General features: G+C 41.6%; 1 protein-coding gene across 1 annotated transcript; it reads right to left on the bottom strand.

Moving 5' to 3' along the window:
- Positions 1-6,304: 6,304 nt before the first annotated feature.
- Positions 6,305-99,154, bottom strand: LOC125694254 (kinesin-like protein KIF20B). Its single transcript, XM_048947207.1, has 33 exons — positions 98,999-99,154; positions 98,441-98,527; positions 98,157-98,273; positions 97,824-97,962; positions 97,259-97,443; positions 95,785-95,833; positions 94,998-95,195; positions 94,552-94,663; positions 94,004-94,075; positions 93,394-93,540; positions 91,847-92,009; positions 90,728-90,982; positions 89,596-89,735; positions 88,917-89,064; positions 88,078-88,345; positions 87,512-87,573; positions 87,183-87,302; positions 86,282-86,444; positions 82,954-84,157; positions 82,376-82,514; positions 81,604-81,726; positions 81,133-81,190; positions 80,350-80,475; positions 79,954-80,093; positions 46,106-46,261; positions 12,761-12,937; positions 11,630-11,794; positions 10,872-10,997; positions 9,658-9,861; positions 9,000-9,080; positions 8,130-8,262; positions 7,518-7,660; positions 6,305-6,437 (listed from the first exon to the last, which is right to left on the bottom strand). Exons 1-33 carry the CDS (start codon positions 99,152-99,154, stop codon positions 6,363-6,365), a joined length of 5,631 nt encoding a protein of 1,876 aa, XP_048803164.1. The 3' UTR covers positions 6,305-6,362.
- Positions 99,155-125,024: the final 25,870 nt, after the last annotated feature.

The raw sequence follows: 125,024 nt of genomic DNA, 5'->3' as shown, positions 1-125,024 counted from the left end.
ACAGATACCATTTAGTAAAAGCAGGCCCGCTCCACATAACCTTTCCCATCATCTCATTTTGCAGTTCGAGTCTCCTTTTGGAATAGAAGCTTATCACAATAGAACATTGCAATGGCTTATCCCTGTGGCACCTAATCAATCGTTGGTATGAAAAAGGATAACCCGATGCAGTTTTACACAAGGCAGGACTCAGAGGCACTGTGAAGTCTAACAGGTAGCTTTGGTATTAAGAGGATACTAAACATCAGAAAACCTCATGCCAGAGTACAACTGTTGGCTTTTAAATCCGCAATTTAACTCCTTCAGTGCATCTCAGTCTCAGCAGTGATCTGCTACAGAAAAGGAAAGTGTAATTGATTCAGCGTGACAGGACACCCAAATAGCCCTTAAGATGCACATCTGACATACAAATACCCGCGTATTTTGCCCACACTTCATTCTCCTGCTACTTCTTCCTCTGATACTACAGGTGCCATCTTTGCAGTTTATATTTGCCCTCTGAAATAGCTTGTCAGGATATCACTCATCTATCACAGCAAAAAGCACTCTAACACTTGGTGCTGCCCGGCTTCCTACAGCTTGGACAGCGATTCAGCCGCCTTACAACCCTACACCCTCACGCCAAGCTCCAGCAGCGCACATACAGTGTCCGTAAGTGCTAATAGGGAATAGGAAACCTTTGATAAACTTCAGCGGTTAAAGCGGCCGATGGGACCAGCGCTGGGGCACGGCCCTTCGCTCGCTGACAGCAGTCACGTTTTTGATCTGCGCGAGCAGCACAAAAAGCCGGGATGGAGCAACACACAGCTCAGCCCTCCTACCCGACCAGCAAAACGCAGCTACCGAGTCGGACAGGGCTAGGCAGACATCGCCGAAAGTCACGCTGAAGGGAACGGGCCAGGCGTTCCCTTCCCTCTCCCTACAGCTTGCAAGCACGACGGGCAGCTGTTCAAAACAGAGGAAAGCCCGCCCTGAAATACCGCCCGAGCTTCAGCAAACGCCGTCTTACGCGAAACAAACGGACCCCCGCCGAGCACGGTCGCTCCCGCAGGTCGCTAGGCAACCGCAAACCGCCGACGCCGCCAAAGGGGCCGCACGTCTCATAACCGCCGCCTCACTCACGTGCAGCGATGGCTGCTCGCAAAGCGGCATTTAGCAGGATCCTGCTCTCGCGCTGTGATTTCTCGCTTGAGAAGCAGAAGGCAGGCCTGCATGCGCCTGCTGCGCCTCGAGGGGCAGCCTGGGGTGGCAGGGGCAGCCCCTCTGCCAGTTCCCCCCCTCCGGGGACCCGGCGACCCTTATCCTGCCGTTTCGTGGCACGGGGAGCCCAGGAGATCACAGCACCCCGCTGCAGAGGCCTCAATATTACCTGTTCTAGCTGTAGTTGGGACTTGAGGGATAGAAAAGACTCTGAAATGTGTACTCCAGGCTAGAACGCTTCAAACAGTAGCAGAGAAGAACACCTACATCTTTCTTGGTTAACCACAGGCACATGAAAGCATTACTGAACAGCTTTCCCCAGATATGGTCAAAATTACCCACGTTCAATGAGGTCTCTGAGCTGTACCTGCTCATGAGGTACAATACTTCACCTTAATAGATAGTACACCTGTCCTTTTCCACTTTTTTTTCCCCAGTATTTTCATTCTTCCCCATCTGGCATGCAGTGACACCAAGACATCACGTTTACAATGAAAAAGACTTAAACAGAACACACTTCAAGCAGTTGGAAATGTTGTTCAAGTGGGATGGGGGAGAGAATTAAAAAAAAAGAAAAAGTAGAACTCATGGGTGAAAATAAAACTATGTACGAAGATGGAGAAAAGGAACAGGAAAATAATTATGACATACATACATATGTACGTAACAAGCGATGCACAAGCAGTTAATCGCTCACCACCCACCAACAGGTGCCCGGCAAGTCTCCAAGCACTTGAAGAGAGAGCCAGAGATTAACTCCTCCTCCTTTGCAAACTCTCCTTCTGCAAGGAATATCGCCTTGGCCAGCTCCTTGGGCACCCTGTGCCTCTCAGCTCCTTTTCTTGCTCCTCATCAGTAGCACAGTGGGACAGACTGAGGGGTCCTCAGCTCTGTGCAGCGCAGCTCAGCAACAACTAGAAACATCAATGTGTTATCAACACTGTTTTCCTCATAGAGCCAAAACATAGCATAGTCACTAGACATTGTGAAGCAACACAATTCCATCCCACCGGAAACAATGACACCTTCTTTCAACAATAAATCGCAGAGCGCAAGAAGTCTTCAGCATCCAGCAGGAAAGGTGCAATTTGGAATTTTTGTACCATAAAACATCCAAACTTTGTTTCTCAAAAGGAGAAATCTCATTCCCGTAGATCACTCAGAAATAAAAGGAGATTGTAGCATTTACTAGACATGCATTCTAAGCTCCCAGAGTAGAATCACATTTTTGTTTCACATCAATGTTTCTGGGAAAAACTAGAGATGAACTTAATAGGGGGATCTATGAATGTTAAATTCAGCAACTTCAAAAACAAACTCTTCCTTAGCAAAGGTGATCTCCCATACTTGACCTTAAACTACAGAGGATCTCTTTTCTGCCTAATACCTACACCAGGTCGCACAGGTAGGCGTCCACGCAAGTCTTGAATATCTCCTGAGAAGGAGACTCCACAACCCCCCTGGGCAGCCTGTTCCAGTGCTCCATCACCCTCACCGTAAAGAAGTTCTTGCGCACATTCGTGAGGAACTTCCTCTGCTGCAGCTTATGTCCGTTTCCCTTTGTCCTGTCTCCACGTACCACTAAAAAGAGACAGGCCTCACCACTATGGCCCCCACATCTCAGGTATTTATTAACCTGGATTCCATCCCCTCTCACTCGTCTTTTCTCAAGGCTAAACAGACCCAGTTCACTCAGCCTTTCTTCATAGGGGAGATGCTCCAGGCCCTTCACCATTTTTGTGGCCCTCCGCTGGACTCTTTCCAAGAGGTCCCTGTCTTCTTTGTACTGGGGAGCCCAGAACTGCACGCAGTACTCCAGATGAGGCCTTACCAGGGCAGAGTAGAGGGGGAGGATCACCTCCCTCGACCTGCTGGACACGCTCTTTTTAATGCACCCCAGAATGCCATTGGCCTGTTTGGCCACGAGGGCACACTGCTGGCTCATGGCCAACCTGTTGTCCACCAGGACACCCAGGTCCCTCTCTGCAGAGCTCCTCTCCAGCAGCTCATCCCCCAGCCTGTACTGGTGCATGCAATTATTCCTCCCTAGGTGCACGACCCTACACTTGCTTTTGTTGAACCTCATCTGGTTTCTTACTGCCCAGCTCTCCAGCCTGTCCAGGTCTCGCTGAATGTCAGCACAGCCTTCAGGCATGTCAGCCAATCCTCCCAACTTTGTATCATCAGCAAACTTGCTGAGGGTGGCCACTATCCCCCCATCAAGGTCATTGATGAAGATGTTGAACAAGACCGGACCCAGCACAGACCCCTGGGGGACACCACTGGTTACAGGTCTCCAGGCAGACTCTGCACCACCAACGACAACCCTCTGTGCTCTGCCAGTCAGCCAGTTCTCAACCCACCTCACTGTCCACTCGTCTATCCCACACTTCCTCAGCTTTGTTATAAGGATGTCGTGGGAGACAGTATCAAATGCCTTTCTAAAATCAAGGTAGACTACATCTACGCTCTCCCCCCATCCACCCAGCATGTCACAACATCATAGAAGGCCATCAGGTTGGTCAAGTAAGACCTCCCCTTGGTGAACCCATGCTGACTACTCCTGATAACCTCCTTTTCTCCCAGTTGTCTGGAGATGGCATCCAGCACAAGCTGTACCATCACCTTTCCAGGGACAGAGGGGAGGCTGACAGGCCTATAATTACCTGGGTCTTCCTTCTTGCCCTTTTTGAAGACTGGGGTGACACTGGCTATCCTTCAGTCTTCATGACCTCCCTCATTATCCAAGACCCCTCAAAGATGATGGAGGGAGGTTCGGCAATGACCTCCGCCAGCTCCCTCAGCACACGTGGATGCACCCCATCAGGTCCCATGGACTTGTGGACCTTAGTACTGCCTAGGCACTTACGGATCACCTCTTCCCTGACTAAGGGAAGTCTCCCATTCCCCAGACCCTCTCACTAACCTCCAGGGTATGGAAAACCTGAGAGAGAGCCTTTCCACTGAAGACGGAAGTAAAGATTAAAAAGTAGTAAAGTAATTTAAACAGAAGTATTAAAGACTAAAAAGAAGTAAAGTAAATATTCGGCAAATATACACTTTTTGGCAATAATTCCACTCTTCAGAGAGCTTTCAAGAGGATGCCTTAGCGACTGCTACAGATGTACTGAGGAACAACACTAGATGTTCATGAGAAAACTGGAAAACCTTCAAGCAATGCAGGCACTAGGTGCCAGCGCGCAGAGGGCAGCCCAACCTTTGCCCCCAGGCGGTTCAGATGAGCTTGCAATGTACTTTTCAATCCTTTCCAGGTACAGGAAATGGCACAGAAGCCCATGAAGTGCTGGGCACCGTTCTGAAACAACACTGTATAGGCAGTACATCTCTTCAGCAGGGCGAGCGTGCGAAAGGTAACTCCAGAAGTGACAGAGGGGAGGGACATGGAATGCGCTGCAGTACAGACGCTCCCTACAGGCGACAGGGAAATGCAGGAGCTGAAGGAGCTCCACTAGCAGCAGCATAGCTCCACGAAGCTCGGCTAAGCGCGCCGAGATGCGGGCGCGTCGGAAAGGAGCAAAGCACTTCTGCTCCCCGCCGCTGGCAGAGGGAGGGCTGCTGACTCGGGATCAAAAGGGCCGCAGCGCCATCGTGCGGGCGCCGCGCCGGCTGGCCTACACGCATGCAGACGCACGTGCTCACCCACATACGCACTTCTTGTTCATAGCTCGACTTTTCTTCAGTCACAGCACAAGTCGAGCCCCAAGAAACTCAGGTATTAGCATGCCTACTTAAAGCTGTCCTATCACAAAGAAGACTCCCCAAAATATTCGGTTCTCCTTTCATGGAAAGGAGCAAAAACCCAACAAGGAAAACCCACTGTCACAGCTGTTCCACGTGCAACATTTTTACCCACAAGAGCTGGAATATTTGAAACTACAACATCTGGTAGCGAAAAGAACAATCAAATCAACAAAGAAATCATACCACAAGGAATTCAACGTGCTTCCTATCCTGCACTTACCTTGTAGATTTTTCTTGGTTTCAAAGCTTATTTGGTGATTTAATGACAAGCAATCAAGCCGTCATTCAAAGCAGCGTGATGGACCGTGAATCTCTCTGCAGGCAAGAGCAAGGTTGCGCAACGGGAGGAACAGTCCTGCTCAACAGGCATGTATTGATGGGCTCTAAAATTAACTTGAACTGTACAGAAGAACAAGATGGGGGGCAAGATGAGCAGCTGGTTGAACTTGTGCTGAGCGTGGAACAAAGCAGACAGAACTCTGAGAAAGGCAAAGAAGCAATACGCTAAGTACGGCCCACTGTTTAAGACTGTGCCATGACTTTCACTTTGTTATTTATTATGCCTCCAGCTATGACACTTGCATAAAATGCTCACCTACCACCTAGCTAAGAGTCATCAGTGTTGCACTCTTCTCAAGTCCTGAAAGAGCTCAACTCTAGCCCTGAAAAAGGTCAGTCTAGACAGATAACCAAAGCACAGGTGGGAGAAAACAGAAGATCCCAACAGAAGGACAAAGGAACTCAAAGCGTAAAACCACCTATGAAAACATTAAACAAGATTTCACGACAGATGCATTCATCTCTACTTAGGAAGGAAAGCCAAATTTGAGAGACGGGCAGCTTATTCTCTGTTGTATTTGAATGAAGAGGTGAGAAAGAAGATGGCGCCTGTCTTCCACATTGAGGAACTGGCACTATCTTCTCTCCAAAGAAAATTCTTTAAAAAGATTCAAAAAATCAAGCATTATCATGCGCTGATCCCATTCCTCTCCCGCAAAGATCTGCTAAGTGCACCAGTCACCTGAGAAAAGCAATTCAGGCCATCCTGAACAAGTATGTTATTACTACTGCACAATGGGTAAATAACAAACACTTCTAAAGACACCATTCCTATACAGGGGAGGCAAAACAAACAAAAAACAAAAGAAGCAAAAGAAAAAAAAAAGAAAAAAAAAAGAAGAACCCTAACAAACAAACAAAAAAAAGCCAAACACATAATTCAAGAAAACTGGTATTTATTTCAACTTCAAGAGTCAGTTTGAAACAGCAGAAAGACTATATACAAACCTAAGAGCACAACTATGCAACTGTTAACGTTCAGTAACAACCAGTTATAACAATAACAATACAATAGAACTAAGTCCTGACTAAGTGGAACAAACATGCTTCTTCAAGGTTATTTAGCGTTTTTTGGATCGTAGTCGTCGCTTGATGATTACATGGTCGCTTTCCTTCTTGTTCTGTTCCACAGAAACCTGAAGAAAATATTTCAAAAGTTACTCATCTTTTTACACAAGACTGACAATGACCCATGCAAACATACTTCTTCCCCTAAATGGTTTTCAGAATGGCATTTGCATATTATCTTTTAATCAGAATTCTACAGGATACAGAAATCTATAGGATACAGAGATTGTTTTGATGCAGCTTAATCAGAAGGAACAAATAAGACAAATGTACAAAATGCTGTTCATTTTAAAAAATACCCACACCCAAAGAAAACCTGAAGGCAGCATTCACATTAAAATGCTTATTTTCGAATGAGCATTCTAATGCACGTTTTGTGAAACATGGGGTGTTCAGAAAACATTTCTAGCCTAAATCCCTGTAGCTATGACTTGCCCAGCAATTCACTTCTCTGTTCAGTTCCATGCTCTCAGAAGTACAGTGAGAGAAAAAATTGTCTTATTTCCTTCATGCTCTAACAAAAACCATTTTGGTTTCTGCCCCCCCCATCCATCAAATCAACAGAAAATTCAGTGGGATGTTACAGTGTGGGCAAATGAACACTATATTGAACAGAAAAAGGACTCTAACATAATTAGAGGATGCGGCTCCAACAGAGCAAGAACTCTCAGCACCATAGCTGCTGGCAGAGTCACAAAATTGCTTTCTGAAATGGTGCATCAAGTCCTGGCACTTCAGATCCTTGACAAGGTGGCTTAGGCAGGACAACGCAGTTTCAGCATACCTAAAGAGCTGTTTAAGTTGTGCTTTAGAAAAGCAGAGCTGTAGTAGAAAAATCCCAACCCAACACACTGTAAGTGTCTATGATTCCAAATTGGAAGACGTCTCCATGATTGCTACATTCCCTACATAGGCTGCTGTAAGCCAGCAGCCAAATACAGAGATCTTCAAAGAGAAAATAAAATAAAACTGCAGGAGGAAGACCAACAAGAATGACTAGGGCAAACAAAGAAATAGCTCAGCACTTTCAACCTCCTCCTGCACATAGGTGAAATCTTCAAGTTTGTTGGACTCCTGAGTAGTTTATGTTGAGACAAGACTACAGAAATGCATTACATTGGACAGAACAGTAATGTACAATCGCTCACCCAAGAAGCAGGTATGTCTAGAGGGCAGGAAATGTCAGTTGAATACAGCTTCCTTTTGGATCTTTTTGGCTTCATCCCCTCCTTTCCAAGACTTTCTGGTTCAGGAGATTTTGGGGAGCTTACTGCTGCCATCAGCTTCTTGGCTAGAAGGAATTTGTTTTGATTCATAAACTAGCCAACTTAGGGATTTTGTGAGTCTTTATATCAACAAATGCCAAAAGCTTCATTATAAACTTGGTTTATAAGTGATACATCAAGTTTAAATTAAAATATTCAGAAATTGCAATGGTCCATCAAGGGTATGAAAAACAAACATGACTCAGAAGTCGCTGGAAGTGAGGAACTTTGGCAGGAGCTAAACAACAGGCCTCACTTTTGTGCTGACAGAAGCACAAGGTGGAGTCAGCTTCCTCTGCATACTTGCAGATTTTCATTCAAGTAGTAATGAATCTCGGAAGAGATGAATAAATGCATTTATTTCATAAGTTGAAGAGCAACTTACCATGGCAGACAAGTTCTCTAAGAATATATACATTCATAGCCTACAGCAGAAACAAGCCATTCTGCAGTGCCTACAGAAGGTGGAATAAATCTTACTTATTCTACACCAACCTTTAGAGTGAATAATAGAAGGAGTACTTTGAAGAAAATCTCCAACTTTTTGTAGAGTTCCATCACTCCTGCTAGTCAATCTTCTACCGGAAGTACATACTCGCTTTCTAAGGAAGTACTCTTTTCCGGATTTCTGTTTAACAGACACGTGAACAAGAAATAAGAGCAGTGTTTAAGCTTTATTTTAGGTCAGTGTTATCTTAAGCCGACATTTTGAGCTTTGCTACTGACACCTGTGTTTATTATGCTAATGATATTACAACTGCAAGTAACGTAGACAATTTTATACCCTTTAGGGAGTTGTCAAAGTCTCAGCAATTCCAAGGCATAAGTTTCTTAACATTTGTTAAAGAAGCAGTAGTTTCTTTAATAGTAAATCCCAAGCTGTGGAGATGTTTCTTACATAAGCAGTTCTAATTATAAAAAAATAAACAAACATACAAAACAGAAGACAACAGATTGGGAAAAACCTACTCTTCACACTCTAACCATGCCAAGGATACTCCTAAGACATTAAAACCTCTCTTTTTAATCATTCCCATGCATACAAATCACATGAATCTCAGCTTAATACAGGGGCTTCACTTACAAAAGCCCATGATAATACGCTCAGACTTCTCCTCCCAGCTATTCAGTCTGCGATATGCTTTCCACCAAATCATTCCACACTACAGCCCAGCCATTATACACTCTTGGGACAGACCAACTTGCTCTATGGTAAGCTTATGGGATTTAATAAGAGTTTAAGATTCCCATTCAGCTACACAAATAAGGATAAGACACTGCTGCATAAGAATGTTTACTCCCTTCAAATGGCCACACTATGACAGAAAGTCCCAAACTAGCTTCCAAACTAGAACAAAAACCAACCATTTTCTTGTCGCTTGTAGAGGGTGAATTACAAGCCATGGCAGACTTTGCATTTTTCGAGTTCTCACTTATCACAAAATCCTGGGAAAATAAGACAAGTTTTAGCCACAAATCGTTTAGAAAGATTCACTTTTCATTAGGTAGATCACAAAAGCAAACACTTTCAACGCTATTGCGTTCACTAATAGGGAGGTATTTGCAAGTAGTAGCAATTCCAATGTGAATCAAATACTAAATAAACATTCAAGTGCACAAACGGGTTGGTAGCATTATTAAGATATCAGTATTAGACATCCTGTGATGTGATGCCATCCCCATACGGACTGGACTTTTTTCTCCTTTTCAGAGGAAACACTCAGATATTTCACACAAAATAGAAAGCAAATGTATAAGAAGTCTAAAAAGCTGACTGATATCTACGGATTTTCAAAGAAAATTCACAAGGGAGTTGAGATAAATTCTTTCCCTTCTCTTAAATCATTATCACCCAGCTTGGCTACTAGTTTAGTTTCATTAAAGCTTGGACTCTCCACGCCAAGGTTCATCAATTAAATGCTTCAACCACTTTCCTGAGATAGAAGTAGCATTTTTTAAAGCTTAAACGAGGAACGGTAGAAAGGCATCAGATATTTCATTTTCTGCTTGGTGTAGGTCATACCTCATCCATGTCATCACTTTTTCTCTTCTTTCTTGTCCTAGGCATTTTCACCCTTGCAGGTAACATGCTGTCGCACTGCTTTATCTCCATCTTATCAGGTTGCAGAGGTGACAGTTGGATTTCCACCTCTGGTTTTGGGAACCTACTAGTTTTTCCATTTTCCGTGGATGCTTCAGAAGAGTGGAGGTCAGTTTCCAAATGCTCCTGATAGCACAGAGAAATTTTAAGTGCAAGTGTTAGGGAAGCCATGAGGTTAAAAAACTATCATGCATCTGGAAAAGGATATGCAAACACGCAGTATCCCAGCTGTTAGCTTACAGAACACTTCTAACCGAAGAAGAAGTCTATTTCAGTTACAGCAGAGTTTAGCCCTTCTTTCCCAGAACCTGTTACAATTAAAATTATTGTTTCCAATCTAAGGTAACAGAAAAAGTTTTCCATGTTACATTGAGCCTGATGCTTTACAGGTCATTTTTCTCAAGGGCACAGACAACCATTCTCTTTCTACAATTAACTGACATGATTTTCTTCATGTCAACTCTGCTGCTGCAGAACTGGGCAGGAACAGAAGCTTTTGACTCAAGTGCCTTATTATCGTCCAGCTTAGTTTTAGGCAGTTTGCCCTTCCTCTTCTACACTAGAGTTGCAGAGATCCACCCAACCCTGTTTTTCTCGGCAGGAACAACAGAGTCAGAGCTGTGATCACCTGGACTCCTCCTTCTCTATGGCAGGAATTCAGCTAGTAGCTAGCATATCAAAAGCAAGTTCAGATGTTGAACAGAACATGGAAGACGGGCTGCTGGGGACATCAGGAAATGGCAGATGGCTGCTACTGCTGCCATAAATGCATAGAACTGCTACTTTACGAAAGCTAGCAAAGTTAGAAATCCTGCAGGGGAAGAAAACAAGTTCAATTTGCTGTGCCCATTTCAGTGGCTCTGTAAATTGCTTTCCAGGTGACTCATTTAATCATGAGCCACGTCATAAGCATCAACGAGAGGAAAGTTTTCAACAGCAAATAAGAGGAATTCATCACACAATGGTTTCAACAGCTTTTATTCCTACCAAAGGCTATGAAAACAGATGATCTGATCACCTTGAAAGGGATAAACAAAGCTTGAGAATTGTGTAGAGAACTCGAGACCTTTTCCTACTCATTCCTTATCAAGATCAGTACAACTACAACATTTTCAGATTTGAAGTTGCATACTAACCTCAGATTCATTTAATGAAGTGACACTGCTAGGACGTCGAGTTGATGAATAATTCCCTTTAGCTTCACGTCTTCCTGGAATACTTTCTTCATCTCCGTTTTCAGTTTTGCTTTCTTTTTTCACAGCCTGTAAACATTTAAAATCAGTAAAGATCAAGCTGTGCAGCACACCTCCAAAATACTTTGAGTTTTCTAAAGTTTCCAGCGTAAAATCTCAAGCTCAGACACCACATGAACAAGTAAGTTGAAACACAGCACAAGTCTGTGAAGGCAGTAACATCCATTCATCATGTAATCTTCAGATTCACCCTACTGGGTCTCTCCAACAGCCTCATTCAGTACTCTACCTCCAAAAGAGACCAAGTCAGATGTTACTTAGGGACTAAATCTGTAATGCTGGTCGTCTTGTCATCCATTCAGCCCATACTCTCTGCATGCTCACAGCTGCTATGTTAGAATGCCAGAGACTAAACCTCTGCCTAATCTTTAGTGTCCACACATGAACACACGGAAAAGTTCCATTGCATATATACAGAGGTGGAGTTCCAGTAAATAAAATGCTTCTGAGAGGATGAGAGCACATGCCTGAGTGGAAGACAGAAAGAACCAACACTCATCACTGAATATGTAGTTAAAGGACTCTATGTTAAGAAAAGTGATTCTAACTCCTGGGAGATTTCCAGTATCTCTAGGAAAGCAGCAGAACAAAAAGGGATGAACAAGACTTTGAGTACATATTTTCTATAAATATAATCATACCTTTTCATTTACAGAACGATCCATTCTACCTTGTCTTTCTTCAAGTAAAGGTACTTCTGACAAAGCCTGGGGGCTATTGCGGCTGATGCGTTGTTTTAATTCCTTTATAAAGTCATCTTTGTCAGCCAGTTCTTTTCTTAACTCTTCTATCACAGTTTCATTATCCTAATAAACACCGTAAAAATTGCTCAGTTGCAGGATTGGCAAAAGGAGCTAACACACACAAGCAGCACTGCAGTTACTTAGTAGCAACCGTTTCAGAATTGCAGGCTAAGGCAGTAAGCTAATCAAGAACAATAACATTTCATGGTTTTGTGTGGTCACTGCTACAAGTGCAGTAGTCACCTAATTGCCTGGGAAGATGTATTACAATAGGTATTGAATTCTTTTCTTTTCTTCTACTCTTGTGCTTCAGCCTTTCTCTCAAGATACAAGAATAAAAAGAGTTTTTATTTGTTCACGAAGACCTCTGCACTGTGAGAATTGTCAGCAGTTGTAGGGGAAGTTTTGTTATGAGCACAGCTCCCATCCCACAGAAGGAGATATCCAAACATACTCAAAAAAGCACAACTCAATTAGTCTTCTGTTTAGCTTCTGAAGTTCCATGCTACTGCTTAGATTGGCTGTCCTGATTTAAAGCTGGACAGTGAAATAAAAAAGGCAACTTCCAGAGATCATTCCCCCTCTGCCTTTGATGCTTCCCTGCATCTCTCTTCACATCTCCTTCCGTCTTTCCATGCCATTGTAGATACTAGCTCAGAGAAAACAAAGAAAGTAAGAAACCTGAGACAGAACTACTATCTGACCAAGTATTGAGCCCAGCTTGGGACCAAGAAACGCTGTGAATTATGGGAAAAAGTTACAGACGTCCAGACTAACCTTAGGATCAAAAGCATCAAACTGACGTCCGTTTATTTGAACTACTAAAAATTTGGAAACTCTAGCACTAACAGAAATCCTGTTTCTGAAGAACGGAAGTAAAATCTGGTGCTTTTTTTGGTTAGCTGCACTGCACACGATGTCAACACGACAGTGTTCAAGAACAGAACTACACCCAAAATACAAAGAGCAGGCATAGCGTTTTGCAGAATTTATGGGTAGCCAATCAGGCAGGAAGAAAAGAGAGCTGACCTTGCTTGAATCCTTTAAGGCCGATCGTTTCAGTTCTGCTATTTCTCTCTCTCTTTGCATGGCATTAGCAGCCAACGTTTTGAGCTGTACTTCCAAAGCTTCTACTAACTGATCTCTCTCTTCACGCCACTTTTGAAGATCGCAGTCCTTTTCCTCCAGCTGGGCAACAAGTCTTGCCTAAACAAAGAAAAGATTATCGATGAACAGCACTAGCACACACTGAAGGGTTCTTACAGTTTGGTAGGTAGCACTGTTTTACAGTCTTAGTAAATGTATGATCTCTTCAAGATCCACGGGAGCTCTAGAACTACTGCACTACAAACTACAGAAGCAAAACCATGCTTCTACTAGACAATCTCTGTTACTCTCCTTGTGAAAAATTATCATTGGTATTATTTAAGAAGCTCCACTTTGGTTTGCTCATTTAGTGATTACTAACAGTACCGGTCTCCTCACATCCTCTGTGCTGCTTGCAGGTCCAGAAAGTCAGGACTAACTACTTCCGGATGCAAAAAAGGTTTTGTGCACCATACAGATTTACATGTTTGAGAAGTTACATGACAACAGCTCAGTGAACAGCTCAAGCAACCACTTTGTTATCAGTCACTTCTTGGAAAGTGATAAGGGAGCAAAAAAAAGGGAGCAGATTGACCCAGCAGTTTTATTCAGTATCTGGAGAGAAGTTTGTGGGGTTCCTTTGGAAACTCCATTGCCTTTTTCTTCCTTATAAAGGCTTAGAGGCCTTCTGTGTTCCAGAAAAGAAAACAAACAAATCCTATTGTTCAAAATGTTTTCTTAGACTCATTAAGCAGTAATTTATTTGTCAACTGTAATTTTCTTATTTAAGTCCCACGTACGTTACATTTCATTACGTAGTTAGGAAAGCTTTGTCTTTTTGTGACCCTCCTATTCCTCCCTTTTCCAAATCAAGCAGTTCTCATACGGGCTTCATAAGAAAGCAAGGGGACTTGGACAAGCTACTCTTACGTGCCCATACTGTTAGTACTTGGCGTGAAGTTGTCTCCAAACTACAGACTCTGGATGACTCTGCCAAGACCTCGTCACTTACAATTTCTGCTTGTTGCTTTCCGTGCCGTTGTCGGTCCTCAGCAAACTTCTTCATTTCTCTGTTGCGAAGATTCTCAGCTTCTTTTACCTGATTCAGGAGTCCTTCTTTTTCCTCCAGCCACTTCTTTCTATCAGTTTGATACTTGGCCTCACTTGTCTATTTCAAAGGAATCAGAAATGAAATACTAAGTGATTAAGGAATAAAAGTCTTAAAAGCCAGGACGTCATTAAATAGACTTGTTTCTACAAGATCACAGAAACATTAGCAGTTTTTACTACAGAATGTACCCAGTGCATGTATTGCATACTCATCAGTTCTTTTCCATTTAAAAAAAATAATTTTCAGTATTTCTTAATCAGACCAAAGGGACTCCACAGAACAACTTTTTCTCTTTGTAAATGTTCTTACAAGCATTACAGAACTTACACCAAAAGTCACTGCATGAAAAACTATTTTAACTTAAAGGTGTCTAATATTTTATGCTGCCTTGCAGGAGATGTAGAAAACTTGCACCTCCTTTGGGGTTGAAAGAAAGAAACGTAACACAATTTACGCTGTAGGAATAGTCCATGTGTACTCAAGAACGTTACTCCAATCCACAACAACTTTATCTCCTTTTCTATCGCAATCAACCTTACTGTCAGACACACTCACATATAGCATAGAGCATCTGAGAAACTACTTGAAAAAAAAAATTCTTTTAACCAAGGCCAATTAAAATTAGACCCTCAGCACAACAAAAAAAGGCTTCCCAGCGATAAAGTTAGGTGCTGATTTGGATAGCTTATACAAATTGCCCAAGCAACTAATAGAAAAAAGGCTGGACAAATGTATGTTAAGTTATAATCTGCTTTGAGTTAATATTCCTAGCTGTACCTCGTCCTTATTGCACACTGCACTGCAGGTTGTACAGGAAGTTTTCTTCATCAATGTAACAGTTTACTTTATCACGTTATAAGTAGTCTCCTAAGTTGAAGTTACAACTTTAAAGTGAAGTTACCTTCAGCTCTTTTTGCAGCTTTATTAATTCTGTATGGTTTTCATTCACGTTTGCCTCTTCCCTTTCCCTGTCCTTTTGCTGCTGGTCACTATTGCTCTGGTTCTGCAGTTCTCTGCATCTATGTTTCCACGTCTCCAGTTCTACTCAATACACAAAAAGAGGTTAGACACCTTATCGTTTCAAATGTGTATTTGAAACACCACATTAATGACTTTTTACTAAAGCCACTTAGGTTTTGCCTGCTGTAGAACAAAGAAATAACAGAAGCTTTTAACAAGTAGAAATTTGTTGTTTACTATGGAACATTAATGCCCAAGCCAAATGAAAATGGAAGTGGCTATCACAATACATCTAAAGCACTTACGCATCACTGCTCCCTTTCCACTGAAAGATTACCTGAAGCTAATCTTTCATTCTCTTCTAACTGAGCTTCAAGCGCTTGATCTTGTTCAAGCTGAGTCTCTTCTTGTTCTTCTAATGTCATCTTCATAGCTTCAATTATTTTTTCTTTTGCACACAGATCTGGAGGTTTGAAAATTTACAGATGAACTCCCTATTAGTTCCTGTTATTCTCTCCCGAGGAGTTTTCAAGTCGAGGTTCCCCCATGACCAAAAGCTCTCTTGAAAGAAATAGAGCATCTCTATTGAAATATTCACATACAGATACATACTGAGTTCTTAAGTGACTCTTACCAACTTGTTTTAGGTGAGAATTCTAGTGCTAGGGACAATCAGAATATGGAGTTTATTACATGAGAAAATGACTGTAGTTTAACTGCTCTAAGATCATCCTACAGCCTACAGAATCTGTTATTGCAGAACTTGACATTTCAGAGGTTGAGTTTACCTCAAAAGGACAACTAAAACAGCACATGAGCAGCAGACTTTTTAAAAAGCACTGCAAATCTGCACTTTCTTGGAGACTTCACCCAAATCTGCTGCTTTACTTTCAAGTTTACTTGATAATAGTCATACAATAACATTTAAAGCAGTGCGTAACTATTAAACATCTAGTTTGGAGTTTCTCAAATCATGTTTTAAAATATAAAAGAGTAAGACTTAACAAAGTCATTAGAAATGTGACAACAGTGACATGGATACTACACACACAAACACACACACGGAGAGAGAGAGGAAAAATAATGGCTAACCTTCACGTATTTTCTCATATTGTCTGGTGACTTCTTCCAACTTCTTGTTATTCAACAGCTCCTATATTTCACATTGAGAGAAAAGCATACACAGTAGAAACAAGCAAATTTTTAAGACAGCCTACAATCAGTCATTTTTTCATAAAGTACAAATAAGCATTCAAGCTGATAAGAAGGGTTTGAGATGAGACATTTCAATTAACATACAGAGATGTCACTCATCAGAATCAGGTTATATGCAGCTATTAAACATGTATTTACTATGCAGCTTATTGTATTTAAAGCAATCTGCCAGCACTCTGCAGTGACAAATTATTTGAACACCTTTCATGGTCTATCACTAATTTCAGTTGGCTACTTTCATTTTACCCCAATTTCTGTAAGCTTTTTCCTGTGCTTGGAATACTCGCATCATTCGTTTAAAAAAAAAAAAAAATTATGAGCAAGGAAATTTTAATGAAAGTCATGTACCTGTCTAAGTTGCTGGATAGTAAGCCTTTTGACATCCAGCTCTTCACTGAACTGTTGTTTAATCTTTTCAAGTTCATCAATTCTGTTCCTCAGAGATTTCTCCGAAGAACGCAGTGACGACACCTGTAACATAAGTAAAGCACACAGTTATTTTAAGACTTCTGTAAACCAAGTTACCTAAAACCATTTTAATGCCTCAATTTTCCACCCTAAACACTTCCCATGATATTTCCAACTCAGTGCCTGCAAAATCACTTGTAAAATATCTTCCTGCTTAATAACTAGATTATAATCATTAATATCATTAAGATGAAAATAAAGAAAAAAATATATATATCCTTCATATCAAAGAGCCTCTGGAAATCAGTCTATTTCTCGTCAGGTAAATACCATTTTTCTTCCCAGTTATCAACACTTTCCACAAGAGTCAGGTTTGAGGTTTTGGAGTTACCACAAATACCAGAGGCAAGGCTACTGTTACTACAGAGATCACCACAAGTCCCCCTCCAGAAGCCGATTAGCCATTCTTTTCACAAACATTATTCAAGACTACCAACAAAGTTTACTTTCCTCTGTTTGTTATCTTTATGAAACCATGTCTTGACTTCTGGTCTCCTCTACAGCTTCAACGGCAACATTCACTAAGCGTTGCTGCTTGCCCCACCAGCGTGACACATTTTTAAGCTTTGTAGGTAAGGTTTGAGCAAACAAGTTCTAACAACAGAAAGCCAAGCACAATCTTCTAGAAGAAACTTGGCTACAAACCTCGCTTTGTACTTGCAGAATTTGTTTCTTGGCATCAGGAAGTTTGTCTTTTAAGTCTGCATACTCTTCTTCTTTCCTCTGCAAATCTTTTTTCAAATTCCGCACAAGGACAGAGCTCTCAGCAACAGCCTTTTTAAGCCTTATGTTAAAAATAAAGAGACAAAGAACATTACTGTACGCATCTCATGGAAACAGCATTTGTGGCTTAATCCAGGCCCTGCCTGCTGGTTTCTACTTGTAAATAGAATCTTAGATCTATCTAGACCGGTGGCAAGATTTAAACAATTACTTTCAAATTTCAGCTTGCCTCTCATAATCAGATTCTGAAGCTACAAATACTTCAGATTCTGTTCTGAGGGATGTACAACAAAACCACCAGAAATCCCCAAGTTATTCTTTGCTTCCTTGCACGCTCCTGGTTTCCCATTGAACTCAAGTAGCATACCAAAGCATCCTAAAGTAGTTGCTTGGCTACTGATAAACATGCAAAAGCATTAAGTCAAAGGGATGTTCACAAGAACGAGTTTTAACTCTAGCTCGTTCTCAAAGGGCTGTAAATTATCTCAGGAGTTACTTACGATTCTATAGTTTGCATTTTCTCCTTTTCACTCTTTTCCTTTTCCCAAAGAGAGTGTTTCATCTGCTCCAAGCTGTTTTTCAGCTGCACAACTTCTTCCATCAGATTTGCTTTTTCATTATTTAGCTCTTCAACACTGATGTCTTCATTAGCAGACTTCTCCTGCAGAGCTGCCATAACTGTTTCTAGATTTACAATAACGGATTCCTTTTCCTTAAGTAACTCTTCGAGTTTTGTCACGCTGCCTTCCTTTGCTCTGAAAGCTTCCAGGAGACATTCAAGCTCTCTTATTTTTACCTCACAGTTGGCAACTTCCTCCTCAAATTGTGCAATTACTCTGTGATCTTCCGCAGCCTTTTTTTCAAAGTCCCAGGTTTTCTTTTCTATTTGCTCTTGTAACTGATTCATAAGATCTTCTTTCTGACTACCTGGATTTGTAACCTCGCTTAGCTTCATTTCAAGTCGATTATTACAATTCTCAGCATCTTTCAGTCCCTTCCTTAGGCTTTCAACATCTTGAAGCAGTGCTTCGATCCGCTGACTTTTTTGTGAGGAAACATCAATAATATGTTTGCATGCTTCCCAAATCCTTTCAAGACCGTGGTAAAAGGAGCGGTCCTGTGCAAGATCTGACATAGAAGAAGCCTGTGACTGAAGGCATGCAGAACTAATTTGAGATCTCTCTGGTTCATCTTCCTCAGAGCCTGAGGAATCCTCTACATTGACTAAGTCAGTATCGATAGCGTAGGACTCTAAGTGACGTCTGTATAAGTCACCTAATTTGGTCTGCACTGCTTTTACTTGTGACACTTTATCAATTATGTTTTGTTTGGCAACTTCTATGATGTTATTTAGTTGAACATTTTTTTCTTCCAGCCCCATATTTACAGATCTCTGTTCATCCAGCTCAGAAGCAATTTCCCGATACTCAGCTTGACACTGCCGAAGTTGTTCACAGAGGTCAGCAGCTGTTTCTTCAGAAAAAGAGAGCTTAGTACGCAGGCTTGTGACCTGCTTACTGAGATCTTCTTTTTTATTTTCTTCTCTCCTGCAATGCTCTTCAAGCACAGCTAAGTGACGTTCCGAGGTTTCAGATCTTTCCCTCAGTGCTAGTACTTCCATATGGTATGCAGAGCACTTCTGCTTCATGTATTCCATTCTCTTTTGCTCTAGACTGCTCTTTTTCTTTCTCTCCTTCACAACAACTGGAAAAAAAACACCACACAAAGAAAAGGAATGCAGCTCACGTTGATGAAAATCAATATTCGGTAGTAGTTCACAATACCAAGTATCAACTACTAGATGAAAAACTGTCTTAACATGAAAGCCATACCCTCACATCTTGTGGTATTTGGAAGTAAAAATGGAGTTAAAGCCCTCTGAACTCGTAATCACGTGCCTCAGACTTCTAGACATAGTTTGCAGCAAAAAGCTTTCAGTCCGCAAGAACGCTTTTACCGTGGCACTACTCCAACCTTCCACTGCACACTAGTAGAACATGTGGTTAGTTTTAAGAAACATGGGAATGAAATAGATAATTCAGCTATATTGCTTCCACCTTCCCTGCTTCAGCAATCCCTATAACACAGATATATCTAAGAGGTATTAGACAGTTCTCTGAGAAGTTTCATTTAAGCTCATGGTGCTCTTACTTTACAAAGATAAAATCCGGGAAAAGTTGATCACTTCAGTGTGGGTATCTGCTGCCTCCTTTTTTTCAGTTGGTCTCTAAACAACTTATGAGGATTCCTACTTCTGTCCACACCTACTATTTTGCATAGAAAGCTTGCTCAGAGAAAGGTACACATTTGCAGACTCAAGTTTCCATAAACATTGCATTAGCTTGGGGCTGGTTTTTCCTGAACTAGTGAGCACTAACTAAAATTACATGCATTTTCTTCCTATCAGAAGTGACTCCTGCTGTACTTCTTCCTTGCTTTAGAATCCAGCTACGTCCATTAAGTAATACGCATACTTTGCTTCAGCCTTTAAAAAATAAGTCAAGACTTAAATGACTAGGGATTGTGACAGCACAATATATTCCACAGAAATTTTGTAGAGTCCTGTTATTACTACAACCACAGAAAAGCACTGTGAAAAAACTTTGTAGCATCCACACACAGCCAGCATTACACACAGATACACGTGGATTGCCTGGAAACGTACTCTTAACCGATCCAACAAGTTCCATAGATGGCCCCCAAGTGATTTAGAAGTCGTTCTGAAGCAACAGCAGTGGCATCTTCAATCCCAAACCAGGTTTTGGGTTTTAATTGCTCCCAGCACCTCTAGCAAAGGCGAGTAAAATCCTCCATTGGAAGACTTGGAAGTAATCTAAATGCTTTGTGCTGAAATGTACAAGCAAACACTAAAGCAAGAGAAGTAAGACTGCAAGAAGGTATGTGATGTTTAGTCTAGAAGCTCCTTATGCACCAAGTAAGGAAAAAGCATGATCCCAAAACGTGGGAAACAGGACCTAAAGCTCAGTGAATGGTGTAAATACCCTGAACTTCAATCCAAGATAACCTATCGTCTCTAATGAAATTTTGCTCACGCTACTAGGATAACTAAATTCTATAAGAGAATCAGCACAACACACCTGTGCTCATTGTTACATTGTGTATATTTAATATAGTGAAAGAAAATATATTAAACAGTAATTGGACACTTATAATACAAATTAAAAAAAACAACATTCAACATGATTGAATAGTCAGTATTTCTTCACAGAAAACTCAAGGCTGACCTTGTGAGTATCAGTTATCCATTTTAATTCCTAGCTGGAAGAGTACTACCATTAACTTTTTAAATGAGAGCTTCAGTCATATGATTATAACAAGCCTACTACAATTTGAAGTACGACAAAGTCCACATCAGCTGTATTTCCCTTCCTCTGTCTATGGTAATACAAATATACGTGATACCATTCAGTGGTCACATTATTTGGCATGAATACTGGATCCTAAAGATGGCAGAGGGAAATCATCCAAGAGAAGCGTTCTCATACAAACAAGGCATTGCTTTCCTCTCATGCACATATTTCCCAAGAGAAAGGCAGGAAAGGAAGGGACTACAGCTAAGCTGTGGATGAGGAAAAAGCAGCAAAAAGGAAATAAATAGTGCAAAAAGCTTTTATTTTAAGCATTCAAAAATGAACAGCATAGGACCTTCTGCAAAAGCGATATTTACATTACAGTTACTTCTATTGACAGAATAACACGGGATTTTCTCCTCATACCATAAGGTTGCGCTTCACAACCTTTTGCTTCCATTCCAGAATAGGAATCAATTTGGTTTTTTGGAAGACCCCTGGTTCAGCGATGGAAGAAACTGTACCTTTCTTTGGAGGTGGCTCTTCCACAGGAGGCTTATCTTCAAAACAGCGCTTTCTGCCCACTTCCAACTCACTTTCCTCACGTCCCTTGAATCGGCTGCTTTCACTAGCTTTATTAGAGTTCTCATTTGCCAGCTTTGTTTTAAAAGTAGTTATAGTCTTTTCCTGTATTGATATAAGACCAGTTACATTGAAGCTGAACAAAAGGACCACTTAACGCACAGTAATCTTCTGTAGGCAAACATTTTCACAAAACTACACAGCTGCAACGTTTATCCCGTGACCCTAAAGATGTCAGTTACAAATCCCAGCAACAGCAAGAACAGGTACACCTTCAGATAAGGACGAGCACAATACTCGGTGCAGTATACAAGGGAGAGCAAGAGCCTAGCAGGTTACAAAGCAAAAGACTTGCACACAATCAAGAGGAGTTTACCAGAGTGACAGAATTAACTATAAATGCTTTCAGAGCTACTTCAGGCTACCACACATCAAGGTAGAAAATGAAGAAAAGCCACCAGAAGTGGTATGCACACACACTTCTAGCCAAGCTACTCTTCACATACTCAGTAGCTTGCAGTACATTAGTCAGGAGAGTTCTATTAACTGCATAGAATGTAGAGGTATCCTGGCCATCCACTCATACTTCAAACTCCGCTCAATATACTCCTACTGCTGCTCTTCCTTTGATGTAGGAGCGTGAGGTAGCAGTTGGTGGAACACACTGATATTTTTGTTGCTTGTGTTAACAACAACTATCTTCAGATTAACCTGAATTGTTTACAGTTTCAAACAGTACCAGCTTCATACAGAAAATCACTTTTACAGAAGTGAATGCATTACAAGCATAGGGTTTGGGATGGGTTGTTTCGGTGTAAAGATAGTGAGATGGGCAAAACTCACATAGTCCTTCACTTTTTCTTCTAAATGAGATCTCAAGTCTTGTAGCTTTGTAATAATGGCATCTTTCTGCACCACGATGTCTGTTAGCACTTGAATCCTTTCGTTTTGCACATTCATTCTCTTGGAAATAAAAACAAAAAAATAGTTCAGTCATCAGCTTCTAATGCAGTGTTAAGTAGCCGAATTGCACAATGCATTTTAAACGCAAGTTCAGTTTCGCTAAACTTGGTGAGAAAGCTACTCCTGGAGCCTACTGGAACAGCATTTTAAGCTACCACAACTTGGTTTTAAACAAATAATCCTGCACAGGATTTTCTTGATAAAGTTACCTCGGTTGCTTCTTTCAGTTGCTCAACAGACTCATCCAATTGAATCACCTTCATTTCAAAGTCTGTAACACACAGAAAAACTGGCATTAATAAGTAGCCAATAGGTAGTTCATTCAGTAATCCCAGATGTTCCCAGGCATTCTGATGCTGGAGAAGATTTGAAGAAATTAATTCATTTGCACGTGGCCTGCACTTATAGGAGTGTTTCAACAGTTGTATTTGTTGGAATGAAAAGGTTGCATCAGCAAGATGTAAAGAAGAGCAGGGATTACAATATAACAGCAAAATCTACACAGAGACATTTAACCCCATACTTCTGAAAGCTTCAGCCTGCTAGCTGCAGCCTAAGCGGAAAACACATGAAATAACCAAGAACCGTGCAATTGTTCAACCTGAACACATGCACAGAACAAACAATCACTTCATGTTGCACACAGGCTTTGTATTGTATACACGTGATGGTTCCAAATGTAGAACATCTCCTCTACTTCCAGCTCAAATTGGTTATTTCTACTTCGGATTAGTGAACTATTTCTTTCTTCTACCCATGGCATCACACAACTCACCTTTGTTCTTCTGTCTCAGCTCTTCCTCAGTTTTCAGTAGTTTGGTGTTTTTCTCTGTCAGCTCTTCCTTGGTCTTCATGAGTTCAAAGCCAGTTTTTTCCAGCTGCTCCTCAAGCCGACCAATAGCTTCCTGTGCATCCTCCAGGGATGCAATGTAACTATGTGCTGCCACAGCTTGCTTTTTAATATCCATAACATCACGCTGCAGAGAATCAAGAATGCCCTCAAGATCAGCACAGGTGTCACGCACTGCGCTATGTTCTCCACCCTGGAACACAATTTCTTGTCAGTTACAGTTGGTGGATAGCTACCTACGCAATAGCTGTTACTTCTACAGATAGTTTGGATAGCCACTGTGAAGTCAACCACCTAAACAGTTTTTAATTCCAGCTTCAAAGCCCACCTTGCAAGTTCACGTGCAACTTAACAGAGAGTTGTACTGGGGGGCGCGGGGAGTGGGAGATATGAATTGGCAATCTAGCAACAGCTATTATATTTTATAGTATTTGACGACCCACTATCACACTCCTTTCTTATATTACCACAGATACAACTCCTGCAAATTTAACCTATAAGCTAGGATTCCCTTTTTCCTTGAACACAGGGTAATTTTTCGTTTTCTGTTGCAGAAACACAAAGAAAAGCCGTCAAATTCCCAAAGCTTTCTGAAAGGCTCAGCAACCATTCGTACTAGATGAAGAATAGATGCATCTTGCTCACCATACAGCAACACAGCCTGCGTTTCCTCGTGACCAGCCTTTTAGCTCCCTAAGACGTGCCCATACCACTTAACTAGTAAAAAGGAAAATATTTAAGAAAAAGCAAGAACGAAAAAATACCAGGGGTTCAGCTTGTTCGCTGCGAGGCAGATTCTTTAGTTTCTCTTCGCCTGGGTTGTCAGCATAACCACTTACAAGTTCCTTGAAAATTTCAAGGTGCTTTTCAGAATTTTCTTCAAGCCGTTCTCGTTCCTGGGAAAGGCATTCTCTGTAGAACAAAAGACAGAACATACGTCAGCTAAAAGCCAACCCATCTCAACCGCTACGTTATTAGCGCAGTTTCTTGAAAACAAAGATGCTTCTCTATTTTGGCACCACAGAATAATACACAGAATATTACTGCTACACTGACATAGAAATGTATTTCCCCACTCCCCAAGATCTGATGGAGGTGAGGGAGAGCAGCAGCAGGTGACAACAGATGCAAATGTTTACTAGAAGACTTCTTCCTGAGCTCCTCGAGCCAGAAAAATTCTGTTTGCCACTAAGAGAGCAGTCAGTAAAGATACCCTCCTCACCTCAGCCTCCAAATCAAAGCCTTTCCTACGCCGTATTTCTCCTACAATCCACCGTCCAGGTAGAAACTGATTTCTTACCAGAGACCAAGTAAGAGTAAAAGAGCAAGTCCAGCAGAATAATAGACTATTCTTTCATCGAATCCAACTCTCATCAACACGGGAATACACCCTCACCTTTCCTTTTCAACCAATAACTTTAAGAGCGTTTAAAGCTAACTTACTTGAACTCTGTTTCCTGCTGAGCAAAATATTGGGTAAATTCTTGGGCCACTTCATCACGAATTTTCAGTTCCAGCAGTAACTTGTCCTTCTTCTCAGCAATAAGTTGGTTCTTCGAGTCTTCCACAAGACTCAGCAGTGCCTAGGATAACAGCACTATTAAGTTTTTCATCAAGCAATGGTTTCGCTAGAACTGAGTTTTCTCCCTTCACTCTATTTGAAAATGACCTCCCACTTCTTTTATTAACTTATTCATAAACAGAAGCATTCACATTTGGTCCTAGCTCAATAACTTACAGGCTTGCTCAGATAAGTCATTTGCCAAGAAATCTAAAGCAGATAACTTATATAGAATTCAGCTGTTACTTTCAGATGCACTTTTTTTTGGGGGGGTGGGTGGGGGAAGGGGGTGGTGGGAGAAAAAATACTAATTAAATGCTACCAAAATATTCTCAAGCCTTCTGTTCCTGCCTCTTTGCCCAATCTAGAAGTTACTTTTAAAAGAAGCAAAGCAAGGTCCTAAAAGAGAATAAAACACCTGTATTCTTGCTATGTACTGACCACAAGAAAATAATAACACATCTGCATGCCTCATTGCTCTATTTCAATTTGGACACATTTCACACAGCTTCCCCACACAAGACACTAAGTCACAGTCATTCCAAATTCATCCACAGACAGGAGGGGAATTACCTTGTTGAAAGGACAGATAACAGCAGGACAAGGGCAAAGGGTTTTAAGATGAGGGAGGGACGATTTAAGTTGGTTGTCAGCGGGAAGTTCTTTACAGAGGAAGTGGTGAAGTGCTGGAACAGGCTGCCCAGAGAGATTATGGGTGCCCCATCCCTAGAGGTGTTCAAGGCCAGATTGGATGGAGACCTGGGCAGCCTAGTCTGGTATTGAATGGGGAGGTTGGAGTCCCTGCATGCGGCAGGGGGGTTGGAGATCCATGATCCTTCAGGTCCCTTCCAACCCTGGCCATTCAGTAATTCGGAAATTCCACTTAGTTCTTAACATTGAATTTAGGGACAGAAAGGGTGCTCAGAACGAAGAGGAGGGAGATGGAAGAAAAGAAGGATGTTGTTACAAGCCTCAGGGATGCACTAATTCTTAAAGCAGTCTGGGCACTTACTGAATATTCTTCTTTCCCTACCAGGACTTTATTTTCTTCATATTTCAGCACTGTTTCTTCTCCTGACTTCTTATGTTCTTGCTCCATCTCATAGTCATCATCTTCCACTCCATCTTTTTGGGTCCGGTCCCACAGAAATCCAGTGCTTCTCCTTGGGACGGTCATTTTAGAGCAACAAGGCATTGATGACCCACTGGCTGAGTTCTGGCCAAATGACTCATCACGAGGAGGAACAGATGCATCCGTTACTATAACCTGCCCAGGAAATAAAAGAACAAAGCCATCAGTATTCCTTCAACCTTGACTAGAACTTCCAAGAGGGACCTGCTGTCATTTCCTCTCCAGAGCTTACTACTCCCTTGGCCTATAGCCTTTGTTTGGTCACTACTTCAACCAGTTTTCAAGAAAGTAGAAAGGAATTACTGCAGACTCCAATCCTCCCCTTAGTCTCAAGACTATCACTAGCCAAACAACGTGCAAGAACTGCCACTTCACGAAGCCACAGGTTTCTGCTTTTGCTTTCAGTTACCAGTTGCATTCAGTGCAACTGGACATCATCTTTTCAGGTCTTTGTCTTGCACAACCACATCACCCTCATAGGCTGCTCCTTCTACTTTCCCACTTAACCTCCTTAGATACGGCCACAATCCGAGGGCACACATCCACCAATCACGCTTCAGACAACAAACTGCCAACGCTTCAAACACTTCCATCAAGCCTGCAGCACTGATCGGACAGTTTAACTTCTTCAGCCTTATATCATGACTCTCATTCCTACCCATTCTGACTAACCTCCGCTTCTTCCCCACTGAAGCCTCTTACAGCCATAACACAGCCTTTCAAACTCTTTGCTGCTCCATTTATATTGTCAGGGCTTGACCTGAACAAGAGTCAAAATTACAACACGTATGGGCTAGCTGGATTTGCTTTCCTGGGTGGGATCATATTTTGGGAAGAGAGGAAAATTAAGTCAATAGTGGAGAATTTCCTCCCAATATAACAAGTTGCTTCTTGTTAGGCTGAATACCTTTCAGGAATAAGATTCTCAGAAGAGAAGGGCTTCCGCCCTCACACCCCAAAGAAGCACAACAACCCCAGGACAGACTACAGCACACTCACTTTTTGTGCAAGAGCTGAGAACCTCAGCACATTGAACGTTTCATCATAGGCTGAAGCACACTGGCTGATGTTTACTAACATGTGTATCTTCCCTTTTCCACTGAAGAATCCCTGAAGAAAGTGCGTCAACTTACTCTCCCGAAACGGTATGTGCTGCTGCACCCTTTGGAGACAAAAACCACAGCAAAGCCCATTACCACAAGTTAACAACTTCAGTTCAGTGTACGAGCTATCCAAGTGGAAGACAGCATATTAATAGCGGCAGTAGTCCTTACATCAGTTTGGGTTGTGGGCGGTTTTTAATGCTATCGCTTTTTGCTAGTCTGCAGACAGGTTGTGTGGTTGTTCCAGCTACTACGCAGCCTTTATCTTCTTGGACATCGCACGAGAATATTTAAAACAAAAAGTACGTTCAACATTTGGCCTCTGTTAGGTCACACGGCCTCACATTACCTTCAATTCTCTCTCTCCTTTCTCTTTCCCTTACCATCTTTGCAAAAATGGCCTATCTACTTCTCAGAAAACAGTTTCTACTTGTAAGAAAACCTCACCTCCCTAGTGAGGTTGCCCACTGCACTCTTGACAGCTACTGAATTCTGCAAATAGTGCAAGAAAGCTTCAGATAGTTACACTGCTGTCACAGCACACACACAACCCATAAGCAGCTCTACTGCAGGAGTGCTAAACAAGAGTCGTGTTAAGAAAATGACTATCAAAGTCATCTATCAATATGATAAGTGATTAAGCTTCAGCACATTTCTTCTGAGTTGTTAAGATGTCAAGTGATCAGGACCAGAACATAAAACAGTTCTGAATACATCACAGCTCTTCAAGAAGCAGCTAACTTTAAAGGCACCCTTCTTACCTAGAAAAGAAGGACCGACGAGAGAGTAAACCTCTAGCTAGGCCTATTTTCATCTTCTTTAAAGCACAACAGAATTTGAGTAGGCTACCAGGCAGAGTGTTAGCAAACAAGAGAATTTCTTAAAGCACACAATGGCATTTCCCAAGCACAGAGCACACTTAATCTGTGTGGGAGAAAGACATCTTGAAATGAGAATCTACAGAGAAAGCTGCTCCTGAGCGGTTGCATCCAGCTGTGACTGTAAATAAATACTACATCCTTTTAAAAAACAGAAAGTTCTGCCTGCACTCACTTAGAGCCCAACCGCAGGCAAAAGTAGCACGTAGGCTTCTCTTCTGTCTGCATTATTGTGGAGATAATAGTGAAGAGAAATTGTCTATCTTATCCCAGGATTTCTTTGAGAAGGCAAGGCCAGAAGAAACAATGTTAAGTTGCTTAAGTCCACGATAACATGTTCAAAGATTCAGAACTTAAAGGCTTATTAAAACAAATAAAAAATAAACAAAGCAGACAAGTTTATAGACCACTTTGTTAGATCAACAAGGCTTCACACAACTGCAGAAGTCTACGTATACTTTTCACTCAAGCCTTAGTTTTGTACTCTGCATTTTAGACAATAGCTTAAACGTTGCACGCAATACCTGAAATCCACACCTGGTTTCCAGTTTGTACAAGGACTTACTTTGACTGCTGACTGATCCTGAGTGCACTAATACACTTGCTTAGAGTCAGGAGAGACGTATTGATATTTCCACTCTCTTTCAGCCTATCACCTTCGTTGCGCGTCTTGGTATACCTTTCTGAACCAGCAAGATCACACAGGGAGAACCTGAAGGCAGATAAGGAAAATTAAGTTTTCTTGCCTCGGAACGTGCCCTGATTATTTTCATTTCTAACACAACCACTCCTCCCAAAGGAAGAATTTCTTGAACCCTCCCATGCTTTTTAATGTTGCTTTCCTAGTGAAGCTGCACGCTACTTCCTGCCAAATGCTTCTTCAACAAAGCTTCCATTTTTCTGCCATGCGCTTCTTTCTGAGGACTTAACGTTAGTTCAGAAGTCGAGTGGAGCAGGATAGAGGAACACTGTGCTGAACAGAGGGCACAAGATGCAGAACAGCACTGCAACTGGATGGTTTAGTACCGTATGACGATAGGAAATGGGGAACCACCACTCATACACGAGGCTCCATCAGGGAACACTGAGTACGTAGCCTAGCATCAATACACCAACACTGAAAACAACTGACAATTTCACCCCAAAAGAAGAAGGGACCTTTGCTCTGAACTTACTCATTGACTCGTGTCACTCGTGGCATTTCAAGGTCTTCAATTTTTAGTAACTTGATGGTAAATATACTGTGGCTAAAAGGAGACATTTAAAAACCAGTAAGGAGAAATGAAGCAAGATCAATAGTCAGAAATACATATATATTTTTACAAATCTACAACATCTAGTCAAAACGCTGCTGGATCTACTTGAGATTCAATTAACTTCATAATTCTACTGGATGCAGTAAGCCTTTTAAAGAGACTTTTTTCTCAGCTTATTTTGCTTTTCTTCCCTCCCCCAACCCACCAGTACTTAGACAGAAGAAGGCTTAGTTATTCTGCTGAGAGTTTTTGATAAAACCATTGGCTTTTGTACACGCTTATCTGCTTGAAGGACTAATCCATCTTGCTTCAAGCACTAGAATCACATGCAGTTACAGGATATCTAATGGAACACTCGATATCAAGCCTTTTTAAAGCCTTCTGCCCTACAAAAGCCACAGGCAGTATTTTCACTTATCCCTCTTCCCCACACCATCTTATACCCAACCTCAGACAAAGTCTCCCACCTTCGGCTGGAGCAAGCATTCAGCTTTGGGCTTGCAAAACTCCGGTGTTTCTGTCCCAGTTTAAAAAGTCTAAAAGCTTCTTCACAATCAGAGACCTGAACCCACTGCAGACCTTTCAAAAGAAGGAAAAGTGACTTTGGGAGCTTCATTAGCAAAAGGAAAAGTGAACAAGAAATGAGGTATACAAACAAAGAATAATACATTTAGGCAACACAAGAAAATATTGTATTAAGTCTGCTTCGGACACACGATAAGCTGACGAGAGATAAGACTAAGATTCTTCCTCCCATGGAAAAGGACAAGATACAGTATGCCTCTGCATTCAAGCAGACATTTCTAGAGCTAAACTGAACACATTTAAGAGTTTTCTATCTCAGAAGAAACATTATTACAGAAATAGCACTTTTCCATGACAAGCTTGGTGATTTGCAAAGCACTCCAGTTACCTTTCACGTAAGAATATCCCTTGATGTCTAGAGCAAGGCCAAGCGTCTTCTTTTTCTTGTCATCCGACATAGGAGCCAGTAAATCATAAAAACATTCGTTGTAAATCTCAAGAAATGAAACCCAAACAGAGAACTTTGAGAAATTATCTAGAGATAATCTGCTAGATTGTTCTGATCCTTTTGAGAGATTTCCTACACCTGCAAAGTAGAAAATATTACAAGTCAATCTAGAGACAGCAAAACTAATTGCATTTAAAAATAAGTAACGACTAAGATTACAGCAGCCTTGTTAATTAAAGAAAACTTTTCCCAGGCAAAAACCACGGACATCCCCCTCCTCCCATACACACACAGAGCATCTGGAAGTCATATGCTTGCCCTACACCTTCGCAAAGACACATCTACTTGAGAGCTTGCTTTTTCACTTCCAAAACCTAATCTAACGCGTCTAGTTGGGTTAGAAATATTCTGAACTCTTCAAAGGCTTTTTAATGTAGTTCTTAAATGCCCTGAAAGCCTGACAGAATATCACTAGGAATCTTATCACAAGCCATACTCTTTCTCTTCGTTTTACTTACACCTCGTGCTTAACACCAGGTTAGGCTAGACGTCCAAGTAGTCTCCTAACCACTTCATCCCTTCTGTTTTCTGCCCAGATGTCCTGCCCATTATTCCAATCCATCACAAATAAAAGCCAAATAATCCTTTTATTACTAACATTACCCAAAAGTCAGTTCTTGACCTTAGCTGCTAGAAAAGCTTCTGTATTGTTTAATACAAAACATACCCTTAGAATCAGCCGGTGCTTTGCCGTTAGGGCTATTGCGATGGTCTACCTGCAAAAGAAAAGAGAGACTTCTGGATTTATTACTGAAGTACAGCACCAACACACCACCTGTTGCCTGTTTGGTTTTCTTGTTTTTTTGTTTTGTTTTGTTTTCTTCTTTTTTTAAAATACAGCTATATGGCCCTCCCAGAAAGCAATACAGCATAGTTTCAATATGCCAACACCAAAATCCTGGCTGTACATTACAATTGCTTCAGTGCACTCATACATTCCTGTGTTTTTACCTTACTTCTCATTCCTGGCATTTCCTTTACTGTAACATACTACAGCTCGCCGATACAGGGGGGAAAAAGAAAAAATGGAAGAGAATCCCAAACTGGAAGGAGTTACTTAACAGAATGATTTCCAACAGCCCGGTTGTAGTCTGCATATTACCCTCGATTTCATCAAACGAGGATTCCTGAAGTATTTTTCTTTTTGTCATTTTCATAATTCAGGACTTCCATATCTTATGGCTTATTGGGTCAACTCTTGGAAACTGAAGTTAAGGTAGAATACTTTATCATTTAGTGTAGGTAAGCAGCTCATTGCTTCTTAACACAGGCTGTCAAAGTCTTACACAACTGAAATTAACTCTAAACTTTGTAAATATACTATTTTCTTTGTCCAAACTGCTTAATAATATAAAATGGTTCCCAACATCCAGAACTTATGATGTTCACACACGCATTATCAGTTCCCAGGCTACAGATTCTGAGTGGTGTTTTTTTTTTCCTATTAAAGCACAAAAGTAGAAAGAAATTCCCATCTACTAAAGTGAAGACGAGGAGTCTCACCTACCAGACACAGTATGCTTAAGAAGAAAAACTGGGAAATTTTCATCTACACAACGCACACAGATCTGGCTTTGGGTAGGCAGCAAAGCTTGCGGCTACTCAGCTTATCAGGTCAAGTGTTCTACCTACAAACATGGCTCTTGAAACCAGAGGAGGCACCTCTAGCACATGATCACATCTCATCCTACTCCATTAGAGAGTTAAGATCAGCATACAGCTGTTCACTGCATTTTCTTTCCACATCCTCACTAAACCTGGAACAGTTTTACACAGCTTTGGTTCATGCAGATGTAGAAGACAGGTGTTGTTTCCCCCCGCCATACTTACAGATCATTGCAGCCAGACTTAACACGTGCCTGGGCTCTCAAAGTTACTCAGAAAGAGTCTGACTGCCACCTGCCTTTGACGCACACTTAACTAACTCCTCAATAAGATCAATCTAACTCCACAACTGAAATACCCCACTATGGTGTGGCATGCCACTAAGAAGATGCTTCATTCTTTTTCGACAGGAACAGAAAGATGAATAAACAACTACGTGAGAACACACAAGCCTCTTTCATCACACAATGCACAGGATCACACTGAGCTCTCTCAAGACGCATGTACTCATCGTTTCTTTATGAAGTAGTCTCCTACCTCTTTTGTCAGACGAAGCAAGGAATTTTTAAGAGCAGCTTCTTCTCTCACTTGGTCTTTGGTCAGTTTTAGGTAATCTCGCCACCGAATAGGTTTCAGATCCATTTTTGTGTACAGCCTTCCTCCAATAGTTTTAAACAACATATCCATCGTCCTTGGCAAAATACCAACATCATCTTCTGTCCCTGTAAGCAAAAGAAAGGCCCCAGAATTATCATGAGCAACGTACAAAGTGAACAAAGACGAAGATAACTGATTTGAATCTCAAGGCACACACAAAGAGTTTAGAGGCCAGTTACAGTCTGAAGCAGCGTTTGCAGTTTTACTAGTGAAACACAACCCATTCCTCAGACATTACAGGGCATCACTTGAAAACAGCCAGGATGTTCTGCATCAGCTTAGCCATAAGAGAAGGGGGAAAAGAAAACGCAGCAAAATCCCACATTTAACAAATATGCAAGCTTTCAACTGTTTTCCAGGCTTCCTCCCCTCTCTGAAATAATCTGAAGTAAATCCTGCTTTAAGAAACTAATTCAAGGAAAAAAAAAAATTTCTACTCTTACCTTGGAATGTGTAGGTTTTCCCAGCATTTCTAATGCCATACGTAAAAACAAGGCGATTACATCCTTCTAGGAAGTCTAGCACTGGCTGCTTCACTGTACCTTCAAAGAATTCTTCTTGAGTTGTTTCAGGTCCAAACACCTGAACGTTACCAAGAAGCTGGTTAATCTCTTTAGATTGTTTAAGCAATCCTTACATACTTGTAGGAGTCAGATACACGCTTATAATCATACAGAGAATTCTTAAGAGAAGCTTGTTTGTTTTATGTTAAGTAACAGAAGACAAGCAACATCTTCCACACATAACTTAGAGGCATTTAAAGAAAATTCATTTACTCGTGAAAAGCTGAATTTCTGTATCGCCTGTCCTGCAGTTTTGTCAGTCGGTCGACTCCAGGAGCTCTTAGGGGGTTTCAGTATAACGCTTGTTGAGTCCTCAAGTGAAACACACCCCTATTAAAAGGAAGCACAAGTAACGCAGGCATCAAAAGTGTTTTAAAAGATCATCATGAGGGGAAAAGAAAACAAGTATACATTAAGGGTTGTTTGTTTTCTTTTGTTTGGTAGTTTGCTTTTTTTGTTTGTTTGTTTTTAGTGTTAAGATTAAGTAAATGTCCTACCTGTGATCCATTTGCTCTTTCCAGTGCTGTGAAGGGCTTAATGCGCAGGCAAACTTGTATGTGTCCCCTAGGCTCCAAACTAGACCTCTAAAATGGAAAGAGCTGGAAGTTACAAATCTGACTAGATCCTCTCTTTGATGATTAGCACATTTACACAGCATTCTTGTCATCAGCCTGTTGTAACAGACTCATTTGATGACACGGGAAGCACGAATATTTCCCTCTGTTTTCACAAGTGCTTTGGCCCCTGCTAAACTTCCTTGTGAGAGCCTAGAGTTTCAAAACAAATAATACTGCAGTACACTCATGTACTGCATTCAGGCCAACTATAAGCACAAGTCTTCCATCACTCTGCTTCTCTGAAGTGACGTCAGCTTCACCCACTGAGACTGGGGCACCTCACAAGGTATCAAAGCAACACACACACACGTGTCTATGCACAGTCTAAAGGCACAGATGACTGTCATCTCTTCTTTAAGATTCTAATTCTTCTTACCAAGAAAAGAATGAAGTTTCTTTTACAAGATCCAATTAATTTTAATATTGAAGCTTTCTTACCCGGCTCATGTCTGAGCTTGAAGAAACTGAACTAAACTCATCAGAGAGATTTGTTTTTATGTCTTCCACATTTACCAGTCCTGTTCTTTCTGGAAGCTCTATGCCAGCTACATAGGATGGTCTCAAAATGTTATCTTCTTCTGAATTTGTTTCCATTCTGCAAGATGATACAAAAAGAAATTATTCTTTGCTCTTTCAACACATGATGCAGATTTCCTAAGCTCAGTTAGGAAACATGAGACTAAGTGATATCTGCAGTTTGCTTTGTGTGTGTGGACTGACTCTTGCTCCGTCTTCCTTTTCTGTTCTACTCAACTTTATTTCAAACCCACAAGTGTAACCTTTTTCCTATTCTCCCCTCCATCTCCCTACAAGGAGCAAACCCTGTGGTGCCAAGCGGCCTGTCAGACTAAATCACACCACAACCGCCCATCGGGAAAAAGCCTTTTGCATGTAGCACAGCCTTGCTAGAGCCATGATGGCTGATGGAAATAGTCACAGATACCATTTAGAAAAAGCAGGCCCGCTCCACATAACCTTTCTCGTCATCTCATTTTGCAGTTCGAGTCTCCTTTTGGAATAAAAGCTTATCACAATAGAACATTGCAATGGCTTATCCCTGTGGCACCTAATCAATCGTTGGTATGAAAAAGGATAACCCGATGCAGTTTTACACAAGGCAGGACTCAGAGGCACTGTGAAGTCTAACAGGTAGCTTTGGTATTAAGAGGATACTAAACATCAGAAAACCTCATGCCAGAGTACAACTGTTGGCTTTTAAATCCGCAATTTAACTCCTTCAGTGCATCTCAGTCTCAGCAGTGATCTGCTACAGAAAAGGAAAGTGTAATTGATTCAGCGTGACAGGACACCCAAATAACCCTTAAGATGCACATCTGACATACAAATACCCGCGTATTTTGCCCACACTTCATTCTCCTGCTACTTCTTCCTCTGATACTACAGGTGCCATCTTTGCAGTTTATATTTGCCCTCTGAAATAGCTTGTCAGGATATCACTCACCTGTCACGGCAAAAAGCACTCTAACACTTGGTGCTGCCCGGCTTCCTACAGCTTGGACAGCGATTCAGCCGCCTTACAACCCTACACCCTCACGCCAAGCTCCAGCAGCGCACATACAGTGTCCGTAAGTGCTAATAGGGAATAGGAAACCTTTGATAAACTTCAGCGGTTAAAGCGGCCGATGGGACCAGCGCTGGGGCACGGCCCTTCGCTCGCTGACAGCAGTCACGTTTTTGATCTGCGCGAGCAGCACAAAAAGCCGGGATGGAGCAACACACAGCTCAGCCCTCCTACCCGACCAGCAAAACGCAGCTACCGAGTCGGACAGGGCTAGGCAGACATCGCCGAAAGTCACGCTGAAGGGAACGGGCCAGGCGTTCCCTTCCCTCTCCCTACAGCTTGCAAGCACGACGGGCAGCTGTTCAAAACAGGGGAAAGCCCGCCCTGAAATACCGCCCGAGCTTCAGCAAACGCCGTCTTACGGGAAAGAAACGGACCCCCGCCGAGCACGGTCGCTCCCGCAGGTCGCTAGGCAACCGCAAACCGCCGACGCCGCCAAAGGGGCCGCACGTCTCATAACCGCCGCCTCACTCACGTGCAGCGATGGCTGCTCGCAAAGCGGCATTTAGCAGGATCCTGCTCTCGCGCTGTGATTTCTCGCTTGAGAAGCAGAAGGCAGGCCTGCATGCGCCTGCTGCTCCTCGAGGGGCAGCCTGGGGTGGCAGGGGCAGCCCCTCTGCCAGTTCCCCCCCTCCGGGGACCCGGCGACCCTTATCCTGCCGTTTCGTGGCACGGGGAGCCCAGGATTTCACAGCACCCCGCTGCAAAGGCCTCCTCTGCCTCAATATTACCTGTTCTAGCTGTAGTTGAGACTGGAGGAATAGAGAAGACTCTGAAATGTGTACTCCAGGCTAGAACGCTTCAAACAGTAGCAGAGAAGAACACCTACATCTTTCTTGGTTAACCACAGGCACATGAAAGCATTACTGAACAGCTTTCCCCAGATATGGTCAAAATTACCCATGTTCAATGAGGTCTCTGAGCTGTACCTGCTCATGAGGTACAATACTTCCCCTTAATAGATAGTACACCTGTCCTTTTCCACTTTTTTTTCCCCAGTATTTTCATTCTTCCCCATCTGGCATGCAGTGACACCAAGACATCACTTTTACAATGAAAAAGACTTAAACAGAACACACTTCAAGCAGTTGGAAATGTTGTTCAAGTGGGATGGGGGAGAGAATTAAAAAAAAAGAAAAAGTAGAACTCATGGGTGAAAATAAAACTATGTGCAAAGATGGAGAAAAGGAACAGGAAAATAATTATGACATACATACATATGTACGTAACAAGCGATGCACAAGCAATCAATTGCTCACCACCCACCAACAAGTGCCCGGCAAGTCTCCAAGCACTTGAAGAGAGAGCCAGAGATTAACTCCTCCTCCTCTGCAAACTCTCCTTCTGCAAGGAATATCGCCTTGGCCAGCTCCTTGGGCACCCTGTGCCTCTCAGCTCCTTTTCTTGCTCCTCATCAGTAGCACAGTGGGACAGACTGAGGGGTCCTCAGCTCTGTGCAGCGCAGCTCAGCAACAACTAGAAACATCAATGTGTTATCAACACTGTTTTCCTCATAGAGCCAAAACATAGCATAGTCACTAGACATTGTGAAGCAACACAATTCCATCCCACCGGAAACAATGACGCCTTCTTTCAACAATAAATCGCAGAGCGCAAGAAGTCTTCAGCATCCAGCAGGAAAGGTGCAATTTGGAATTTTTGTACCATAAAACATCCAAACTCCGTTTCTCAAAAGGAGAAATCTCATTCCCGTAGAGCACTCAGAAATAAAAGGAGATTGTAGCATTTACTAGACATGCATTCTAAGCTCCCAGAGTAGAATCACATTTTTGTTTCACATCAATGTTTCTGGGAAAAACTAGAGATGAACTTAATAGGGGGATCTATGAATGTTAAATTCAGCAACTTCAAAAACAAACTCTTCCTTAGCAAAGGTGATCTCCCATACTTGACCTTAAACTACAGAGGATCTCTTTTCTGCCTAATACCTACACCAGGTCGCACAGGTAGGCGTCCAGGCGAGTCTTGAATATCTCCAGAGAAGGAGACTCCACAACCCCCCTGGGCAGCCTGTTCCAGTGCTCCATCACCCTCACCGTAAAGAAGTTCTTGCGCACATTCGTGAGGAACTTCCTCTGCTGCAGCTTATGTCCGTTTCCCTTTGTCCTGTCTCCACGTACCACTAAAAAGAGACAGGCCTCACCACTATGGCCCCCACATCTCAGGTATTTATTAACCTGGATTCCACCCCCTCTCACTCGTCTTTTCTCAAGGCTAAACAGACCCAGTTCACTCAGCCTTTCTTCATAGGGGAGATGCTCCAGGCCCTTCACCATTTTTGTGGCCCTCTGCTGGACTCTTTCCAAGAGGTCCCTGTCTTCTTTGTACTGGGGAGCCCAGAACTGGACACAGTACTCCAGATGAGGCCTTACCAGGGCAGAGTAGAGGGGGAGGATCACCTCCCTCGACCTGCTGGCCACGCTCTTTTTAATGCACCCCAGAATGCCATTGGCCTTTTTGGCCACAAGGGCACACTGCTGGCTCATGGCCAACCTGTTGTCCACCAGGACGCCCAGGTCCCTCTCTGCAGAGCTCCTCTCCAGCAGCTCATCCCCCAGCCTGTACTGGTGCATGCAATTATTCCTCCCTAGGTGCACGACCCTACACTTGCTTTTGTTGAACCTCATCTGGTTTCTTACTGCCCAGCTCTCCAGCCTGTCCAGGTCTCGCTGAATGGCAGCACAGCCTTCAGGCGTGTCAGCCAATCCTCCCAACTTTGTATCATCAGCAAACTTGCTGAGGGTGGCCACTATCCCCCCATCAAGGTCATTGATGAAGATGTTGAACAAGACCGGACCCAGCACAGACCCCTGGGGGACACCACTGGTTACAGGTCTCCAGGCAGACTCTGCACCACCAACGACAACCCTCTGTGCTCTGCCAGTCAGCCAGTTCTCAACCCACCTCACTGTCCACTCGTCTATCCCACACTTCCTCAGCTTTGTTATAAGGATGTCGTGGGAGACAGTATCAAATGCCATTCTAAAATCAAGGTAGACTACATCTACGCTCTCCCCCCATCCACCCAGCATGTCACAACATCATAGAAGGCCATCAGGTTGGTTGAGTAAGACCTCCCCTTGGTGAACCCATGCTGACTACTCCTGATAACCTCCTTTTCTCCCAGTTGTCTGGAGATGGCATCCAGCACAAGCTGTACCATCACCTTTCCAGGGACAGAGGGGAGGCTGACAGGCCTATAATTACCCAGGTCTTCCTTCTTGCCCTTTTTGAAGACTGGAGTGACACTGGCTATCCTTCAGTCTTCATGACCTCCCTCATTATCCAAGACCCCTCAAAGATGATGGAGGGAGGTTCGGCAATGACCTCTGCCAGCTCCCTCAGCACACGTGGATGCACCCCATCAGGTCCCATGGACTTGTGGACCTTAGTACTGCCTAGGCACTTACGGATCACCTCTTCCCTGACTAAGGGAAGTCTCCCATTCCCCAGACCCTCTCACTAACCTCCAGGGTATGGGAAACCTGAGGGAGAGCCTTTCCACTGAAGACGGAAGTAAAGATTAAAAAGTAGTAAAGTAATTTAAACAGAAGTATTAAAGACTAAAAAGAAGTAAAGTAAATATTCGGCAAATATACACTTTTTGGTAATAATTCCACTCTTCAGAGAGCTTTCAAGAGGATGCCTTAGCGACTGGTACAGATGTACTGAGGAACAACACTAGATGTTCATGAGAAAACTGGAAAACCTTCAAGCAATGCAGGCACTGGGTGCCAGCGTGCAGAGGGCAGCCCAACCTTTGCCCCCAGGCGGTTCAGATGAGTTGCAATGTAATTTTCAATCCTTTCCAGGTACAGGAAATGGCACAGAAGCCCATGAAGCGCTGGGCACCGTTCTGAAACAACGCTGTATAGGCAGTACATCTCTTCAGCAGGGCGAGTGTGCAAAAGGTAACTCCAGAAGTGACAGAGGGGAGAGACATGGAATGCGCTGCAGTACAGACGCTCCCTACAGGCGACAGGGAAATGCAGGAGCTGAAGGAGCTCCACTAGCAGCAGCATAGCTCCACGAAGCTCGGCTAAGCGCGCCGAGACGCGGGCGCGTCGGAAAGGAGCAAAGCACTTCTGCTCCCCGCCGCTGGCAGAGGGAGGGCTGCTGACTCGGGATCAGAAGGGCCGCAGCGCCATCGTGCGGGCGCCGCGCCGGCTGGCCTACACGCATGCAGACGCACGTGCTCACCCACATACGCACTTCTTGTTCATAGCTCGACTTTTCTTCAGTCACAGCACAAGTCGAGCCCCAAGAAACTCAGGTATTAGCATGCCTACTTAAAGCTGTCCTATCACAAAGAAGACTCCCCAAAATATTCGGTTCTCCTTTCATGGAAAGGAGCAAAAACCCAACAAGGAAAACCCACTGTCACAGCTGTTCCACGTGCAACATTTTTACCCGCAAGAGCTGGAAGAAAATATTGGAAACTACGACATTTTACATTTGGTGGGGAAAAGAACAATCAAATCAACAAAGAAATCATACCACAAGGAATTCAACGTGCTTCCTATCCTGCACTTACCTTGTAGATTTTTCTTGGTTTCAAAGCTTATTTGGTGATTTAATGACAAGCAATCAAGCCGTCATTCAAAGCAGCGTGATGGACCGTGAATCTCTCTGCAGGCAAGAGCAAGGTTGCGCAACGGGAGGAACAGTCCTGCTCAACAGGCATGTACTGATGGGCTCTAAAATTAACTTGAACTGTACAGAAGAACAAGATGGGGGGCAAGATGAGCAGCTGGTTGAACTTGTGCTGAGCGTGGAACAAAGCAGACAGAACTCTGAGAAAGGCAAAGAAGCAATACGCTAAGTACGGCCCACTGTTTAAGACTGTGCCATGACTTTCACTTTGTTATTTATTATGCCTCCAGCTATGACACTTGCATAAAAGGCAGAAACGCTCACCTACCACCTAGCTAAGAGTCATCAGCGTTGCACTCTTCTCAAGTCCTGAAAGAGCTCAACTCTAGCCCTGAAAAAGGTCAGTCTAGACAGATAACCAAAGCACAGGTGGGAGAAAACAGAAGATCCGGACAGAAGGACAAAGGACCTCAAAGCGTAAAACTACCTATGAAAACATTAAACAAGATTTCACGACAGATGCATTCATCTCTACTTAGGAAGGAAAGCCAAATTTGAGAGACGGGAAGCTTATTCTCTGTTGTATTTGAATGAAGAGGTGAGAAAGCCTGTCTTCCACATTGAGGAACTGGCACTATCTTCTCTCCAAAGAAAATTCTTTAAAAAGATTCAAAAATCAAGCATTATCATGCGCTGATCCCATTCCTCTCCCGCAAAGTTCTGCTAAGTACACCAGTCACCTGAGAAAAGCAATTCAGGCCATCCTGAACAAGTATGTTATTACTACTGCACAATGGGTAAATAACAAAGACTTCTAAAGACACCATTCCTATACAGGGGAGGCAAAACAAACAAAAAACAAAAGAAGCAAAAGAAAAAAAAAGAAAAAAAGAAGAACCCTAACAAACAAACAAAAAAAAAGCCAAACACATAATTCAAGAAAACTGGTATTTATTTCAACTTCAAGAGTCAGTTTGAAACATCAGAAAGACTATATACAAACCTAAGAGCACAACTAAGCAACTGTTAACGTTCAATAACAACCAGTTATAACAATAACAATACAATAGAACTAAGTCCTGACTAAGTGGAACAAACATGCTTCTTCAAGGTTATTTAGCGTTTTTTGGATGTAGTCGTCACTTGATGATTACATGGTCGCTTTCCTTCTTGTTCTGTTCCACAGAAACCTGAAGAAAATATTTCAAAAGTTACTCATCTTTTTACACAAGACTGACAATGACCCATGCAAACATACTTCTTCCCCTAAATGGTTTTCAGAATGGCATTTGCTTATTATCTTTTAATCAGAATTCTACAGGATACAGAAATCTATAGGATACAGAGATTGTTTTGATGCAGCTTAATCAGAAGGAACAAATAAGACAAATGTACAAAATGCTGTTTATTTTAAAAAATACCCACACCCAAAGAAAACCTGAAGGCAGCATTCACATTAAAATGCTTATTTTCGAATGAGCATTCTAATGCACGTTTTGTGAAACATGGGGTGTTCAGAAAACATTTCTAGCCTAAATCCCTGTAGCTATGACTTGCCCAGCAATTCCCTTCTCTGTTCAGTTCCATGCTCTCAGAAGTACAGTGAGAGAAAAAATTGTCTCATTTCCTTCATGCTCTAACAAAAACCATTTTGGTTTCTGCCCCCCCCCATCCATCAAATCAACAGAAAATTCAGTGGGATGTTACAGTGTGGGCAAATGAACACTATATTGAACAGAAAAAGGACTCTAACATAATTAGAGGATGCGGCTCCAACAGAGCAAGAACTCTCAGCACCATAGCTGCTGGCAGAGTCACAAAATTGCTTTCTGAAATGGTGCATCAAGTCCTGGCACTTCAGATCCTTGACAAGGTGGCTTAGGCAGGACAACGCAGTTTCAGCATACCTAAAGAGCTGTTTAAGTTGTGCTTTAGAAAAGCAGAGCTGTAGTAGAATAATCCCAACCCAACACACTGTAAGTGTCTATGATTCCAAATTGGAAGACGTCTCCATGATTGCTACATTCCCTACATAGGCTGCTGTAAGCCAGCAGCCAAATACAGAGATCTTCAAAGAGAAAATAAAATAAAACTGCAGGAAGACCAACAAGAATGACTAGGTCAAACAAAGAAATAGCTCAGCACTTTCAACCTCCTCCTGCAAATAGGTGAAATCTTCAAGTTTGTTGGACTCCTGAGTAGTTTATGTTGAGACAAGACTACAGAAATGCATTACATTGGACAGAACAGTAATGTACAATCGCTCACCCAAGAAGCAGGTATGTCTAGAGGGCAGGAAATGTCAGTTGAATACAGCTTCCTTTTGGATCTTTTTGGCTTCATCCCCTCCTTTCCAAGACTTTCTGGTTCAGGAGATTTTGGGGAGCTTACTGCTGCCATCAGCTTCTTGGCTAGAAGGAATTTGTTTTGATTCATAAACTAACCAACTTAGGGATTTTGTGAGTCTTTATATCAACAAATGCCAAAAGCTTCATTATAAACTTGGTTTATAAGTGATACATCAAGTTTAAATTAAAATATTCAGGAACTTTGGCAGGAGCTAAACAACAGGCCTCACTTTTGTGCTGACAGAAGCACAAGGTGGAGTCAGCTTCCTCTGCATACTTGCAGATTTTCATTCAAGTAGTGGTGAATCTCGGAAGAGATGAATAAATGCATTTATTTCATAAGTTGAAGAGCAACTTACCATGGCAGACAAGTTCTCTAAGAATATATACGTTCATAGCCTACAGCAGAAACAAGCCATTCTGCAGTGCCTACAGAAGGTGGAATAAATCTTACTTATTCTACACCAACCTTTAGAGTGAATAATAGAAGGAGTACTTTGAAGAAAATCTCCAACTTTTTGTAGAGTTCCATCACTCCTGCTAGTCAATCTTCTACCGGAAGTACATACTCGCTTTCTAAGGAAGTACTCTTTTCTGGATTTCTGTTTAACAGACACGTGAACAAGAAATAAGAGCAGTGTTTAAGCTTTATTTTAGGTCAGTGTTATCTTAAGCCGACATTTTGAGCTTTGCTACTGACACCTGTGTTTATTATGCTAATGATATTACAACTGCAAGTAACGTAGACAATTTTATACCCTTTAGGGAGTTGTCAAAGTCTCAGCAATTCCAAGGCATAAGTTTCTTAACATTTGTTAAAGAAGCAGTAGTTTCTTTAATAGTAAATCCCAAGCTGTGGAGATGTTTCTTACATAAGCTGTTCTAATTATAAAAAAATAAACAAACATACAAAACAGAAGACAACAGATTGGGAAAAACCTACTCTTCACACTCTTACCATGCCAAGGATACTCCTAAGACATTAAAACATCTCTTTTTAATCATTCCCATGCATACAAATCACATGAATCTCAGCTTAGTACAAGGGCTTCACTTACAAAAGCCCATGATAATACGCTCAGACTTCTCCTCCCAGCTATTCAGTCTGCGATATGCTTTCCACCAAATCATTCCACACTACAGCCCAGCCATTATACACTCTTGGGACAGACCAACTTGCTCTATGGTAAGCTTATGGGATTTAATAGGAGGAGGTCATAAGAGTTTAAGATTCCCATTCAGCTACACAAATAAGGATAAGACACTGCTGCATAAGAATGTTTACTCCCTTCAAATGGCCACACTATGACAGAAAGTCCCAAACTAGCTTCCAAACTAGAACAAAAACCAACCATTTTCTTGTCGCTTGTAGAGGGTGAATTACAAGCCATGGCAGACTTTGCATTTTTCGAGTTCTCACTTATCACAAAATCCTGGGAAAATAAGACAAGTTTTAGCCACAAATCGTTTAGAAAGATTCACTTTTCATTAGGTAGATCACAAAAGCAAACACTTTCAATGCTATTGCATTCAGTAATAGGGAGGTATTTGCAAGTAGTAACAATTCCAATGTGAATCAAATACTAAATAAACATTCAAGTGCACAAACGGGTTGGTAGCATTATTAAGATATCAGTATTAGACATCCTGTGATGCGATGCCATCCCCATACGGAGCGGACTTTTTTCTCCTTTTCAGAGGAAACACTCAGATATTTCACACAAAATAGAAAGCAAATGTATAAGAAGTCTAAAAAGCTGACTGATGTCTACGGATTTTCAAAGAAAATCCACAAGGGAGTTGAGATAAATTCTTTCCCTTCTCTTAAATCATTATCACCCAGCTTGGCTATTAGTTTAGTTTCATTAAAGCTTGGACTCTCCACACCAAGGTTCATCAATTAAATGCTTCAACCACTTTCCTGAGATAGAAATAGCATTTTTTAAAGCTTAAACGAGGAATGGTAGAAAGGCATCAGATATTTCATTTTCTGCTTGGTGTAGGTCATACCTCATCCATGTCATCACTTTTTCTCTTCTTTCTTGTCCTAGGCATTTTCACCCTTGCATGTAACATGCTGTCGCGCTGCTTTATCTCCATCTTATCAGGTTGCAGAGGTGACAGTTGGATTTCCACCTCTGGTTTTGGGAACCTACTAGTTTTTCCATTTTCCGTGGATGCTTCAGAAGAGTGGAGGTCAGTTTCCAAATGCTCCTGATAGCACAGAGAAATTTTAAGTGCAAGTGTTAGGGAAGCCATGAGGTTAAAAAACTATCATGCATCTGGAAAAGGATATGCAAACACGCAGTATCCCAGCTGTTAGCTTACAGAACACTTCTAACCGAAGAAGAAGTCTATTTCAGTTACAGCAGAGTTTAGCCCTTCTTTCCCAGAACCTGTTACAATTAAAATTATTGTTTCCAATCTAAGGTAACAGAAAAAGTTTTCCATGTTACATTGAGCCTGATGCTTCACAGGTCATTTTTCTCAAGGGCACAGACAACCATTCTCTTTCTACAATTAACTGACATGATTTTCTTCATCTCAACTCTGCTGCTGCAGAACTGGGCAGGAACAGAAGCTTTTGACTCAAGTGCCTTATTATCGTCCAGCTTAGTTTTAGGCAGTTTGCCCTTCCTCTTCTACACTAGAGTTGCAGAGATCCACCCAACCCTGTTTTTCTCGGCAGGAACAACAGAGTCAGAGCTGTGATCACCTGGACTCCTCCTTCCCTATGGCAGGAATTCAGCTAGTAGCTAGCATATCAAAAGCAAGTTCAGATGTTGAACAGAACATGGAAGACGGGCTGCTGGGGACATCAGGAAATGGCAGATGGCTGCTACTACTGCCATAAATGCATAGAACTGCTACTTTACGAAAGCTAGCACAGTTAGAAATCCTGCAGGGGAAGAAAACAAGTTCAATTTGCTGTGCCCATTTCAGTGGCTCTGTAAATTGTTTTCCGGGTGACTCATTTAATCATGAGCCACGTCATAAGCATCAACGAGAGGAAAGTTTTCAACAGCAAATAAGAGGAATTCATCACACAATGGTTTCAACAGCTTTTATTCCTACCAAAGGCTATGAAAACAGATGATCTGATCACCTTGAAAGGGATAAACAAAGCTTGAGAATTGTGTAGAGAACTCGAGACCTTTTCCTACTCATTCCTTATCAAGATCAGTACAACTACAACATTTTCAGATTTGAAGTTGCATACTAACCTCAGATTCATTTAATGAAGTGACACTGCTAGGACGTCGAGTTGATGAATAATTCCCTTTAGCTTCACGTCTTCCTGGAATACTTTCTTCATCTCCGTTTTCAGTTTTGCTTTCTTTTTTCACAGCCTGTAAACATTTAAAATCAGTAAAGATCAAGCTGTGCAGCACACCTCCAAAATACTTTGAGTTTTCTAAAGTTCCAGTGTAGAATCTCAAGCTCAGACACCACATGAACAAGTAAGTTGAAACACAGCACAAGTCTGTGAAGGCAGTAACATCCATTCATCGTGTAACCTTCAGATTCACCCTATTGGGTCTCTCCAACAGCCTCATTCAGTACTCTACCTCCAAAAGAGACCAAGTCAGATGTTATAAAGCCTGGGGACAATTGTGGTTAATGCGTTGTTTTAATTCCTTTATGAAGTCATCTTTGTCAGCCAGTTCTTTTCTTACCTCTTCTATCACAGTTTCATTATCCTAATAAACACCGTAAAAATTGCTGAGTTGCAGGATTGGCAAAAGGAGCTAACACACACAAGCAGCACTGCAGTTCCTTAGTAGCAACCATTTCAGAATTGCAGGCTAAGGCAGTAAGCTAATCAAGAACAATAACATTTCATGGTTTTGTATGGTCACTGCTACAAGTGCAGTAGTCACCTAATTGCCTGGGAAGATGTATTACAATAGGTATTGAATTCTTTTCTTTTCTTTTCTTCTACTCTTGTGCTTCAGCCTTTCTCTCAAGATACAAGAATAAAAAGAGTTTTTATTTGTTCACGAAGACCTCTGTACTGTGAGAATTATCAGCAGTTGTAGGGGAAGTTTTGTTATGAGCACAGCTCCCATCCCACAGAAGGAGATATCCAAACATTCTCAAAAAAGCACAACTCATAGAGTCTTCTGGATGACTCTGCCAAGACCTCGTCACTTACAATTTCTGCTTGTTGCTTTCCGTGCCGTTGTCGGTCCTCAGCAAACTTCTTCATTTCTCTGTTGCGAAGATTCTCAGCTTCTTTTACCTGATTCAGGAGTCCTTCTTTTTCCTCCAGCCACTTCTTTCTATCAGTTTGATACTTGGCCTCACTTGTCTATTTCAAAGGAATCAGAAATGAAAAACGAAGTGATTAAGGAATAAAAGTCTTAAAAGCCAGGACGTCATTAAATAGACTTGTTTCTACAAGATCACAGAAACATTAGCAGTTTTTACTACAGAATGTTCCCAGTGCATGTATTGCATACTCATCAGTTCTTTTCCATTTAAAAAAAATAATTTTCAGTATTTCTTCATCAGACCAAAGGGACTCCACAGAACTTTTTCTCTATATGAATTTTCTCACAAGCATTATAGAACTTACACCAAAAGTCACTGCATGAAAAACTATTTTAACTTAAAAGTGTCTAATATTTTATGCTGCCTTGCAGGAGATGTAGAAAACTTGCACCTCCTTTGGGGTTGAAAGAAAGAAACGTAACACAATTTACGCTGAAGGAATAGTCCATGTGTACTCAAGAACGTTACTCCAATCCACAACAACTTTATCTCCTTTTCTATCGCAATCAACCTTACTGTCAGACACACTCACATATAGCATAGAGCATCTGAGAAACTACTTGAAAAAAAAAATTCTTTTAACCAAGGCCAATTAAAATTAGACCCTCAGCACAACAAAAAAAGGCTTCCTGGCGATAAAGTTAGGTGCTGATTTGGATAGCTTATACAAATTGCCCAAGCAACTAATAGAAAAAAGGTTGGACAAATGTATGTTAAGTTATAATTTGCTTTGAGTTAATATTCCTAGCTGTACCTCGTCCTTATTGCACACTGCACTGCAGGTTGTACAGGAAGTTTTCTTCATCAATGTAACAGTTTACTTTATCATGTTATAAGTAGTCTCCTAAGTTGAAGTTACAACTTTAAAGTGAAGTTACCTTCAGCTCTTTTTGCAGCTTTATTAATTCTGTATGGTTTTCATTCACGTTTGCCTCTTCCCTTTCCCTGTCCTTTTGCTGCTGGTCACTATTGCTCTGGTTCTGCAGTTCTCTGCATCTATGCTTCCACATCTCCAGTTCTACTCAATACACAGAAAGAGGTTAGACACCTTATGGTTTCAAATGTGTATTTGAAACACCACATTAATGACTTTTTACTAAAGCCACTTAGGTTTTGCCTGCTGTAGAACAGAGAAATAACAGAAGCTTTTAACAACCAGAAATTTGTTGTTTACTATGGAACATAAATGCCCAAGCCAAATGAAAATGGAAGTGGCTATCACAATACATCTAAAGCACTTATGCATCACTGCTCCCTTTCCACTGAAAGATTACCTGAAGCTAATCTTTCCTTCTCTTCTAATTGAGCTTCAAGCGCTTGGCCGTGTTCAAGCTGAGTCTCTTCTTGTTCTTCTAATGTCATCCTCATAAGTCCAATTATTTTTTCTTTTGCACACAGATCTGGAGGTTTGAAAATTTACAGATGAACTCCCTATTAGTTCCTGTTATTCTCTCCCAAGGAGTTTTCAAGTCGAGGTTCCCCCATGACCAAAAGAAATAGAGCATCTCTATTGAAATATTCACATACAGATACATACAGAGTTCTTAAGTGACTCTCACCAACTTGTTTTAGGTGAGAATTCTAGTGCTAGGGACAATCAGAATATGGAGTTTATTACATGAGAAAATGACTGTAGTTCAACTGCTCTAAGATCATCCTACAGCCTACAGAATCTGTTATTGCAGAACTTGACATTTCAGAGGTTGAGTTTACTTCAGAAGGTCAACTAAAACAGCACATGAGCAGCAGACTTTTTAAAAAGCACTGCAAATCTATCATTTTAAAAACATAAGAGTTTAAGACTCACCAAAGCCATCAGCAATGTGACAACATTGACATGGATATTACACAGAGACATAGAGAGAGGGAAAAATAATGGCTAACCTTCACATATTTTCTTATATTGACTGGAGACTTCTTCCAACTTCTCGTTATTCAACAGCTCCTATATTTCACATTGAGAGAAAAGCATACACAGTAGAAACAAGCAGAATTTTTAAGACAGCCTACAATCAGTCATTTTTTCATAAAGTATAAATAAGCATTCAAGCTGATAAGAAGGGTTTGAGGCAAGACATTTCAACTGACTTACAGAGATGTCACTCATCAGAATCAGGTTATATACAGCTATTAAACATGTATTTACTATGCAGCTTATTGTATTTAAAGCAATCTGCCAGCGCTCTGCAATGACAAATTATTTGAACACCTTTCATGGTCTATCACTAATTTCAGTTGGCTACTTTCATTTTACCCCAATTTCTGTAAACTTTTTCCTGTTGCTTGGAAAACTTGCATCATTCATTAAAATATAAAAAAAAATCCAGTAAAATAGGTTGCGAGATATCTTCCTGCTTAATAACTAAATCTTAACCAGTAACATCACTGAAGATCAGAATAAAGAAAAAAATATGTATGTCTTGTATTAAAGAGCCTCTAGAAATCAGTCTATTTCTCGTCAGGTAAATACCATTTTTCTTCCCAGTTATCAGCACTTTCCACAAGAGTCAGGTTTGAGGTTTTGGAGTTGACACAAATACCAGAGGCAAGGCTACTGTTACTACAGAGATCACCACAAGTCCCCCTCCAGAAGCCGATTAGCCATTCTTTTCACAAACATTATTCAAGACGACCAACAAAGTTTACTTTCCTCTGTTCGTTATCTTTATGAAACCATGTCTTGACTTCTGGTCTCCTCTACAGCTTCAATGGCAACATTCACTAAGCGTTGCTGCTTGCCCCACCAGCGTGACACATTTTTAAGCTTCGTAGGTAAGGTTTGAGCAAACAAGTTCTAACAACAGAAAGCCAAGCACAATCTTCTAGAAGAAACTTGACTACAAACCTCGCTTTGTATTTGCAGAATTTGTTTCTTGGCATCGGAAAGTTTGCCTTTTAAGTCTGCATACTCTTCTTCTTTCCTCTGCAAATCTTTTTTCAAATTCCGCACAAGGACAGAGCTCTCAGCAACAGCCTTTTTAAGCCTTATGTTAAAAATAAAGAGACAAAGAACATTACTGTACGCATCTCATGGAAACAGCATTTGTGGCTTAATTCAGGCCCTGCCTGCTGGTTTCTACTTGTAAATAGAATCTTAGATCTATCTAGACCAGTGGCAAGATTTAAACAATTACTTTCAAATTTCAGCTTGCCTCTCATAATCAGATTCTGAAGCTACAAATACTTCAGATTCTGTTCTGAGGGATGTACAACAAAACCACCAGAAATCCCCAAGTTATTCTTTGCTTCCTTGCACGCTCCTGGTTTCCCTTTGAACTCAAGTAGCATACCAAAGCATCCTAAAGTAGTTGCTTGGCTACTGATAAACATGCAAAAGCATTAAGTCAAAGGGATGTTCACAAGAACGAGTTTTAACTCTAGCTCGTTCTCAAAGGGCTGTAAGTTATCTCAGGAGTTACTTACGATTCTATAGTTTGCATTTTCTCCTTTTCACTCTTTTCCTTTTCCCAAAGAGAGTGTTTCATCCGCTCCAAGCTGTTTTTCAGCTGCACAACTTCTTCCATCAGATTTGCTTTTTCATTATTTAGCTCTTCAACCTTTGCGTCTTCATTAGCAGACTTCTCCTGCAGAGCTGCCATAACTGTTTCTAGATTTACAATAACGGATTCCTTTTCCTTAAGTAACTCTTCGAGTTTTGTCACGCTGCCTTCCTTTGCTCTGAAAGCTTCCAGGAGACATTCAAGCTCTCTTATTTTTACCTCACAGTTGGCAACTTCCTCCTCAAAATGTGCAATTACTCTGTGATCTTCCGCAGCCTTTTTTTCAAAGTCCCAGGTTTTCTTTTCTATTTGCTCTTGTAACTGATTCATAAGATCTTCTTTCTGACTACCTGGATTTGTAACCTCGCTTAGCTTCATTTCAAGTCGATTATTACAATTCTCAGCATCTTTCAGTCCCTTCCTTAGGCTTTCAACATCTTGAAGCAGTGCTTCGATCCGCTGACTTTTTTGTGAGGAAACATCAATAATACTTTTGCATGCTTCCCAAATCCTTTCAAGACTGTGGTAAAAGGAGCGGTCCTGTGCAAGATCTGACATAGAAGAAGCCTGTGACTGAAGGCATGCAGAACTAATTTGAGATCTCTCTGGTTCATCTTCCTCAGAGCCTGAGGAATCCTCTACATTGACTAAGTCAGTATCGATAGCGTAGGACTCTAAGTGACGTCTGTATAAGTCACCTAATTTGGTCTGCACTGCTTTTACTTGTGACACTTTATCAATTATGTTTTGTTTGGCAACTTCTATGATGTTATTTAGTTGAACATTTTTTTCTTCCAGCCCCATATTTACAGATCTCTGTTCATCCAGCTCAGAAGCAATTTCCCGATACTCAGCTTGACACTGCCGAAGTTGTTCACAGAGGTCAGCAGCTGTTTCTTCAGAAAAAGAGAGCTTAATACGCAGGCTTGTGACCTGCTTACTGAGACCTTCTTTTTTATTTTCTTCTCTCCTGCAATGCTCTTCAAGCACAGCTAAGTGACGTTCCGAGGTTTCAGATCTTTCCCTCAGTGCTAGTACTTCCATATGGTATGCAGAGCACTTCTGCTTCATGTATTCCATTCTCTTTTGCTCTAGACTGCTCTTTTTCTTTCTCTCCTTCACAACAACTGGAAAAAAAACACCACACAAAGAAAAGGAATGCAGCTCACGTTGATGAAAATCAATATTCGGTAGTAGTTCACAATACCAAGTATCAACTACTAAATGAAAAACTGTCTTAACATGAAAGCCATACCCTCACATCTCATGGTATTTGAAAGTACCAATGGAGTTAAAGCCCTCTGAACTCGTAATCACGTGCCTCAGACTTCTAGACATAGTTTGCAGCAAAAAGCTTTCAGTCCGCAAGAACACTTTTACCGTGGCACTACTCCAACCTTCCACTGCACACTAGTAGAACATGTGGTTAGTTTTAAGAAACATGGGAATGAAATAGATAATTCAGCTATATTGCTTCCACCTTCCCTGCTTCAGCAATCCCTATGACACAGATATATCTAAGAGGTATTAGACAGTTCTCTGAGAAGTTTCATTTAAGCTCATGGTGCTCTTACTTTAAAAAGGTAAAATCCGGGAAAAGTTGATCACTTCAGTGTGGGTATCTGCTGCCTCCTTTTTTTCAGTTGGTCTCTAAACAACTTATGAGGATTCCTACTTCTGTCCACACCTACTATTTTGCATAGAAAGCTTGCTCAGAGAAAGGTACACATTTGCAGACTCAAGTTTCCATAAACATTGCATTAGCTCGGGGCTGGTTTTTCCTGAACTAGTGAGCACTAACTAAAATTACATGCATTTTCTTCCTATCAGAAGTGACTCCTGCTGTACTTCTTCCTTGCTTTAGAATCCAGCTACGTCCATTAAGTAATATGCATACTTTGCTTCAGCATTGAAAAAAATAAGTCAAGACTTAAATGACTAGGGATTGTGACAGCACAATATATTCCACAGAAATTTTGTAGAGTCCTGTTATTACTACAACCACAGAAAAGCACTGTGAAAAAACTTTGTAGCATCCACACACAGCCAGCATTACACACAGATACACGTGGATTGCCTGGAAACGTACTCTTAACTGATCCAACAAGTTCCATAGATGGCCCCCAAGTGATTTAGAAGTCGTTCTGAAGCAACAGCAGTGGCATCTTCAATCCCAAACCAGGTTTTGGGTTTTAATTGCTCCTAGCACCTCTAGCAAAGGCGAGTAAAATCCTCCATTGGAAGACTTGGAAGTAATCTAAATGCTTTGTGCTGAAATGTACAAGCAAACACTAAAGCAAGAGAAGTAAGACTGCAAGAAGGTATGTGATGTTTAGTCTAGAAGCTCCTTATGCACCAAGTAAGGAAAAAGCATGATCCCAAAACATGGGAAACAGGACCTAAAGCTCAGTGAATGGTGTAAATACCCTGAACTTCAATCCAAGATAACCTATCGTCTCTAATGAAATTTTGCTCACGCTACTAGGATAACTAAATTCTATAAGAGAATCAGCACAACACACCTGTGCTCATTGTTACATTGTGTATATTTAATATAGTGAAAGAAAATATATTAAACAGTAATTGGACACTTATAATACAAATTAAAAAAAACCAACATTCAACATGATTGAATAGTCAGTATTTCTTCACAGAAAACTCAAGGCTGACCTTGTGAGTATCAGTTATCCATTTTAATTCCTAGCTGGAAGAGTACTACCATTAACTTTTTAAATGAGAGCTTCAGTCATATGATTATAACAAGCCTACTACAATTTGAAGTACGACAAAGTCCACATCAGCTGTATTTCTCTTCCTCTGTCTCTGGTAATACAAATATACGTGATACCATTCAGTGGTCACATTATTTGGCATGAATACTGGATCCTAAAGATGGCAGAGGGAAATCATCCAAGAGAAGCATTCTCATACAAACAAGGCATTGCTTTCCTCTCTTGCACATATTTCGCAAGGGAAAGGCAAGAAAGGAAGGGACTACAGCTAAGCTGTGGATGAGGAAAAAGCAGCAAAAAGGAAATAAATAGTGCAAAAAGCTTTTATTTTAAGCATTCAAAAATGAACAGCATAGGACCTTCTGCAAAAGGGATATTTACATTACAGTTACTTCTATTGACAGAATAACACGGGATTTTCTCCTCATACCATAAGGTTGCGCTTCACAACCTTTTGCTTCCATTCCAGAATAGGAATCAATTTGGTTTTTTGGAAGACCCCTGGTTCAGCGATGGAAGAAACTGTACCTTTCTTTGGAGGTGGCTCTTCCACAGGAGGCTTATCTTCAAAACAGCGCTTTCTGCCCACTTCCAACTCACTTTCCTCACGTCCCTTGAATCGGCTGCTTTCACTAGCTTTATTAGAGTTCTCATTTGCCAGCTTTGTTTTAAAAGTAGTTATAGTCTTTTCCTGTATTGATATAAGACCAGTTACATTGAAGCTGAACAAAAGGACCACTTAACGCACAGTAATCTTCTGTAGGCAAACATTTTCACAAAACTACACAGCTGCAACGTTTATCCCGTGACCCTAAAGATGTCAGTTACAAATCCCAGCAACAGCAAGAACAGGTACACCTTCAGATAAGGACGAGCACAATACTCGGTGCAGTATACAAGGGAGAGCAAGAGCCTAGCAGGTTACAAAGCAAAAGACTTGCACACAATCAAGAGGAGTTTACCAGAGTGACAGAATTAACTATAAATGCTTTCAGAGCTACTTCAGGCTACCACACATCAAGGTAGAAAATGAAGAAAAGCCACCAGAAGTGGTATGCACACACACTTCTAGCCAAGCTACTCTTCACATACTCAGTAGCTTGCAGTACATTAGTCAGGAGAGTTCTATTAACTGCATAGAATGTAGAGGTATCCTGGCCATCCACTCATACTTCAAACTCCGCTCAATATACTCCTACTGCTGCTCTTCCTTTGATGTAGGAGCGTGAGGTAGCAGTTGGTGGAACACACTGATATTTTTGTTGCTTGTGTTAACAACAACTATCTTCAGATTAACCTGAATTGTTTACAGTTTCAAACAGTACCAGCTTCATACAGAAAATCACTTTTACAGAAGTGAATGCATTACAAGCATAGGGTTTGGGATGGGTTGTTTCGGTGTAAAGATAGTGAGATGGGCAAAACTCACATAGTCCTTCACTTTTTCTTCTAAATGAGATCTCAAGTCTTGTAGCTTTGTAATAATGGCATCTTTCTGCACCACGATGTCTGTTAGCACTTGAATCCTTTCGTTTTGCACATTCATTCTCTTGGAAATAAAAACAAAAAAATAGTTCAGTCATCAGCTTCTAATGCAGTGTTAAGTAGCCGAATTGCACAAAGCATTTTAAACGCAAGTTCAGTTTCGCTAAACTTGGTGAGAAAGCTACTCCTGGAGCCTACTGGAACAGCATTTTAAGCTACCACAACTTGGTTTTAAACAAATAATCCTGCACAGGATTTTCTTGATAAAGTTACCTCGGTTGCTTCTTTCAGTTGCTCAACAGACTCATCCAATTGAATCACCTTCATTTCAAAGTCTGTAACACACAGAAAAACTGGCATTAATAAGTAGCCAATAGGTAGTTCATTCAGTAATCCCAGATGTTCCCAGGCATTCTGATGCTGGAGAAGATTTGAAGAAATTAATTCATTTGCACGTGGCCTGCACTTATAGGAGTGTTTCAACAGTTGTATTTGTTGGAATGAAAAGGTTGCATCAGCAAGATGTAAAGAAGAGCAGGGATTACAATATAACAGCAAAATCTACACAGAGACATTTAACCCCATACTTCTGAAAGCTTCAGCCTGCTAGCTGCAGCCTAAGCGGAAAAAACATGAAATAACCAAGAACCGTGCAATTGTTCAACCTGAACACATGCACAGAACAAACAATCACTTCATATTGCACACAGGCTTTGTATTGTATACAGGCGATGGTTCCAAATGTAGAACATCTCCTCTACTTCCAGCTCAAATTGGTTATTTCTACTTCGGATTAGTGAACTATTTCTTTCTTCTACCCATGGCATCACACAGCTCACCTTTGTTCTTCTGTCTCAGCTCTTCCTCAGTTTTCAGTAGTTTGGTGTTTTTCTCTGTCAGCTCTTCCTTGGTCTTCATGAGTTCAAAGCCAGTTTTTTCCAGCTGCTCCTCAAGCCGACCAATAGCTTCCTGTGCATGCTCCAGGGATGCAATGTAACCATGTGCTGCCACAGCTTGCTTTTTAATATCCATAACATCACGCTGCAGAGAATCAAGAATGCCCTCAAGATCAGCACAGGTGTCAGGCACAGCGCTACGTTCTCCACCCTGGAACACAATTTCTTGTCAGTTACAGTTGGTGGATAGCTACCTACGCAATAGCTGTTACTTCTACAGATAGTTTGGATAGCCACTGTGAAGTCAACCACCTAAACAGTTTTTAATTCCAGCTTCAAAGCCCACCTTGCAAGTTCACGTGCAACTTAACAGAGAGTTGTACTGGGGGGCGCGGGGAGTGGGAGATATGAATTGGCAATCTAGCAACAGCTATTATATTTTATAGTATTTGACGACCCACTATCACACTCCATTCTTGTATTACCACAGATACAACTCCTGCAAATTTAACCTATAAGCTAGGATTCCCTTTTTCCTTGAACACAGGGTAATTTTTCGTTTTCTGTTGCAGAAACACAAAGAAAAGCCGTCAAATTCCCAAAGCTTTCTGAAAGGCTCAGCAACCATTCGTACTAGATGAAGAATAGATGCATCTTGCTCACCATACAGCAACACAGCCTGCGTTTCCTCGTGACCAGCCTTTTAGCTCCCTAAGACGCGCCCATACCACTTAACTAGTAAAAAGGAAAATATTTAAGAAAAAGCAAGAACGAAAAAATACCAGGGGTTCAGCTTGTTCGCTGCGAGGCAGATTCTTTAGTTTCTCTTCGCCTGGGTTGTCAGCATAACCACTTACAAGTTCCTTGAAAATTTCAAGGTGCTTTTCAGAATTTTCTTCAAGCCGTTCTCGTTCCTGGGAAAGGCATTCTCTGTAGAACAAAAGACAGAACATACGTCAGCTAAAAGCCAACCCATCTCAACCGCTACGTTATTAGCGCAGTTTCTTGAAAACAAAGATGTTTCTCTATTTTGGCACCACAGAATAATACACAGAATATTACTGCTACACTGACATAGAAATGTATTTCCCCACTCCCCAAGATCTGATGGAGGTGAGGGAGAGCAGCAGCAGGTGACAACAGATGCAAATGTTTACTAGAAGACTTCTTCCTGAGCTCCTCGAGCCAGAAAAATTCTGTTTGCCACTAAGAGAGCAGTCAGTAAAGATACCCTCCTCACCTCAGCCTCCAAATCAAAGCCTTTCCTACGCCATATTTCTCCTACAATCCACCGTCCAGGTAGAAACTGATTTCTTACCAGAGACCAAGTAAGAGTAAAAGAGCAAGTCCAGCAGAATAATAGCCTATTCTTTCATCGAATCCAACTCTCATCAACACGGGAATACACCCTCACCTTTCCTTTTCAACCAATAACTTTAAGAGCGTTTAAAGCTAACTTACTTGAACTCTGTTTCCTGCTGAGCAAAATATCGGGTAAATTCTTGGGCCACTTCATCACGAATTTTCAGTTCCAGCAGTAACTTGTCCTTCTTCTCAGCAATAAGTTGGTTCTTCGAGTCTTCCACAAGACTCAGCAGTGCCTAGGATAACAGCACTATTAAGTTTTTCATCAAGCAATGGTTTCGCTAGAACTGAGTTTTCTCCCTTCACTCTATTTGAAAATGACCTCCCACTTCTTTTATTAACTTATTCATAAACAGAAGCATTCACATTTGGTCCTAGCTCAATAACTTACAGGCTTGCTCAGATAAGTCATTTGCCAAGAAATCTAAAGCAGATAACTTATATAGAATTCAGCTGTTACTTTGCAGATGCACTTTTTTTTGGGGGGGTGGGTGGGGGAAGGGGGTGGTGGGAGAAAAAATACTAATTAAATGCTACCAAAATATTCTCAAGCCTTCTGTTCCTGCCTCTTTGCCCAATCTAGAAGTTACTTTTAAAAGAAGCAAAGCAAGGTCCTAAAAGAGAATAAAACACCTGTATCCTTGCTATGTACTGACCACAAGAAAATAATAACACATCTGCATGCCTCATTGCTCTATTTCAATTTGGACACATTTCACACAGCTTCCCCACACAAGACACTAAGTCACAGTCATTCCAAATTCATCCACAGACAGGAGGGGAATTACCTCGTTGAAAGGACAGATAACAGCAGGACAAGGGCAAAGGGTTTTAAGTTGAGGGAGGGACGATTTAAGTTGGATGTCAGGGGGAAGTTCTTTACAGAGGAAGTGGTGAAGTGCTGGAACAGAGAGATTATGGGTGCCCCATCCCTAGAGGTGTTCAAGGCCAGATTGGATGGAGACCTGGGCAGCCTAGTCTGGTATTGAATGGGGAGGTTGGTGTCCCTGCATGTGGCAGGGGGGTTGGAGATCCATGATCCTTCAGGTCCCTTCCAACCCTGGCCATTCAGTAATTCGGAAATTCCACTTAGTTCTTAACATTGAATTTAGGGACAGAAAGGGTGCTCAGAACGAAGAGGAGGGAGATGGAAGAAAAGAAGGATGTTGTTACAAGCCTCAGGGATGCACTAATTCTTAAAGCAGTCTGGGCACTTACTGAATATTCTTCTTTCCCTACCAGGACTTTATTTTCTTCGTATTTCAGCACTGTTTCTTCTCCTGACTTCTTATGTTCTTGCTCCATCTCATAGTCATCATCTTCCACTCCATCTTTTTGGGTCCGGTCCCACAGAAATCCAGTGCTTCTCCTTGGGACGGTCATTTTAGAGCAACAAGGCGTTGATGACCCACTGGCTGAGTTCGGGCCAAATGACTCATCACGAGGAGGAACAGATGCATCCGTTACTATAACCTGCCCAGGAAATAAAAGAACAAAGCCATCAGTATTCCTTCAACCTTGACTAGAACTTCCAAGAGGGACCTGCTGTCATTTCCTCTCCAGAGCTTACTACTCCCTTGGCCTATAGCCTTTGTTTGGTCACTACTTCAACCAGTTTTCAAGAAAGTAGAAAGGAGTTACTGCAGACTCCAAACCTCCCCTTAGTCTCAAGACTATCACTAGCCAAACAACGTGCAAGAACTGCCACTTCACTAAGCCACAGGTTTCTGCTTTTGCTTTCAGTTTCCAGTTGCACTCAATGCAACTGGACATCATCTTTTCAGGTCTTTGTCTTGCACAACCACATCACCCTCATAGGCTGCTCCTTCTACTTTCCCACTTAACCTCCTTAGATACGGCTACAATCCGAGGGCACACATCCACCAATCACGCTTCAGACAACAAACTGCCAACGCTTCAAACACTTCCATCAAGCCTGCAGCACTGATCGGACAGTTTAACTTCTTCAGCCTTATATCATGACTCTCATTCCTACCCATTCTGACTAACCTCCGCTTCTTCCCCACTGAAGCCTCTTACGGCCATAACACAGCCTTTCAAACTCTTTGCTGCTCCATTTATATTGTCAGGGCTTGACCTGAACAAGAGTCAAAATTACAACACGTATGGGCTAGCTGGATTTGCTTTCCTGGGTGGGATCATATTTTGGGAAGAGAGGAAAATTAAGTAAATATTGGGAGGAAATTCTCCACTGTAACAAGTTGCTTCTTGTTAGGCTGAATACCTTTTAGGAATAAGATTCTCAGAAGAGAAGGGCTTCTGCCCTCACACCCCAAAGAAGCACAACAACCCCAGGAGAGACTACAGCACACTCACTTTTTGTGCAAGAGCTGAGAACCTCAGCACATTGAATGTTTCATCATAGGCTGAAGCACACTGGCTGATGTTTACTAACATGTGTATCTTCCCTTTTCCACTGAAGAATCCCTGAAGAAAGTGCGTCAACTTACTCTCCCGAAACGGTATGTGCTGCTGCACCCTTTGGAGACAAAAACCACAGCAAAGCCCATTACCACAAGTTAACAACTTCAGTTCAGTGTACGAGCTATCCAAGTGGAAGACAGCATATTAATAGTGGCAGTAGTCCTTACATCAGTTTGGGTTGTGGGCGGTTTTTAATGCTATCGCTTTTTGCTAGTCTGCAGACAGGTTGTGTGGTTGTTCCAGCTACTACGCAGCCTTTATCTTCTTGGACATCGCACGAGAATATTTAAAACAAAAAGTACGTTCAACATTTGGCCTCTGTTAGGTCACACGGCCTCACATTACCTTCAATTCTCTCTCTCCTTTCTCTTTCCCTTACCATCTTTGCAAAAACGGCCTATCTAATTCTCAGAGAGCTAAACAAGAGTTGTGTTAAGAAAATGACTATCAAAGTCATCTATCAGTATGATAAGTGATTAAGCTTCAGTACATTTCTTCTGAGTTGTTAAGATGTCAAGTGATCAGGACCAGAACATAAAACAGTTCTGAATACATCACAGCTCTTCAAGAAGCAGCTAACTTTAAAGGCACCCTTCTTACCTAGAAAAGAAGGACCGACGAGAGAGTAAACCTCTAGCTAGGCCTATTTTCATCTTCTTTAAAGCACAACAGAATTTGAGTAGGCTACCAGGCAGAGTGTTAGCAAACAAGAGAATTTCTTAAAGCACACAATGGCATTTCCCAAGCACAGAGCACACTTAATCTGTGTGGGAGAAAGACATCTTGAAATGAGAATCTACAGAGAAAGCTGCTCCTGAGCGGTTGCATCCAGCTGTGACTGTAAATAAATACTACATCCTTTTAAAATACAGAAAGTTCTGCCTGCACTCACTTAGAGCCCAACCACAGGCAAAAGTAGCACGTAGGCTTCTCTTCTGTCTGCATTATTGTGGAGAAAATAGTGAAGAGAAATTGTCTATCTTATCCCAGGATTTCTTTGAGAAGGCAAGGCCAGAAGAAACAATGTTAAGTTGCTTTAGTCCACGATAACATGTTCAAAGATTCAGAACTTAAAGGCTTATTAAAACAATTAAATAAAAAATAAACAAAGCAGACAAGTTTATAGACCACTTTGTTAGATCAACAAGGCTTCACACAACTGCAGAAGTCTACGTATACTTTTCACTCAAGCCTTAGTTTTGTACTCTGCATTTTAGACAATAGCTTAAACGTTGCACGCAATACCTGAAATCCACACCTGGTTTCCAGTTTGTACAAGGACTTACTTTGACTGCTGACTGATCCTGAGTGCACTAATACACTTGCTTAGAGTCAGGAGAGACGTATTGATATTTCCACTCTCTTTCAGCCTATCACCTTCGTTGCGCGTCTTGGTATACCTTTCTGAACCAGCAAGATCACACAGGGAGAACCTGAAGGCAGATAAGGAAAATTAAGTTTTCTTGCCTCGGAACGTGCCCTGATTATTTTCATTTCTAACACAACCACTCCTCCCAAAGGAAGAATTTCTTGAACCCTCCCATGCTTTTTAATGTTGCTTTCCTAGTGAAGCTGCACGCTACTTCCTGCCAAACGCTTCTTCAACAAAGCTTCCATTTTTCTGCCATGCGCTTCTTTCTGAGGACTTAACGTTAGTTCAGAAGTCAAGTGGAGCAGGATAGAGGAACACTGTGCTGAACAGAGGGCACAAGATGCAGAACAGCACTGCAACTGGATGGTTTAGTACCGTATGACGATAGGAAATGGGGAACCACCACTCATACACGAGGCTCCATCAGGGAACACTGAGTACGTAGCCTAGCATCAATACACCAACACTGAAAACAACTGACAATTTCACCCCAAAAGAAGAAGGGACCTTTGCTCTGAACTTACTCATTGACTCGTGTCACTCGTGGCATTTCAAGGTCTTCAATTTTTAGTAACTTGATGGTAAATATACTGTGGCTAAAAGGAGACATTTAAAAACCAGTAAGGAGAAATGAAGCAAGATCAATAGTCAGAAATACATATATATTTTTACAAATCTACAACATCTAGTCAAAACGCTGCTGGATCTACTTGAGATTCAATTAACTTCATAATTCTACTGGATGCAGTAAGCCTTTTAAAGAGACTTTTTTCTCAGCTTGTTTTGCTTTTCTTCCCTCCCCCAACCCACCAGTACTTAGACAGAAGAAGGCTTAGTTATTCTGCTGAGAGTTTTTGATGAAACAATTGGCTTTTGTACACGCTTATCTGCTTGAAGGATTAATCCATCTTGTTTCAAGCACTAGAATCACATGCAGTTACAGGATATCTAATGGAACACTCGATATCAAGCCTTTTTAAAGCCTTCTGCCCTACAAAAGCCACAGGCAGTATTTTCACTTATCCCTCTTCCCCACACCATCTTATACCCAACCTCAGACAAAGTCTCCCACCTTCGGCTGGAGCAAGCATTCAGCTTTGTGCTTGCAAAACTCCGGTGTTTCTGTCCCAGTTTAAAAAGTCTAAAAGCTTCTTCACAATCAGAGACCTGAACCCACTGCAGACCTTTCAAAAGAAGGAAAAGTGACTTTGGGAGCTTCATTAGCAAAAGGAAAAGTGAACAAGAAATGAGGTATACAAACAAAGAATAATACATTTAGGCAACACAAGAAAATATTGTATTAAGTCTGCTTCAGACACACGATAAGCTGACGAGAGATAGGACTAAGATTCTTCCTCCCATGGAAAAGGACAAGATACAGTATGCCTCTGCATTCAAGCAGACATTTCTAGAGCTAAACTGAACACATTTAAGAGTTTTCTATCTCAGAAGAAACATTATTACAGAAATAGCACTTTTCCATGACAAGCTTGGTGATTTGCAAAGCACTCCAGTTACCTTTCACGTAAGAATATCCCTTGATGTCTGGAGAAAGGCCAAGCGTCTTCTTTTTCTTGTCATCCGACATAGGAGCCAGTAAATCATAAAAACATTCGTTGTAAATCTCAAAAAATGAAACCCAAACAGAGAACTTTGAGAAATTATCTAGAGATAATCTGCTAGATTGTTCTGATCCTTTTGAGAGATTTCCTACACCTGCAAAGTAGAAAATATTACAAGTCAATCTAGAGACAGCAAAACTAATTGCATTTAAAAATAAGTAACGACTAAGATTACAGCAGCCTTGTTAATTAAAGAAAACTTTTCCCAGGCAAAAACCACGGACATCCCCCTCCTCCCATACACACACAGAGCATCTGGAAGTCATATGCTTGCCCTACACCTTCGCAAAGACACATCTACTTGAGAGCTTGCTTTTTCACTTCCAAAACCTAATCTAACGCGTCTAGTTGGGTTAGAAATATTCTGAGCTCTTCAAAGGCTTTTTAATGTAGTTCTTAAATGCCCTAAAAGCCTGACAGAATATCACTAGGAATCTTATCACAAGCCATACTCTTTCTCTTCGTTTTACTTACACCTCGTGCTTAACACCAGGTTAGGCTAGACGTCCAAGTAGTCTCCTAACCACTTCATCCCTTCTGTTTTCTGCCCAGATGTCCTGCCCATTATTCCAATCCATCACAAATAAAAGCCAAATAATCCTTTTATTACTAACATTACCCAAAAGTCAGTTCTTGACCTTAGCTGCTAGAAAAGCTTCTGTATTGTTTAATACAAAACATACCCTTAGAATCAGCCGGTGCTTTGCCGTTAGGGCTATTGCGATGGTCTACCTGCAAAAGAAAAGAGAGACTTCTGGATTTATTACTGAAGTACAGCACCAACACACCACCTGTTGCCTGTTTGGTTTTCTTGTTTTTTTGTTTTGTTTTTTTCTTTTTTTAAAATACAGCTATATGGCCCTCCCAGAAAGCAATACAGCATAGTTTCAATATGCCAACACCAAAATCCTGGCTGTACATTACAATTGCTTCAGTGCACTCATACATTCCTGTGTTTTTACCTTACTACTCATTCCTGGCATTTCCTTTACTATAACATACTACAGCTCGCCGATACAGGGGGAAAAAAGAAAAAATGGAGGAGAATCCCAAACTGGAAGGAGTTACTTAACAGAATGATTTCCAACAGCCCGGTTGTAGTCTGCATATTACCCTCGATTTCATCAAACGAGGATTCCTGAAGTATTTTTCTTTTTGTCATTTTCATAATTCAGGACTTCCATATCTTATGGCTTATTGGGTCAACTCTTGGAAACTGAAGTTAAGGTAGAATACTTTATCATTTAGTGTAGGTAAGCAGCTCATTGCTTCTTAACACAGGCTGTCAAAGTCTTACACAACTGAAATTAACTCTAAACTTTGTAAATATACTATTTTCTTTGTCCAAACTGCTTAATAATATAAAATGGTTCCCAACATCCAGAACTTATGATGTTCACACACGCATTATCAGTTCCCAGGCTACAGATTCTGAGTGGTGTTTTTTTTTTTTCTATTAAAGCACAAAAGTAGAAAGAAATTCCCATCCACCAAAGTGAAGACGAGGAGTCTCACCTACCAGACACAGTATGCTTAAGAAGAAAAACTGGGAAATTTTCATCTACACAACGCACACAGATCTGGCTTTGGGTAGGCAGCAAAGCTTGCAGCTACTCAGTTTATCAGGTCAAGTGTTCTACCTACAAACATGGCTCTTGAAACCAGAGGAGGCACCTCTAGCACATGATCACATCTCATCCTACTCCATTAGAGAGTTAAGATCAGCATACAGCTGTTCACTGCATTTTCTTTCCACATCCTCACTAAACCGGGAACAGTTTTACACAGCTTTGGTTCATGCACATGTAGAAGACAGGTGTTGTTTCCCCCCGCCATACTTACACATCATTGCAGCCAGACTTAACACGTGCCTGGGCTCTCAAAGTTATTCAGAAAGAGTCTGACTGCCACCTGCCTTTGACGCACACTTAACTAACTCCTCAATAAGATCAATCTAACTCCACAACTGAAATACCCCACTATGGTGTGGCATGCCACTAAGAAGATGCTTCATTCTTTTTCGACAGGAACAGAAAGATGAATAAACAACTACGTGAGAACACACAAGCCTCTTTCATCACACAATGCACAGGATCACACTGAGCTCTCTCAAGACGCATGTACTCATCGTTTCTTTATGAAATAGTCTCCTACCTCTTTTGTCAGACGAAGCAAGGAATTTTTAAGAGCAGTTTCTTCTCTCACTTGGTCTTTAGTCAGTTTTAGGTAATCTCGCCACCGAATAGGTTTCAGATCCATTTTTGTGTACAGCCTTCCTCCAATAGTTTTAAACAACATATCCATCGTCCTTGGCAAAATACCAACATCATCTTCTGTCCCTGTAAGCAAAAGAAAGGCCCCAGTAATTATCATGAGCAACGTACAAAGTAAACGAAGACGAAGATAACTGATTTGAATCTCAAGGCAAGCACAAAGAATTTAGAGGCCAGTTACAGTCTGAAGCAGCGTTTGCAGTGTTACTAGTGAAACACAACCCATTCCTTAGACATTACAGGGCATCACTTGAAAACAGCCAGGGTGTTCTGCATCAGCTTCGCCATAAGAGAAGGGGGAAAAAGAAAACGCTGCAAAATCCCACATTTAACAAATATGCAAGCTTTCAACTGTTTTCCAGGCTTCCTCCCCTCTCTGAAATAATCTGAAGTAAATCCTGCTTTAAGAAACTAATTCAAGGGAAAAAAAAAATTTCTACTCTTACCTTGGAATGTGTAGGTTTTCCCAGCATTTGTAATGCCATACGTAAAAACAAGGCGATTACATCCTTCTAGGAAGTCTAGCACTGGCTGCTTCACTGTACCTTCAAAGAATTCTTCTTGAGTTGTTTCAGGTCCAAACACCTGAACGTTACCAAGAAGCTGGTTAATCTCTTTAGATTGTTTAAGCAATCCTTACATACTTGTAGGAGTCAGATACACGCTTATAATCATACAGAGAATTCTTAAGAGAAGCTTGTTTGTTTTATGTTAAGTAACAGAAGACAAGCAACATCTTCCACACATAACTTAGAGGCATTTAAAGAAAATTCATTTACTCGTGAAAAGCTGAATTTCTGTATCGCCTGTCCTGCAGTTTTGTCAGTCGGTCGACTCCAGGAGCTCTTAGGGGGTTTCAGTATAACGCTTGTTGAGTCCTCAAGTGAAACACACCCCTATTAAAAGGAAGCACAAGTAACGCAGGCATCAAAAGTCTTTTAAAAGATCATCATAAGGGGAAAAGAAAACAAGTATACATTAAGGGTAGTTTGTTTTCTTTTGTTTGGTAGTTTGCTTTTTTTGTTTGTTTGTTTTTAGTGTTAAGATTAAGTAAATGTCCTACCTGTGATCCATTTGCTCTTTCCAGTGCTGTGAAGGGCTTAATGCGCAGGCAAACTTGTATGTGTCCCCTAGGCTCCAAACTAGACCTCTAAAATGGAAAGAGCTGGAAGTTACAAATCTGACTAGATCCTCTCTTTGATGATTAGCACATTTACACAGCATTCTTGTCATCAGCCTGTTGTAACAGACTCATTTGATGACACGGGAAGCACAAATATTTCACTCTGTTTTCACAAGTGCTTTGGCCCCTGCTAAACTTCCTTGTGAGAGCCTAGAGTTTCAAAACAAATAATACTGCAGTACACTCATGTACTGCATTCAGGCCAACTATAAGCACAAGTCTTCCATCACTGCTTCTCTGAAGTGACGTCAGCTTCACCCACTGAGACTGGGGCACCTCACAAGGTATCAAAGCAACACACACACACGTGTCTATGCACAGTCTAAAGGCACAGATGACTGTCATCTCTTCTTTAAGATTCTAATTCTTCTTACCAAGAAAAGAATGAAGTTTCTTTTACAAGATCCAATTAATTTTAATATTGAAGCTTTCTTACCCGGCTCATGTCTGAGCTTGAAGAAACTGAACTAAACTCATCAGAGAGATTTGTTTTTATGTCTTCCACATTTACCAGTCCTGTTCTTTCTGGAAGCTCTATGCCAGCTACATAGGATGGTCTCAAAATGTTATCTTCTTCTGAATTTGTTTCCATTCTGCAAGATGATACAAAAAGAAATTATTCTTTGCTCTTTCAACACATGATGCAGATTTCCTAAGCTCAGTTAGGAAACATGAGACTAAGTGATATCTGCAGTTTGCTTTGTGTGTGTGGACTGACTCTTGCTCCGTCTTCCTTTTCTGTTCTACTCAACTTTATTTCAAACCCACAAGTGTAACCTTTTTCCTATTCTCCCCTCCATCTCCCTACAAGGAGCAAACCCTGTGGTGCCAAGCGGCCTGTCAGACTAAATCACACCACAACCGCCCATCGGGAAAAAGCCTTTTGCATGTAGCACAGCCTTGCTAGAGCCATGATGGCTGATGAAAATAGTCACAGATACCATTTAGAAAAAGCAGGCCCGCTCCACATAACCTTTCCCGTCATCTCATTTTGCAGTTCGAGTCTCCTTTTGGAATAGAAGCTTATCACAATAGAACATTGCAATGGCTTATCCCTGTGGCACCTAATCAATCGTTGGTATGAAAAAGGATAACCCGATGCAGTTTTACACAAGGCAGGACTCAGAGGCACTGTGAAGTCTAACAGGTAGCTTTGGTATTAAGAGGATACTAAACATCAGAAAACCTCATGCCAGAGTACAACTGTTGGCTTTTAAATCCGCAATTTAACTCCTTCAGTGCATCTCAGTCTCAGCAGTGATCAGCTACAGAAAAGGAAAGAGTAATTGATTCAGCGTGACAGGACACCCAAATAGCCCTTAAGACGCACATCTGACATACAAATACCCGCGTATTTTGCCCACACTTCATTCTCCTGCTACTTCTTCCTCTGATACTACAGGTGCCATCTTTGCAGTTTATATTTGCCCTCTGAAATAGCTTGTCAGGATATCACTCATCTGTCACGGCAAAAAGTACTCTAACACTTGGTGCTGCCCGGCTTCCTACAGCTTGGACAGCGATTCAGCCGCCTTACAACCCTACACCCTCACGCCAAGCTCCAGCAGCGCACATACAGTGTCCGTAAGTGCTAATAGGGAATAGGAAACCTTTGATAAACTTCAGCGGTTAAAGCGGCCGATGGGACCAGCGCTGGGGCACGGCCCTTCGCTCGCTGACAGCAGTCACGTTTTTGATCTGCGCGAGCAGCACAAAAAGCCGGGATGGAGCAACACACAGCTCAGCCCTCCTACCCGACCAGCAAAACGCAGCTACCGAGTCGGACAGGGCTAGGCAGACATCGCCGAAAGTCACGCTGAAGGGAACGGGCCAGGCGTTCCCTTCCCTCTCCCTACAGCTTGCAAGCACGACGGGCAGCTGTTCCAAACAGGGGAAAGCCCGCCCTGAAATACCGCCCGAGCTTCAGCAAACGCCGTCTTACGGGAAACAAACGGACCCCCGCCGAGCACGGTCGCTCCCGCAGGTCGCTAGGCAACCGCAAACCGCCGACGCCGCCAAAGGGGCCGCACGTCTCATAACCGCCGCCTCACTCACGTGCAGCGATGGCTGCTCGCAAAGCGGCATTTAGCAGGATCCTGCTCTCGCGCTGTGATTTCTCGCTTGAGAAGCAGAAAGCAGGCCTGCATGCGCCTGCTGCGCCTCAAGGGGCAGCCTGGGGTGGCAGGGGCAGCCCCTCTGCCAGTTCCCCCTCCTCCGGGGACCCGGCGACCCTTATCCTGCCGTTTCGTGGTACGGGGAGCCCAGGATTTCACAGCACCCCGCTGCAAAGGCCTCCTCTGCCTCAATATTACCTGTTCTAGCTGTAGTTGAGACTGGAGGAATAGAGAAGACTCTGAAATGTGTACTCCAGGCTAGAACGCTTCAAACAGTAGCAGAGAAGAACACCTACATCTTTCTTGGTTAACCACAGGCACATGAAAGCATTACTGAACAGCTTTCCCCAGATATGGTCAAAATTACCCACGTTCAATGAGGTCTCTGAGCTGTACCTGCTCATGAGGTACAATACTTCCCCTTAATAGATAGTACACCTGTCCTTTTCCACTTTTTTCCCCAGTATTTTCATTCTCCCCCATCTGGCCTGCAGTGACACCAAGACATCACTTTTACAATGAAAAAGACTTAAACAGAACACACTTCAAGCAGTTGGAAATGTTGTTCAAATGGGATGGGGGAGAGAATTGAAAAAAAAAGAAAAAGTAGAACTCATGGGTGAAAATAAAACTATGTGCAAAGATGGAGAAAAGGAACAGGAAAATAATTATGACATACATACATATGTACGTAACAAGCGATGCACAAGCAGTTAATCGCTCACCACCCACCAACAGGTGCCCGGCAAGTCTCCAAGCACTTGAAGAGAGAGCCAGAGATTAACTCCTCCTCCTTTGCAAACTCTCCTTCTGCAAGGAATATCGCCTTGGCCAGCTCCTTGGGCACCCTGTGCCTCTCAGCTCCTTTTCTTGCTCCTCATCAGTAGCACAGTGGGACAGACTGAGGGGTCCTCAGCTCTGTGCAGCGCAGCTCAGCAACAACTAGAAACATCAATGTGTTATCAACACTGTTTTCCTCATAGAGCCAAAACATAGCATAGTCACTAGACATTGTGAAGCAACACAATTCCATCCCACCGGAAACAATGACACCTTCTTTCAACAATAAATCGCAGAGCGCAAGAAGTCTTCAGCATCCAGCAGGAAAGGTGCAATTTGGAATTTTTGTACCATAAAACATCCAAACTCCGTTTCTCAAAAGGAGAAATCTCATTCCCGTAGAGCACTCAGAAATAAAAGGAGATTGTAGCATTTACTAGACATGCATTCTAAGCTCCCAGAGTAGAATCACATTTTTGTTTCACATCAATGTTTCTGGGAAAAACTAGAGACGAACTTAATAGGGGGATCTATGAATGTTAAATTCAGCAACTTCAAAAACAAACTCTTCCTTAGCAAAGGTGATCTCCCATACTTGATCTTAAACTACAGAGGATCTCTTTTCTGCCTAATACCTACACCAGGTCGCACAGGTAGGCGTCCAGGCAAGTCTTGAATATCTCCAGAGAAGGAGACTCCACAACCCTCTTGGGCAGCCTGTTCCAGTGCTCCATCACCCTCACCGTAAAGAAGTTCTTGCGCACATTCGTGAGGAACTTCCTCTGCTGCAGCTTATGTCCGTTTCCCTTTGTCCTGTCTCCACGTACCACTGGAAAGAGACAGGCCTCACCACTATGGCCCCCACACCTCAGGTATTTATTAACCTGGATTCCATCCCCTCTCACTCGTCTTTTCTCAAGGCTAAACAGACCCAGTTCCCTCAGCCTTTCTTCATAGGGGAGATGCTCCAGGCCCTTCACCATTTTTGTGGCCCTCTGCTGGACTCTTTCCAAGAGGTCCCTGTCTTCTTTGTACTGGGGAGCCCACAACTGCACGCAGTACTGCAGATGAGGCCTTACCAGGGCAGAGTAGAGGGGGAGGATCACCTCCCTCGACCTGCTGGACACGCTCTTTTTAATGCACCCCAGAATGCCATTGGCCTTTTTGGCCACAAGGGCACACTGCTGGCTCATGGCCAACCTGTTGTCCACCAGGACGCCCAGGTCCCTCTATGCAGAGCTCCTCTCCAGCAGCTCATCTCCCAGCCTGTACTGGCGCATGCAATTATTCCTCCCTAGGTGCAGAACCCTACACTTGCTTTTGTTGAACCTCATCTGGTTTCTTACTGCCCAGCTCTCCAGCCTGTCCAGGTCTTGCTGAATGGCAGCACAGCCTTCAGGCGTGTCAGCCAATCCTCCCAACTTTGTATCATCAGCAAACTTGCTGAGGGTGGCCACTATCCCCCCATCAAGGTCATTGATGAAGATGTTGAACAAGACCGGACCCAGCACAGACCCCTGGGGGACACCACTGGTTACAGGTCTCCAGGCAGACTCTGCACCACCAACGACAACCCTCTGTGCTCTGCCAGTCAGCCAGTTCTCAACCCACCTCACTGTCCACTCGTCTATCCCACACTTCCTCAGCTTTGTTATAAGGATGTCGTGGGAGACAGTATCAAATGCCATTCTAAAATCAAAATAGACTACATCTACGCTCTCCCCCCATCCACCCAGCATGTCATAACATCATAGAAGGCCATCAGGTTGGTCGAGTAAGACCTCCCCTTGGTGAACCCATGCTGACTACTCCTGATAACCTCCTTTTCTCCCAGTTGTCTGGAGATGGCATCCAGCACAAGCTGTACCATCACCTTTCCAGGGACAGAGGGGAGGCTGACAGGCCTATAATTACCCGGGTCTTCCTTCTTGCCCTTTTTGAAGAGTGGAGTGACACTGGCTATCCTTCAGTCTTCATGACCTCCCTCGTTATCCAAGACCCCTCAAAGATGATGGAGGGAGGTTCGGCAATGACCTCTGCCAGCTCCCTCAGCACACGTGGATGCACCCCATCAGGTCCCATGGACTTGTGGACCTTAGTACTGCCTAGGCACTTACGGATCACCTCTTCCCTGACTAAGGGAAGTCTCCCATTCCCCAGACCCTCTCACTAACCTCCAGGGTATGGAAAACCTGAGAGAGAGCCTTTCCACTGAAGACGGAAGTAAAGATTAAAAAGTAGTAAAGTAATTTAAACAGAAGTATTAAAGACTAAAAAGAAGCAAAGTAAATATTCGGCAAATATACACTTTTTGGTAATAATTCCACTCTTCAGAGAGCTTTCAAGAGGATGCCTTAGCGACTGGTACAGAGGAACAACACTAGATGTTCATGAGAAAACTGGAAAACCTTCAAGCAATGCAGGCACTAGGTGCCAGCGCGCAGAGGGCAGCCCAACCTTTGCCCCCAAGCGGTTCAGATGAGCTTGCAATGTACTTTTCAAACCTTTCCAGGTACAGGAAATGGCACAGAAGCCCAAGAAGTGCTGGGCACCGTTCTGAAACAACGCTGTATAGGCAGTACATCTCTTCAGCAGGGCGAGTGTGCAAAAGGTAACTCCAGAAGTGACAGAGGGGAGAGACATGGAATGTGCTGCAGTACAGACGCTCCCTACAGGCGACAGGGAAATGCAGGAGCTGAAGGAGCTCCACTAGCAGCAGCACAGCTCCACGAAGCTCGGCTAAGCGCGCCGAGACGCGGGCGCGTCGGAAAAAAGCAAAGCACTTCTGCTCCCCGCCGCTGGCAGAGGGAGGGCTGCTGACTCGGGATCAAAAGGGCCGCAGCGCCATCGTGCGGGCGCCGCGCCGGCTGGCCTACACGCATGCAGACGCACGTGCTCACCCACATACGCACTTCTTGTTCATAGCTCGACTTTTCTTCAGTCACAGCACAAGTCGAGCCCCAAGAAACTCAGGTATTAGCATGCCTACTTAAAGCTGTCCTATCACAAAGAAGACTCCCCAGAATATTCGGTTCTCCTTTCATGGAAAGGAGCAAAAACCCAACAAGGAAAACCCACTGTCACAGCTGTTCCACGTGCAACATTTTTACCCGCAAGAGCTGGAAGAAAATATTGGAAACTACGACATTTTACATTTGGTGGGGAAAAGAACAATCAAATCAACAAAGAAATCATACCACAAGGAATTCAACGTGCTTCCTATCCTGCACTTACCTTGTAGATTTTTCTTGGTTTCAAAGCTTATTTGGTGATTTAATGACAAGCAATCAAGCCGTCATTCAAAGCAGCGTGATGGACCGTGAATCTCTCTGCAGGCAAGAGCAAGGTTGCGCAACGGGAGGAACAGTCCTGCTCAACAGGCATGTATTGATGGGCTCTAAAATTAACTTGAACTGTACAGAAGAACAAGATGGGGGGCAAGATGAGCAGCTGGTTGAACTTGTGCTGAGCGTGGAACAAAGCAGACAGAACTCTGAGAAAGGCAAAGAAGCAATACGCTAAGTACGGCCCACTGTTTAAGACTGTGCCATGACTTTCACTTTGTTATTTATTATGCCTCCAGCTATGACACTTGCATAAAAGGCAGAAACGCTCACCTACCACCTAGCTAAGAGTCATCAGCGATGCACTCTTCTCAAGTCCTGAAAGAGCTCAACTCTAGCCCTGAAAAAGGTCAGTCTAGACAGATAACCAAAGCACAGGTGGGAGAAAACAGAAGATCCGGACAGAAGGACAAAGGACCTCAAAGCGTAAAACTACCTATGAAAACATTAAACAAGATTTCACGACAGATTCTCTACTTTCAGATAGATTCTCTACTTAGGAAGGAAAGCCAAATTTGAGAGACGGGCAGCTTATTCTCTGTTGTATTTGAATGAAGAGGTGAGAAAGAAGATGGCGCCTGTCTTCCACATTGAGGAGCTGGCACTATCTTCTCTCCAAAGAAAATTCTTTAAAAAGATTCAAAAATCAAGCATTATCATGCGCTGATCCCATTCCTCTCCCGCAAAGTTCTGCTAAGTGCACCAGTCACCTGAGAAAAGCAATTCAGGCCATCCTGAACAAGTATGTTATTACTACTGCACAATGGGTAAATAACAAAGACTTCTAAAGACACCATTCCTATACAGGGGAGGCAAAACAAACAAAAAACAAATAAAGCAAAAGAAAAAAAAAAGAAAAAAAAAAGAAGAACCCTAACAAACAAACAAAAAAAAGCCAAACACATAATTCAAGAAAACTGGTATTTATTTCAACTTCAAGAGTCAGTTCGAAACGTCAGAAAGACACAATACACCTATATATACTATACTATAGACAAACCTAAGAGCACAACTAAGCAACTGTTAACGTTCAATAACAACCAGTTATAACAATAACAATACAATAGAACTAAGTCCTGACTAAGTGGAACAAACATGCTTCTTCAAGGTTATTTAGTGTTTTTTGGATCGTAGTCGTCACTTGATGATTACATGGTCGCTTTCCTTCTTGTTCTGTTCCACAGAAACCTGAAGAAAATATTTCAAAAGTTACTCATCTTTTTACACAAGACTGACAATGACCCATGCAAACATACTTCTTCCCCTAAATGGATTTCAGAATGGCATTTGCTTATCATCTTTTAATCAGAATTCTACAGGATACAGAAATCTATAGGATACAGAGATTGTTTTGATGCAGCTTAATCAGAAGGAACAAATAAGACAAATGTACAAAATGCTGTTTATTTTAAAAAATACCCACACCCAAAGAAAACCTGAAGGCAGCATTCACATTAAAATGCTTATTTTCGAATGAGCATTCTAATGCACGTTTTGTGAAACATGGGGTGTTCAGAAAACATTTCTAGCCTAAATCCCTGTAGCTATGACTTGCCCAGCAATTCACTTCTCTGTTCAGTTCCATGCTCTCAGAAGTACAGTGAGAGAAAAAATTGTCTCATTTCCTTCATGCTCTAACAAAAACCATTTTGGTTTGCCCCCCCCCCATCCATCAAATCAACAGAAAATTCAGTGGGATGTTACAGTGTGGGCAAATGAACACTATATTGAACAGAAAAAGGACTCTAACATAATTAGAGGATGCGGCTCCAACAGAGCAAGAACTCTCAGCACCATAGCTGCTGGCAGAGTCACAAAATTGCTTTCTGAAATGGTGCATCAAGTCCTGGCACTTCAGATCCTTGACAAGGTGGCTTAGGCAGGACAACGCAGTTTCAGCATACCTAAAGAGCTGTTTAAGTTGCGCTTCAGAAAAGCAGAGCTGTAGTAGAAAAATCCCAACCCAACACACTGTAAGTGTCTATGATTCCAAATTGGAAGACGTCTCCATGATTGCTACACTCCCTACATAGGCTGCTGTAAGCCAGCAGCCAAATACAGAGATCTTCAAAGAGAAAATAAAATAAAACTGCAGGAGGAAGACCAACAAGAATGACTAGGTCAAACAAAGAAATAGCTCAGCACTTTCAACCTCCTCCTGCAAATGGGTGAAATCTTCAAGTTTGTTGGACTCCTGAGTAGTTTATGTTGAGACAAGACTACAGAAATGCATTACATTGGACAGAACAGTAATGTATAATCGCTCACCCAAGAAGCAGGTATGTCTAGAGGGCAGGAAATGTCAGTTGAATACAGCTTCCTTTTGGACCTTTTTGGCTTCATCCCCTCCTTTCCAAGACTTTCTGGTTCAGGAGATTTTGGGGAGCTTACTGCTGCCATCAGCTTCTTGGCTAGAAGGAATTTGTTTTGATTCATAAACTAGCCAACTTAGGGATTTTGTGAGTCTTTATATCAACAAATGCCAAAAGCTTCATTATAAACTTGGTTTATAAGTGATACATCAAGTTTAAATTAAAATATTCAGGAACTTTGGCAGGAGCTAAACAACAGGCCTCACTTTTGTGCTGACAGAAGCACAAGGTGGAGTCAACTTCCTCTGCATACTTGCAGATTTTCATTCAAGTAGTAATGAATCTCGTAAGAGATGAATAAATGCATTTATTTCATAAGTTGAAGAGCAACTTACCATGGCAGACAAGTTCTCTAAGAATATATACATTCATAGCCTACAGCAGAAACAAGCCATTCTGCAGTGCCTACAGAAGGTGGAATAAATCTTACTTATTCTACACCAACCTTTAGAGTGAATAATAGAAGGAGTACTTTGAAGAAAATCTCCAACTTTTTGTAGAGTTCCATCACTCCTGCTAGTCAATCTTCTACCGGAAGTACATACTCGCTTTCTAAGGAAGTACTCTTTTCTGGATTTCTGTTTAACAGACACGTGAACAAGAAATAAGAGCAGTGTTTAAGCTTTATTTTAGGTCAGTGTTATCTTAAGCCGACATTTTGAGCTTTGCTACTGACACCTCTGTTTATTATGCTAATGATATTACAACTGCAAGTAACGTAGACAGTTTTATACCCTTTAGGGAGTTGTCAAAGTCTCAGCAATTCCAAGGCATACGTTTCTTAACATTTGTTAAAGAAGCAGTAGTTTCTTTAATAGTAAATCCCAAGCTGTGGAGATGTTTCTTACATAAGCAGTTCTAATTATAAAAAAATAAACAAACATACAAAACAGAAGACAACAGATTGGGAAAAACCTACTCTTCACACTCTAACCATGCCAAGGATACTCCTAAGACATTAAAACCTCTCTTTTTAATCATTCCCATGCATACAAATCACATGAATCTCAGCTTAATACAAGGGCTTCACTTACAAAAGCCCATGATAATACGCTCAGACTTCTCCTCCCAGCTATTCAGTCTGCGATATCCTTTCCACCAAATCATTCCACACTACAGCCCAGCCATTATACACTCTTGGGACAGACCAACTTGCTCTATGGTAAGCTTATGGGATTTAATAGGAGGAGGTCATAAGAGTTTAAGATTCCCATTCAGCTACACAAATAAGGATAAGACACTGCTGCATAAGAATGTTTACTCCCTTCAAATGGCCACACTATGACAGAAAGTCCCAAACTAGCTACCAAACTAGAACAAAAACCAATCATTTTCTCGTCGCTTGTAGAGGGTGAATTACAAGCCATGGCAGACTTTGCATTTTTCGAGTTCTCACTTATCACAAAATCCTGGGAAAATAAGACAAGTTTTAGCCACAAATCGTTTAGAAAGATTCACTTTTCATTAGGTAGATCACAAAAGCAAACACTTTCAATGCTATTGCATTCAGTAATAGGGAGGTATTTGCAAGTAGTAACAATTCCAATGTGAATCAAATACTAAATAAACATTCAAGTGCACAAACGGGTTGGTAGCATTATTAAGATATCAGTATTAGACATCCTGTGATGCGATGCCATCCCCATACGGACTGGACTTCTTTCTCCTTTTCGGAGGAAACACTCAGATATTTCACACAAAATAGAAAGCAAACGTATAAGAAGTCTAAAAAGCTGACTGATGTCTACGGATTTTCAAAGAAAATTCACAAGGGAGTTGAGATAAATTCTTTCCCTTCTCTTAAATCATTATCACCCAGCTTGGCTATTAGTTTAGTTTCATTAAAGCTTGGACTCTCCACGCCAAGGTTCATCAATTAAATGCTTCAACCACTTTCCTGAGATAGAAGTAGCATTTTTTAAAGCTTAAACGAGGAACGGTAGAAAGGCATCAGATATTTGGTTTTCTGCTTGGTGTAGGTCATACCTCATCCATGTCATCACTTTTTCTCTTCTTTCTTGTCCTAGGCATTTTCACCCTTGCAGGTAACATGCTGTCGCGCTGCTTTATCTCCATCTTATCAGGTTGCAGAGGTGACAGTTGAATTTCCACCTCTGGTTTTGAGAAACAACCAGTTTTTCCATTTTCCGTTGATGCTTCAGAAGAGTGGAGGTCAGTTTCCAAATGCTCCTGATAGCACAGAGAAATTTTAAGTGCAAGTGTTAGGGAAGCCATGAGGTTAAAAAACTATCATGCATCTGGAAAAGGATATGCAAACACGCAGTATCCCAGCTGTTAGCTTACAGAACACTTCTAACCGAAGAAGAAGTCTATTTCAGTTACAGCAGAGTTTAGCCCTTCTTTCCCAGAACCTGTTACAATTACAATTAAAATTATTGTTTCCAATCTAAGGTAACAGAAAAAGTTTTCCATGTTACATTGAGCCTGATGCTTTACAGGTCATTTTTCTCAAGGGCACAGACAACCATTCTCTTTCTACAATTAACTGACATGATTTTCTTCATCTCAACTCTGCTGCTGCAGAACTGGGCAGGAACAGAAGCTTTTGACTCAAGTGCCTTATTATCGTCCAGCTTAGTTTTAGGCAGTTTGCCCTTCCTCTTCTACACTAGAGTTGCAGAGATCCACCCAACCCTGTTTTTCTCGGCAGGAACAACAGAGTCAGAGCTGTGATCACCTGGACTCCTCCTTCTCTATGGCAGGAATTCAGCTAGTAGCTAGCATATCAAAAGCAAGTTCAGATGTTGAACAGAACATGGAAGACGGGCTGCTGGGGACATCAGGAAATGGCAGATGGCTGCTACTACTGCCATAAATGCATAGAACTGCTACTTTACGAAAGCTAGCAAAGTTAGAAATCCTGCAGGGGAAGAAAACAAGTTCAATTTGCTGTGCCCATTTCAGTGGCTCTGTAAATTGTTTTCCGGGTGACTCATTTAATCATGAGCCACGTCATAAGCATCAACGAGAGGAAAGTTTTCAACAGCAAATAAGAGGAATTCATCACACAATGGTTTCAACAGCTTTTATTCCTACCAAAGGCTATGAAAACAGATGATCTGATCACCTTGAAAGGGATAAACAAAGCTTGAGAATTGTGTAGAGAACTCGAGACCTTTTCCTACTCATTCCTTATCAAGATCAGTACAACTACAACATTTTCAGATTTGAAGTTGCATACTAACCTCAGATTCATTTAATGAAGTGACACTGCTAGGACGTCGAGTTGATGAATAATTCCCTTTAGCTTCACGTCTTCCTGGAATACTTTCTTCATCTCCGTTTTCAGTTTTGCTTTCTTTTTTCACAGCCTGTAAACATTTAAAATCAGTAAAGATCAAGCTGTGCAGCACACCTCCAAAATACTTTGAGTTTTCTAAAGTTCCAGTATAGAATCTCAAGCTCAGACACCACATGAACAAGTAAGTTGAAACACAGCACAAGTCTGTGAAGGCAGTAACATCCATTCATCGTGTAACCTTCAGATTCACCCTATTGGGTCTCTCCAACAGCCTCATTCAGTACTCTACCTCCAAAAGAGACCAAGTCAGATGTTATAAAGCCTGGGGACAATTGTGGTTAATGCGTTGTTTTAATTCCTTTATAAAGTCATCTTTGTCAGCCAGTTCTTTTCTTAACTCTTCTATCACAGTTTCATTATCCTAATAAACACCGTACAAATTGCTGAGTTGCAGGATTGGCAAAAGGAGCTAACACACACAAGCAGCACTACAGTTCCTTAGTAGCAACCGTTTCAGAATTGCAGGCTAAGGCAGTAAGCTAATCAAGAACATTAACATTTCATGGTTTTGTATGGTCACTGCTACAAGTGCAGTAGTCACCTAATTGCCTGGGAAGATGTAATACAATATATATTGAATTCTTTTCTTTTCTTCTCCTCTTGTGCTTCAGCCTCTCTTAAGATACAAGAATAAAAAGAGTTTTTATTTGTTCACGAAGACCTCTGTACTGTGAGAATTGTCAGCAGTTGTAGGGGAAGTTTTGTTATGAGCACAGCTCCCATCCCACAGAAGGAGATATCCAAACATCCTCAAAAAAGCACAACTCAATTAGTCTTCTGTTTAGCTTCTGAAGTTCCATGCTATTGCTTAGATTGGCTGTCCTGATTTAAAGCTGGACAGTGAAATAAAAAAGGCAACTTCCAGAGATCATTCCCCCTCTGCCTTTGATGCTTCCCTGCATCTCTCTTCACATCTCCTTCCGTCTTTCCATGCCATTGTAGATACTAGCTCAGAGAAAACAAAGAAAGTAAGAAACCTGAGACAGAACTACTATCTGACCAAGTATTGAGCCCAGCTTGGGACTAAGAAACGCTGTGAATTATGGGAAAAAGTTACAGACGTCCAGACTAACCTTAGGATCAAAAGCATCAAACTGACGTCCGTTTATTTGAACTACTAAAAATTTGGAAACTCTAGCACTAACAGAAATCCTGTTTCTGAAGAACGGAAGTAAAATCTGGTGCTTTTTTGGTTAGCTGCACTGCACACGATGTCAATACGACAGTGTTTAAGAACAGAACTACACCCAAAATACAAAGAGCAGGCATAGCGTTTTGCAGAATTTATGGGTAGCCAATCAGGCGGGAACAAAAGAGAGCTGACCTTGCTTGAATCCTTTAAGGCCGATCGTTTCAGTTCTGCTATTTCTCTCTCTCTTTGCACGGCATTAGCAGCCAACGTTTTGAGCTGTACTTCCAAAGCTTCTACTAACTGATCTCTCTCTTCACGCCACTTTTGAAGATCGCAGTCCTTTTCCTCCAGCTGGGCAACAAGTCTTGCCTAAACAAAGAAAAGATTATCGATGAACAGCACTAGCACACACTGAAGGGTTCTTACAGTTTGGTAGGTAGCACTGTTTTACAGTCTTAGTAAATGTATGATCTCTTCAAGATCCACGGGAGCTCTAGAACTACTGCACTACAAACTACAGAAGCAAAACCATGCTTCTACTAGACAATCTCTGTTACTGTCCTTGTGAAAAATTATCATTGGTATTATTTAAGAACCTCCACTTTGGTTTGCTCATTTAGTGATTACTAACAGTACCGGTCTCCTCACATCCTCTGTGCTGCTTGCAGGTCCAGAAAGTCAGGACTAACTACTTCCGGATGCAAAAAAGGTTTTGTGCACCATACAGATTTACATGTTTGAGAAGTTACATGACAACAGCTCAGTGAACAGCTCAAGCAACCACTTTGTTATCAGTCACTTCTTGGAAAGTGATAAGGGAGCAAAAAAAAGGGAGCAGATTGACCCAGCAGTTTTATTCAGTATCTGGAGAGAAGTTTGTGGGGTTCCTTTGGAAACTCCATTGCCTTTTTCTTCCTTATAAAGGCTTAGAGGCCTTCTGTGTTCCAGAAAAGAAAACAAACAAATCCTATTGTTCAAAATGTTTTCTTAGACTCATTAAGCAGTAATTTATTTGTCAACTGTAATTTTCTTATTTAAGTCCCACGTACGTTACATTTCATTACGTAGTTAGGAAAGCTTTGTCTTTTTGTGACCCTCCTATTCCTCCCTTTTCCAAATCAAGCAGTTCTCATACGGGCTTCATAAGAAAGCAAGGGGACTTGGACAAGCTACTCTTACGTGCCCATACTGTTAGTACTTGGCGTGAAGTTGTCTCCAAACTACAGACTCTGGATGACTCTGCCAAGACCTCGTCACTTACAATTTCTGCTTGTTGCTTTCCGTGCCGTTGTCGGTCCTCAGCAAACTTCTTCATTTCTCTGTTGCGAAGATTCTCAGCTTCTTTTACCTGATTCAGGAGTCCTTCTTTTTCCTCCAGCCACTTCTTTCTATCAGTTTGATACTTGGCCTCACTTGTCTATTTCAAAGGAATCAGAAATGAAATACTAAGTGATTAAGGAATAAAAGTCTTAAAAGCCAGGACGTCATTAAATAGACTTGTTTCTTCAAGAAAATTAAAATTAGACCCTCAGCACAACAAAAAAAGGCTTCCTGGCGATAAAGCTAGGTGCTGATTTGGATAGCTTATACAAATTGCCCAAGCAACTAATAGAAAAACGCTTTGACAAAAAGTTATAATCTGCTTTGAGTTAATATTCCTAGCTGTACCTCGTCCTTATTGCACACTGCACTGCAGGTTGTACAGGAAGTTTTCTTCATCAGTGTAACAGTTTACTTTATCACGTTATAAGTAGTCTCCTAAGTTGAAGTTACAACTTTAAAGTGAAGTTACCTTCAGCTCTTTTTGCAGCTTTATTAATTCTGTATGGTTTTCATTCACGTTTGCCTCTTCCCTTTCCCTGTCCTTTTGCTGCTGGTCACTATTGCTCTGGTTCTGCAGTTCTCTGCATCTACGCTTCCACGTCTCCAGTTCTACTCAATACACAAAAAGAGGTTAGACACCTTATGGTTTCAAATGTGTATTTGAAACACCACATTAATGACTTTTTACTAAAGCCACTTAGGTTTTGCCTGCTGTAGAACAGAGAAATAACAGAAGCTTTTAACAAGTAGAAATTTGTTGTTTACTATGGAACATTAATGCCCAAGCCAAATGAAAATGGAAGTGGCTATCACAATACATCTAAAGCACTTATGCATCACTGCTCCTTTTCCACTGAAAGATTACCTGAAGCTAATCTTTCATTCTCTTCTAACTGAGCTTCAAGCGCTTGATCTTGTTCAAGCTGAGTCTCTTCTTGTTCTTCTAATGTCATCTTCATAGCTTCAATTATTTTTTCTCTTACATACAGATCTGGAGGTTTGAAAATTTACAGATGAACTCCCTATTAGTTCCCGTTATCCTTTCCCGAGGAGTTTTCAAGTCGAGGTTCCCCCATGACCAAAAGCTCTCTTGAAAGAAATAGAGCATCTCTATTGAAATATTCACATACAGATACATACAGAGTTCTTAAGTGACTCTCACCAACTTGTTTTAGGTGAGAATTCTAGTGCTAGGGACAATCAGAATATGGAGTTTATTACATGAGAAAATGACTGTAGTTCAACTGCTCTAAGTTCATCCTACAGCCTACAGAATCTGTTATTGCAGAACTTGACATTTCAGAGGTTGAGTTTACCTCAAAAGGACAACTAAAACAGCACATGAGCAGCAGACTTTTTAAAAAGCACTGCAAATCTGCACTTTCTTGGAGACTTCTCCCAAATCTGCTGCTTTACTTTCAAGTTTACTTGATAATAGTCATACAATAACATTTAAAGCAGTGCGTAACTATTAAACATCTAGTTTGGAGTTTCTCAAATCATGTTTTAAAATATAAAAGTGTAAGACTCGCCAAAGTCATTAGCGATGTGACAACATTGACATGGATACTACACAGAGATAGAGAGAGAGAGAGAGAGAGAGAGAGAGAGAGAGAGAGAGGGAGAGAGAGGAAAAATAATGGCTGACCTTCACGTATTTTCTCATATTGTCTGGTGACTTCTTCCAACTCCTTGTTATTCAACAGCTCCTATATTTCACATTGAGAGAAAAGCATACACAGTAGAAACAAGCAAATTTTTAAGACAGCCTACAATCAGTCATTTTTTCATAAAGTACAAATAAGCATTCAAGCTGATAAGAAGGGTTTGAGATGAGACATTTCAATTAACATACAGAGATGTCACTCATCAGAATCAGGTTATATGCAGCTATTAAACATGTATTTACTATGTAGCTTATTGTATTTAAAGCAATCTGCCAGCACTCTGCAATGACAAATTATTTGAACACCTTTCATGGTCTATCACTAATTTCAGTTGGCTACTTTCATTTTACCCCAATTTCTGTAAGCTTTTTCCTGTGCTTGGAATACTCGCATCATTCGTTTAAAAAAAAAAAAAAATTATGAGCAAGGAAATTTTAATGAAAGTCATGTACCTGTCTAAGTTGCTGGATAGTAAGCCTTTTGACATCCAGCTCTTCACTGAACTGTTGTTTAATCTTTTCAAGTTCATCAATTCTGTTCCTCAGAGATTTCTCCATAGAATGCAATAAGGACACCTGTAACATAAGTAAAGCACACAGTTATTTTAAGACTTCTGTAAACCAAGTTACCTAAAACCATTTTTATGCCTCAATTTTCCACCCTAAACACTTCCAACTAACAATAACATTTCCAACTCAGTGCATGCAAAATCACTTGTAAAATATCTACCTGCTTAATAACTAGATTATAATCATTAATATCATTAAGATGAAAATAAAGAAAAAAATATATATATCCCTCATATCAAAGAGCCTCTGGAAATCAGTCTATTTCTCGTCAGGTAAATACCATTTTTCTTCCCAGTTATCAGCACTTTCCACAAGAGTCAGGTTTGAGGTTTTGGAGTTGCCACAAATACCAGAGGCAAGGCTACTGTTACTACAGAGATCACCACAAGTCCCCCTCCAGAAGCCGATTAGCCATTCTTTTCACAAACATTATTCAAGACTACCAACAAAGTTTACTTTCCTCTGTTCGTTATCTTTATGAAACCATGTCTTGACTTCTGGTCTCCTCTACAGCTTCAATGGCAACATTCACTAAGCGTTGCTGCTTGCCCCACCAGCGTGACACATTTTTAAGCTTCGTAGGTAAGGTTTGAGCAAACAAGTTCTAACAACAGAAAGCCAAGCACAATCTTCTAGAAGAAACTTGACTACAAACCTCGCTTTGTACTAGCAGAATTTGTTTCTTGGCATCAGGAAGTTTGTCTTTTAAGTCTGCATACTCTTCTTCTTTCCTCTGCAAATCTTTTTTCAAATTCCGCACAAGGACAGAGCTCTCAGCAACAGCCTTTTTAAGCCTTATGTTAAAAATAAAGAGACAAAGAACATTACTGTACGCATCTCATGGAAACAGCATTTGTGGCTTAATCCAGGCCCTGCCTGCTGGTATCCACTTGTAAATAGAATCTTAGATCTATCTAGACCAGTGGCAAGATTTAAACAATTACTTTCAAATTTCAGCTTGCCTCTCATAATCAGATTCTGAAGCTACAAATACTTCAGATTCTGTTCTGAGGGATGTACAACAAAACCACCAGAAATCCCCAAGTTATTCTTTGCTTCCTTGCACGCTCCTGGTTTCCCTTTGAACTCAAGTAGCATACCAAAGCATCCTAAAGTAGTTGCTTGGCTACTGATAAACATGCAAAAGCATTAAGTCAAAGGGATGTTCACAAGAACGAGTTTTAACTCTAGCTCGTTCTCAAAGGGCTGTAAGTTATCTCAGGAGTTACTTACGATTCTATAGTTTGCATTTTCTCCTTTTCACTCTTTTCCTTTTCCCAAAGAGAGTGTTTCATCCGCTCCAAGCTGTTTTTCAGCTGCACAACTTCTTCCATCAGATTTGCTTTTTCATTATTTAGCTCTTCAACACTGATGTCTTCATTAGCAGACTTCTCCTGCAGAGCTGCCATAACTGTTTCTAGATTTACAATAACGGATTCCTTTTCCTTAAGTAACTCTTCGAGTTTTGTCACGCTGCCTTCCTTTGCTCTGAAAGCTTCCAGGAGACATTCAAGCTCTCTTATTTTTACCTCACAGTTGGCAACTTCCTCCTCAAATTGTGCAATTACTCTGTGATCTTCCGCAGCCTTTTTTTCAAAGTCCCAGGTTTTCTTTTCTATTTGCTCTTGTAACTGATTCATAGGATCTTCTTTCTGACTACCTGGATTTGTAACCTCGCTTAGCTTCATTTCAAGTCGATTATTACAATTCTCAGCATCTTTCAGTCCCTTCCTTAGGCTTTCAACATCTTGAAGCAGTGCTTCGATCCGCTGACTTTTTTGTGAGGAAACATCAATAATATGTTTGCATGCTTCCCAAATCCTTTCAAGACCGTGGTAAAAGGAGCGGTCCTGTGCAAGATCTGACATAGAAGAAGCCTGTGACTGAAGGCATGCAGAACTAATTTGAGATCTCTCTGGTTCATCTTCCTCAGAGCCTGAGGAATCCTCTACATTGACTAAGTCAGTATCGATAGCGTAGGACTCTAAGTGACGTCTGTATAAGTCACCTAATTTGGTCTGCACTGCTTTTACTTGTGACACTTTATCAATTATGTTTTGTTTGGCAGCTTCTATGATGTTATTTAGTTGAACATTTTTTTCTTCCAGCCCCATATTTACAGATCTCTGTTCATCCAGCTCAGAAGCAATTTCCCGATACTCAGCTTGACACTGCCGAAGTTGTTCACAGAGGTCAGCAGCTGTTTCTTCAGAAAAAGAGAGCTTAGTACGCAGGCTTGTGACCTGCTTACTGAGATCTTCTTTTTTATTTTCTTCTCTCCTGCAATGCTCTTCAAGCACAGCTAAGTGACGTTCCGAGGTTTCAGATCTTTCCCTCAGTGCTAGTACTTCCATATGGTATGCAGAGCACTTCTGCTTCATGTATTCCATTCTCTTTTGCTCTAGACTGCTCTTTTTCTTTCTCTCCTTCACAACAACTGGAAAAAAAACACCACACAAAGAAAAGGAATGCAGCTCACGTTGATGAAAATCAATATTCGGTAGTAGTTCAAAATACCAAGTATCAACTACTAAATGAAAAACTGTCTTAACATGAAAGCCATACCCTCACATCTTGTGGTATTTGAAAGTAAAAATGGAGTTAAAGCCCTCTGAACTCGTAATCACGTGCCTCAGACTTCTAGACATAGTTTGCAGCAAAAAGCTTTCAGTCCGCAAGAACGCTTTTACTGTGGCACTACTCCAACCTTCCACTGCACACTAGTAGAACATGTGGTTAGTTTTAAGAAACATGGGAATGAAATAGATAATTCAGCTATATTGCTTCCACCTTCCCTGCTTCAGCAATCCCTATAACACAGATATATCTAAGAGGTATTAGAAAGTTCTCTGAGAAGTTTCATTTAAGCTCATGGTGCTCTTAGTTTAAAAAGGTAAAATCCGGGAAAAGTTGATCACTTCAGTGTGGGTATCTGCTGCCTCCTTTTTTTCAGTTGGTCTCTAAACAACTTATGAGGATTCCTACTTCTGTCCACACCTACTATTTTGCATAGAAAGCTTGCTCAGAGAAAGGTACACATTTGCAGACTCAAGTTTCCATAAACATTGCATTAGCTTGGGGCTGGTTTTTCCTTAACTAGTGAGCACTAACTAAAATTACATGCATTTTCTTCCTATCAGAAGTGACTCCTGCTGTACTTCTTCCTTGCTTTAGAATCCAGCTACGTCCATTAAGTAATATGCATACTTTGCTTCAGCCTTTAAAAAATAAGTCAAGACTTAAATGACTAGGGATTGTGACAGCACAATATATTCCACAGAAATTTTGTAGAGTCCTGTTATTACTACAACCACAGAAAAGCAGAACTTTGTAGCATGCACACACAGCCAGCATTACACACAGATACACGTGGATTGCCTGGAAACGGCCTCTTAACCAATCCAACAAGTTCCATAGACGGCCCCCAAGTGATTTAGAAGTCGTTCTGAAGCAACAGCAGTGGCATCTTCAATCCCAAACCAGGTTTTGGGTTTTAATTGCTCCTAGCACCTCTAGCAAAGGTGAGTAAAATCCTCCATTGGAAGACTTGGAAGTAATCTAAATGCTTTGTGCTGAAATGTACAAGCAAACACTAAAGCAAGAGAAGTAAGACTGCAAGAAGGTATGTGATGTTTAGTCTAGAAGCTCCTTATGCACCAAGTAAGGAAAAAGCATGATCCCAAAACATGGGAAACAGGACCTAAAGCTCAGTGAATGGTGTAAATACCCTGAACTTCAATCCAAGATAACCTATCGCCTCTAATGAAATTTTGCTCACGCTACTAGGATAACTAAATTCTATAAGAGAATCAGCACAACACACCTGTGCTCATTGTTACATTGTGTATATTTAATATAGTGAAAGAAAATATATTAAACAGTAATTGGACACTTATAATACAAATTAAAAAAAACCAACATTCAACATGATTGAATAGTCAGTATTTCTTCACAGAAAACTCAAGGCTGACCTTGTGAGTATCAGTTATCCATTTTAATTCCTAGCTGGAAGAGTACTACCATTAACTTTTTAAATGAGAGCTTCAGTCATATGATTATAACAAGCTTACTACAATTTGAAGTACGACAAAGTCCACATCAGCTGTATTTCCCTTCCTCTGTCTCTGGTAATACAAATATACGTGATACCATTCAGTGGTCACGTTATTTGGCATGAATACTGGATCCTAAAGATGGCAGAGGGAAATCATCCAAGAGAAGCGTTCTCATACAAACAAGGCATTGCTTTCCTCTCTTGCACATATTTCGCAAGAGAAAGGCAAGTAAGGAAGGGACTACAGCTAAGCCGTGGATGAGGAAAAAGCAGCAAAAAGGAAATAAATAGTGCAAAAAGCTTTTATTTTAAGCATTCAAAAATGAACAGCATAGGACCTTCTGCAAAAGGGATATTTACATTACAGTTACTTCTATTGACAGAATAACACGGGATTTTCTCCTCATACCATAAGGTTGCGCTTCACAACCTTTTGCTTCCATTCCAGAATAGGAATCAATTTGGTTTTTTGGAAGACCCCTGGTTCAGCGATGGAAGAAACTGTACCTTTCTTTGGAGGTGGCTCTTCCACAGGAGGCTTATCTTCAAAACAGCGCTTTCTGCCCACTTCCAACTCACTTTCCTCACGTCCCTTGAATCGGCTGCTTTCACTAGCTTTATTAGAGTTCTCATTTGCCAGCTTTGTTTTAAAAGTAGTTATAGTCTTTTCCTGTATTGATATAAGACCAGTTACATTGAAGCTGAACAAAAGGACCACTTAACGCACAGTAATCTTCTGTAGGCAAACATTTTCACAAAACTACACAGCTGCAACGTTTATCCCGTGACCCTAAAGATGTCAGTTACAAATCCCAGCAACAGCAAGAACAGGTACACCTTCAGATAAGGACGAGCACAATACTCGGTGCAGTATACAAGGGAGAGCAAGAGCCTAGCAGGTTACAAAGCAAAAGACTTGCACACAATCAAGAGGAGTTTACCAGAGTGACAGAATTAACTATAAATGCTTTCAGAGCTACTTCAGGCTACCACACATCAAGGTAGAAAATGAAGAAAAGCCACCAGAAGTGGTATGCACACACACTTCTAGCCAAGCTACTCTTCACATACTCAGTAGCTTGCAGTACATTAGTCAGGAGAGTTCTATTAACTGCGTAGAATGTAGAGGTATCCTGGCCATCCACTCATACTTCAAACTCCGCTCAATATACTCCTACTGCTGCTCTTCCTTTGATGTAGGAGCGTGAGGTAGCAGTTGGTGGAACACACTGATATTTTTGTTGCTTGTGTTAACAACAACTATCTTCAGATTAACCTGAATTGTTTACAATTTCAAACAGTACCAGCTTCATACAGAAAATCACTTTTACAGAAGTGAATGCATTACAAGCATAGGGTTTGGGATGGGTTGTTTCGGTGTAAAGATAGTGAGATGGGCAAAACTCACATAGTCCTTCACTTTTTCTTCTAAATGAGATCTCAAGTCTTGTAGCTTTGTAATAATGGCATCTTTCTGCACCACGATGTCTGTTAGCTCTTGAATCCTTTCGTTTTGCACATTCATTCTCTTGGAAATAAAAACAAAAAAATAGTTCAGTCATCAGCTTCTAATGCAGTGTTAAGTAGCCGAATTGCACAATGCATTTTAAACGCAAGTTCAGTTTCGCTAAACTTGGTGAGAAAGCTACTCCTGGAGCCTACTGGAACAGCATTTTAAGCTACCACAACTTGGTTTTAAACAAATAATCCTACACAGGATTTTCTTGATAAAGTTACCTCGGTTGCTTCTTTCAGTTGCTCAACAGACTCATCCAATTGAATCACCTTCATTTCAAAGTCTGTAACACACAGAAAAACTGGCATTAATAAGTAGCCAATAGGTAGTTCATTCAGTAATCCCAGATGTTCACAGGCATTCTGATGCTGGAGAAAATTTGAAGAAATTAATTCATTTGCACGTGGCCTGCAATTATAGGAGTGTTTCAACAGTTGTATTTGTTGGAATGAAAAGGTTGCATCAGCAAGATGTAAAGAAGAGCAGGGATTACAATGTAACTGCAAAATCTACACAGAGACATTTAACCCCATACTTCTGAAAGCTTCAGCCTGCTAGCTGCAGCCTAAGCGGAAAACACATGAAATAACCAAGAACCGTGCAATTGTTCAACCTGAACACATGCACAGAACAAACAATCACTTCATGTTGCACACAGGCTTTGTATTATATACAGGTGATGGTTCCAAATGTAGAACATCTCCTCTACTTCCAGCTCAAATTGGTTATTTCTAATTCGGATTTGTGAACTATTTCTTTCTTCTACAAATGGCATCACACAGCTCACCTTTGTTCTTCTGTCTCAGCTCTTCCTCAGTTTTCAGTAGTTTGGTGTTTTTCTCTGTCAGCTCTTCCTTGGTCTTCATGAGTTCAAAGCCAGTTTTTTCCAGCTGCTCCTCAAGCCGACCAATAGCTTCCTGTGCATGCTCCAGGGATGCAATGTAACTATGTGCTGCCACAGCTTGCTTTTTAATATCCATAACATCACGCTGCAGAGAATCAAGAATGCCCTCAAGATCAGCACAGGTGTCACGCACTGCGCTATGTTCTCCACCCTGGAACACAATTTCTTGTCAGTTACAGTTGGTGGATAGCTACCTACGCAATAGCTGTTACTTCTACAGATAGTTTGGATAGCCACTGTGAAGTCAACCACCTAAACAGTTTTTAATTCCAGCTTCAAAGCCCACCTTGCAAGTTCACGTGCAACTTAACAGAGAGTTGTACTGGGGGGCGCGGGGAGTGGGAGATATGAATTGGCAATCTAGCAACAGCTATTATATTTTATAGTATTTGACGACCCACTATCACACTCCTTTCTTATATTACCACAGATACAACTCCTGCAAATTTAACCTATAAGCTAGGATTCCCTTTTTCCTTGAACACAGGGTAATTTTTCGTTTTCTGTTGCAGAAACACAAAGAAAAGCCGTCAAATTCCCAAAGCTTTCTGAAAGGCTCAGCAACCATTCGTACTAGATGAAGAATAGATGCATCTTGCTCACCATACAGCAACACAGCCTGCGTTTCCTCGTGACCAGCCTTTTAGCTCCCTAAGACGCGCCCATACCACTTAACTAGTAAAAAGGAAAATATTTAAGAAAAAGCAAGAACGAAAAAATACCAGGGGTTCAGCTTGTTCGCTGCGAGGCAGATTCTTTAGTTTCTCTTCGCCTGGGTTGTCAGCATAACCACTTACAAGTTCCTTGAAAATGTCAAGGCGCTTTTCAGAATTTTCTTCAAGCCGTTCTCGTTCCTGGGAAAGGCATTCTCTGTAGAACAAAAGACAGAACATACGTCAGCTAAAAGCCAACCCATCTCAACCGCTACGTTATTAGCGCAGTTTCTTGAAAACAAAGATGTTTCTCTATTTTGGCACCACAGAATACTACACAGAATATTACTGCTACACTGACATAGAAATGTATTTCCCCACTCCCCAAGATCTGATGGAGGTGAGGGAGAGCAGCAGCAGGTGACAACAGATGCAAATGTTTACTAGAAGACTTCTTCCTGAGCTCCTCAAGCCAGAAAAATTCTGTTTGCCACTAAGAGAGCAGTCAGTAAAGATACCCTCCTCACCTCAGCCTCCAAATCAAAGCCTTTCCTACGCCGTATTTCTCCTACAATCCACCGTCCAGGTAGAAACTGATTTCTTACCAGAGACCAAGTAAGAGTAAAAGAGCAAGTCCAGCAGAATAATAGACTATTCTTCCATCCAATCCAACTCTCAGTAACACGGGAATACACCCTCACCTTTCCTTTTCAACCAATAACTTTAAGAGCGTTTAAAGCTAACTTACTTGAACTCTGTTTCCTGCTGAGCAAAATATCGGGTAAATTCTTGGGCCACTTCATCACGAATTTTCAGTTCCAGCAGTAACTTGTCCTTCTTCTCAGCAATAAGTTGGTTCTTCGAGTCTTCCACAAGACTCAGCAGTGCCTAGGATAACAGCACTATTAAGTTTTTCATCAAGCAATGGTTTCGCTAGAACTGAGTTTTCTCCCTTCACTCTATTTGAAAATGACCTCCCACTTCTTTTATTAACTTATTCATAAACAGAAGCATTCACATTTGGTCCTAGCTCAATAACTTACAGGCTTGCTCAGGTAAGTCATTTGCCAAGAAATCTAAAGCAGATAACTTATATAGAATTCAGCTGTTACTTTGCAGATGCCCTTTTTTTGGGGGGGGTGGGTGGGGGAAGGGGGTGGTGGGAGAGAAAATACTAATTAAATGCTACCAAAATATTCTCAAGCCTTCTGTTCCTGCCTCTTTGCCCAATCTAGAAGTTACTTTTAAAAGAAGCAAAGCAAGGTCCTAAAAGAGAATAAAACACCTGTATCCTTGCTATGTACTGACCACAAGAAAATAATAACACATCTGCATGCCTCACTGCTCTATTTCAATTTGGACACATTTCACACAGCTTCCCCACACAAGACACTAAGTCACAGTCATTCCAAATTCATCCACAGACAGGAGGGGAATTACCTCGTTGAAAGGACAGATAACAGCAGAACAAGGGCAAAGGGTTTTAAGTTGAGGGAGGGACGATTTAAGTTGGATGTCAGGGGGAAGTTCTTTACAGAGGAAGTGGTGAAGTGCTGGAACAGGCTGCTCAGAGAGATTATGGGTGCCCCATCCCTAGAGGTGTTCAAGGCCAGATTGGATGGAGACCTGGGCAGCCTAGTCTGGTATTGAATGGGGAGGTTGGTGTCCCTGCATGCGGCAGGGGGGGTTGGAGATCCATGATCCTTGAGGTCCCTTCCAACCCTGGCCATTCAGTAATTCGGAAATTCCACTTAGTTCTTAACATTGAATTTAGGGACAGAAAGGGTGCTCAGAACGAAGAGGAGGGAGATGGAAGAAAAGAAGGATGTTGTTACAAGCCTCAGGGATGCACTAATTCTTAAAGCAGTCTGGGCACTTACTGAATATTCTTCTTTCCCTACCAGGACTTTATTTTCTTCGTATTTCAGCACTGTTTCTTCTCCTGACTTCTTATGTTCTTGCTCCATCTCATAGTCATCATCTTCCACTCCATCTTTTTGGGTCCGGTCCCACAGAAATCCAGTGCTTCTCCTTGGGACGGTCATTTTAGAGCAACAAGGCGTTGATGACCGACTGGCTGAGTTCGGGCCAAATGACTCATCACGAGGAGGAACAGATGCATCCGTTACTATAACCTGCCCAGGAAATAAAAGAACAAAGCCATCAGTATTCCTTCAACCTTGACTAGAACTTCCAAGAGGGACCTGCTGTCATTTCCTCTCCAGAGCTTACTACTCCCTTGGCCTATAGCCTTTGTTTGGTCACTACTTCAACCAGTTTTCAAGAAAGTAGAAAGGAATTACTGCAGACTCCAATCCTCCCCTTAGTCTCAAGACTATCACTAGCTAAACAACGTGCAAGAACTGCCACTTCACTAAGCCACAGGTTTCTGCTATTGCTTTCAGTTACCAGTTGCACTCAGTGCAACTGGACATCATCTTTTCAGGTCTTTGTCTTGCACAACCACATCACCCTCATAGGCTGCTCCTTCTACTTTCCCACTTAACCTCCTTAGATACGGCCACAATCCGAGGGCACACATCCACCAATCACGCTTCAGACAACAAACTGCCAACGCTTCAAACACTTCCATCAAGCCTGCAGCACTGATCGGACACTTTAACTTCTTCAGCCTTATATCATGACTCTCATTCCTACCCATTCTGACTAACCTCCGCTTCTTCCCCACTGAAGCCTCTTACGGCCATAACACAGCCTTTCAAACTCTTTGCTGCTCCATTTATATTGTCAGGGCTTGACCTGAACAAGAGTCAAAATTACAACACGTATGGGCTAGCTGGATTTGCTTTCCTGGGTGGGATCATATTTTGGGAAGAGAGGAAAATTAAGTCAATAGTGGAGAATTTCCTCCCAATATAACAAGTTGCTTCTTGTTAGGCTGAATACCTTTTAGGAATAAGATTCTCAGAAGAGAAGGGCTTCCGCCCTCACACCCCAAAGAAGCACAACAACCCCAGGAGAGACTACAGCACACTCACTTTTTGTGCAAGAGCTGAGAACCTCAGCACATTGAACGTTTCATCATAGGCTGAAGCACACTGGCTGATGTTTACTAACATGTGTATCTTCCCTTTTCCACTGAAGAATCCCTGAAGAAAGTGCGTCAACTTACTCTCCCGAAACGGTATGTGCTGCTGCACCCTTTGGAGACAAAAACCACAGCAAAGCCCATTACCACAAGTTAACAACTTCAGTTCAGTGTACGAGCTATCCAAGTGGAAGACAGCATATTAATAGCGGCAGTAGTCCTTACATCAGTTTGGGTTGTGGGCGGTTTTTAATGCTATCGCTTTTTGCTAGTCTGCAGACAGGTTGTGTGGTTGTTCCAGCTACTACGCAGCCTTTATCTTCTTGGACATCGCACGAGAATATTTAAAACAAAAAGTACGTTCAACATTTGGCCTCTGTTAGGTCACACGGCCTCACATTACCTTCAATTCTCTCTCTCCTTTCTCTTTCCCTTACCATCTTTGCAAAAACGGCCTATCTACTTCTCAGAAAACAGTTTCTACTTGTAAGAAAACCTCACCTCCCTGGTGAGGTTGCCCACTGCACTCTTGACAGCTACTGAATTCTGCAAATAGTGCAAGAAAGCTTCAGATAGTTACACTGCTGTCACAACACACACACAACCCATAAGCAGCTCTACTGCAGGAGTGCTAAACAAGAGTCGTGTTAAGAAAATGACTATCAAAGTCATCTATCAATATGATAAGTGATTAAGCTTCAGCACATTTCTTCTGAGTTGTTAAGATGTCAAGTGATCAGGACCAGAACATAAAACAGTTCTGAATACATCACAGCTCTTCAAGAAGCAGCTAACTTTAAAGGCACCCTTCTTACCTAGAAAAGAAGGACCGACGAGAGACTAAGCCTCTAGCTAGGCCTATTTTCATCTTCTTTAAAGCACAACAGAATTTGAGTAGGCTACCAGGCAGAGTGTTAGCAAACAAGAGAATTTCTTAAAGCACACAATGGCATTTCCCAAGCACAGAGCACACTCAATCTGTGTGGGAGAAAGACATCTTGAAATGAGAATCTACAGAGAAAGCTGCTTCTGAGTGTTTGCATCCAGCTGTGACTGTAAATAAATACTACATCCTTTTAAAATACAGAAAGTTCTGCCTGCACTCACTTAGAGCACAACCGCAGACAAAAGTAGCACGTAGGCTTCTCTTCTGTCTGCATTATTGTGGAGATAATAGTGAAGAGAAATTGTCTATCTTATCCCAGGATTTCTTTGAGAAGGCAAGGCCAGAAGAAACAATGTTAAGTTGCTTAAGTCCACGATAACATGTTCAAAGATTCAGAACTTAAAGGCTTATTAAAACAAATAAAAAATAAACAAAGCAGACAAGTTTATAGACCACTTTGTTAGATCAACAAGGCTTCACACAACTGCAGAAGTCTACGTATACTTTTCACTCATGCCTTAGTTTTGTACTCTGCATTTTAGACAATAGCTTAAACGTTGCACGCAATACCTGAAATCCACATCTGGTTTCCAGTTTGTACAAGGACTTACTTTGACTGCTGACTGATCCTGAGTGCACTAATACACTTGCTTAGAGTTAGGAGAGACGTATTGATATTTCCACTCTCTTTCAGCCTATCACCTTCGTTGCGCGTCTTGGTATACCTTTCTGAACCAGCAAGATCACACAGGGAGAACCTGAAGGCAGATAAGGAAAATTAAGTTTTCTTGCCTCGGAACGTGCCCTGATTATTTTCATTTCTAACACAACCACTCCTCCCAAAGGAAGAATTTCTTGAACCCTCCCATGCTTTTTAATGTTGCTTTCCTAGCAAAGCTGCACGCTACTTCCTGCCAAACGCTTCTTCAACAAAGCTTCCATTTTTCTGCCATGCGCTTCTTTCTGAGGACTTAACGTTAGTTCAGAAGTCGAGTGGAGCAGGATAGAGGAACACTGTGCTGAACAGAGGGCACAAGATGCAGAACAGCACTGCAACTGGATGGTTTAGTACCGTATGACGATAGGAAATGGGGAACCACCACTCATACACGAGGCTCCATCAGGGAACACTGAGTACGTAGCCTAGTATCAATACACCAACACTGAAAACAACTGACAATTTCACCCCAAAAGAAGAAGGGACCTTTGCTCTGAACTTACTCATTGACTCGTGTCACTCGTGGCATTTCAAGGTCTTCAATTTTTAGTAACTTGATGGTAAATATACTGTGGCTAAAAGGAGACATTTAAAAACCAGTAAGGAGAAATGAAGCAAGATCAATAGTCAGAAGTACATATATATTTTTACAAATCTACAACATCTAGTCAAAACGCTGCTGGATCTACTTGAGATTCAATTAACTTCATAATTCTACTGGATGCAGTAAGCCTTTTAAAGAGACTTTTTTCTCAGCTTGTTTTGCTTTTCTTCCCTCTCCCAAACCACCAGTACTTAGACAGAAGAAGGCTTAGTTATTCTGCTGAGAGTTTTTGATGAAACAATTGGCTTTTGTACACGCTTATCTGCTTGAAGGACTAATCCATCTTGCTTCAAGCACTAGAATCACATGCAGTTACAGGATATCTAATGGAACACTCGATATCAAGCCTTTTTAAAGCCTTCTGCCCTACAAAAGCCACAGGCAGTATTTTCACTTATCCCTCTTCCCCACACCATCTTATACCCAACCTCAGACAAAGTCTCCCACCTTCGGCTGGAGCAAGCATTCAGCTTTGGGCTTCCAAAACTCCGGTGTTTCTGTCCCAGTTTAAAAAGTCTAAAAGCTTCTTCACAATCAGAGACCTGAACCCACTGCAGACCTTTCAAAAGAAGGAAAAGTGACTTTGGGAGCTTCATTAGCAAAAGGAAAAGTGAACAAGAAATGAGGTATACAAACAAAGAATAATACATTTAGGCAACACAAGAAAATATTGTATTAAGTCTGCTTCAGACACACGATAAGCTGACGAGAGATAGGACTAAGATTCTTCCTCCCATGGAAAAGGACAAGATACAGTATGCCTCTGCATTCAAGCAGACATTTCTAGAGCTAAACTGAACACATTTAAGAGTTTTCTATCTCAGAAGAAACATTATTACAGAAATAGCACTTTCCCATGACAAGCTTGGTGATTTGCAAAGCACTCCAGTTACCTTTCACGTAAGAATATCCCTTGATGTCTAGAGCAAGGCCAAGCGTCTTTTTTTTCTTGTCATCCGACATAGGAGCCAGTAAATCATAAAAACATTCGTTGTAAATCTCAAGAAATGAAACCCAAACAGAGAACTTTGAGAAATTATCTAGAGATAATCTGCTAGATTGTTCTGATCCTTTTGAGAGATTTCCTACACCTGCAAAGTAGAAAATATTACAAGTCAATCTAGAGACAGCAAAACTAATTGCATTTAAAAATAAGTAACGACTAAGATTACAGCAGCCTTGTTAATTAAAGAAAACTTTTCCCAGGCAAAAACCACGGACATCCCCCTCCTCCCATACACACACAGAGCATCTGGAAGTCATATGCTTGCCCTACACCTTCGCAAAGACACATCTACTTGAGAGCTTGCTTTTTCACTTCCAAAACCTAATCTAACGCGTCTAGTTGGGTTAGAAATATTCTGAACTCTTCAAAGGCTTTTTAATGTAGTTCTTAAATGCCCTGAAAGCCTGTCAGAATATCACTAGGAATCTTATCACAAGCCATTCTCTTTCTCTTCGTTTTACTTACACCTCGTGCTTAACACCAGGTTAGGCTAGACGTCCAAGTAGTCTCCTAACCACTTCATCCCTTCTGTTTTCTGCCCAGATGTCCTGCCCATTATTCCAATCCATCACAAATAAAAGCCAAATAATCCTTTTATTACTAACATTAGCCAAGAGTCAGTTCTTGACCTTAGCAGTTAGAAAAGCTTCTGTATTGTTTAATACAAAACATACCCTTAGAATCAGCTGGTGCTTTGCCGTTAGGGCTATTGCGATGGTCTACCTGCAAAAGAAAAGAGAGACTTCTGGATTTATTACTGAAGTACAGCACCAACACACCACCTGTTGCCTGTTTGGTTTTCTTGTTTTTTTGTTTTGTTTTGTTTTCTTCTTTTTTTAAAATACAGCTATATGGCCCTCCCAGAAAGCAGTACAGCATAGTTTCAATATGCCAACACCAAAATCCTGGCTGTACATTACAATTGCTTCAGTGCACTCATACATTCCTGTGTTTTTACCTTACTTCTCATTCCTGGCATTTCCTTTACTGTAACATACTACAGCTCGCCGATACAGGGGGGAAATGAAAAAATGGAAGAGAATCCCAAACTGGAAGGAGTTACTTAACAGAATGATTTCCAACAGCCTGGTTGTAGTCTGCATATTACCCTCGATTTCATCAAACGAGGATTCCTGAAGTATTTTTCTTTTTGTCATTTTCATAATTCAGGACTTCCATATCTTATGGCTTATTGGGTCAACTCTTGGAAACTGAAGTTAAGGTAGAATACTTTATCATTTAGTGTAGGTAAGCAGCTCATTGCTTCTTAACACAGGCTGTCAAAGTCTTACACAACTGAAATTAACTCTAAACTTTGTAAATATACTATTTTCTTTGTCCAAACTGCTTAATAATATAAAATGGTTCCCAACATCCAGAACTTATGATGTTCACACACGCATTATCAGTTCCCAGGCTACAGATTCTGAGTGGTGTTTTTTTTTTCCTATTAAAGCACAAAAGTAGAAAGAAATTCCCATCTACTAAAGTGAAGACGAGGAGTCTCACCTACCAGACACAGTATGCTTAAGAAGAAAAACTGGGAAATTTTCATCTACACAACGCACACAGATCTGGCTTTGGGTAGGCAGCAAAGCTTGCGGCTACTCAGTTTATCAGGTCAAGTGTTCTACCTACAAACATGGCACTTGAAACCAGAGGAGGCACCTCTAGCACATGATCACATCTCATCCTACTCCATTAGAGAGTTAAGATCAGCATACAGCTGTTCACTGCACTTTCTTTCCACATCCTCACTAAAGCTGGAACAGTTTTACACAGCTTTGGTTCATGCACATGTAGAAGACAGGTGTTGTTTCCCCCCGCCATACTTACAGATCATTGCAGCCAGACTTAACACGTGCCTGGGCTCTCAAAGTTATTCAGAAAGAGTCTGACTGCCACCTGCCTTTGACGCACACTTAACTAACTCCTCAATAAGATCAATCTAACTCCACAACTGAAATACCCCACTATGGTGTGGCATGCCACTAAGAAGATGCTTCATTCTTTTTCGACAGGAACAGAAAGATGAATAAACAACTACGTGAGAACACACAAGCCTCTTTCATCACACAATGCACAGGATCACACTGAGCTCTCTCAAGACGCATGTACTCATCGTTTCTTTATGAAGTAGTCTCCTACCTCTTTTGTCAGACGAAGCAAGGAATTTTTAAGAGCAGCTTCTTCTCTCACTTGGTCTTTGGTCAGTTTTAGGTAATCTCGCCACCGAATAGGTTTCAGATCCATTTTTGTGTACAGCCTTCCTCCAATAGTTTTAAACAACATATCCATCGTCCTTGGCAAAATACCAACATCATCTTCTGTCCCTGTAAGCAAAAGAAAGGCCCCAGTAATTATCATGAGCAATGTACAAAGTGAACAAAGACGAAGATAACTGATTTGAATCTCAAGGCACGCACAAAGAATTTAGAGGCCAGTTACAGTCTGAAGCAGCGTTTGCAGTGTTACTAGTGAAACACAACCCATTCCTTAGACATTACAGGGCATCACTTGAAAACAGCCAGGGTGTTCTGCATCAGCTTCGCCATAAGAGAAGGGGGAAAAAGAAAACGCTGCAAAATCCCACATTTAACAAATATGCAAGCTTTCAACTGTTTTCGAGGCTTCCTCCCCTCTCTGAAATAATCTGAAGTAAATCCTGCTTTAAGAAACTAATTCAAGGGAAAAAAAAAATTTCTACTCTTACCTTGGAATGTGTAGGTTTTCCCAGCATTTCTAACGCCATACGTAAAAACAAGGCGATTACATCCTTCTAGGAAGTCTAGCACTGGCTGCTTCACTGTACCTTCAAAGAATTCTTCTTGAGTTGTTTCAGGTCCAAACACCTGAACGTTACCAAGAAGCTGGTTAATCTCTTTAGATTGTTTAAGCAATCCTTACATACTTGTAGGAGTCAGATACACGCTTATAATCATGCAGAGAATTCTTAAGAGAAGCTTGTTTGTTTTATATTAAGTAACAGAAGACAAGCAACATCTTCCACACATAACTTAGAGGCATTTAAAGAAAATTCATTTACTCGTGAAAAGCTGAATTTCTGTATCGCCTGTCCTGCAGTTTTGTCAGTCGGTCGACTCCAGGAGCTCTTAGGGGGTTTCAGTATAACGCTTGTTGAGTCCTCAAGTGAAACACACCCCTATTAAAAGGAAGCACAAGTAACGCAGGCATCAAAAGTCTTTTAAAAGATCATCATAAGGGGAAAAGAAAACAAGTATACTTTAAGGGTTGTTTGTTTTCTTTTGTTTGGTAGTTTGTTTTTTTTGTTTGTTTGTTTTTAGTGTTAAGATTAAGTAAATGTCCTACCTGAGATCCATTTGCTCTTTCCAGTGCTGTGAAGGGCTTAATGCGCAGGCAAACTTGTATGTGTCCCCTAGGCTCCAAACTAGACCTCTGAAATGGAAAGAGCTGGAAGTTACAAATCTGACTAGATCCTCTCTTTGATGATTAGCACATTTACACAGCATTCTTGTCATCAGCCTGTTGTAACAGACTCATTTGATGACACGGGAAGCACGAATATTTCCCTCTGTTTTCACAAGTGCTTTGGCCCCTGCTAAACTTCCTTGTGAGAGCCTAGAGTTTCAAAACAAATAATACTGCAGTACACTCATGTACTGCATTCAGGCCAACTATAAGCACAAGTCTTCCATCACTCTGCTTCTCTGAAGTGACGTCAGCTTCACCCACTGAGACTGGGGCACCTCACAAGGTATCAAAGCAACACACACACACGTGTCTATGCACAGTCTAAAGGCACAGATGACTGTCATCTCTTCTTTAAGATTCTAATTCTTCTTACCAAGAAAAGAATGAAGTTTCTTTTACAAGATCCAATTAATTTTAATATTGAAGCTTTCTTACCCGGCTCATGTCTGAGCTTGAAGAAACTGAACTAAACTCATCAGAGAGATTTGTTTTTATGTCTTCCACATTTACCAGTCCTGTTCTTTCTGGAAGCTCTATGCCAGCTACATAGGATGGTCTCAAAATGTTATCTTCTTCTGAATTTGTTTCCATTCTGCAAGATGATACAAAAAGAAATTATTCTTTGCTCTTTCAACACATGATGCAGATTTCCTAAGCTCAGTTAGGAAACATGAGACTAAGTGATATCTGCAGTTTGCTTTGTGTGTGTGGACTGACTCTTGCTCCGTCTTCCTTTTCTGTTCTACTCAACTTTATTTCAAACCCACAAGTGTAACCTTTTTCCTATTCTCCCCTCCATCTCCCTACAAGGAGCAAACCCTGTGGTGCCAAGCGGCCTGTCAGACTAAATCACACCACAACCGCCCATCGGGAAAAAGCCTTTTGCATGTAGCATAGCCTTGCTAGAGCCATGATGGCTGATGGAAATAGTCACAGATACCATTTAGAAAAAGCAGGCCCGCTCCACATAACCTTTCCCGTCATCTCATTTTGCAGTTCGAGTCTCCTTTTGGAATAGAAGCTTATCACAATAGAACATTGCAATGGCTTATCCCTGTGGCACCTAATCAATCGTTGGTATGAAAAAGGATAACCCGATGCAGTTTTACACAAGGCAGGACTCAGAGGCACTGTGAAGTCTAACAGGTAGCTTTGGTATTAAGAGGATACTAAACATCAGAAAACCTCATGCCAGAGTACAACTGTTGGCTTTTAAATCCGCAATTTAACTCCTTCAGTGCATCTCAGTCTCAGCAGTGATCTGCTACAGAAAAGGAAAGCGTAATTGATTCAGCGTGACAGGACACCCAAATAACCCTTAAGATGCACATCTGACATACAAATACCCGCGTATTTTGCCCACACTTCATTCTCCTGCTACTTCTTCCTCTGATACTACAGGTGCCATCTTTGCAGTTTATATTTGCCCTCTGAAATAGCTTGTCAGGATATCACTCACCTGTCACGGCAAAAAGCACTCTAACACTTGGTGCTGCCCGGCTTCCTACAGCTTGGACAGCGATTCAGCCGCCTTACAACCCTACACCCTCACGCCAAGCTCCAGCAGCGCACATACAGTGTCCGTAAGTGCTAATAGGGAATAGGAAACCTTTGATAAACTTCAGCGGTTAAAGCGGCCGATGGGACCAGCGCTGGGGCACGGCCCTTCGCTCGCTGACAGCAGTCACGTTTTTGATCTGCGCGAGCAGCACAAAAAGCCGGGATGGAGCAACACACAGCTCAGCCCTCCTACCCGACCAGCAAAACGCAGCTACCGAGTCGGACAGGGCTAGGCAGACATCGCCGAAAGTCACGCTGAAGGGAACGGGCCAGGCGTTCCCTTCCCTCTCCCTACAGCTTGCAAGCACGACGGGCAGCTGTTCAAAACAGGGGAAAGCCCGCCCTGAAATACCGCCCGAGCTTCAGCAAACGCCGTCTTACGGGAAAGAAACGGACCCCCGCCGAGCACGGTCGCTCCCGCAGGTCGCTAGGCAACCGCAAACCGCCGACGCCGCCAAAGGGGCCGCACGTCTCATAACCGCCGCCTCACTCACGTGCAGCGATGGCTGCTCGCAAAGCGGCATTTAGCAGGATCCTGCTCTCGCGCTGTGATTTCTCGCTTGAGAAGCAGAAGGCAGGCCTGCATGCGCCTGCTGCGCCTCGAGGGGCAGCCTGGGGTGGCAGGGGCAGCCCCTCTGCCAGTTCCCCCCCTCCGGGGACACGGCGACCCTTATCCTGCCGTTTCGTGGCACGGGGAGCCCAGGAGATCACAGCACCCCGCTGCAAAGGCCTCCTCTGCCTCAATATTACCTGTTCTAGCTGTAGTTGAGACTGGAGGAATAGAGAAGACTCTGAAATGTGTACTCCAGGCTAGAACGCTTCAAACAGTAGCAGAGAAGAACACCTACATCTTTCTTGGTTAACCACAGGCACATGAAAGCATTACTGAACAGCTTTCCCCAGATATGGTCAAAATTACCCATGTTCAATGAGGTCTCTGAGCTGTACCTGCTCATGAGGTACAATACTTCCCCTTAATAGATAGTACACCTGTCCTTTTCCACTTTTTTTTCCCCAGTATTTTCATTCTTCCCCATCTGGCATGCAGTGACACCAAGACATCACTTTTACAATGAAAAAGACTTAAACAGAACACACTTCAAGCAGTTGGAAATGTTGTTCAAGTGGGATGGGGGAGAGAATTAAAAAAAAAGAAAAAGTAGAACTCATGGGTGAAAATAAAACTATGTGCAAAGATGGAGAAAAGGAACAGGAAAATAATTATGACATACATACATATGTACGTAACAAGCGATGCACAAGCAGTTAATCGCTCACCACCCACCAACAGGTGCCCGGCAAGTCTCCAAGCACTTGAAGAGAGAGCCAGAGATTAACTCCTCCTCCTCTGCAAACTCTCCTTCTGCAAGGAATATCGCCTTGGCCAGCTCCTTGGGCACCCTGTGCCTCTCAGCTCCTTTTCTTGCTCCTCATCAGTAGCACAGTGGGACAGACTGAGGGGTCCTCAGCTCTGTGCAGCGCAGCTCAGCAACAACTAGAAACATCAATGTGTTATCAACACTGTTTTCCTCATAGAGCCAAAACATAGCATAGTCACTAGACATTGTGAAGCAACACAATTCCATCCCACCGGAAACAATGACGCCTTCTTTCAACAATAAATCGCAGAGCGCAAGAAGTCTTCAGCATCCAGCAGGAAAGGTGCAATTTGGAATTTTTGTACCATAAAACATCCAAACTCCGTTTCTCAAAAGGAGAAATCTCATTCCCGTAGAGCACTCAGAAATAAAAGGAGATTGTAGCATTTACTAGACATGCATTCTAAGCTCCCAGAGTAGAATCACATTTTTGTTTCACATCAATGTTTCTGGGAAAAACTAGAGATGAACTTAATAGGGGGATCTATGAATGTTAAATTCAGCAACTTCAAAAACAAACTCTTCCTTAGCAAAGGTGATCTCCCATACTTGACCTTAAACTACAGAGGATCTCTTTTCTGCCTAATACCTACACCAGGTCGCACAGGTAGGCGTCCAGGCAAGTCTTGAATATCTCCAGAGAAGGAGACTCCACAACCCCCCTGGGCAGCTTGTTCCAGTGCTCCATCACCCTCACCGTAAAGAAGTTCTTGCGCACATTCGTGAGGAACTTCCTCTGCTGCAGCTTATGTCCGTTTCCCTTTGTCCTGTCTCCACGTACCACTGGAAAGAGACAGGCCTCACCACTATGGCCCCCACACCTCAGATATTTATTAACCTGGATTCCATCCCCTCTCACTCGTCTTTTCTCAAGGCTAAACAGACCCAGTTCCCTCAGCCTTTCTTCATAGGGGAGATGCTCCAGGCCCTTCACCATTTTTGTGGCCCTCTGCTGGACTCTTTCCAAGAGGTCCCTGTCTTCTTTGTACTGGGGAGCCCAGAACTGCACGCAGTACTGCAGATGAGGCCTTACCAGGGCAGAGTAGAGGGGGAGGATCACCTCCCTCGACCTGCTGGACACGCTCTTTTTAATGCACCCCAGAATGCCATTGGCCTTTTTGGCCACAAGGGCACACTGCTGGCTCATGGCCAACCTGTTGTCCACCAGGACGCCCAGGTCCCTCTCTGCAGAGCTCCTCTCCAGCAGCTCATCCCCCAGCCTGTACTGGTGCATGCAATTATTCCTCCCTAGGTGCACGACCCTACACTTGCTTTTGTTGAACCTCATCTAGTTTCTTACTGCCCAGCTCTCCAGCCTGTCCAGGTCTCGCTGAATGGCAGCACAGCCTTCAGGCGTGTCAGCCAATCCTCCCAACTTTGTATCATCAGCAAACTTGCTGAGGGTGGCCCCTATCCCCCCATCAAGGTCATTGATGAAGATGTTGAACAAGACCGGACCCAGCACAGACCCCTGGGGGACACCACTGATTACAGGTCTCCAGGCAGACTCTGCACCACCAACGACAACCCTCTGTGCTCTGCCAGTCAGCCAGTTCTCAACCCACCTCACTGTCCACTCGTCTATCCCACACTTCCTCAGCTTTGTTATAAGGATGACGTGGGAGACAGTATCAAATGCCTTTCTAAAATCAAGGTAGACTACATCTACGCTCTCCCCCCATCCACCCAGCATGTCACAACATCATAGAAGGCCATCAGGTTGGTCGAGTAAGACCTCCCCTTGGTGAACCCATGCTGACTACTCCTGATAACCTCCTTTTCTCCCATTTGTCTGGAGATGGCATCCAGCACAAGCTGTACCATCACCTTTCCAGGGACAGAGGGGAGGCTGACAGGCCTATAATTACCCGGGTCTTCCTTCTTGCCCTTTTTGAAGACTGGAGTGACACTGGCTATCCTTCAGTCTTCATGACCTCCCTCGTTATCCAAGACCCCTCAAAGATGATGGAGGGAGGTTCGGCAATGACCTCCGCCAGCTCCCTCAGCACACGTGGATGCACCCCATCAGGTCCCATGGACTTGTGGACCTTAGTACTGCCTAGGCACTTACGGATCACCTCTTCCCTGACTAAGGGAAGTCTCCCATTCCCCAGACCCTCTCACTAACCTCCAGGGTATGGGAAACCTGAGAGAGAGCCTTTCCACTGAAGACGGAAGTAAAGATTAAAAAGTAGTAAAGTAATTTAAACAGAAGTATTAAAGACTAAAAAGAAGTAAAGTAAATATTCGGCAAATATAAAATTTGGCAATAATTCCACTCTTCAGAGAGCTTTCAAGAGGATGCCTTAGCGACTGGTACAGATGTACTGAGGAACAACACTAGATGTTCATGAGAAAACTGGAAAACCTTCAAGCAATGCAGGCACTAGGTGCCAGCGCGCAGAGGGCAGCCCAACCTTTGCCCCCAGGCGGTTCAGATGAGCTTGCAATGTACTTTTCAAACCTTTCCAGGTACAGGAAATGGCACAGAAGCCCAAGAAGTGCTGGGCACCGTTCTGAAACAACACTGTATAGGCAGTACATCTCTTCAGCAGGGCGAGTGTGCAAAAGGTAACTCCAGAAGTGACAGAGGGGAGAGACATGGAATGTGCTGCAGTACAGACGCTCCCTACAGGCGACAGGGAAATGCAGGAGCTGAAGGAGCTCCACTAGCAGCAGCATAGCTCCACGAAGCTCGGCTAAGCGCGCCGAGACGCGGGCGCGTCGGAAAGGAGCAAAGCACTTCTGCTCCCCGCCGCTGGCAGAGGGAGGGCTGCTGACTCGGGATCAAAAGGGCCGCAGCGCCATCGTGCGGGCGCCGCGCCGGCTGGCCTACACGCATGCAGACGCACGTGCTCACCCACATACGCACTTCTTGTTCATAGCTCGACTTTTCTTCAGTCACAGCACAAGTCGAGCCCCAAGAAGCTCAGGTATTAGCATGCCTACTTAAAGCTGTCCTATCACAAAGAAGACTCCCCAAAATATTCGGTTCTCCTTTCATGGAAAGGAGCAAAAACCCAACAAGGAAAACCCACTGTCACAGCTGTTCCACGTGCAACATTTTTACCCACAAGAGCTGGAATATTTGAAACTACAACATCTGGTAGCGAAAAGAACAATCAAATCAACAAAGAAATCATACCACAAGGAATTCAACGTGCTTCCTATCCTGCACTTACCTTGTAGATTTTTCTTGGTTTCAAAGCTTATTTGGTGATTTAATGACAAGCAATCAAGCCGTCATTCAAAGCAGCGTGATGGACCGTGAATCTCTCTGCAGGCAAGAGCAAGGTTGCGCAACGGGAGGAACAGTCCTGCTCAACAGGCATGTATTGATGGGCTCTAAAATTAACTTGAACTGTACAGAAGAACAAGATGGGGGGCAAGATGAGCAGCTGGTTGAACTTGTGCTGAGCGTGGAACAAAGCAGACAGAACTCTGAGAAAGGCAAAGAAGCAATACGCTAAGTACGGCCCACTGTTTAAGACTGTGCCATGACTTTCACTTTGTTATTTATTATGCCTCCAGCTATGACACTTGCATAAAAGGCAGAAACGCTCACCTACCACCTAGCTAAGAGTCATCAGCGATGCACTCTTCTCAAGTCCTGAAAGAGCTCAACTCTAGCCCTGAAAAAGGTCAGTCTAGACAGATAACCAAAGCACAGGTGGGAGAAAACAGAAGATCCGGACAGAAGGACAAAGGAGCTCAAAGCGTAAAACTACCTATGAAAACATTAAACAAGATTTCACGACAGATGCATTCATCTCTACTTAGGAAGGAAAGCCAAATTTGAGAGACGGGCAGCTTATTCTCTGTTGTATTTGAATGAAGAGGTGAGAAAGCCTGTCTTCCACATTGAGGAACTGGCACTATCTTCTCTCCAAAGAAAATTCTTTAAAAAGATTCAAAAATCAAGCATTATCATGCGCTGATCCCATTCCTCTCCCGCAAAGTTCTGCTAAGTACACCAGTCACCTGAGAAAAGCAATTCAGGCCATCCTGAACAAGTATGTTATTACTACTGCACAATGGGTAAATAACAAACATTTCTAAAGACACCATTCCTATACAGGGGAGGCAAAACAAACAAAAAACAAAAGCAGCAAAAGAAAAAAAAAAAAAAAAAAAAACAAAAACCCAAACAAACAAACAAAAAAAAGCCAAACACATAATTCAAGAAAACTGGTATTTATTTCAACTTCAAGAGTCAGTTTGAAACGTCAGAAAGACACAATACACCTATATATACTATACTATAGACAAACCTAAGAGCACAACTAAGCAACTGTTAACGTTCAATAACAACCAGTTATAACAATAACAATATAATAGAACTAAGTCGTGACTAAGTGGAACAAACATGCTTCTTCAAGGTTATTTAGCGTTTTTTGGATGTAGTCGTCACTTGATGATTACATGGTCGCTTTCCTTCTTGTTCTGTTCCACAGAAACCTGAAGAAAATATTTCAAAAGTTACTCATCTTTTTACACAAGACTGACAATGACCCATGCAAACATATTTCTTCCCCTAAATGGATTTCAGAATGGCATTTGCTTATTATCTTTTAATCAGAATTCTACAGGATACAGAAATCTATACGATACAGAGATTGTTTTGATGCAGCTTAATCAGAAGGAACAAATAAGACAAATGTACAAAATGCTGTTTATTTTAAAAAATACCCACACCCAAAGAAAACCTGAAGGCAGCATTCACATTAAAATCACAGAATCACAGAATCACAGAATCACCCGGGTTGGAAGGGACCCCAAGGATCATGTAGTTCCAACCCCCCTGCCTAGCAGGGCCACCAAACATACACATTCAGATCAGGTAGCCCAGGACCCCGTCCAACCTGGCCTTAAACACGTCCAAGGATGGGGCATCCACAACCTCCCTGGGCAGCCCGTTCCAGGGCCTAACCACTCTCCTAGTAAAGAACTTCCCCCTAACATCCAACCTAAATCTTCCCTCCTTCAACTTAAAACCATTTCCCCTAGTCCTGCTGTTGTCAGCCCTTTTGAAGAGTTTACTCCCCTCCTGGGTGTAGGTTCCCTTCAGGTATTGATAGGCTGCAATTAGGTCACCCCGCAGCCTTCTCTTCTCCAGGCTGAACAAGCCCAACTCCCTCAGCCTGTCCTCATAGGGGAGGTGCTCCAGCCCCCTGATCATCTTAGTTGCCCTCCTCTGGACCCTTTCCAAAATCTCAATGTCTTTCTTGTACTGAGGGCTCCACACCTGGACACAGTACTCCAGATGGGGCCTCACAAGAGCCGAACAGAGAGGGACAATCACCTCCCTGTCCCTGCTGACCACCCCTCTCCTGATGGAGCCCAGGATCCCATTTGCCTTTCGAGCTGCCAGAGCGCACTGCTGGCTCATGTTCAGTCTCTCGTCCATCAGGACCCCCAGGTCCTTCTCTGCAGAGCTGCTCTCAAGGACCACTCCTCCCAGCCTGTAAAGGTGCCTGGGGTTCCTCCAGCCCAAATGCAAAACCTTGCACTTTGCCGTGTTGAACCTCATTAGGTTCACCCGAGCCCAGCCCTCCAGCCTGTTGAGGTCCCTCTGAATGGCAACCCTTCCTTCCACCGTATCAACTGCACCACTCAGCTTGGTGTCGTCAGCAAACTTGCTGAGGGTGCACTCAATTCCCTCATCGATGTCATTAATAAAGATGTTAAAGAGCACGAAAATGCTTATTTTCAAATGAGCATTCTAATGCACGTTTTGTGAAACATGGGGTGTTCAGAAAACATTTCTAGCCTAAATCCCTGTAGCTATGACTTGCCCAGCAATTCACTTCTCTGTTCAGTTCCATGCTCTCAGAAGTACATTGAGAGAAAAAATTGTCTCGTTTCCTTCATGCTCTAACAAAAACCATTTTGGTTTGCCCCCCCCCATCCATCAAATCAACAGAAAATTCAGTGGGATGTTACAGTGTGAGCAAATGAACACTATATTGAACAGAAAAAGGACTCTAACATAATTAGAGGATGCGGCTCCAACAGAGCAAGAACTCTCAGCACCATAGCTGCTGGCAGAGTCACAAAATTGCTTTCTGAAATGGTGCATCAAGTCCTGGCACTTCAGATCCTTGACAAGGTGGCTTAGGCAGGACAACGCAGTTTCAGCATACCTAAAGAGCTGTTTAAGTTGTGCTTTAGAAAAGCATAACTGTAGTAGAAAAATCCCAACCCAACACACTGTAAGTGTCTATGATTCCAAATTGGAAGACGTCTCCATGATTGCTACACTCCCTACATAGGCTGCTGTAAGCCAGCAGCCAAATACAGAGATCTTCAAAGAGAAAATAAAATAAAACTGCAGGAGGAAGACCAACAAGAATGACTAGGTCAAACAAAGAAATAGCTCAGCACTTTCAACCTCCTCCTGCAAATGGGTGAAATCTTCAAGTTTGTTGGACTCCTGAGTAATTTATGTTGAGACAAGACTACAGAAATGCATTACATTGGACAGAACAGTAATGTATAATCGCTCACCCAAGAAGCAGGTATGTCTAGAGGGCAGGAAATGTCAGTTGAATACAGCTTCCTTTTGGATCTTTTTGGCTTCATCCCCTCCTTTCCAAGACTTTCTGGTTCAGGAGATTTTGGGGAGCTTACTGCTGCCATCAGCTTCTTGGCTAGAAGGAATTTGTTTTGATTCATAAACTAGCCAACTTAGGGATTTTGTGAGTCTTTATATCAACAAATGCCAAAAGCTTCATTATAAACTTGGTTTATAAGTGATACATCAAGTTTAAATTAAAATATTCAGAAATTGCAATGGTCCATCAAGGGTATGAAAAACAAACATGACTCAGAAGTCGCTGGAAGTGAGGAACTTCGGCAGGAGCTAAACAACAGGCCTCACTTTTGTGCTGACAGAAGCACAAGGTGGAGTCAACTTCCTCTGCATACTCGCAGATTTTCATTCAAGTAGTGGTGAATCTCGGAAGAGATGAATAAATGCATTTATTTCATGAGTTGAAGAGCAACTTACCATGGCAGACAAGTTCTCTAAGAATATATACATTCATAGCCTACAGCAGAAACAAGCCATTCTGCAGTGCCTACAGAAGGTGGAATAAATCTTACTTATTCTACACCAACCTTTAGAGTGAATAATAGAAGGAGTACTTTGAAGAAAATCTCCAACTTTTTGTAGAGTTCCATCACTCCTGCTAGTCAATCTTCGACCGGAAGTACATACTCGCTTTCTAAGGAAGTACTCTTTTCTGGATTTCTGTTTAACAGACACGTGAACAAGAAATAAGAGCAGTGTTTAAGCTTTATTTTAGGTCAGTGTTATCTTAAGCCGACATTTTGAGCTTTGCTACTGACACCTCTGTTTATTATGCTAATGATATTACAACTGCAAGTAACGTAGACAGTTTTATACCCTTTAGGGAGTTGTCAAAGTCTCAGCAATTCCAAGGCATAAGTTTCTTAACATTTGTTAAAGAAGCAGTAGTTTCTTTAATAGTAAATCCCAAGCTGTGGAGATGTTTCTTACATAAGCTGTTCTAATTATAAAAAAATAAACAAACATACAAAACAGAAGACAACAGATTGGGAAAAACCTACTCTTCACACTCTAACCATGCCAAGGATACTCCTAAGACATTAAAACCTCTCTTTTTAATCATTCCCATGCATACAAATCACATGAATCTCAGCTTAATACAAGGGCTTCACTTACAAAAGCCCATGATAATACGCTCAGACTTCTCCTCCCAGCTATTCAGTCTGCGATATCCTTTCCACCAAATCATTCCACACTACAGCCCAGCCATTATACACTCTTGGGACAGACCAACTTGCTCTATGGTAAGCTTATGGGATTTAATAGGAGGAGGTCATAAGAGTTTAAGATTCCCATTCAGCTACACAAATAAGGATAAGACACTGCTGCATAAGAATGTTTACTCCCTTCAAATGGCCACACTATGACAGAAAGTCCCAAATTAGCTTCCAAACTAGAACAAAAACCAACCATTTTCTCGTCACTTGTAGAGGGTGAATTACAAGCCATGGCAGACTTTGCATTTTTCGAGTTCTCACTTATCACAAAATCCTGGGAAAATAAGACAAGTTTTAGCCACAAATCGTTTAGAAAGATTCACTTTTCATTAGGTAGATCACAAAAGCAAACACTTTCAATGCTATTGCATTCAGTAATAGGGAGGTATTTGCAAGTAGTAACAATTCCAATGTGAATCAAATACTAAATAAACATTCAAGTGCACAAACGGGTTGGTAGCATTATTAAGATATCAGTATTAGACATCCTGTGATGCGATGCCATCCCCATACGGAGCGGACTTTTTTCTCCCCAAGACTCATAAGAAGCAAAACTGCATGTTGACAAGTCAGAGGAAACACTCAGATATTTCACACAAAATAGAAAGCAAATGTATAAGAAGTCTAAAAAGCTGACTGATGTCTACGGATTTTCAAAGAAAATTCACAAGGGAGTTGAGATAAATTCTTTCCCTTCTCTTAAATCATTATCACCCAGCTTGGCTACTAGTTTAGTTTCATTAAAGCTTGGACTCTCCACACCAAGGTTCATCAATTAAATGCTTCAACCACTTTCCTGAGATAGAAGTAGCATTTTTTAAAGCTTAAACGAGGAACAGTAGAAAGGCATCAGATATTTCGTTTTCTGTTTGGTGTAGGTCATACCTCATCCATGTCATCACTTTTTCTCTTCTTTCTTGTCCTAGGCATTTTCACCCTTGCAGGTAACATGCTGTCGCACCGCTTTATCTCCATCTTATCAGGTTGCAGAGGTGACAGTTGGATTTCCACCTCTGGTTTTGAGAAACAACCAGTTTTTCCATTTTCTGTGGATGCTTCAGAAGAGTGGAGGTCAGTTTCCAAATGCTCCTGATAGCACAGAGAAATTTTAAGTGCAAGTGTTAGGGAAGCCATGAGGTTAAAAAACTATCATGCATCTGGAAAAGGATATGCAAACACGCAGTATCCCAGCTGTTAGCTTACAGAACACTTCTAACCGAAGAAGAAGTCTATTTCAGTTACAGCAGAGTTTAGCCCTTCTTTCCCAGAACCTGTTACAATTAAAATTATTGTTTCCAATCTAAGGTAACAGAAAAAGTTTTCCATGTTACATTGAGCCTGATGCTTCACAGGTCATTTTTCTCAAGGGCACAGACAACCATTCTCTTTCTACAATTAACTGACATGATTTTCTTCATGTCAACTCTGCTGCTGCAGAACTGGGCAGGAACAGAAGCTTTTGACTCAAGTGCCTTATTATCGTCCAGCTTAGTTTTAGGCAGTTTGCCCTTCCTCTTCTACACTAGAGTTGCAGAGATCCACCCAACCCTGTTTTTCTCGGCAGGAACAACAGAGTCAGAGCTGTGATCACCTGGACTCCTCCTTCTCTATGGCAGGAATTCAGCTAGTAGCTAGCATATCAAAAGCAAGTTCAGATGTTGAACAGAACATGGAAGACGGGCTGCTGGGGACATCAGGAAATGGCAGATGGCTGCTACTGCTGCCATAAATGCATAGAACTGCTACTTTACGAAAGCTAGCAAAGTTAGAAATCCTGCAGGGGAAGAAAACAAGTTCAATTTGCTGTGCCCATTTCAGTGGCTCTGTAAATTGCTTTCCAGGTGACTCATTTAATCATGAGCCACGTCATAAGCATCAATGAGAGGAAAGTTTTCAACAGCAAATAAGAGGAATTCATCACACAATGGTTTCAACAGCTTTTATTCCTACCAAAGGCTATGAAAACAGATGATCTGATCACCTTGAAAGGGATAAACAAAGCTTGAGAATTGTGTAGAGAACTCGAGACCTTTTCCTACTCATTCCTTATCAAGATCAGTACAACTACAACATTTTCAGATTTGAAGTTGCATACTAACCTCAGATTCATTTAATGAAGTGACACTGCTAGGACGTCGAGTTGATGAATAATTCCCTTTAGCTTCACGTCTTCCTGGAATACTTTCTTCATCTCTGTTTTCAGTTTTGCTTTCTTTTTTCACAGCCTGTAAACATTTAAAATCAGTAAAGATCAAGCTGTGCAGCACACCTCCAAAATATTTTGAGTTTTCTAAAGTTCCAGTATAGAATCTCAAGCTCAGACACCACATGAACAAGTAAGTTGAAACACAGCACAAGTCTGTGAAGGCAGTAACATCCATTCATTGTGTAATCTTCAGATTCACCCTACTGGGTCTCTCCAACAGCCTCATTCAGTACTCTACCTCCAAAAGAGACCAGGTCAGATGTTATAAAGCCTGGGGACAATTGTGGTTAATGCGTTGTTTTAATTCCTTTATAAAGTCATCTTTGTCAGCCAGTTCTTTTCTTACCTCTTCTATCACAGTTTCATTATCCTAATAAACACCGTACAAATTGCTGAGTTGCAGGATTGGCAAAAGGAGCTAACACACACAAGCAGCACTGCAGTTACTTAGTAGCAACCGTTTCAGAATTGCAGGCTAAGGCAGTAAGCTAATCAAGAACAGTAACATTTCATGGTTTTGTATGGTCACTGCTACAAGTGCAGTAGTCACCTAATTGCCTGGGAAGATGTAATACAATATATATTGAATTCTTTTCTTTTCTTCTCCTCTTGTGCTTCAGCCTCTCTTAAGATACAAGAATAAAAAGAGTTTTTATTTGTTCACGAAGACCTCTGTACTGTGAGAATTGTCAGCAGTTGTAGGGGAAGTTTTGTTATGAGCACAGCTCCCATCCCACAGAAGGAGATATCCAAACATACTCAAAAAAGCACAACTCAATTAGTCTTCTGTTTAGCTTCTGAAGTTCCATGCTATTGCTTAGATTGGCTGTCCTGATTTAAAGCTGGACAGTGAAATAAAAAAGGCAACTTCCAGAGATCATTCCCCCTCTGCCTTTGATGCTTCCCTGCATCTCTCTTCACATCTCCTTCCGTCTTTCCATGCCATTGTAGATACTAGCTCAGAGAAAACAAAGAAAGTAAGAAACCTGAGACAGAACTACTATCTGACCAAGTATTGAGCCCAGCTTGGGACCAAGAAATGCTGTGAATTATGGGAAAAAGTTACAGACGTCCAGACTAACCTTAGGATCAAAAGCATCAAACTGACGTCCGTTTATTTGAACTACTAAAAATTTGGAAACTCTAGCACTAACAGAAATCCTGTTTCTGAAGAACGGAAGTAAAATCTGGTGCTTTTTTGGTTAGCTGCACTGCACACGATGTCAATACGACAGTGTTTAAGAACAGAACTACACCCAAAATACAAAGAGCAGGCATAGCGTTTTGCAGAATTTATGGGTAGCCAATCAGGCGGGAACAAAAGAGAGCTGACCTTGCTTGAATCCTTTAAGGCCGATCGTTTCAGTTCTGCTATTTCTCTCTCTCTTTGCACGGCATTAGCAGCCAACGTTTTGAGCTGTACTTCCAAAGCTTCTACTAACTGATCTCTCTCTTCACGCCACTTTTGAAGATCGCAGTCCTTTTCCTCCAGCTGGGCAACAAGTCTTGCCTAAACAAAGAAAAGATTATCGATGAACAGCACTAGCACACACTGAAGGGTTCTTACAGTTTGGTAGGTAGCACTGTTTTACAGTCTTAGTAAATGTATGATCTCTTCAAGATCCACGGGAGCTCTAGAACTACTGCACTACAAACTACAGAAGCAAAACCATGCTTCTACTAGACAATCTCTGTTACTGTCCTTGTGAAAAATTATCATTGGTATTATTTAAGAAGCTCCACTTTGGTTTGCTCATTTAGTGATTACTAACAGTACCGGTCTCCTCACATCCTCTGTGCTGCTTGCAGGTCCAGAAAGTCAGGACTAACTACTTCCGGATGCAAAAAAGGTTTTGTGCACCATACAGATTTACATGTTTGAGAAGTTACATGACAACAGCTCAGTGAACAGCTCAAGCAACCACTTTGTTATCAGTCACTTCTTGGAAAGTGATAAGGGAGCAAAAAAAAGGGAGCAGATTGACCCAGCAGTTTTATTCAGTATCTGGAGAGAAGTTTGTGGGGTTCCTTTGGAAACTCCATTGCCTTTTTCTTCCTTATAAAGGCTTAGAGGCCTTCTGTGTTCCAGAAAAGAAAACAAACAAATCCTATTGTTCAAAATGTTTTCTTAGACTCATTAAGCAGTAATTTATTTGTCAACTGTAATTTTCTTATTTAAGTCCCACGTACGTTACATTTCATTACGTAGTTAGGAAAGCTTTGTCTTTTTGTGACCCTCCTATTCCTCCCTTTTCCAAATCAAGCAGTTCTCATACGGGCTTCATAAGAAAGCAAGGGGACTTGGACAAGCTACTCTTACGTGCCCATACTGTTAGTACTTGGCGTGAAGTTGTCTCCAAACTACAGACTCTGGATGACTCTGCCAAGACCTCGTCACTTACAATTTCTGCTTGTTGCTTTCCGTGCCGTTGTCGGTCCTCAGCAAACTTCTTCATTTCTCTGTTGCGAAGTTTCTCAGCTTCTTTTACCTGATTCAGGAGTCCTTCTTTTTCCTCCAGCCACTTCTTTCTATCAGTTTGATACTTGGCCTCACTTGTCTATTTCAAAGGAATCAGAAATGAAAAACTAAGTGATTAAGGAATAAAAGTCTTAAAAGCCAGGACGTCATTAAATAGACTTGTTTCTTCAAGAAAATTAAAATTAGACCCTCAGCACAACAAAAAAAGGCTTCCTGGCGACAAAGCTAGGTGCTGATTTGGATAGCTTATACAAATTGAACAAACAACTAATAGAAAAACGCTTTGACAAAAAGTTATAATCTGCTTTGAGTTAATATTCCTAGATGTACCTCGTCCTTATTGCACACTGCACTGCAGGTTGTACAGGAAGTTTTCTTCATCAGTGTAACAGTTTACTTTATCACGTTATAAGTAGTCTCCTAAGTTGAAGTTACAACTTTAAAGTGAAGTTACCTTCAGCTCTTTTTGCAGCTTTATTAATTCTTTATGGTTTTCATTCACGTTTGCCTCTTCCCTTTCCCTGTCCTTTTGCTGCTGGTCACTATTGCTCTGGTTCTGCAGTTCTCTGCATCTACGCTTCCACGTCTCCAGTTCTACTCAATACACAGTAAGAGGTTAGACACCTTATGGTTTCAAATGTGTATTTGAAACACCACATTAATGACTTTTTACTAAAGCCACTTAGGTTTTGCCTGCTGTAGAACAGAGAAATAACAGAAGCTTTTAACAAGTAGAAATTTGTTGTTTACTATGGAACATTAATGCCCAAGCCAAATGAAAATGGAAGTGGCTATCACAATACATCTAAAGCACTTATGCATCACTGCTCCTTTTCCACTGAAAGATTACCTGAAGCTAATCTTTCATTCTCTTCTAACTGAGCTTCAAGCGCTTGATCTTGTTCAAGCTGAGTCTCTTCTTGTTCTTCTAATGTCATCTTCATAGCTTCAATTATTTTTTCTTTTGCACACAGATCTGGAGGTTTGAAAATTTACAGATGAACTCCCTATTAGTTCCCGTTATCCTTTCCCGAGGAGTTTTCAAGTCGAGGTTCCCCCATGACCAAAAGCTCTCTTGAAAGAAATAGAGCATCTCTATTGAAATATTCACATACAGATACATACTGAGTTCTTAAGTGACTCTCACCAACTTGTTTTAGGTGAGAATTCTAATGCTAGGGACAATCAGAATATGGAGTTTATTACATGAGAAAATGACTGTAGTTCAACTGCTCTAAGTTCATCCTACAGCCTACAGAATCTGTTATTGCAGAACTTGACATTTCAGAGGTTGAGTTTACCTCAAAAGGACAACTAAAACAGCACATGAGCAGCAGACTTTTTAAAAAGCACTGCAAATCTGCACTTTCTTGGAGACTTCTCCCAAATCTGCTGCTTTACTTTCAAGTTTACTTGATAATAGTCATACAATAACATTTAAAGCAGTGCGTAACTATTAAACATCTAGTTTGGAGTTTCTCAAATCATGTTTTAAAATATAAAAGTGTAAGACTCGCCAAAGTCATTAGCGATGTGACAACATTGACATGGATACTACACAGAGATAGAGAGAGAGAGAGAGAGGGAGAGAGAGGAAAAATAATGGCTGACCTTCACGTATTTTCTCATATTGTCTGGTGACTTCTTCCAACTCCTTGTTATTCAACAGGTCCTATATTTCACATTGAGAGAAAAGCATACACAGTAGAAACAAGCAAAATTTTAAGACAGCCTACAATCAGTCATTTTTTCATAAAGTACAAATAAGCATTCAAGCTGATAAGAATGGTTTGAGATGAGACATTTCAATTAACATACAGAGATGTCACTCATCAGAATCAGGTTATATGCAGCTATTAAACATGTATTTACTATGTAGCTTATTGTATTTAAAGCAATCTGCCAGCACTCTGCAGTGACAAATTATTTGAACACCTTTCATGGTCTATCACTAATTTCAGTTGGCTACTTTCATTTTACCCCAATTTCTGTAAGCTTTTTCCTGTGCTTGGAATACTTGCATCATTCGTTTAAAAAAAAAAAAAATTATGAGCAAGGAAATTTTAATGAAAGTCATGTACCTGTCTAAGTTGCTGGATAGTAAGCCTTTTGACATCCAGCTCTTCACTGAACTGTTGTTTAATCTTTTCAAGTTCATCAATTCTGTTCCTCAGAGATTTCTCCATAGAATGCAATAAGGACACCTGTAACATAAGTAAAGCACACAGTTATTTTAAGACTTCTGTAAACCAAGTTACCTAAAACCATTTTTATGCCTCAATTTTCCACCCTAAACACTTCCAACTAACAATAACATTTCCAACTCAGTGCCTGCAAAATCACTTGTAAAATATCTACCTGCTTAATAACTAGATTATAATCATTAATATCATTAAGATGAAAATAAAGAAAAATATATATATATCCCTCATATCAAAGAGCCTCTGGAAATCAGTCTATTTCTCGTCAGGTAAATAGTATTTTTCTTCCCAGTTATCAGCACTTTCCACAAGAGTCAGGTTTGAGGTTTTGGTGTTGACACAAATACCAGAGGCAAGGCTACTGTTACTACAGAGATCACCACAAGTCCCCCTCCAGAAGCCAATTAGCCATTCTTTTCACAAACATTATTCAAGACTACCAACAAAGTTTACTTTCCTCTGTTTGTTATCTTTATGAAACCATGTCTTGACTTCTGGTCTCCTCTACAGCTTCAATGGCAACATTCACTAAGTGTTGCTGCTTGCCCCACCAGCGTGACACATTTTTAAGCTTTGTAGGTAAGGTTTGAGCAAACAAGTTCTAACAACAGAAAGCCAAGCACAATCTTCTAGAAGAAACTTGACTACAAACCTCGCTTTGTACTTGCAGAATTTGTTTCTTGGCATCAGGCAGTTTGTCTTTTAAGTCTGCATACTCTTCTTCTTTCCTCTGCAAATCTTTTTTCAAATTCCGCACAAGGACAGAGCTCTCAGCAACAGCCTTTTTAAGCCTTATGTTAAAAATAAAGAGACAAAGAACATTACTGTACGCATCTCATGGAAACAGCATTTGTGGCTTAATCCAGGCCCTGCCTGCTGGTTTCTACTTGTAAATAGAATCTTAGATCTATCTAGACCAGTGGCAAGATTTAAACAATTACTTTCAAATTTCAGCTTGCCTCTCATAATCAGATTCTGAAGCTACAAATACTTCAGATTCTGTTCTGAGGGATGTACAACAAAACCACCAGAAATCCCCAAGTTATTCTTTGCTTCCTTGCATGCTCCTGGTTTCCCTTTGAACTCAAGTAGCATACCAAAGCATCCTAAAGTAGTTGCTTGGCTACTGATAAACATGCAAAAGCATTAAGTCAAAGGGATGTTCACAAGAACGAGTTTTAACTCTAGCTCGTTCTCAAAGGGCTGTAAGTTATCTCAGGAGTTACTTACGATTCTATAGTTTGCATTTTCTCCTTTTCACTCTTTTCCTTTTCCCAAAGAGAGTGTTTCATCCGCTCCAAGCTGTTTTTCAGCTGCACAACTTCTTCCATCAGATTTGCTTTTTCATTATTTAGCTCTTCAACACTGATGTCTTCATTAGCAGACTTCTCCTGCAGAGCTGCCATAACTGTTTCTAGATTTACAATAACGGATTCCTTTTCCTTAAGTAACTCTTCGAGTTTTGTCACGCTGCCTTCCTTTGCTCTGAAAGCTTCCAGGAGACATTCAAGCTCTCTTATTTTTACCTCACAGTTGGCAACTTCCTCCTCAAATTGTGCAATTACTCTGTGATCTCCCGCAGCCTTTTTTTCAAAGTCCCAGGTTTTCTTTTCTATTTGCTCTTGTAACTGATTCATAGGATCTTCTTTCTGACTACCTGGATTTGTAACCTCGCTTAGCTTCATTTCAAGTCGATTATTACAATTCTCAGCATCTTTCAGTCCCTTCCTTAGGCTTTCAACATCTTGAAGCAGTGCTTCGATCCGCTGACTTTTTTGTGAGGAAACATCAATAATATGTTTGCATGCTTCCCAAATCCTTTCAAGACCGTGGTAAAAGGAGCGGTCCTGTGCAAGATCTGACATAGAAGAAGCCTGTGACTGAAGGCATGCAGAACTAATTTGAGATCTCTCTGGTTCATCTTCCTCAGAGCCTGAGGAATCCTCTACATTGACTAAGTCAGTATCGATAGCGTAGGACTCTAAGTGACGTCTGTATAAGTCACCTAATTTGGTCTGCACTGCTTTTACTTGTGACACTTTATCAATTATGTTTTGTTTGGCAGCTTCTATGATGTTATTTAGTTGAACATTTTTTTCTTCCAGCCCCATATTTACAGATCTCTGTTCATCCAGCTCAGAAGCAATTTCCCGATACTCAGCTTGACACTGCCGAAGTTGTTCACAGAGGTCAGCAGCTGTTTCTTCAGAAAAAGAGAGCTTAGTACGCAGGCTTGTGACCTGCTTACTGAGACCTTCTTTTTTATTTTCTTCTCTCCTGCAATGCTCTTCAAGCACAGCTAAGTGACGTTCCGAGGTTTCAGATCTTTCCCTCAGTGCTAGTACTTCCATATGGTATGCAGAGCACTTCTGCTTCATGTATTCCATTCTCTTTTGCTCTAGACTGCTCTTTTTCTTTCTCTCCTTCACAACAACTGGAAAAAAAACACCACACAAAGAAAAGGAATGCAGCTCACGTTGATGAAAATCAATATTCGGTAGTAGTTCACAATACCAAGTATCAACTACTAGATGAAAAACTGTCTTAACATGAAAGCCATACCCTCACATCTCGTGGTATTTGAAAGTACAAATGGAGTTAAAGCCCTCTGAACTCGTAATCACGTGCCTCAGACTTCTAGACATAGTTTGCAGCAAAAAGCTTTCAGTCCGCAAGAACGCTTTTACCGTGGCACTACTCCAACCTTCCACTGCACACTAGTAGAACATGTGGTTAGTTTTAAGAAACATGGGAATGAAACAGATAATTCAGCTATATTGCTTCCACCTTCCCTGCTTCAGCAATCCCTATAACACAGATATATCTAAGAGGTATTAGACAGTTCTCTGAGAAGTTTCATTTAAGCTCATGGTGCTCTTAGTTTAAAAAGGTAAAATCCGGGAAAAGTTGATCACTTCAGTGTGGGTATCTGCTGCCTCCTTTTTTTCAGTTGGTCTCTAAACAACTTATGAGGATTCCTACTTCTGTCCACACCTACTATTTTGCATAGAAAGCTTGCTCAGAGAAAGGTACACATTTGCAGACTCAAGTTTCCATAAACATTGCATTAGCTTGGGGCTGGTTTTTCCTTAACTAGTGAGCACTAACTAAAATTACATGCATTTTCTTCCTATCAGAAGTGACTCCTGCTGTACTTCTTCCTTGCTTTAGAATCCAGCTACGTCCATTAAGTAATATGCATACTTTGCTTCAGCCTTTAAAAAATAAGTCAAGACTTAAATGACTAGGGATTGTGACAGCACAATATATTCCACAGAAATTTTGTAGAGTCCTGTTATTACTACAAACACAGAAAAGCAGAACTTTGTAGCATGCACACACAGCCAGCATTACACACAGATACACGTGGATTGCCTGGAAACGGCCTCTTAACCAATCCAACAAGTTCCATAGACGGCCCCCAAGTGATTCAGTCGTTCTGAAGCAACAGCAGTGGCATCTTCAATCCCAAACCAGGTTTTGGGTTTTAATTGCTCCTAGCACCTCTAGCAAAGGTGAGTAAAATCCTCCATTGGAAGACTTGGAAGTAATCTAAATGCTTTGTGCTGAAATGTACAAGCAAACACTAAAGCAAGAGAAGTAAGACTGCAAGAAGGTATGTGATGTTTAGTCTAGAAGCTCCTTATGCACCAAGTAAGGAAAAAGCACGATCCCAAAACATGGGAAACAAGACCTAAAGCTCAGTGAATGGTGTAAATACCCTGAACTTCAAACCAAGATAACCTATCGCCTCTAATGAAATTTTGCTCACGCTACTAGGATAACTAAATTCTATAAGAGAATCAGCACAACACACCTGTGCTCATTGTTACATTGTGTATATTTAATATAGTGAAAGAAAATATATTAAACAGTAATTGGACACTTATAATACAAATTAAAAAAAACCAACATTCAACATGATTGAATAGTCAGTATTTCTTCACAGAAAACTCAAGGCTGACCTTGTGAGTATCAGTTATCCATTTTAATTCCTAGCTGGAAGAGTACTACCATTAACTTTTTAAATGAGAGCTTCAGTCATATGATTATAACAAGCCTACTACAATTTGAAGTACGACAAAGTCCACATCAGTTGTATTTCCCTTCCTCTGACTCTGGTAATACAAATATACGTGATACCATTCAGTGGTCACGTTATTTGGCATGAATACTGGATCCTAAAGATGGCAGAGGGAAATCATCCAAGAGAAGCGTTCTCATACAAACAAGGCATTGCTTTCCTCTCTTGCACATATTTCACAAGAGAAAGGCAAGAAAGGAAGGGACTACAGCTAAGCCGTGGATGAGGAAAAAGCAGCAAAAAGGAAATAAATAGTGCAAAAAGCTTTTATTTTAAGCATTCAAAAATGAACAGCATAGGACCTTCTGCAAAAGGGATATTTACATTACAGTTACTTCTATTGACAGAATAACACGGGATTTTCTCCTCATACCATAAGGTTGCGCTTCACAACCTTTTGCTTCCATTCCAGAATAGGAATCAATTTGGTTTTTTGGAAGACCCCTGGTTCAGCGATGGAAGAAACTGTACCTTTCTTTGGAGGTGGCTCTTCCACAGGAGGCTTATCTTCAAAACAGCGCTTTCTGCCCACTTCCAACTCACTTTCCTCACGTCCCTTGAATCGGCTGCTTTCACTAGCTTTATTAGAGTTCTCATTTGCCAGCTTTGTTTTAAAAGTAGTTATAGTCTTTTCCTGTATTGATATAAGACCAGTTACATTGAAGCTGAACAAAAGGACCACTTAACGCACAGTAATCTTCTGTAGGCAAACATTTTCACAAAACTACACAGCTGCAACGTTTATCCCGTGACCCTAAAGATGTCCGTTACAAATCCCAGCAACAGCAAGAACAGGTACACCTTCAGATAAGGACGAGCACAATACTCGGTGCAGTATACAAGGGAGAGCAAGAGCCTAGCAGGTTACAAAGCAAAAGACTTGCACACAATCAAGAGGAGTTTACCAGAGTGACAGAATTAACTATAAATGCTTTCAGAGCTACTTCAGGCTACCACACATCAAGGTAGAAAATGAAGAAAAGCCACCAGAAGTGGTATGCACACACACTTCTAGCCAAGCTACTCTTCACATACTCAGTAGCTTGCAGTACATTAGTCAGGAGAGTTCTATTAACTGCATAGAATGTAGAGGTATCCTGGCCATCCACTCATACTTCAAACTCCGCTCAATATACTCCTACTGCTGCTCTTCCTTTGATGTAGGAGCGTGAGGTAGCAGTTGGTGGAACACACTGATATTTTTGTTGCTTGTGTTAACAACAACTATCTTCAGATTAACCTGAATTGTTTACACTTTCAAACAGTACCAGCTTCATACAGAAAATCACTTTTACAGAAGTGAATGCATTACAAGCATAGGGTTTGGGATGGGTTGTTTCGGTGTAAAGATAGTGAGATGGGCAAAACTCACATAGTCCTTCACTTTTTCTTCTAAATGAGATCTCAAGTCTTGTAGCTTTGTAATAATGGCATCTTTCTGCACCACGATGTCTGTTAGCTCTTGAATCCTTTCGTTTTGCACATTCATTCTCTTGGAAATAAAAACAAAAAAATAGTTCAGTCATCAGCTTCTAATGCAGTGTTAAGTAGCCGAATTGCACAATGCATTTTAAACGCAAGTTCAGTTTCGCTAAACTTGGTGAGAAAGCTACTCCTGGAGCCTACTGGAACAGCATTTTAAGCTACCACAACTTGGTTTTAAACAAATAATCCTACACAGGATTTTCTTGATAAAGTTACCTCGGTTGCTTCTTTCAGTTGCTCAACAGACTCATCCAATTGAATCACCTTCATTTCAAAGTCTGTAACACACAGAAAAACTGGCATTAATAAGTAGCCAATAGGTAGTTCATTCAGTAATCCCAGATGTTCACAGGCATTCTGATGCTGGAGAAGATTTGAAGAAATTAATTCATTTGCACGTGGCCTGCAATTATAGGAGTGTTTCAACAGTTGTATTTGTTGGAATGAAAAGGTTGCATCAGCAAGATGTAAAGAAGAGCAGGGATTACAATATAACAGCAAAATCTACACAGAGACATTTAACCCCATACTTCTGAAAGCTTCAGCCTGCTAGCTGCAGCCTAAGCGGAAAACACATGAAATAACCAAGAACCGTGCAATTGTTCAACCTGAACACATGCACAGAACAAACAATCACTTCATGTTGCACACAGGCTTTGTATTGTATACAGGTGATGGTTCCAAATGTAGAACATCTCCTCTACTTCCAGCTCAAATTGGTTATTTCTAATTCGGATTAGTGAACTATTTCTTTCTTCTACAAATGGCATCACACAGCTCACCTTTGTTCTTCTGTCTCAGCTCTTCCTCAGTTTTCAGTAGTTTGGTGTTTTTCTCTGTCAGCTCTTCCTTGGTCTTCATGAGTTCAAAGCCAGTTTTTTCCAGCTGCTCCTCAAGCCGACCAATAGCTTCCTGTGCATGCTCCAGGGATGCAATGTAACTATGTGCTGCCACAGCTTGCTTTTTAATATCCATAACATCACGCTGCAGAGAATCAAGAATGCCCTCAAGATCAGCACAGGTGTCACGCACTGCGCTATGTTCTCCACCCTGGAACACAATTTCTTGTCAGTTACAGTTGGTGGATAGCTACCTACGCAATAGCTGTTACTTCTACAGATAGTTTGGATAGCCACTGTGAAGTCAACCACCTAAACAGTTTTTAATTCCAGCTTCAAAGCCCACCTTGCAAGTTCACGTGCAACTTAACAGAGAGTTGTACTGGGGGGCGCGGGGAGTGGGAGATATGAATTGGCAATCTAGCAACAGCTATTATATTTTATAGTATTTGACGACCCACTATCACACTCCTTTCTTATATTACCACAGATACAACTCCTGCAAATTTAACCTATAAGCTAGGATTCCCTTTTTCCTTGAACACAGGGTAATTTTTCGTTTTCTGTTGCAGAAACACAAAGAAAAGCCGTCAAATTCCCAAAGCTTTCTGAAAGGCTCAGCAACCATTCGTACTAGATGAAGAATAGATGCATCTTGCTCACCATACAGCAACACAGCCTGCGTTTCCTCGTGACCAGCCTTTTAGCTCCCTAAGACGCGCCCATACCACTTAACTAGTAAAAAGGAAAATATTTAAGAAAAAGCAAGAACGAAAAAATACCAGGGGTTCAGCTTGTTCGCTGCGAGGCAGATTCTTTAGTTTCTCTTCGCCTGGGTTGTCAGCATAACCACTTACAAGTTCCTTGAAAATGTCAAGGCGCTTTTCAGAATTTTCTTCAAGCCGTTCTCGTTCCTGGGAAAGGCATTCTCTGTAGAACAAAAGACAGAACATACGTCAGCTAAAAGCCAACCCATCTCAACCGCTACGTTATTAGCGCAGTTTCTTGAAAACAAAGATGTTTCTCTATTTTGGCACCACAGAATACTACACAGAATATTACTGCTACACTGACATAGAAATGTATTTCCCCACTCCCCAAGATCTGATGGAGGTGAGGGAGAGCAGCAGCAGGTGACAACAGATGCAAATGTTTACTAGAAGACTTCTTCCTGAGCTCCTCAAGCCAGAAAAATTCTGTTTGCCACTAAGAGAGCAGTCAGTAAAGATACCCTCCTCACCTCAGCCTCCAAATCAAAGCCTTTCCTACGCCGTATTTCTCCTACAATCCACCGTCCAGGTAGAAACTGATTTCTTACCAGAGACCAAGTAAGAGTAAAAGAGCAAGTCCAGCAGAATAATAGACTATTCTTCCATCCAATCCAACTCTCAGTAACACGGGAATACACCCTCACCTTTCCTTTTCAACCAATAACTTTAAGAGCGTTTAAAGCTAACTTACTTGAACTCTGTTTCCTGCTGAGCAAAATATCGGGTAAATTCTTGGGCCACTTCATCACGAATTTTCAGTTCCAGCAGTAACTTGTCCTTCTTCTCAGCAATAAGTTGGTTCTTCGAGTCTTCCACAAGACTCAGCAGTGCCTAGGATAACAGCACTATTAAGTTTTTCATCAAGCAATGGTTTCGCTAGAACTGAGTTTTCTCCCTTCACTCTATTTGAAAATGACCTCCCACTTCTTTTATTAACTTATTCATAAACAGAAGCATTCACATTTGGTCCTAGCTCAATATATTTCACACAGCTTCCCCACACAAGACACTAAGTCACAGTCATTCCAAATTCATCCACAGACAGGAGGGGAATTACCTCGTTGAAAGGACAGATAACAGCAGAACAAGGGCAAAGGGTTTTAAGTTGAGGGAGGGACGATTTAAGTTGGATGTCAGGGGGAAGTTCTTTACAGAGGAAGTGGTGAAGTGCTGGAACAGGCTGCTCAGAGAGATTATGGGTGCCCCATCCCTAGAGGTGTTCAAGGCCAGATTGGATGGAGACCTGGGCAGCCTAGTCTGGTATTGAATGGGGAGGTTGGTGTCCCTGCATGCGGCAGGGGGGGTTGGAGATCCATGATCCTTGAGGTCCCTTCCAACCCTGGCCATTCAGTAATTCGGAAATTCCACTTAGTTCTTAACATTGAATTTAGGGACAGAAAGGGTGCTCAGAACGAAGAGGAGGGAGATGGAAGAAAAGAAGGATGTTGTTACAAGCCTCAGGGATGCACTAATTCTTAAAGCAGTCTGGGCACTTACTGAATATTCTTCTTTCCCTACCAGGACTTTATTTTCTTCGTATTTCAGCACTGTTTCTTCTCCTGACTTCTTATGTTCTTGCTCCATCTCATAGTCATCATCTTCCACTCCATCTTTTTGGGTCCGGTCCCACAGAAATCCAGTGCTTCTCC

The sequence above is a fragment of the Lagopus muta genome, chromosome 5 (genome assembly GCF_023343835.1).
Source record: "Lagopus muta isolate bLagMut1 chromosome 5, bLagMut1 primary, whole genome shotgun sequence".
Classification (NCBI taxonomy): domain Eukaryota; kingdom Metazoa; phylum Chordata; class Aves; order Galliformes; family Phasianidae; genus Lagopus; species Lagopus muta.
The sequence above is the reverse complement of the archived record's forward strand: the minus strand, read 5'-3'. Positions and strand labels throughout refer to the sequence as shown.

Coding starts and splice junctions, on each gene's coding strand:
- LOC125694254 (XM_048947207.1), bottom strand. CDS start 99,154: ATGGAAACAAATTCAGAAGAAGATAACATTTTGAGACCATCCTATGTA. Junction 94,076..94,551: donor AATGCTTGCTCCAGCCGAAG/GTGGGAGACTTT, acceptor GTCTCCTTTTAG/CCACAGTATATTTACCATCA. Junction 84,158..86,281: donor AGAGCCACCTCCAAAGAAAG/GTACAGTTTCTT, acceptor TTTTTTTTCCAG/TTGTTGTGAAGGAGAGAAAG.